General features: G+C 39.4%; 4 protein-coding genes, 1 long non-coding RNA gene and 2 pseudogenes across 70 annotated transcripts, besides 7 other annotated features; 2 read left to right on the top strand and 5 right to left on the bottom strand.

Annotated features, from left to right (window-relative positions):
- Positions 1,263 to 1,762: an enhancer, noted in NCBI's record as "H3K4me1 hESC enhancer chr19:44810593-44811092 (GRCh37/hg19 assembly coordinates)". NCBI's record gives its function as "activates a minimal SCP1, AML or CMV promoter by ChIP-STARR-seq in primed H9 embryonic stem cells {active_cell/tissue: H9 hESC(primed)}" and the evidence as "EXISTENCE:reporter gene assay evidence [ECO:0000049][PMID:30033119]".
- Positions 1,763 to 2,264: an enhancer, noted in NCBI's record as "H3K4me1 hESC enhancer chr19:44810091-44810592 (GRCh37/hg19 assembly coordinates)". NCBI's record gives its function as "activates a minimal SCP1, AML or CMV promoter by ChIP-STARR-seq in primed H9 embryonic stem cells {active_cell/tissue: H9 hESC(primed)}" and the evidence as "EXISTENCE:reporter gene assay evidence [ECO:0000049][PMID:30033119]".
- Positions 2,841 to 3,394: an enhancer, noted in NCBI's record as "NANOG-H3K27ac hESC enhancer chr19:44808961-44809514 (GRCh37/hg19 assembly coordinates)". NCBI's record gives its function as "activates a minimal SCP1, AML or CMV promoter by ChIP-STARR-seq in primed H9 embryonic stem cells {active_cell/tissue: H9 hESC(primed)}" and the evidence as "EXISTENCE:reporter gene assay evidence [ECO:0000049][PMID:30033119]".
- On the top strand, positions 3,177 to 21,854 carry ZNF235 (zinc finger protein 235). 2 transcript variants are annotated; one of them, NM_001411071.1, is made up of 5 exons: positions 3,177 to 3,231; positions 4,750 to 4,812; positions 8,470 to 8,596; positions 9,299 to 9,382; positions 19,006 to 21,854. In NM_001411071.1, exons 2-5 carry the CDS (start codon positions 4,798 to 4,800, stop codon positions 20,982 to 20,984), a joined length of 2,205 nt encoding a protein of 734 aa, NP_001398000.1. In that variant the 5' UTR covers positions 3,177 to 3,231; positions 4,750 to 4,797; the 3' UTR covers positions 20,985 to 21,854. The 2 variants fall into 2 exon arrangements, with proteins under 2 accessions (NP_001398000.1, NP_004225.3); NM_004234.4 differs by having other exon boundaries at positions 9,299 to 9,394.
- On the bottom strand, positions 10,781 to 11,106 carry NDUFA3P1 (NADH:ubiquinone oxidoreductase subunit A3 pseudogene 1; annotated as a pseudogene).
- MRPS15P2 (mitochondrial ribosomal protein S15 pseudogene 2) lies at positions 17,272 to 17,564 on the bottom strand (annotated as a pseudogene).
- Positions 21,855 to 32,884: 11,030 nt separating the features above from the next.
- Positions 32,885 to 48,316, bottom strand: ZNF233 (zinc finger protein 233). Of its 9 annotated transcripts, none has more exons than XM_017026758.3 (5): positions 47,994 to 48,316; positions 43,827 to 43,888; positions 41,878 to 42,004; positions 41,058 to 41,336; positions 32,885 to 35,303 (listed from the first exon to the last, which is right to left on the bottom strand). In XM_017026758.3, coding segments are annotated over exons 1-5 (594 nt in total). In that variant the 5' UTR covers positions 48,118 to 48,316; the 3' UTR covers positions 32,885 to 35,301. The 9 variants fall into 9 exon arrangements, with proteins under 9 accessions (XP_016882247.1, XP_024307256.1, XP_016882249.1 ...); XM_024451488.2 differs by having other exon boundaries at positions 41,241 to 41,336; XM_017026760.3 differs by having other exon boundaries at positions 48,200 to 48,316.
- A 22,617-nt stretch (positions 48,317 to 70,933) lies between these two features.
- On the bottom strand, positions 70,934 to 100,655 carry ZNF227 (zinc finger protein 227). 23 transcript variants are annotated; one of them, XM_047439377.1, is made up of 6 exons: positions 100,319 to 100,655; positions 94,958 to 95,115; positions 90,350 to 90,411; positions 79,630 to 79,756; positions 78,386 to 78,469; positions 70,934 to 73,500 (listed from the first exon to the last, which is right to left on the bottom strand). In XM_047439377.1, exons 3-6 carry the CDS (start codon positions 90,407 to 90,409, stop codon positions 71,372 to 71,374), a joined length of 2,400 nt encoding a protein of 799 aa, XP_047295333.1. In that variant the 5' UTR covers positions 90,410 to 90,411; positions 94,958 to 95,115; positions 100,319 to 100,655; the 3' UTR covers positions 70,934 to 71,371. The 23 variants fall into 23 exon arrangements, with proteins under 23 accessions (XP_047295333.1, XP_011525591.1, XP_016882755.1 ...); XM_011527289.3 differs by having other exon boundaries at positions 94,958 to 95,112; XM_017027266.2 differs by lacking the exon at positions 100,319 to 100,655 and adding an exon at positions 95,439 to 95,670.
- On the top strand, positions 73,358 to 81,070 carry LOC124904726 (uncharacterized). 2 transcript variants are annotated; one of them, XR_007067266.1, is made up of 3 exons: positions 73,358 to 73,447; positions 77,298 to 77,390; positions 79,239 to 81,070. It is a non-coding gene; the product is annotated as an uncharacterized LOC124904726 (long non-coding RNA). The 2 variants fall into 2 exon arrangements; XR_007067267.1 differs by having other exon boundaries at positions 77,298 to 78,027; positions 79,239 to 79,630.
- Positions 100,374 to 100,423: an enhancer, noted in NCBI's record as "active region_14759". NCBI's record gives its function as "activates an Ori minimal core promoter by ATAC-STARR-seq in GM12878 lymphoblastoid cells {active_cell/tissue: GM12878}" and the evidence as "EXISTENCE:reporter gene assay evidence [ECO:0000049][PMID:35858748]".
- Positions 100,434 to 100,533: an enhancer, noted in NCBI's record as "active region_14758". NCBI's record gives its function as "activates an Ori minimal core promoter by ATAC-STARR-seq in GM12878 lymphoblastoid cells {active_cell/tissue: GM12878}" and the evidence as "EXISTENCE:reporter gene assay evidence [ECO:0000049][PMID:35858748]".
- Positions 100,656 to 108,711: 8,056 nt separating the features above from the next.
- Positions 108,712 to 143,102, bottom strand: ZNF226 (zinc finger protein 226). 34 transcript variants are annotated; one of them, XM_047439374.1, is made up of 9 exons: positions 143,060 to 143,102; positions 142,395 to 142,614; positions 141,320 to 141,497; positions 140,342 to 140,383; positions 138,574 to 138,637; positions 138,107 to 138,167; positions 135,988 to 136,114; positions 135,250 to 135,342; positions 130,517 to 132,704 (listed from the first exon to the last, which is right to left on the bottom strand). In XM_047439374.1, exons 6-9 carry the CDS (start codon positions 138,119 to 138,121, stop codon positions 130,528 to 130,530), a joined length of 2,412 nt encoding a protein of 803 aa, XP_047295330.1. In that variant the 5' UTR covers positions 138,122 to 138,167; positions 138,574 to 138,637; positions 140,342 to 140,383; positions 141,320 to 141,497; positions 142,395 to 142,614; positions 143,060 to 143,102; the 3' UTR covers positions 130,517 to 130,527. The 34 variants fall into 34 exon arrangements, 26 of the variants coding, with proteins under 26 accessions (XP_047295330.1, XP_006723430.1, XP_006723431.1 ...); XR_007066996.1 differs by lacking the exons at positions 138,574 to 138,637; positions 140,342 to 140,383; positions 141,320 to 141,497 and adding exons at positions 108,712 to 112,455; positions 114,699 to 114,731 and having other exon boundaries at positions 126,261 to 132,704; positions 142,395 to 142,445; XR_007066997.1 differs by lacking the exons at positions 138,574 to 138,637; positions 140,342 to 140,383; positions 141,320 to 141,497 and adding exons at positions 108,712 to 112,148; positions 112,303 to 112,455 and having other exon boundaries at positions 126,261 to 132,704; positions 142,395 to 142,445.
- Positions 143,081 to 143,200: an enhancer, noted in NCBI's record as "active region_14757". NCBI's record gives its function as "activates an Ori minimal core promoter by ATAC-STARR-seq in GM12878 lymphoblastoid cells {active_cell/tissue: GM12878}" and the evidence as "EXISTENCE:reporter gene assay evidence [ECO:0000049][PMID:35858748]".
- Positions 143,261 to 143,410: an enhancer, noted in NCBI's record as "active region_14756". NCBI's record gives its function as "activates an Ori minimal core promoter by ATAC-STARR-seq in GM12878 lymphoblastoid cells {active_cell/tissue: GM12878}" and the evidence as "EXISTENCE:reporter gene assay evidence [ECO:0000049][PMID:35858748]".

Here is a 144,179-nt window from a genome sequence, read left to right as displayed (position 1 = left end):
ATGACTGAGACTTATGCCTGAGTCACTCATTTTGGTTGTCAAGTATTAGGAAATACTAAGAAATAACTGGTATTTTGTTCAGTGTGATAATAGTATTGTGGTTTTGAAAGAAAATATTTTTATTTTAAAATATATTTAGCAAAGCATTTTGAGGTGAAAAGACATAATTACAGGAATTTGCTTTAGAATTGTAACTAAAAAAACAGTGATAGATGAATTAAATAGGCTAAACAGTGTTAATTATTGAATTTGGGATATCAGTATATAGAGTTCATTTTACTATTCTCTCTACTTCTATATATGTTTGAAAACTTTGATAATAAAATGTAACAAACTACAGCTGACCTTTGAACAAAACAGGTTTGAACTCTGCAGTTCCACTTATACATACATTGTATTCTGCTTTTGCCATCCCTGACACAGCAAGACCAACCCCTTCTCTTCCTTGTTCTCCTCAGCCTATTCAACTCAGTGAAGATGATGAGGACGAAGATCTTTGTGATGATCTGCTTAATAAATAGCAAAAAATACTTTCTCTTCCTTATGATTTTCTTAATAACATTTTATTTTCTCTAGCTTTATTGTAAGAATACAGTCCAACCAAGGCGGGCAGATCACCTGAGGTCGGGAGTTCGAGACCAGCCTGACCAACATGGAGAAACCCCGTCTCTAAAAAAAAAAAAAAAATACAAAATTAGCTGAGCATGATAGTTTATGCCTGTAATCCCAGCTACTCGGGAGGCTGAGGCAGGAGAATTGCTTGAACCCGGGAGGTGCCATTACACTCCAGCCTGTGCAACAAGAGCAAGACTCTGTCTCAAAAAACAAAACAAAAAACATATATATATATACACATATATATGTTAATTGTTTATGTTATTGGTAAGGCTTCTGGTCAACAGGTTATTGGTAGTTAAGTAAGTTAAGTTTTGGGGGAGTCAAAACTTACAGGTAGATTTTTCAACTGCCCAGGGGTCAGCTCCCCTAACCCTTGTGTTTTTCAATGGTCACCTGTATATTTATACCTGCCTAGGAGAAAAATCACGGCTTCTTTGTTTCATCTAGTTTATTCAACCATAAGACACTTAATTTCATTTATGTCAGGATCAGGATCAAAGTATGTAATGAAATATTTGAAGCCGAACACAAATTAGAAAACAATTCAAGATTTTACACATGCCCATATTACAACGTTGTCTTAGATTCCCGGCCAATGGAGCTGCTTTTGTTTGCCATAACAGTACACATTTAAAATAAATGAAGTTCAAGATATTTCTCTGGCTTAATATTTATATTGCCTTTTTGTGGGTTCTTAGTATATTAGAACGAATAGCACATTAAACAAAACACTGTCATGAGCCCTTAGGTACCTTGAGGAATAATGGAGGGAAAAGAGTCAAACACTTTACTCCCTTCTCTCCTTGTCACCGACCCCTAAATATACACAACTTGGACACTAAGGACTAAAACTCCATCCTCTTTCCCTGCCCCTCACTGATACGGAAGAGGGGAATGGAAGTGCTGGAGGGGAGAAGGGTGTGGTCCCTGACTAGGGCTCTACCCCCAGGCCTGTGGCCACGGACCTAGGTGAGGACAGGCATTCCTGCCTTTGTGCCCAAATATTGCATTTCCCAAGACCACCCTGGCCCACCACGCCCCCATCCTGTGCCTATAAAAACCCTGATACCCTAGCAGGCAGAGACACAAGCTGCTGGACGTTGAGAGGAGAGCATTGGCGGACACACAAACAGCTGGCTGTCGAGAGGCTGTCGAGGGGAGCGGGTCGGCAAAAGAGCACACTGAAGAGACCGGCAGGCCAGCAGGCCATTAACCGGTGGAATAACGCAGTTTGGCCTGGGTAGTCGGAGGAGCGCCCAGGCCGCTGAGAGGCTGACTCCAGGCGAAAACCATCTCCCTTCTGGCTCCCCCTTCTGCTGAGAGCTACTTACAAATCGTTCTCCAAGGTTTCTCCAATCCTTGCACTCTTTCTCCAAGCCTATGTGTGATGCGATTCTTCTGGTACACCAAGGCAAGAACCTCTGGGATACAGAAAGCCCTCTCTTGCTTGCGATAAGTCAGGGGTCTAATTGAGCTAACACAAGCCTCCTACAGATGGCTGAACTAAAAAAGCACCCTATAACACACGCCCACTGGGGCTTCAGGAGCTGTAAACATTCACCCCTAGACACTGCCGTGGGGTTGGAGCCCTACAACCTGCCCGTGTGCATGCTCCCCTAGAGGTTTGAGCGGCTGGGCACGAAGAAGCGAGCCACACCCCATCACATGCCCTGGGAGAGGGAGAAGTGAACTTTTCCCGTTTCATCACAATTTACTTTCGGCACTAACATGATTGTTCAGCTGTCTTCATCAGCAGGCCTTTATTCCAGGAGATTCCTGCCCAAGCAAACTGTTTAATTGTTCATTATGGGAACTTCCACAGAGACCCATCAAATTTTCAATCTCTTCCAAAGAAAGTGTCAATAGATTGCAATTTAAGATTCTTTGCTTCAAAAATCCTTGCTATATCCACCAATCCTGGACTGTAGTATCATGATCATTATGCAATACTAATAAAATCCCTTGCATTGAAAGACCCGCCTTAAACATCCAGTTCTCAATCAGTTCCAACCTTGCCTTGACACTTTGCTCTGTGAAGGTGCCAACGCTCCGTCGAAGTGTTGTTCTCCATTACTGCAATCAACAATAAATTCTGTTTTTTGTCTTATCAACAGGTTGAGTTGATGATATTTGGGGAGCCGGCATTTGACACAAGTTTGAGATCTGGTGTTCCTTAACGTTCAGCGTCCATCGGAGCTCAGCCTAAGTCACTTTTACGCTTCCCATTTTAGCCTACCCTCTGCTTCTGCGAAAAATTTTGGTTTCTAACTTATTTTAATAATACAAGCTGCACTTTTCATTTTTATATGTCATCACTTTAAAAATTTTACAATTATTTTCTCATGAGCTTTTAAAAATGAATAAAACAAAAACGAATCTCACAGTAGTAGCACCAGAGAAGTGGCTCAAACCCAACCGGCTTGAGTCAAAACAAAGCCCAGCTGGTGGGAAGCGCTGCCCTTGGAGCATTCTGGGAACTGTAGTCCAGGAGTGAGAGAACTCTGAGACGCTTCCGCTTAGGAATTCTGGGAAGTGGAGTCCACGAACCGTGGGCACTCGGAGGCACTTCCGCTCCAGGAAGGCGAGGTCGGATCTGAGATATCTCCCAGGGAGGTGAGTCAGCTCCGGGTCTCCAAGACTTCTCCGAGCCCTCTTTGCCTAGGCGTGGGGCCAGCAATGAACCCGTCCTTGGCTTGGGGAAGAGAAGCCGCGGCCAGCGCTGGAGGGCGGGGTTGGGAGGCTGCGGGAGTTTGCGTCCCCTCGGCAGAACCTCTTGCGTGGGAGGCGGGCTCGCGTCGTCCTTCGAGGTTGAGGGTCTGCTGCCCTAGCCGTCCTCACGCACCTACCAGCCAGTCCTGCCTGCTCCTCGCAGTAAAATATTGGGCAAGTTACTTAATCTCTCCTTGTCTCAGTTTCCTCGTGCCTGTAAAGGGTTAGTGCGTTCCCAGTGATGTTCTTGTGAGAATTAAATGAGGTTTTATAGAAATAAGCTTAAAACCAGTGCATAGGAAAATGTTGGATGCCACCGTTAATTCTGTTATAATACTGAAAAAGACGCCTGTTGTTTGGAAACTCCTCTGAGTCTAGGAGATCCAGCTACGGAGCCGCTGTCCCTTCTCTAATCCTTGCCTGATGTGGGGCCGTTCCTGGATTCTTGGACTTTTCTAGCCTCTTGTTTAGGAGACAGGAATTAGTTCCAGCGGAGCCTGGGGAATGTCCTGTGTGTTTTATCTCAGATAAGCGATCGTCATTACGGATTTGCAGAGTGCCAGAGGTGTCCTGAGGCCCTAATAAATGTTCAGTATAATGTGGTTATAACCAATAATCCCGTGTGGTTAACTTAAGTGTAACACCATTTCTTAGAGAGTTTTAGGTTTTTATTAGTCATTGCTTTCATGCATGTGGAAAAAGAGACTTTCTTGAGGCTCCTCCAGCTTAGTAACATTTGCAAGTAATTACATCTGTTGGAGGAAAAAAAAACCTGTGGCAGTTTAACTATCATTACCAACGGAACTAATTATGTTAGACAACCAATCACAGTTACAGACTTTTCTGAGGGTAATGGTAACTCACAGGACAGAGCAATTATTTTTGAGTTCTGGGTTTCTTAAAAGATTCATTTTCTAGAAAGCATACTCAAAAGGGCAGTTTTATGAAGCATAATAGCACTTGCTTGTCAGAAGCTGCAGGAAATAGAGAATACAGGCATTATTATTGTCCCCATTCACAGGTAACTGAATTAAGGCACAGAGAGATTAATAATTCGCTTAAGGTTTATACTGCTGATCAGTTGAAAATAGGTAGAAATGCCAAAATTTGAAGCCAGGCATTTTGGCTCTGTTACATTCCCCTGCCTGTCTGTGTCTCATTTCCTTGGAAACTAAAGTTCAGAAGGAGTACACAGAGAGCTGTATTTGATTTAGGTCTGTTAATATGAAATGTTCATGAACAAAAGCAGCTGGTTGAGGGGGCCGAGGGGTAGCTGGGAGCTAGCTCCCGTTCTCCTCACTAAGCCGTGTGCAACTGTGTCTGCCTAGAGACAGGGGGACCTTTCTCTGAAGTGTCACATAAAAGTGCCATGGTGACTAATGCCATCCCTAACCTATCTCATGATGCCTTTCCCTCCCTCAGGTTCACTTCCCCGGAACTCTGCCTTTTCCCAGAAGGAGGAGGGGAAAAATGACCAAGTTCCAGGTAAGTTTGGTTTGCCTTTGTGTTTCTTAAAATGACATCTCATTTCACAAAGATTGGACACATTTTTCCTGTTTGGGAACAGTAAAAGGGAACGAAAGGCACTTGGAATGTTGTTATATGCCAGGTTGTTGCCTTTTATTTCAATATAATAGTATAAAAATTAACAGAGAGATATATATATATCTGTTAATTTCTAAAATATATTTCTATATAATTATATATTTATATATACGTATATATTTTATATTTATATACAAATATATATGTATATATTTATAAGAAATATACGTATATTTGTATATATGTATTATATATACAAATATATACGTATATTTTATATAAATGTATACAATATATACGTATATTTTATATAAATATATACGTATATATGTATATATTTATATATAAATATATACATATATACGTATATATTTATATATACAAATATGTATATATAAATACATACAAATATATACGTATATATTTATATACAAATATGTATATATAAACACATACAAATATATATAAGTATATATTTACTCATATATAAGTATATAGTTATATATATATAAGTATATATATACTCATATATAAGTATATAGTTTTATATATATATATATATGTAAATATAAATCTCTATATATATTTAGAGACAGAGTCTCACCCTGTTTCCCAGGCTGGAGTGCAGTGGCTCACTGCAGCCTGGGCCTGGGCTCAAGAGATCCTCCCACCTTAGCCTCTTGAGCAGGTGGGACCACGGGCACACACCAGCACAACCAGCTAATTATTTTTAGTAGAGATGGGGTGTTCCTGTGTTTCCCAGGCTGGTCTTGAACTTCTGGGCTTAAGAGATCCTCCTGCCGTGGCCTAACAGATATATTTTTTAAATGGAAAACAACTCTCACATTACAAATATGTTTACAAATCATTTCCCACATTCCTTTTCATTTGCACTCAACATATATAATCATACTTTAGGTACAATTTCGAATTTTTTAAATTTAATTTTATATCACCTGCTTTTTAAATGATCACATCATTTTCCATCATTTACTTGTTTTTATTTTTCCTCATTCTCCATGTTTATGTAATCTATGAATTTTGCCATTTTAAGGACATTGACAATAGCAGTTTTTCCCCATGTAACTTCTCTTCCCAAATAAGGATTCTGAGAATTCTACCATTTTTTTAATCTTTAAAGTTTTAGACTCATTTTCTCATACACAGCACCTCATTTTATGGAGAGAATAAAGTATAGCTTAGTGCAGTAGCATCTGACTGATGCCAAACTCAGAGAAAGTAATTTTAGTTTCAAACGAGCTAGATTTCTTTCTTTAATTCTAAGTAAAACCTTGTATTATAGTTAAGTATCTGTTTTATTCATTAACATGTTATTATATTTTAAAGATGCACATACTTAGTTTAAAAGTCTTATAGCACTAGGAGATTCACCAGGAATTTGCACCATGGAACAGCTTTGTGAGGATGTAGATGGCCTTATCTGTATTTTAAACATAAAGAGACAGGTGTGAACCTTTAGACACTTATTGAAGTCCACTCAATGCCCAGCTGACGTTAAAGCTTCCAGTGCCTAAGCCAGAAGTTTCAGGTGTTCCATTTGGGTGAAGGCCAGGCACAGTGGCTCACCTGTAATCCCAGCACTTTGGGGCTGAGGTGGATCACTTGAGGTCAGGAGTTCGAGATCAGCCTGGCCAACATGGTGAAAGCCTGTCTCTACTAAAAATACAAAAATTAGCTGGGCGTGGTGGCGCACACCTGTAAGCCCAGCTACTCATGTAGATGAGGCAGGAAAATTGCTTGAACCTGGGAGGCAGAAGTTGCAGTGAGCCAAGATCACACCACTACACTCCAGCCTGGGTGACAGAGTGAGACTGTCTCAAAAAAGAAAAAAAAAAAAGAGACTATTCAGGGACTTGAGGCTATGCTACACATGTATGTGTCCCTGGCATGTCCTGGTGGATGAAGGGCTCCAGAAATCACATTGCTCTTCACCAGATTCCCTTTCTCAGTGCATGGCTCTTTGCCACATGTGTCATCGAGTTGTTTGGTACATAGATGTTCAGAACTCCAGCCAAAACAAATGCAGGGATGTGCAGTGTCTTCAGATAAAAAATGTTAATTTCCATACAGAAAAACACCATATACAAACTTTATGAGACAAGTAGGAAACAGGTGCGGGGTAGGAATTTATATATTCTAGAAAATGACTTAATATTCTTAATAGTAATGTTACTGATACATGAAAAATCCCAGTAGGATTAAGGAAAGGCAATATGTGAAGAAAAGTAATATCAGATCATCTTTAAAAAAATTAAATAGCTGTTTATATCACTCACCAAATTACTCAAGATTTAAAAAAAAAAATGTCCAGTTTTGGCCAGAGTATGGAGAATCGGGAATACTTATAATCTCTTACGGGAAGAGTTAATTGAGAAAATTAACATTATACCAGCAAAACAAAGGTATATATATTTTTTTACAATGTAATTACCACTTCTTGGAACTTACCTTTTTTTTTTTTTTTTTTTTGAGACGGAGTCTCGCTCTGTCATTCAGGCTGGAGTGCAGTGACATGATCTTGGCTCACTGCAACCTCCGCCTGCCGGGTTCAAGTGATTCTCCTGCCTCAGCCCCCCGAGTAGCTGGGATTACAGATGTGTGCCATCATGCCCAACTAATTTTTGTATTTTTAGTAGAGACAGGGTTTCACCATGTTTGTCGGGTTGGTCTTGAACTCCTGACCTCAAGTGATCTGCCCGTCTCGACCTCTCAAAGTGCTGGGATTACAGAAGTGAGCCATTGCCCCCAGCTGGAACTTATCTTAAGGAAATAACCATACGAGCTGGCTAAGATCTATGTAAAAATATGTTTTCTTGTGGCATTGTCATTTTTAAATTTAAAATGATCAAATGTGCATTATTTAGAATGGTTAAATATATTGTAGATCATGTTTATGGACTATCATGCAGCTATGAATGGGATGAAATAGATGATGGTGATGATAATAAGAGTTAATGATCAACATTTATTGAGTACTTACTGTATGTCACACACTGTCCTAAGTTCTTATATGTATTCACTCATTTAATCCCTTCAAGGACCCTATGATATAGGTCCTCTTATACAGATGTGGAAATTGAGGTTTTGTGACCAGCGTCACAAAACTAGCAATGGATAGACCCTTGGAATGTGAACTAAGGCAGTCAAACTCCAGAGCCTGTACTCTTAACCTTGACCCTAAATGCTGCTGCAGTTGACCAAGACAGCATGTTCCTGAGAACCCAGAGAGTGAACTGCGTACTTGTGCCAGAGCTTTATGAAGGCCTGTTGGATTGACAAAATAGTGGTAGTACTATCAAACACTGTTGGGAAGAAATTAATGCAAAATTTCTTATCAAATTTGGTGCTATCAGTCAAATGGTAAAATGTGTGTATGCCATGATTTAACAATGACAGTTCTAGGAATTTAACTATATAAAGGGCACCACGTTACATGTACAAGGTGTTTTCCTTCTTCCCCCTAGCATTTTTGGTGTGATTGTGGAAGGGGAAGAATAGTAACTCTACAGAAAGAGTTGCTTAGGTGCCAGTGGCCATTGGGTGTGAGATTGAGGTTACATGTGCTTGATGTTCTAGGAGGCAGTGACATTCAAGGATGTGGCTGTGGCCTTCACTGAGGAGGAGCTGGGGCTGCTGGACTCTGCCCAGAGGAAGCTGTACCGAGATGTGATGCTGGAGAACTTTAGGAACCTGGTTTCAGTGGGTAAGGACAGGCACCCTCTGTAATTCAGCAGGGTTTCTCAACCTCCATGCCATTGATGTTTTGGGCCAGATAATTCTGTGTTGTATCAGGCTATCCTGTGTATTTTGGGATGTTTAGTGGCATCCCTGGCCTCTGTCCCCTTGTTCAAGGCTTTGGGACTGCTCAGAGACTAGAGTTTTTCTATCTCTTTAGAGCATAGAGACAAGATGTTTCTGACCTTTGTTCCAAGACAGATGATTTTCTTTTAGACATGAACTATAAAAGAACAGTTGAGCTTGGCTCCTCCTGATTCCTTATTTCGTATATCTTTTTTAAACTTGTGGGTCATGATCCATTGGTGGGTCAGTAAATTAGTAAGTTACATAAGCATTTTTGTAATAAAATAGAGTAACAATATCAGAGCCCCTTAGCCAGAATGGTGCACATTGTGGCAATAACTGCTGCTGCTTGCCGTAAGGGATGTGATGAAAACAGATATTGATTAGAAATAGGTCCTTTAACCTTTTATTTCAATAGTTTACACAGGGTAATGTATTTCCAGTGATAGTAAATGTATTTCTTATAATGTGTCATGACAAAAAAAAATGTTCCCTAAACATTGCATGCTGGGGCAGGGAGGAGACTTACATCATGTGATTGGAACCAGATTTTTTCAGTACTCTTTGCCTTTAACATTTTCACTTAAATACTATCTTTTTATAGGACATCAGTCCTTCAAACCAGATATGATATCCCAGTTGGAGAGGGAAGAAAAGCTTTGGATGAAGGAGCTTCAAACCCAAAGAGGTAAGCATTCAGGTGAGTACTGTGCAGCCGGAATCGTAGTTAACAGCTGTTATTTTTCCTTTATTCAGGATAATTTCTTCTCCACTCAGCTACCTGAGAGACTTTTTTAAAAAACATCTGTCATGGTTGGGCGCGATGGCTCAAGCCTCTAATCCCAGCACTTTGGGAGGCCTGGCAGGTGGATCACTTGAGGTCAGGAGTTCAAGACCAGCCTGGGGTCTTTAACATAGCAAAACCCTGTCTCTACAAAATGTAAAAAAATTAGCTAGATGTAGGTGTGCCTGTAGTCCCAGCTACTCAGGAGGCTGAGATGGGGGGATTGCTTGAACCTGGGAGGCGTGGGTTGCAGTGAGCTGAGATCTGCTACTGCATTGCAACCTGGGTGATAGAGCGAGACTCTGTCTCAGGAAAAAAAAAAAAAGAATGAAAACATCTGTCACATCATGTCACTCTCTGCTTCAGATCCTCCACTGGCTTCCCATTTCATGAGTAAAATCCAGTGTATTTAAGGAGCTTGTAAGGCTGTATAATGTTTGCCTATTCACCTAGCTTTACCATTCTGTTTTTCCCCCTCCCTTTGTCTCTGCCACCCTCACTTGTTCCTCAGATATGACATCTGCATCACAGCCTTTTACTTTCTATTCTCTGGCTGGAATGCTGTTTTTTCTTAAACCTTTGTCTTTCTGATTGATTGATTGATTGAGATAGGGTCTCACTCTGTTGCCCAGGCTGGAGTACAATGACACAGTCTCGGCTCACTGCAGTCTCCACCTCCTGTGCTCAAGCAATCCTCCCACCTCAGCCTTCTGAGTAGCTGGAACTACAGGTGTGCACCACCACACCCAGCTAATTTTTATATTTTTTGTACAGACGAGGTTTCCCCATGTTGCCCAGGCTGCTCTTGAACTCCTGGACTCAAGCAATCTGCCCACCTCAGCCTCCCCAAAATGCTGGGATTATAGATGTGAGCCACTGCGCCCAGCCCCTCTTCCTTATTTCATTCATGCTTCTGCTCAGAAATCATTTCATGAGAGGCTTTCTTAAAATACCATCTTCCAGCTGGGCGCGGTGGCTCATGCCTGTAATCCCAGCACTTTGGGAGGACAAGGTGGGCGGATCACCTGAGGTCGGGAGTTCGAGACCAGCCTGACCAACATGGAGAAACCCTGTCTCTACTAAAAATACAAAATTAGCTGGGCGTGGTGGCACATGCCTGTAATCCCAGCTACTCGGGAGGCTGAGGCAGGAGAATCGCTTGAACCCAGGAGGCAGAGGTTGCAGTGAGCCGAAATCGCACCATTGCACTCCAGCCTGGACAACAAAAGCGAAACTCTGTCTCAAAAAAAAAGGTTAGATTCCTTTCTTCTGTCAGTATTGGGTTTAATTTGGTTTTGTTTTTTGCTTTTCACATTTTTATTGGGAGCCACTGGGGAGGGTCCTCCTCCCTGTCAGTGGAGATGCTCACAGTTTCTTCAGCCACTCCAGGGTTGGGCCCTAGGAGTCCTGGGGGTGGCTGGACACATAAGGCATGCTCCCATCATCTCAGACAGGCATTGGGTAATTGTAGGGTGTGGCCTGGTTGATCATGATGGCATACTTGGTGTAGGGGCTGAGTGGGGGCAGAATTATAGCATGGCCTGCAATGGTGAAGGACACAGCCAGCACTGGCTGCTTGGCCCAGGCATTCCTGAAGAAGGCAGCAAGTCTTGCAGCCATCTTGGTCTTGGTAATGGCGATGGCTTGTTACTTTTTTCATTTCCTTAAGGTATAAGGTTATGATGTTGATTTGAGACCTTTTTCCTTTTCATTGTAACCATTTATAGCTATAGATTTCCCCCTTAGCACTGTTTTTGCAGTGGATTCGTTTTCATTTATCCCAAGATATTTTCTAGTTTCCCCTGTGATTTCTTCTTTGATCTATTGGTTGTATGTGTATTGTTGAATTTTCACATATTTATGGAATTTTCAGGTTTTATTCTGCTATTCATTGCTAGTTTCATTTCATTTTGATCAGCAGAGATACTTTGTGTGATTTTAATATTTTTATATTTATTAAGGCTTTTTTGTAGTTTAACATATGGTGTATCCTAGAAAATGTTCTGTATGTACTTCAGAAAAATGTGTATTCTGCTGTTATTGGGTGGAGTGTTCTGTATAATCATAGTCTACGTGTATATATTTGTTAGGTCCATATACTTCAAAAATGTATAAAACATAGAAAATTGATTAATTCTAAAATTGCTTATGTCCTTTGTTAAGATATCATCTAATCCACCAAACTGAGGGAGATATGTGACAAAAATGACTTAGTAGGATGCCATTTGTAATCCCACCATTCAGTTCAGTTTTAACATTCATTTTACATCTTTTTCTGTTAATGAAAATTGACTGATAGTTTAAATGGATAATTTCTGCTTCTCCACCCTTCCCCCAACATACACATAATTTGGATGACCTATTTGTTTTCCTATGACTTTAAACTTTTTATTTTGAAAACTTAAAAAACATAGAAAAGTAAATAATGCCATAGACTCTGTATATCCATACTGTCTTAGCAGTTATCAACTTTCTGCTGTTCCTGTTTTATCTTTCCCTTTTATTTTTTGCTGGAGAATGTCATATCACCCATAGATTTATCAGTGTCTATCTACAACAGTAACTCCTTATTGTCACTTACTATCCATTTTATAATCAGTATGGGCTCATATGTATTTATTTATACTTCGTGTTATAATCCAGTATTGCATTGTTTATTTTGTTACCAAGTTATTTCTACTTTGACCACTTGGAGCTTTTTCAGGTTGCCTCCTGTGGTTGAAATCACCAGTGATTTCTAGAAATGCAAATTAAAACAATGGTGAGATATCATCTTATACCAGCCAGAATGGCTATTATTAGAATCTGTTATGGATCTCTGGAGATCTCAGGTAATGAACTCAAGATGGATTAAATAGCACCATTTATTCAATAGGATGTCCTTTCCCCAGTGTATGTTTTTTTCGACTTTATCAAAGATCAGTTGGCTGTAGGTATGTGACTTATTTCTGGGTTCTCTTTTCTATTCCATTGATCTGTGTATCTATTTTTATATCAGTACGATGCTGTTTTGGTTACTATAGCCATGTAGTGTAATTTGAAGTCAGGTAATGTAATGCCTCCAGCTTTGTTATTTGCTTAGGATTGCTTTGTCTATTCAGGCTCTTTTTTGGTTCCATATGAATTTTAGAATTGTTTTTCCTCATTCTGCAAAAAATGACATTAGTATTTAGATAGCCATTGCATTGAATTTGTAGATTGCTTTGGGCAGTATGGTCTTTTTAACAATATTGATTCTGCCGATCCATGAACATGGGATGTTTTTCCATTTTTTTTATGTCATCTACAACTTCTTTCATTATTGTTTCATAATTTTCCTTGGTTAGATCTTTCCCTTCCTTGGTTAAATACATTCCTAGGTATTTTAATTTTTTTGTAGATACTATAAATTGGATTGTGTTCTTGATTTGGTTTTTAGCCTGATCATTATTGTCGTATAGAAATGCTACTGACTTTTGTATATTGATTTTTTTTAATCCTGAAACTTTATTGAAGTCATTTGTCAAATCTAGGATTCTTTTGGAGGAGTCTTTAGGGATTTGTAGGTATAAGATCAGATTGTCAGAAAACAGAGATATTAAATGACTTACTCTTTTCCAATTTAGATTGGTTTTCTGTCTTTCTCTTGCCTGATTACTTTGGCTAGGACTTCCAGTGGTACGTGAAATAGGAGTGGTGAAAGTGGGCAATCCTTGTTTTATTCCAGTTCTTAGGGGGAATGCTTTCAGCTTTTCCCCATTCAGTATGTTACCTATGGGTTGTCATATATGGCTTTTATTATTTTGAAATATGTTTCTTCTGTGCCTAGTTTGTCAAAGGTTTTTATCATGAGAGGATGCTGAATTTTGTCAAATGGTTTTTATATATCTGTTGAGATGATCATGTGGTTTTTGTTTTTAATTCTGTTTATAGGCTGAATCACATTTATTGGTTTGTGTATGTTGAACCATTCTCGCATCCTTGGAATAAAACCCACTCGATCATGGTGGCTTATCTTTTTGATGTGCTATTAGATTTGGTTTGGGGGGTTTTGTGGGGGGATTTGTGTTTGTTTTTGGAGGATTTTTGCATCTACATTCATCAGGGATATTGCTCTGTAGTTTTCTTTTTTTGTTGTGTCTTTATCTGACTTTGGTATCAGAGCAAGAGTGGCTTTCTAGAATGAGTTAGGGAGGATTCTCTCCTCTTAGATTTTTTGAAAGAGTTTTAGTAGAATTGGTACCAGTTCTTTGTACCTTTTGTGGAATTCCAGTGTACCTTTGTCTGGTCCTGGGCTTTTTTGTTCTTGGGAGGTTTTGCATTGCTGATTCAATCTCACTGCTCATTACTGGTCTGTTTAGGATTTCTGTTTCCTCCTGGCTCAATCTTGGGAGCCAGATGGGCTCAATCTTGGGAGGTTGTATGTTTCCAGGAATTCATTTTCTCTAGAATTTCTAGTTTTCAAGTGTATTGTTCATAAGAGTGTCTGATCATGTTTTTTATTTCTATGGTATTAGTTGTAATGTCTCATTCATTTCTGATTATGTTTATTTGGATCTTCTCTTTTCTTGGCTAGTCTTACTGGCAGTCTATCAATTTTATCTTTTCAGAGATAAAAACGAGCTTTTCGTTTCATTGATCCTTTGTATGGTTCCATGGTTCTCTATTTTATTTAGTTCTGCTGTGGTCTTTGTTATATCTTTCTTCTGCTGACTTTGGGTTTGGATTTTTCCTGTTTTTCTAGTTCCTGGAGGTGAGACACAGGTTGTTAATTTTTTATCTTTTTTTTTTTTTAGTGTAGACATTTAACACTATAAACTTCCCTCTTAGCACTGCTTTTGCTTTATCCCAGAGGTTTTGGTATATTGTATTTTCGTTTTCATTCATTTCAAGAAATTTTAAAATTTGTCTTGTCATTAACCCAAAGATTGTTTAGGATCATGTTTAATTTTCATGTATTTGTATAGTTTCTAGAGTTCTTCTTGGAATTGATTTCTAGTTTTATTCTGCTGAGGTGTGAGAAGATACTTGGTGTGATTTTGGTTTTTAAAAATGTATTGAGACTTTTTTTGTGACCTAACATATGTTCTATCTTGGAGAATGCTCCATGCACTAATCAGAAGAGTGTATATTCTGATGTTGGATAGAATGTTCTGTAAATGTCTGTTAGCTCCATTTGACCTAAAATTTAATTTAAGTCCAGTGTTTCTTTGTTGATTTTCTGTCTCAGTCTATCTAGTGGTGTCTGTGGGGTGTTGAGGTCCCCCACTGTTATTGTATTGCTGTGTATTTTTTTAGGTCTAATAATATTTGTTTTATGAATTTGGGTGCCCTGATGTTTGGTGTGTATATACTTAGGATTGTTATCTTATTTGTTTATTGATCACTTTATCATTATGTAATGACTTTGTCTTTTTTTACTGCTGTTGATTTAAAGTCTTTTTTTATCTGATATAAAAATAGCTACTCCTGCTCGTTTCTGGTTTCCATTTGCATGGAATATCTTTTTCTACCGCTTTACCTTCAGTCTGTGTCTTTATCGGTAAGATGAGTTATGTTGCCATTTGACTTATCTTCTTTCTTTGTGTAATTATTTTATAAGGCCTGCAAGTTTTATACTTTTGTGTCTTTTATCATGGCAAGTATCAACCTTTTGTTTTCATGGTTAGAACTCACTTGAGCATTCCCTGTAGACCTGGTCTAGTGGTGACAAACTCCCTAAGTATTTGTTTATTTGGGGAAGGCTTATTTTTCCTTCATTTATAGAGCTTATTCTAGTAGGATACAAATTTTTTTGTTTTTTGAAGCAACTTGAAAATAGAATCCAATCTCTTCTGGCTTGTAAGGTTTCTACAAGTTGAATTGTGTGATGGAGCTTCCTTTATAGGTGACTAAACACTTTTCTCTTGCTGATTTTAGGATTTTATCCTTCATATAAACCTTAGTCTGATGACTGTATGCTGTGGTGAGTTCCATCTTGCAATGTATTTTCGTGGAGTTCATTAGATCTCTTTTATCTGGATATCTAAAGCTCTTGCTAGATTAAGGAAGTTTTCCTCAATTATTTCCTTAACTAGGTTTCCAAACTTTTTACTTTTTCTTCTCCCTCAGGAATACCTATGATTCATAGGTTTGGTTGCTTTATGTAGTTTCATACTTCTTAGAAGCTTTGTTTTTTCTTCCTTATTCTTTTTTCTTTACTTTCGTCTGACTAGATTAATTCAAAAGACCTGTCTTGAAGTACCGAGATGCTTTCTTCTGCTTGTCTAGTCTATTGTAAAAGCTTTCAACTGTATTTTGTAATTTCTTCAATGATTTTTTCATTTCCAGAAGTTTTTATTTGTTTGGCTTTTTAAAAAAAAGATACCTATCTCTTTCTCTTTGGTAAATTTCTCATTCATATCCTGAATTGATTTTTTGTATTGCTTTTCAAATTTCTTTTGTATCTCATTGAGCTTCCTTAAAATCAGTATTTCAAATTATTTATCTGGCTCATTTTTTCCTTTATGATCTTTATTTCTTTTATGTTGTTTTTTTCCTGTCTTACTGCACTGACTAGAACTTCAGTAATGTTGAATAAAGGTTGTGAGAGTGGATATACTTGCCTTGTTCCTGATTTTCTGAGGGAAGCATTTAGGTCTAATTTTAGAATACTAAATCAGCCTTGCATTCTTGAGATAATCACTACTTTGTCTTGATTTATCCTTTTTATACATTGTTAGATTTGATTTGATCACATTTTGTTAAGAATTTTATAAATATGTTCATTAGGAATGTTAGTCTGTAGTTGCCTTTTCTTGGAATGTCATTGTCTTATTTTGGTGTTAGAATAATGCTGGCTTCCTAAAATGTGTTGAGAAGTATTTACACCTTTTCATTTTTCTGGAAGAGTTTGTCTAGCATTGGTATTGTTTCTTCCTTATATGTTTGGTAAAATTCATGGATGAAGCCCTATAAGCCTGAACTTTTGTTTGTGGAAATATTTGTAAGTATGAATTCTGTTTCTTTGGTAGATAAGGGCTATTCAGATTATCTGTATGTTCTCAAGTAAACTTATTTTGTGTCTTTCAAGAAATTTGTCCAGTTCATCTGCATTGTTGCATTTATTGCCATAAAGTTCATAAGTCCCTTATCCTTTTAATAATATATACAGGATCTATAGTGATGTCACCTCTCATCCTGATATTTGTAATTTGTATCTTCTTTCTGTTTTTATCATGAGTGCTAGAGTTTATTAATTTTATTGTTCTTTCCAAAGAACTAGCTATTTGTTTTCTTATTTTCTATTTATGCTTACTTTGTGTTTAATTTGTTCTTGTGTTTTTAGTTTCTATGACACATTTCTGCTTTATAAATTTTGCTCTAAGTAGAAATTTTGATATATTGGTTTTTTATTTTCACTCAATTTATAAAGTCTGTTTTGAATTATTTTTGATCCACAGTTTATTTAGAAGTATGTTATTTATTCTCTGAATATTTGAAGATTTTGCAGAGATGTTTCTGTTCATAATTTCTGATTTAAATCAGTTGTGGTTAGAATACCCTTTGTATGACTTGACTCCTTTTGCATCTGTTAGAACTTGTTTTATGGCCTAGAATATGGTCTGTCTTGGAGTATGTTCCATGTGCACCTGAAAATAACATTTTCTGCTCTTACTGGATAGAGTGTCCTAGAAAGACCAAGTAGTCAACTTGGTTGATAATATTGCTTCAAGCCTGTATCTTCACTTATTACCTACTTGTTTTTTGTTGTGTTTTGCTTTATTTTTTATATAATTTATTGTTTTTGTTTTGTTTTGTTTTCTGACTGCTGATGCTGCTGCAGCTAAGACCTTTTTTGTTTCTTCAGCTTTTGCACATTCTGGAAAACCTGAATTCACAGAGCCTTCTTAGTCAGAAGCGACGGTCAGTGGGCTGTTTGGTAATTCAGAGGGGAAAGGTGTCTTCAGTCCCCAGTTCCCTGCATGTCTTCCCAGAGTTGTCATAATAGGTTTTGTGGAGGTTTTTGAGCATCTTTTTCCTCTGGTTGATGCTTATCAGCAGATAGCATTTGTGGGCTTTGTCCTTTCAATATGTCAGCATGTGTTTTTCATAACTGCAGATCTTGGCCAGGTGCAGTGGCTCATGCCTGTAATCCCAGCATTTTGGGAGGCTGAGGTGGGAGGATCGCTTGAACCCAGGAGGTGGGAGAATCGCTTGAACCCAGGAGGCGGGGGTTGCAGTGAGCCGAGAACATGCCACTATACTCCAGCCTGAGTGGCAGAGCAAAACTCCATTTCAAAAAAACAAAACAAAACAAAACAAAACTGTGGGCCTTGATGTTCAAGTCGATAATTCCAGCCTCTGTGGAGCTGGTGTCCTCAGGGCTTGCCATGTCCTTTTTTATCAACTATTCTGGCTTAATTTTTGGCTTCTCCTGGTTGGCCATTTCCAAAGACAAGTGTCTTTTCCCAATGTCATCAACCCTCTCAATCCTGGGAAAGTTCTGGTAGTCTTTGAGCAGCGTATAAGGGGACAGGTCATCATCTTGGCTGGGCTGGACTGGTTTCTGGATGGCATATCCACAGGTGGCCTGGAGGAAGAAACTTGGAGGATACCAGCACCACTGGTTGGAAGGAAGCCTGGTGCTCCCTCCTTTTGGCTTCTCAAAAACTGGAGCTTGGGTCTCAGTGGAACTTAGCACCTTTCACACAGCCCTTGGCATGGTGACTTCTGACCCCCAAGGGGCCAGGGCAGCTGTCCCTTTCACAGCACGGACTCAGTTACATGAGTGCCACCACATATCTTCCTACTTGGTTTACTAGCTGTTGGAAAGGGGTATTGAAATCTCCAGCTATAAATATGGATTTGTCTATCAGTTATTTTGAGCATGTTTCTAGATGTGCAGGTTGTATAATGAGAGCCTATAATTGAGGCATATATTTTGCCTGATTTATGTAGTTGCTACTTACGATTCAGTTGCTGTAGCCAAAGAAGAGGTGACTTTTAATTTACCATTCTTATAGGCAAAGAAGTCAATTTTTCCTTTCTAAGTACTTACTGAGATATCATTTTGTTGTTCTGCAGTTGGCTGGTTTCTACCTCTTGTCCTATTCTTAGATCTGTAGTTCTGTGTTTCGAGAGGCAAATAAAATCCAGGAAAATCTGTGATGGTAAAGATAAGCTGAAAGTTTCCATCATGAACTAAAGCCTGATACCGAAGGAACTATGTGTAAAATTTGGAAACATCTGGACAAAGCATTCACTTTGGAGTTGTGTATACTGGAGAATACACACAGGCAGCAAGACTCATACTCAGAAAAGACCCAAGATACACCTTAACCATACCCTGGGCTGATCTCAAATTTTCTATCTTAAATATGGCTTTTTAAAACATTTGGTGTTCTCTTGGTTGCAGCTGCTTTTCAGAGTTCCTATAAATTTATTTCAGCCAGTCTAGTTGTTTTTTTGACGTTTCCATGGGGAAAATGAGAGCTTAGATCTTAATTCTCTACTTTGCTAATGTCAGTCTCTTGGTCCTTTATTCCTTATTCTCTCTATCCTTTCAGGAGACAGGAATCAAAATGAGATGGCAACTCTTCACAAAGCAGGATTAAGGTGCTTTTCACTGGGAGAGCTTTCATGCTGGCAAATCAAGAGACACATTGCGAGCAAATTAGCCAGAAGTCAAGACTCCATGATAAATATTGAAGGAAAGAGCTCTCAGTTCCCCAAGCACCATGATTCCCCCTGTCAAGTGGGAGCAGGAGAATCTATTCAAGCTTCTGTGGATGACAACTGTCTAGTGAATCACATAGGGGATCATTCCAGTATCATTGAAAATCAAGAATTTCCAACTGGGAAAGTTCCGAATTCTTGGAGTAAAATATATCTGAATGAGACACAGAATTATCAGAGAAGTTGTAAGCAGACTCAGATGAAAAACAAACTATGTATATTTGCTCCATATGTTGACATTTTCAGTTGTATTTCACACCACCATGATGATAATATAGTGCACAAAAGAGATAAAGTTCATAGCAATAGTGATTGTGGTAAAGATACCCTAAAGGTATCACCTCTTACCCAGCGTAGTATTCACACAGGACAGAAAACCTACCAGGGTAATGAATGTGAAGAAGCCTTCAATGATAGCTCCAGTCTTGAACTTCATAAACAGGTACACTTGGGAAAGAAGTCTCCAGCGTGTAGTACACATGAGAAGGACACCAGTTATAGCTCAGGTATTCCTGTTCAACAAAGTGTTCGTACTGGGAAAAAACGCTATTGGTGTCATGAATGTGGTAAAGGTTTCAGTCAGAGCTCAAATCTGCAAACTCATCAGAGAGTCCACACAGGGGAGAAACCCTATACATGCCACGAGTGTGGTAAGAGCTTTAATCAGAGCTCACATCTTTATGCTCATTTGCCTATTCACACAGGAGAGAAGCCCTATAGATGTGACAGTTGTGGGAAGGGCTTCAGTCGTAGCACAGATCTTAACATTCATTGCAGAGTTCACACTGGAGAGAAACCTTATAAATGTGAGGTGTGTGGGAAGGGCTTCACTCAGAGATCACATCTTCAGGCCCATGAAAGAATTCACACTGGAGAGAAACCATATAAATGTGGGGATTGTGGTAAACGCTTTAGTTGTAGCTCAAATCTTCATACCCATCAGAGAGTCCACACTGAAGAAAAACCATACAAATGTGATGAGTGTGGTAAGTGCTTTAGTTTGAGCTTTAATCTTCATAGTCATCAACGAGTCCACACAGGAGAAAAACCATATAAATGTGAAGAGTGTGGTAAGGGTTTTAGTTCAGCCTCAAGTTTCCAGAGCCATCAGAGGGTCCATACAGGAGAGAAACCATTTCGATGCAACGTGTGTGGGAAAGGCTTCAGTCAGAGTTCATACTTTCAAGCACATCAGAGAGTCCACACTGGAGAAAAACCATACAAATGTGAAGTGTGTGGGAAGCGCTTCAATTGGAGCTTGAATCTTCACAATCATCAGAGAGTCCACACCGGAGAGAAACCCTACAAATGTGAAGAGTGTGGTAAGGGTTTCAGTCAGGCTTCAAATCTTCAAGCCCATCAGAGCGTCCACACTGGGGAAAAACCATTCAAGTGTGATGCATGTCAGAAGCGATTCAGTCAGGCCTCACACCTTCAAGCCCATCAGAGAGTCCACACCGGAGAGAAACCATATAAATGTGACACTTGTGGTAAGGCCTTCAGCCAGAGGTCAAATCTTCAAGTCCATCAGATAATTCACACTGGAGAGAAACCATTTAAATGTGAGGAATGTGGGAAAGAATTCAGTTGGAGTGCTGGTCTCAGTGCCCATCAGAGGGTCCACACAGGAGAGAAACCCTATACGTGTCAGCAGTGTGGGAAGGGCTTCAGTCAGGCCTCACATTTTCACACACACCAGAGAGTCCACACTGGAGAGAGGCCTTACATATGTGATGTCTGTTGTAAGGGCTTCAGTCAGAGGTCACATCTCATCTACCATCAGAGAGTCCACACTGGAGGGAATCTGTAGAAATGAGAGGTGTGGTTCAGCCTTCAGTTAGAGCTCACATCTTTGTCTCCGTTGGGAAGTCCATGCTGATGATTGTGAAAAGTTCCTTTAAAACTAGAAGCTTCAAAGAATCTTGACAGGAAAGAAGTCTCTCAAATGCTGTGTTTTAGACTTGGTTAGGACATGAATTCTTTACAAACGTCATATTTCACAGATGCGAGAAAACTTTGTTCTGTAAATATGATCAGTGTTTATATCAGAGTACCAGGTGTCCCGGTTCTCAAGATGTAACACAGCAGAAAAGTCTTGTCGGAGTCTGCACAGGAGAGAGGCCTTCCTTTAACAAAAGTATGATTGACAGAAAAAATGGATGTCAACTAAAATGTAACCTCTATGTAAGGAGGTGTTTTTCACCACTCTATCTCTACCATGTAGAATTGTGCTTGGCTCATAATAGGGCCCAGCAATTACTGAAGAAAGTGAAGAAAATACCTATAATTAGGACAAATACTTGAAAATTCTAGTCTGTTTTCTACTCTAAATTTATATTAATTTATATTCAAAAGGAATCCTGCAAGTAGCCTTAATAACGTTAGTTTCAGTAAGTACTGAAAAGTATATAATACTGCCATCCATACTAACACAAATTTGGAAAAAAGACATGAATGGCTCCCATCCTTCAGCCTTAGTTCTTTGTACAGTGTATCATCAGTTGTGTACAGTATGATTTTTAGTGTCAGTTTATAGACTGAACAATACTGTTTTTATCTAATGTGACCCTGCAATTTACATGATTAGAATTTTTGGACACTAAGCTGTACTGTAACTCTGAAAGTGTTAAAAGTAGTTACTGATGACAAAAAGTTTCTTAGTAAACTTGAATTGTTAATACTTGGTTTCCTTTCATTATTTTCATTCAGGTTCAGGTCAAGTTGCTTTTCTATGTGTAGTCTTTCCTCCATGTAGGCCGCTTTAGAAGGAGCTTTGGCAGATTTCAGGCATGTTAATTTGTCACATTTATCCCCTTAAAAGGAAGTGGCAGGGCAAGAAACCTGTTGAGTCTTTATTGAAATTGTATCTTATTGTTTATTTATTTTGTTTAATAGAGCCTTGCAGTGTTGCCCAGGTTGGTCTCAAACTCCTGGCCTCAAGCATTCCTCCCACCTTGGCTTCCCGAAGTGTTGAGATTATGGATGTGAACCTCTGTGCCCAACCTTGAAATTGTATTCAGTGTAATGATTTAGATGGATTACCACTTACACAGCATTCTATGCTTAAGACCTCTTGGTATTAGTGGACAATAAATACTCTTTGCCCTGGCAGTCCTAGCACTAGAAATTTCACTTAGGAGATTGTGACAAAAGCGAGAAAGATTGTACACAAGGATATTTATCCTGAATTCAAAAAGGAAAAAGTAAAATATTTGAGTAAGTCTTGATATATCCTTATAATATACAGCCATTAAGATGATCAGAGGTCTGTAATGACTAGAGAAGACATTATTCATGAGAAAACTAGGTTAGACCCTTCCTGGGATTATCCAATTAATAGAAGTATGTCCACCTAATGATGTGATTATATGCATAGAAATAATAGAAGGATATTAATATGCTAACAATTGTTTACTGTGGCATGGAAGGTTGGGATGATATTTTAACTTTTCAAAAAATTACAGTGACATCAATTTTACCAAAGTAAAAGTGAAACAAAGTTATGCATAAATGAAAATCCCTTATAGCTAAATCTTGTTTGTTTTATCTCATTATATGGCATGTAATCCTGTGTTATGGATGTGTAACTGGCTTAAGTCCAGCTGCTTGCTACTCAAAGGCTGAAAACATGAAAAGCAAAATGTAGTAAAAGGAAAGCAGTTTTACTAATCAAATGTTAGTAATTGGGAAATGGCCAGGCTCATACCTTAAAAGACCATTCCAACTTTTTGGGCTGAGTGAAGGAGTTTAAGAGGGAAAACTTGGTGTGGGAAATACGTGGGAGCGGTGCAGTCGGGTGCAGGTCTTGCATGTCTTCTTCTGATGGTTTATCTTGAGCAGTCACCCATTTGGAGGTCTGGTTTGCATCTTCTTGACTTTGGCCCAGGAGTGGTGGATGAACTGTTCATAACTGCCCTTAAGTGGGAGGATTGTGCAGCTGATTTATTTAGTCTGTGTCTGTTTTGCTTTAAAATTAGTGCTTGGAATTTCTAAGCAAGCACAATTATACAAGTGAGCACTGTGCATGAAGTACCTCGTGGGAAAGGGAGAGATGAAGAGTTTTAACATATAAGGCCACATTCTGAGATTGGGGAGGAAAGGGAGAAAAGTTTTAAAATGCATTTCAAAGCTGGAGTACTCTGTAAGAATTCCCCACTGTCAAACTTCATCCTATTTTTATGGAAAGTGGGCAACGCAGTTAATCTGGCTGCTTCCTGCTGAAAGGGGGCATAGTTGGGAAGTACCAGAATGGAATCTATTCACTTGGAGTTGGAAATATATCCACATTCCCAGATCTATAGCAGGAACTTGCTGGAGCCTTACAGTGTGAGGACTGAGGACCTAGGAACTTTTGAGAAAGTCTGTCCTCAGTGTATAACAGTAGTAAAATCCATAGCAGCTGATGAGGACAATGAGAAGAATACCAACCATACTGTATATGAAAGTCTTTTATAAGGAAGTCAGCTGGACCACACTGTTAAAGGGTCCTGGGAGAGGATCCTATATCTGTATCAGAAATATGGATGTCCAGTGTATGCATAGCTTAGGTCATAGTGTGAGAATAATGTGGTATATATTCACAATACTTAGTCTTTTTTTTTTTTTTTTCCTGAGACAGCCTTGCTGTGTCACCCAGGCTGGAGTGCAGTGGCACAATCTTGGCTCACTGCAACCTCTGCCTCTCAAGTTCAATTCTCATGCCTTAGCCTCCCCAGTAGCTGGGATTACAGGTGTATACCACCATGCCCAGCTAAGTTTTGTATTTTTAGTAGAGAGGGTTTCACTATGTTGGCCAGGCCAGTTTCGAACTCCTGACCTCAAGCGATCCACCCTTTTCAGCCTCCCAAAGTGCTGGGATTACAGGCACTGTAGTCCACTGCTCCCGGACAGAACATTCAGTCTTAATCAGTGCACAAGGGCTGCCTTGTGCTGCAGTCAGGATATCTAAGGCCATGTGGTTGTGCAGGGCGACTTGTCTAATCTTGTGAGGGTTTTTCAGCGAGAAAGGGGATGACATGATGGATATTATTAAAGGTAGCAGCCGTTTGTTTAACCAGGTCTTTTATTTGTAATTTTACATCTGTGGCCACTGCCTGGGGGAAAGAAAGGACTACTGGGTACAACCACCTTGATGCCTATTTTTGATGGGATCGTCTCGCCTTTTACACTTTCCCAGTTGGCATGGAGAGAGTCTAAATGGGAAAGGATACATCCTGGTAGGGAAGGGCGCCCCTAGGTGCATCTACCATTCCAGTTGTAAGTGCTGGGAAAAGGGCTTGTGGAGTGCCTGCATAAATTGGCCATAAAAATATCGGACAATAAGTTGTGGAAAGCCACAAGAGGCCTCTGAGGAGGAAAGCCTCCTAATTGCCATCATGTTCCCATGCTCAGAGTGAGACCTGCTCTCTTATCTGTAAACGCTGTGTTCAGGAAAAAAGTCACTCCTTTAAGACATTGAAATGTAGACAGATACGCAAGCTCCTAGTTAAGCCTGCTCCCACCAGCTACTCTCCGATAAGTTAAAGATACACTGAGCACAAAGGAGATTCACTTAAACCGCCACTGCTATAGATCACGCATATAATGCACTGCCTCCCTTTCACTGTTTCGCCCTGAACATCTGCTTCTCAGATCTAAGTGATCATATTCAATAAATAGTGTAGAGACTTCAGCTCCGGGCCTTTGCAGCCTCTGATTTGCTCTGGCCCCCTGGCTCCCACCTTTATGAACACTTAACCTGTCTCTTCTCATTCCTTTGTCACCACTGGACTTCGGGTACCCTACAGGTGGTATTAAGGCTGATCCCCAACAGTAAGGCCAACCATGAGTGCCGCAGACCCATAGCAAACCCCAGGGGGAAGGATGAGGCTCTGTTATGGAGGTGGATGCTATTTTGATTGTGCCATCCTAGTCACATGTTATTAGTCAGTCCAAGGGTTTGGCCACATTGTTGAAGAGGTAGTCATCCCATATCGTGGGAGATAGTGTGGGGTGTACTGTTACTGTGTTTTTCAATGCATAGAAGTCTTGACCCATTACCTGGATTTACACTGCCATCAACCATCATATGCCATCATCTATGGCATATCCTGTAGTGGGGGTGGCATTAACCTGTTTATGAACCAGAAGGAAAATACGTTTCTGTGTTTTCTCAGAGGCAGGGAACTCATGGTAAGTGGTACTCTAATCATAGAAGGGAAACAGGTAAGTATTTTTACTCCAAGTATAAAAATACTCAAGTGCTCAGGTTAGCAGTTTGTATGCACCATGGCAAGCCTGTGATTAAAGAAAGGGGTAGCTCCCTGCAGACCCAACAGCCTTTTATTTTGGAGGAAAGTCACCATCTATGCCCATTCAGCAAAAAGGTTAGTTTTAGCAAAGATAAAGAATGTAGTTACGACTGTACAATTCATTAACAATTCATGTTAACAGAAGGGTGTTACTTATTTGTATGATTTTTCTTTAATAAATAGCTTTAGGTCCTCTCTTGATTTACATGACCAAGCAGTCTGATTGTCTGAGGTATCAGGTTGAGGAGGAGCTGCCTTCACCCGAGTGTGATGCGTCTATGGTCTGATTCCAGCCAGTCTGACAGATGAATGGATGGTTAGCAGCACGTCATGAGTTACTGTCTACTTTTTGGCTAGCTGTTGGTCTGGCCCTTGGTTTCTCTAGAATTTTAGTAGCATTTTATTTTCAATTCATAGAGGTCTTGACCTATTACGTGGATTTACACTGTCATCAACCATTCTGTGCCATAATATATGGGAAAGTAGAAAGGGTGAATGAGTATTATTTAATTTAAAGTTTTTAGGGTTTTAAATTACACAAAAAGTCTATAAGCATTTATCTCATATGTACTCGATATTTTCTCATTTTTAACAGCTTATCTAGATTAGTACTGAAAACTGAGATACTACATAAAGCTGGTGATTATTTAAAGTTATTTCCCTGTTAACCATTTTTAAAATCTGAATATCAGGTATACATCTAAGTAAGAACCTTAAACACTGGGCATTTTGCCAATAACTCAGAAGATTTAGCTGTTTTCATTAAACTAAAAATTTTAAATTAGTTTTATTTTTCAAAAAAAATACACAAAGATTACTCTGTTTTCAGTTGGGTTTATAGTCTCAGAACCTTTGTGCCAAACTGTGACACCTTAAAACATTTAGCCAAGGCAACTATAAAACTATAAAACTTATTTGCCCAGACAAAAATGTATGCTGACAATTCTGAAGACATTTTTATCTTACTAATGATTTTAAAACCAGTTTTATTTACTGAAGATCTGTGTGAACTTGAAAAGCATTTGTACCTAATTTATAATTATCTACTTACAAGGCCATTTGGTATCATGCTAGACCAACACATAACATAATACATGTTACATACATGTAACAATATAATCACATAAACATATCTAAATATGTGCACACATATACAAACAAAGATCCAATAGCTTTTACTATGGGGAAAAGAAAGATCAGACTGTTACTGTGTCTATGTAAAAAGAAGTAGACTCCATTTTGTTCTATACTAAGAAAAATTCTTTTGCCTTGAGATGCTGTTAATCTGTAACCCTAGCCCCAACCCCGTGCTCGCAGAGACATGTGCTGTGTTGACTCAATGTTTAATGGATTTAGGGCTATGCAGAATGTTCTTTGTTAAAAAAGTGCTTGAAGGCAGTATGCTTGTTAAAAGTCATCACCATTCTCTAATCTCAAGTACCCAGGGACACAATACACTGCAGAAGGCCACAGGGACCTCTGCCTAGGAAAACTAGGTATTGTCCAAGGTTTCTCCCCATGTGATAGCCTGAGATACGGCCTTGTGGGAAGGGAAAGACCTGACCGTCCCCCAGCCCAACACCCGACACCCATACAGGGTCTGTGCTGAGGAGGATTAGTAAAAGAGGAAGGCCTCTTTGCAGTTGTGATAAGAAGAAGCATCTGTCTCCTGCTCGTTCCTGGGCAATAGAATGTCTCGGTGTAAAACTCTATTGTATGTTCTATTTACTGAGATAGGAGAAAACCGCCTTAACGCTGGAGATGAGACATGCTAGCGGCAATACTGCTTTTTAATGCACCGAGATGTTTGTTTACGTGCACATCAAAGCACAGCACCTTTTCTTAACCTTGTTTATGACACAGAGACCTTTGTTTACATGTTTTCCTGCTGACCCTCTCCCCACAATTACCCTAATGTCCTGCCACATCCCCCTCTCTGAGATGGTAGAGATAATGATCAATAAATACTGAGGGAACTCAAGAGACCAGGGCTGGCGCGGGTCCTCCATATGCTGAGTGCCGGTCCCCTGGGCCCACTTTTCTTTCTCTATACTTTGTCTCTGTGTCTCTTTCTTTTCATGCTGCTGATAAAGACATACCCCAGATTGCATAATTTATACAGGAAAAAGGGTTTAATGGGCTTACAGTTTGACATGGCTGGGAGGCCTCACAATCATGGTGGAAGGCAAGGAGGAGCAAGTCACGTCTTACATGGATGACAGGCAAAGAGAGAGCTTGTGCAGGAAAAGTCCCACCCCCCCTTTTTTTTCTTTTCTTTTTTGAGACAGAGTCTCTGGATTGCAGCAGGCAAAGAGAGAGCTTGTGCAGAACAACTCCCCCCCCGCCCCACTTTTCTTTTCTTTTCTTTTCTTTTCTTTTCTTTTCTTTTCTTTTCTTTTCTTTTCTTTTTTGAGACAGAGTCTCGCTCTGTCACCCAGGCTGGAATGCAGTGGTGCGATCTCGGCTCACTGCAACCTTCCCCTCCCAAGTTCAAGCAATTCTCCTGCCTCAGCCTCCTGAATAGCCGGGATTACAGGCATGTGCCACCACTCCCGGCTAATTTTTGTATTTTTAGTAGAGACAGGGTTTCACCGTGTTAGTCAGGCTTGTCTTGAACTCCTGACCTCGTGATCCGCCCGCCACAGCCTCCCAAAGTGCTGGGATTACAGCCATGAGCCATCGCACCTGGCCAAACTCCCCTTTCTAAAACCATCAGATCTCGTGAGATGTATTCACTATCATGAGAACAGCACATAAAAGACCTGCCCCCTTGATTCAATTACCTCCCACCAGGTCCCTCCCACAACATGTGGGAATTCAAGATGACATCTGGGTGGGGACACAGCCAAACCATATCAGGAAGGAAAGGGAGAAAACTTTTAAGATGCATTTGAAGACTGAGACACGCAGTTACAGATGTGTGTAAATGGATGTTCACAGTTGCATTGTTGATAATAGCAAACTTTGCATTTATCAGTTGGATTGACAAAATATTTGATGACTTATCCATTCAGTGGAATACAGAGTGAAATGAGAGGAGGTACATTTATAATTATTGACGTTGGTAGTTACTGAGAATATGTTTAGGAAAGTGGGCAGAGACAGGATTTTGTATGAGTGTGTATATATGTGTATGTGATATGCGTATATATGTACACATATGATCTTGTTACTTTAAGGGGGCTCGTGTAGTAATTTTTAACATTTTTGTAATGTTTTTTAAAGTTCTAAAACTTTTATTTTGAATTAATTCTAAACATTAAGAAAAGATGCAAGAATAATACAAAAGAATCCCACATATTCTTGGGGTCTCTAATGTGATTGCAGTTAGACCTGTTCATTTCCACATCTACTGCCTGAACTGAGAGAATGACACAGCTTTGGTTTCTCAGACATGTCTTTCTATCTCTCTGTGACCTCTTCAGCATGGTGACTTCACAGAAACTGGACATTACATGGTGGCTCAAAGCTAGTATCCAGATAAAAGCCAGCACAAATACTATGACCCTTTTTAATCTCGCCTCGGAAGTTCCAACATCACTTCTGCCTCGGTTTGTTGAGACAGTCAAAAGCCTATCTACAATCAAGGGGGTAGTAAAATAATCTGTAAACATATTTTAAGACCATTGTAGGTTGAAACAGTAATGTTGGCTGGGCGTTGTGGCTCACGCCTGTAATCCCAGCACTTTGGGAGGCCAAGGCGGGTGGATCACAAGGTCAGGAGATCGAGACCACAGTGAAACCCCATCTCTACTAAAAATACAAAAAATTAGCCAGGCACTGTGGTGGTACCTGTAGTCCCAGCTACTTGGGAGGCTGAGGCAGGAGAGTGGCGTGAAATCAGGAGGCGGAGCTTGCAGTGAGCCAAGATCATGCCACTGCACTCCAGCCTGGGCGACAGAGCAAGACTCCATCTCAAAAAAAAAAAGAAAAAGAAACAGTAATGTTTCCTAATCTGCAGAGTTTATTTAAATTCCACAGTTGTCCTATAATGTTTATAGCATTTTCTAGTTCAGGGTCCAATCTAAAATGTATCATGCCTGCATTTCATTGTCATGTTTCTTTAGTCTTCAACCTGGATCAGTTCCATAGCCATTTTTTGTCTTTCATGAAATGAGCATTTTGAAGACAACAAGCTATTTTGTAGAACAACCCTAAATTTGAGTTTGACTCCTCATGATTAGATTCAAGTTAAATGTTTGTAGATTGAGTATTGCATGACTAATGCATACTTGTCAGTGCATCACAATAGGAAACACATGATGTGTTTTGTTGGCGTTAGCGTTGATAACTTGTGTGAACTGGTGTCTCCTAGGTTTTTCCACTAAAAAATTGCTATTTTGGCTTTGAAATTAATAAGCAATTTGTGGGAAGATCTTTGAGACTATGTTATCATCTCGTCTTTCACCCACTAGTTTTAGTGTTCATTGATGATTCTTGTCTGAATCAGTTATTACTGTGATGACTGCAAAATATGACTTTCTGACTCCGTCATTCCTTTTATTTTTAGTAATTGGCATCCTACTGTTTGTTAGAAGAGCTTTTCCTTCCCCTACCCCCATGTCTCTCTACCTGTCTGTCATCCATATGAACCTTTGTTTTCTGGTACAGTAAGATATTAGGTTTATCTTGTATATTCCCTGCCTCAGCCACAGATTCTGTAGAGCTCTGATTGCTTTTAGTGGGGAATGATACTTAGAAACCAAGATCTGGGTGCTGTGCATACTAATCATTATTGGGATAATAGTCGTGTGTGTGTGTGTGTGTGTGTGTGTGTGTCTGTGTCTGTGTAAAATACTGACCCCTCTCATTTTAAATAAGTATTGCAGGATTCTTCCTAAGGGATTTTCCCATTCCATATTTACTTCTTTCTCCAAGAGTCAGAAATTGGCCCCCAGCATCATCAGTATGTTTATGCATCTGTTCAGTCCTCCAATACCTGGCAAGTAGTTTTGGAGTTGCCAACTAACATGAATGCACATAACAAACTTTGTTAGTGTTCATGATTTCTTTGCAGGTCTTTTTCTGTTTAGACCAAGTATATATAGATAAAATTCTTTATTCAGGCCAGGTGCAGTGGCTCATGCCTGTAATCCCAGCACTTTGGGATGTCGAGGCAGGAAAATAGCTTGAGCTCAGGAGTTTGAGACTAATCTGGGCAACATGGTGAGACCATCTTTACAAAAAATTGGCTGGGCATGTTGGTGCATGCCTGTAGTCCCTAGTACTCAGGAAGCTGAGGTGGGAAGATTGCTTGAGTCTGGCAGGTTGGGACTACAGTGAACTAGGATTGTGCCACTGCACTCCAGCCTGGTCAACTGAGACCTGTCTCAAAAAAATAAATAAATAAATAAAAAACAAACAAAAATCAGACAATCTCTTGCTGCAAATGACAGGATTTTATTATTTTAATGGCTGGATAATATTCCATTGTGTGTATATACCACATTTTCTTTCTCCTGTCATTTGCAGCAACATGGATGGAACCAGAGGATATTGTGTTAAGTGGAATCATCCAGGCATAGAAAGACACATTTTGCATATTCTCATTCCTATATAGGAACTAAAAATATTGATCTCAAGGAGGAAGTGATTTAGAATGGTGGTTATCAGAGGTTGGGATGGATAGGGGTGAGGGAAGGATGAAGAGAGGTTGGTTAATGGGTACAAAAATATGATCAGATAGAACAGTGTCAGTAACACTAGAACTTATTTATTATAGCTAATCAATAACACAGTAGGGCAACTACAGTTAACAAGAATTTGTTGTATATTTCAAAATAACTAGAAGATTTAGAATGTTCCCAACACAAAGAAATGATAAATGTTTGAGGTGATGCATATCCCAATTACCATGATTTGATCATTACACATTGTATGTGCACAAATCAAAATATCACGTGCATCCCATAAATATATACAACTATTAATATATTAATAAAAACTACTTCACGTGTTTTAGAAAAAAATTAATTTTACTCTGGAAAAATGTATATACTTTAAAAGATTCTCCAGAAGGTTGATGCATGGTTCAAATGGCAAACCATAACCCACAGTACCTCTATGAGTTATTTGTTTAGGTATGATATATTTAGGAAAATGAAAAGTCTCTACATGATTAAGAGCAAAAAGAGGTTCCGAAAATAACTGCTTTAGAAGTGCACAGAAAAGGGAGTGTGTGATATGAGAATGTTAACTGAGCATCTATTCTTTAAGTAAATTTCCTCAGTAGGTTGGAATGAACAAATGTGGGAATCAACTCAACCAGAAGGGCAGAGGTGAGGGAATCACAGAAGAATTGACCCAGAGCCCTGTTTCAACGAGACCTGGTCCTGTCCTACCTGTATTCTTTTTGTTTTTTGTTTTGTCTTGTTTGAGATGGAGTCTCATACCGGCCCCCTGGGCTGGAGGGCAATGGCGCCATCTTGGCTCATGGCAACCTCCGCCTCCCGGGTTCAAGCGATTCTCCTGCTTCAGACTCTTGAGTAGCTGGGATTACAGGCACCACTACCACACCCGACTAATTTTTGTATTTTTAGTAGAGGCTGGGTTTCACCACATTGGCCAGGCTGGTCTCAAACTCCTGACCTGTGATCTGCCCGCCTCGGCCTCCCAAAGTGCTGGGATTACAGGCATAAGCTACCATGCCCAGCCTCTTCTTTTTAAATATGCATACCAATAAATTTTGTTCCAGCTAGTTGGAGTGTGATTTTCCATTTCTCACAATTGAAAACATCTTGATTTAAACAACCATGTGCTCCAGCAGCCCACCCTAGTAATCTGGTGGTGATGAAGCAAAGCATTATTGGCCCTGTATTTCTTTTTTTGTTTTTATCTTTTTTATTTATTTTTTCTTTTTCATTTATTGGCCCTGTATTTCTGATGGTAGCATGAAATGAGGTATCATGGAACTTAAGTATTCATTGTCCTGGAAGGTAAGGTCCAGGACAAAAAAAAAAAAACAACAGTGGGAAACTTTCTCCCACCTCCACTAAATATACACCTGAGTAAACCCTTCATCCAATTACTATGATTTGATCATTACACACTGCATAACGTGTAATGATGTCTGAGAAGTATGGGGTGTTGTCCAAAATGCTGTGTCCTTAACAGCTTAGTTTAACATCTAAAATGCATGCCATATGATATTCCCCTTTTTTGCAAAACCTTTCTCATGAAGCTTTATGGAACTAAAAACCAGTTGGGATTTTTTTCTTCATTCAGTCTGTTTCTATCACACTAGCTCCCAAAAAGAAAGATAGCAAAAGCCCCCGCCAAAGAAACATAGCACAGCTGTACACTGTATGGAAAAAGTCTTAAATAATCAGATAGAAACTTTGGCCTATTATACTGCTTGGAAAATGAAGCTGAACTGAGGACAGAAGCCAATTGCAAAAACATTACTCAGATTGTAGACTGCTTGGTTTTATGTGTTTTAATTAAATGTCATTTCCTTGAATTCATTTTAAGGCTTCTTGCAAGAATCCTTTTCCCAGTACAATTATAATGACGAATTGGGGCTGAGCTCACTAAAATATTCAAATATATGTCCTATATATGATAGATTTTTCCTATCAAGTTAAACAATTCCAGGGAAGCCACTATTTCTTAGGTACTTGTTCAAGGTCACGATCATGCAGCAGTAAACAATGTTCCTGCATGGAGCTTAGATTCTAGTGGACACAGATTTTGTCATGTCCCTCATTATACTTTTGCTAAATTCTGACCTTACTTATCATTTTGAAGGCTTCACTCCTGCATATTGCTTATTGGATGTGAAGGTTCTGATTGAAACATATTGTATCATTCTTTATAGGGTTTCTCTGTTGTGTGTTCTCTTGACAACTGTGACATTTTGGGCTCTGCTTGAAACTGGTCATATTCATACAAAAATAGGTTTTCTTCAATGGAATTCAGATAACTATAAAAACTCAGCTCATGAATTCTTAAAACATGACATTTTATAAATATTCTGTGCTGTGTGGATTTTCTGAGGAAAATGGGAAGTCTAAGTCTTGAAGAGCACCCCTATCACACTCATCATGATTAATAGATTCATCACCATCATGGACTCTCTGATGAATCTGAAGACAACGAACTCTTACTAAAGCCCTTACCACACACAAAACATTTGTATGGTTTCTCTCCAGTATGGACTCTCTGATGGGCTTGAAGATGTGAAGTCTGACTGAAGCTCTTACCACACATGCCACATTTATAGGGTTTCTCTCCCGTGTGGATCCTCTGATGAACATGAAGATATGAGTTCCAGATGAAGCCTTTCCTACATTCTTCACATTTGTATGGTTTCTCTCCTGTGTGGACTCTCTGATGGGCTTGAAGATGTGAACTCCAACTGAAGCCTTTCCCACACACATCACATTTGTAGGGATTCTCTCCAGTATGGACTTGCTGATGGTCTTGGAGATGCGAACTCTGACTAAAGCCCTTCCCACATGTCTCACATTTGTATGGCTTCTCTCCTTTGTGAACTCTCTGATGGGCCTGAAGATGAGAGATCTGACTGAAGTCCTTCCCACATGTGTCACATTTGTAGGGTTTCTCTCCTGTATGGACTCTCTGATGGGCCTGAAGGTGGGAATTACGGCTGAAGTTCTTATCACACACATCACATTTGTAGGGTTTCTCTCCAGTGTGGATTCTCTGATGGGCTTGAAGATTTGAGGCCTTACTGAAGCCCTTATCACATACCTCACATTTATATGGTTTCTCTCCAGTGTGAACTCTCTGGTGAAGACCAGAATTCCTATTAAATATCCTGTCACTTACTTCCCATTTGTATGTCTTGTCTCTAGAGTGACCTCTCTGATGGGCTTGAAGTTGTGATGTCTGACTGAAGCCTTTATCATATACATCACATTTACAGGCTCTCTCTCCAGCACTGTCTACACAGTGAATGTCAAAATCTAAGCTATGATGGAAGCCCTTCCCACACCTGCCACATGTACACAACTTCTCTCCTGGGTGAGTAAGCTCATGAGAGGGAAGACAGGAGTTCTGGTTGGAGCTCCGGGCATATACCTGACATCTGTAGAGGTTCTCTCCTGTGCTGACTCTCTGATGAGGTTGCAGATGTGAGCCCTGACTGAAGCCCTCACCACTGTCACCATTCCTATAGCATTTCTCTCCTATGTGGAAACACTGATGCCTGGGAAGCCCTGAGCTGTAACCTATGCCCTTCCCGTACTCAACATTTACATGAGGCTTGTCTCTTAAGTGTAGTTGCTGGTGAAGTTCAAGATTAGAGCCAACACTTAAGCCTTTTCCATTTTCATCAGAGGTTTGCTCTCCTGATTGGATTATGCTATGCTGGGATGATTCCTTCACACAGTCTTTTCCACAATTATTGTGGCTAAAAGCTTTCTCTCTTTTGTGTACTCCATGATCATCATGTTGATGAGCAATTCTTTGCCTAACACAATGATCACATTTACAGAGCTTATTTTTTACATCAATTTGCTGACACCTACTCTGATAATTCTGTGGTTCTCTCAGATACATTTTCCTCCAGAAATCCCAGGTGGTCCTCAATGGAAGCTCTTGATTTTTTATGCTATTTGAACTCTCCCCTTGTAGCTTTATTACATAGTTCTCATCTTCAGAGACCTGACTAGATTCTCCTGTCCACACCTGACAGGGGGAATCACCTTGTTTTAGCAACTTGGACCTCTTGCCTTGAAGATTTATTATTAGGTCTTGATTACTGGTTAATTTACTTGTAAATTGTTCCCATATTTGCCAGCATATAAGGTCTTCATATGAAAGGAATCTTAATCTTACTTCTTGAAGGGTATCTATCTCATTTTGATTCTTGTGTCCTAGAATGATAAAGAGAACTCAGAAATGAAAATGAAGACAACTGAACATTTGTTCAGAAATAAAAAAACATTTCACAGGTTGACCACATTGGGAAACCTTAATAAACCAGTGGAGAGTTCAGCTTGACTTTATCATTGTTTTTTTTTCTCTTTTTTTGTTTTTTGAGACGGAGTCTCGCTCTGTCACCCAGGCTGGAGTGCAGTGGTGTGCTCTTGGCTCACTGCAAGCTCCACCTCCCGGGTTCATTCCATTCTCCTGCCTCGGCCTCCCGAGTAGCTGGGACTACAGGCGCCTGCCACCATGCCCAGCTCATTTTTTTGTATTTTTAGTACAGACGGGGTTTCACCATGTTAGCCAGGATGGTCTCGATCTCCTGACCTCGTGAACCGCCCGCCTCGGCCTCCCAAAGTGCTGGGATTACAGGTGTGAGCCACCGCACCCAGACTATCATTGGTTTTTTTCATGCCTATGGCAACAAAAAAGGCTGGCTTCTATATACAAAATGTTAATGAGACTCATTTAGAGCTATACCAAGACTTTTTTTTTTTTTTTTTTTTGAGACTGCAGGTTGTACAATGTAACCATGATTCTGAGGCTCACATATAGCCAGGATTTTGTAGATTTTATACATCTGCCATGGAAAAGAGGAGAGGATTTTTTTTTTTTTTTTGAGATGGAGTCTCACTCTCTTGCCCAGGCTGGAGTGTGGTGGCACGATCTTGGCTTACTGAAACCTCCACCTCTGGGGTTCAAGTGATTCTCCTGCCTCAGCCTCTGGAGGAGCTGGGACTACAAGTGCATGCCACCACACCTCATTAATTTTTTTTGTATTTTTAGTAGAGACAGGGTTTCACCATGTTGGCCAGGCTGGTCTTGAACTCCTGACCTCAAGTCATCTGCCTGCCTTGGCCTCCCAAAGTGCTGGGATTACAGGTGTGAGCCACCATGCCTGGCCAATACCAAGACTTATGTATGTGGTCAAATACACAGGCTACAGAGCAACAAAAAGATGCCCTAGAAAGACGTTGTAGAGGAGAAACTTTACCTCCTTGTCCATAAGAATAATCACTTAAAAATCCCTCCTCTTTGGCTGGGTGCGGTGGCTCTCACCTGTAATCCTAGCACTTTGGAAGGCCGAGGCAGGTGGATCACGAGGTCAGGAGATCGAGACCATCCTGGCTAACATGGTGAAACCCCGTCTCTACTAAAAATACAGAAAAATTAGCCAGGCATGGGGGCAGGCGCCTGTAGTCCCGGCTACTCGGGAGGCCAAGGCAGGAGAATGGTGTGAACCCAGGAGGCAGAGCTTGCAGTGAGCGGAGATCGTGCCACTGCACTCAAGCCTGGGCTACAGAGTGAGACTCCGTCTCAAAAAAAAAAAAAAATCCTCTCCTCTTTTCCGTGGCAGATGTATAAAATCTACAAAATCCTGGCTATATGTGAGCCTCAGAATCATGGTTACATTGTACAACCTGCATCTGTATATGATAAAGCCCAAAAATGGTTACAAAAGCCTGAATCTCTCCTTCAGCATTCACAAGTGGATTATTTAGTGATGCCAAGAATTCTCAAAGAAAGAAAGAGGGGACATCCTTGGCAAAAGTGAAGAGAATATAGAAAAATATCTTCTCTGTCTTGAGAATGAACCCATAAGATAGTACCATTATTTCCTTAATTTAGTCCTTAAACATACATTTGATGAGCTAGATTTGAGAGAATTCTCCTTCTTTTCAATGAGGTTCTAAGTATATAATATTCAATTAGTGAACATGATAAATGAAAAAGAATTAGAAAACTTATTCCCATAGCTGACACACCCTATAGGAGTAAAGGCATTGATAATTGTTGCCACTTGGTTTGACTGAATTTTCTGATAAACCTAAATGGCTAATACAAGATGGTCCCCAGTGATCACTCCCCATTGGAATCCATTCCCTTTTGAAGCCCCCTCCCACACTGTATCAAGTTTGGTCTGTGAAACCAATAGAATATGGCAGAAGTGATGATCTGTCACTTCTGATGCTAGGTCATAAAAACACTGTGGCTTCTATCTTCCACTCTCCTGAATCACTGGGTCTGGGAGAAACTAGCTGCCATGTTTTGAGGACACTTCAGCAGCCGTAGGGAATGGTTCACTTAGCAAGGAAGCGAGGCCTCCTGCCACAGCCATGTGAACGAGCCCACCTTGGAAGCAGGTCCTTCAGTCCCAGTCCAGCCTTCCGGGGACGGCAGCTCCGTCACTCTTTAACAGCTTTTTGAGATCCGGAGTGAGAACCCTCACTTAGGGTTAAGCTAAGCTGCTCCCATATACCTAACCCATAGAAACTATAAACCAATGTTCATTGTTTTAAGGTGCTAAGGTTTTTGTTTTGTTTTGAGACGAAGTTCCGCTCTTGTTCCCCAGGCTGGAGTGCAATGGTATGATATCAGCTCATTGCAACCTCTGCCTCCGGGGTTCAAGTGATTCTCCTGCCTCAGCCTCCCCAGTAGTTGGGATTACAGTTGCCTGCCACCACACCTGGCTAATTTTTTTTTTTTTTTTTTTTTTTTTAGTATAGATGGGGTTTCACCATGTTGGCCAGGCTGGTCTCAAACTCCTGACCTCAGGTGATCTGCCTGCCTCAGCCTCCCAAAGTGCTGGGATTACAGGCGTGAGCCACCACAACTGGCCAAGGTGCTAAGTTTCACAGTAATTTGTTATAAAATAATTGATAACTAACACAGGTGTCATAAAAATTATAAGTAGGCTGAACATAACATCAGAAGAGTAACTATGTTCTGAAATAGTCCTTTAGTGACACCTCTTTATTCTCTGCCTGTGAACTCTCTCAATGAGAAGTGAAGACAGTGAGATCCACTTAGCACCATACTCTGTGAGATTTTGTTTCATTGATCCTTGAGGGAGAAGATGCCCTTTAATTTGTACTTCTGTCCAGTGAAAATAGACCTCAGGAATATTTTGTATAGGTGGAGCTGGGTACGTAGGTGGATAAGCAGAATGTGAAACCCTAAAAAATTCTGATGTTTGCCAAAAAATAAAGAGAGGTGAGGGTAGAATACGCTGTCAGATTTGTTCAGTTTTCCAAGGGCTGTGAGTTACATAGTTATATCCTTTTGTCAAAACTCATCAAATTGCACACTTAAGGTGTGCACATGTAAATTTTACCTCAATAAAAAAGAGCTGTAAAACAAGCCATTTTACTTCCTGAAAATTTAGGGAGCTATACATTTACAATTTGTACAGTTTTCTGTATATATTTCAATAAAAAATTGGCCAAAAATTAAAAAAAAAGTAAAGATTTGTGGCCGGGAGCAGTGGCTCATGCCTGTAATCCCAGCACTTTGGGAGGCCAACGTGGGCAGATCACAAGGTCAAGAGATAGAGACCATCCTGGCCAACATGGTGAAACCCCATCTCTACTAAAAATACAAAAATTAGCTGGGTGTGGTGGCATGCGCCTATAGTCCCTGCTACTCGGGAGGCTGAGGCAGGAGAATCGCTTGAACCTGAGAGGCAGAGGTTGCAGCCAGCCAAGATTGCGCCACTGCACTCTAGCCTGGCAACAGAGCGAGACTCCATCTCAAAAAAAGAAAAAAAAAACAAAAACAGTCAAGATTTGCTAAGGAGGCAAAGAAGAAGTTGGGAAGAAGCTACCTGTTAAGAAAAAAAAAAAGGACAATGGCAATAACTGGGATCATAATTCCCAAGTTTTAGGTTTATACACAAAAATGAGGCAGTCAAAAACAAAAAAAGAAAATTTTTAAAAATGAGGCAGTCAGTCAAAGAAGTCAGCATCCAACATTCCTGATTGCAATGCAGTCAACGTTCATGGAGCATGGAGATACAAGAAAATAAAAGATAAGAAGATTGGAAAGATTTTACTACTCCAGCTACTTACAAAATCCAGGGCCTGTCTCTCTCAGATAAGCAGAGAGATTCTCCTGGGCTTTTGGTTTGCTTTTTTTGTTTGTTTAATTTAGTTTTTGCGTTTTGGTGCTTCTATCAAGTAGGAATGACTTTAATTAGTGTATTTTAGGTATTTATGATGTATATTCAAATTAAAGATAAATGAAGGAAGAAGTGAAGAAAAGGGGGAATGAAATAAGGAAGAGAAAGAATAGAAGGAGAGGGGTGAAAGCAGAACAGGGAGGTTGTCACTGGGTGTATGGATGAGGCAACTCTCACCAAAAGTCTCGCAGATACCACAGGTTGGGAGATCTGTGAGGGAGCCATTACAGTACTATTCAAATGAAAACACCTATCCATTAGTCCATTAACTGACGTTACTGACATCGGTCCATTAACCCATTCATTCACTCATTCAGTCACTCATTCGACAAATATTAAATGAACAGGTATTACGTGCCAAGCCTATTAAAGGCAATAAGGATCAGCAATTTTAAAACAGGTAATATTAGTGTTGGGCACAGTAGTGCACTCCTGTAGTCCCAGCCCAGGAGTTTGAGCTGCAGCAAGCTATGATTGTATCACTGCACTCCAGCCTAGGTGAAAAAGCCAGACCCCCATCTCTAAGAAAAGAAAAAGAAAAATGAAAAGAAAACAGGTAAAATTCTTACGTTCATGAAGTTGTACTCTAATGGGGAAAGAGACCATAGAAAAGTAAACAAAATGTAATACATGAATATGTCAGCTGATGATTGATGATTAATCACAAAGGCAGAATAAAGAGATGGGTATTTAATTTAATTAAATGTATGTATGTATGTATGTATGTATGTATGTATGTATTTTTGAGACAGGGTCTTGCTCTGTCGCCCAGGCTACAGTGCAGTGGCACAGTTATAGCTGTGAGCTAATTTTTTAAATTTTTTTATAGAGGTGCGGTCTCACTGTGTTGTCCAGGCTGGTCTTAAACTCCTGGCCTCGAGTGATCCTGCCACCTTGGCCTCTCAAAGTGCTGAGATTACAGGGATGAGCCATCACGCCCAGCCAAGGATAGGTATTTTAAACAGGGTAGTCAAAGCAGTTTTCCAGGGAGTCAGAGGTTGCAGTGAGCCAAGATCGCGCCATAGCACTCCAGCCTGGCGACAGAGCAAGACTCCGTCTAAAAGAAAAAAAAAAGCAGGTTTCTGTGATGAGATGACATCTGACCAGACATAAAGGAAGTAGGCTGGGAGCCAAGAGGATGTATGAGGTAAGAACATCCCAGGCAGACAGAAGAGCAAAAGGCTTCAGGTAGAAAGAAATACATGTATGCCGGGCACAGTGGCTCATGCCTGTAATCCTAACACTTTGGGAGGCTGAAGTGGGAGGATTGCTTGAGCTCAGGAGTTTGAGACCAACCTGGGTAATATGGTGAGACCTCATCTCTACCAAAAAAAAAAAAACATGTATATATACATAGTTTTAAAATTAGTCCAGCATAGTGGCAAGTGCCTGTAGTCCCATCCCAGCTACTCAGGAGGCTGAGGTGAGAAGATCGATTGAGCCTGGGAGGTCGAGGCTGCAGTGTACCATGATTGCACCACCACTTCAGCCTAGGTCACAGAGTGAGACCTGTCTTAAAGAAAAAAAAAAAAAAAAAGCACCCTTGGCATGTATAAGAAACACACAGCAGTCTTGTGTGGCTGGAAAGAACTGAGTGAAAAGCAAAGGATAGGAAATCAATTCACAGGGAGTGGGTGACCAGGTCACATAGGACCCTGAAGGCTCGTAGAGATTTTGGAATTAATGAGTGAGATGGGAAGTCACAGAAGGCTTTTGAGCCAAGGAGCGACATGATCTGACTTACATGATCTGGCTATGTGGAGAATGGACTGGAGGGAGGTAGAAGGAGGAAGGTCATGTGCAAGCTGCTGCAGTAAACCAGGGCGATGAATTCTGGGGTCTTGGGCCAGGCTGGTGGCTGAGGAGGTGGTGAGGAGGAGAGGACTAGGCTGTACCCCGCAAAGACTCAGAGCTCCATGGTTCTCACCTGAACACCCATCTCCTTGGATTTCTGTCTCCATCATCCGAAGCTTGTCTTCTTTTCCCAACTGTAATATCACATCTAGTTTGAAGGGTTGATAGCCTGTGAAAAAGAAATGGCATATATATAAAGTGAATGCATTATAGTCAAAAATTTTAATTCCAACACCACCATTTTCATGCGCTCTAAGTAGTATTTTTCAAAATTGTGATCATGAGCTATTGTCTGAATACCTTTTAATTTGTGATCCGGTACACAAATACATAAATGTAAATCACTGAAATCAAGTGATCAGATAATTTGATCCTAACCATTATCTACTTTTATCACATCTTCTTTCCTGTTTTTACTTACAATTTTCGTTGCACTGAATGCAGTTCCTGACAAGGAGCTATAATATTTCTACTTCATTTCATTAAACACAATAATAATGTAACTCACCAACTGATTTCAAAACCCACCAAGATTTCACAACTGCAATTTGAGAAAAATAGACAAGGTATAGACAAGATGTCCCTGAGGAATTAGAAAATTCACATCCCCAAGTTCAGGGAAGCATTTTAAGCGTCCCAAAGTCTTAAATAATTGAAAGCAGGACAGTCCAGAGGGCTGATATTCAGTTACAGAAGGTGCCTGTGCTCACCCACTGACAGCAGGTTCCTGAAGTTCTCCAGCATCACATCTTGGTACAGCTTTCTCTGGGCAAGGTCCAGCAACCCCAGCTCCTCCCTGGTGAAGACCACAGCCACATCCTTGAATGTCACCATCTCCTACAACATCAAGCAGATGTAATCTCAATCTTATGGCCAATAACTGCTGGGAGAGAGGCAGCACTGAGCAGGTAGAAAGAACAGGCAGGAAGACGTTCTGGATTGTGAGGGCCTCGAATGAACTTTAAGTAGCTTCCTCGTTTTCTCCATCCCACATGCCAATCTCATAGACTACTTTTCCACAGTCACATCAAAAGTGTGTGCTACTAAAAAATAACCCCTGTGTATTTAATTTGGTGACATTTGTAAGTATTCCAACAGTAAATGCCCCAGCACTGTAAATCTTGAATCACACGGAATACGTATTTTATAACTTGACTGATACTACCAAATTGTCCTAGAAATGTTGGGTCAATTTAGTCCCAACGCTGAAAAAGGTGTTTGTACATGCACGTTTATAGTAGCACAATTTGCAATTGCAAAAATGTGGAACCAACCCAAATGCCCATCAATCAATGAGTACATAAAGAAACTGTGTGGCCGGCCGCAGTGGCTCACGCCTGTAATCCCAGCACTTTGGGAGGCCGAGGTGGGTGAACCACGAGGTCAGGAGTTCAAGACCAGCCTGACCAACATGGTGAAACACCGTCTCTACTAAAAACACAAAAAATTAGCTGGGTATGTTGGCAGGTGCCTATAATCCCAGCTACTCGGGAGGCTGAGGCAGGAGAATTGCTTGAACCTGGGAGGCGGAGGTTGCAGTGAGCCAGGATCGCGCCATTGCACTCCAGCCTGGGCAACAGTGCAAGACTCCGTCTCAAAAAAAAACAAAAGAAAAGAAACCGTGGTGTGTGTGTGTGTGTGTGTGTGTGTGTGTGTGTGTGTGTGTGTATATATATATGATGGAATACTACTCAGCCATAAAAAGGAACGAATTAATGGCATTTGCAGCAAGCTGGATGATATTGGAGACTATTATTCTCTGTGAAGTAACTCAGGAATGGAAAACCAAACATCGTATGTTCTCTCTCATAAGTAGGAGCTAAGCTATGAGGATCCAAAGGTCTAAGAATGACACAATGGACTTTAGGGCCTCAGGGGGAAAGGGTGAGAAGGGGGTAAGGGATAACAGAGGATGCCTCTGGGGAGTAAGGAACTGACTTGAAAGAGACAGGAGGGACCTTTTTGGGGTAATATAAATGTTCTATATCTTGTTCTGAATGGTGGGCTAATGCAATTATACAACTGTCGAAGTGGGATATAAAACTGTTATTGACCTGACCACTTAAGATATATATAATTTTTGTAAGTAAATATTGCATTTTTAAAGCCCCATGAAAAAGTCTTGCAAATTGAAATACTATTTAGAGACAGCATTGTGTGTTTGTTTTGTAGCCTCTGAAAAATTAGACAAAAAATGAAAACCCTTCTGAGACAAATACATAAAGGAACACTAAATCATATAAAACTCTAGTAACAACATTAACTGAAAAAAGAAAATTGTATATAGAATGTGATTGTAGTTCTTTAAAATACACTGACAAGTATAGATATAAGACATACAATATGTAAATACATATAAAATAGTATGGGGGAAATAGATTATTTGTATGCAATGTAGTAATGTGGAGGTTTTCTCCCATTTTTTGATATCTACGAATTTTTGCACTACTACTTGTGAAATAAAGATGATAAAATAAAACTACCAAAACAAAAGCTAAAGACATAAACAAAAAATTGAACCAATCGAAAATCAAGTAACTAGCAGATTCCAAATACCTGTTTTCCTCCTTTATCTTTCCCAAGGAAGAGAAAAAAAAGTGTCTAATCTTTGAGGAAAAGAGATGTCATTTTAAGAGATAAAAATCAAAACTCAACTCACCTGAAACTTGGTCATTTTCTCCTGCTCCTTCTGGGGAAGGGCAGGGTCCTGGGAAGGCAGAACTGGGAAAAGAGAAAGAAGCCATGAGAAACAGGCCCTAGCCCACATGGCTGTGCTGGCTGAATTTTTAAAAGGTGGCCGGGCATGGTGGCTCATGCCTGTAATCCCAGCACTTTGGGAGGCCGAGGCAGGCAGATTGCTTGAGCTCAGGAGTTCGAGACTAGCCCGCAACATGACGAAACCCCATCTCTACAAAAAAATACAATAATTAGCTGGGTGTGGTGGCACACACCTGTAATCCCAGCTACTTGCAGCAGAATGTACTGGCTACAAAAGTGGATTCTGGGGTCACAAGGTCTGGGGTCAAATCCTGGCATGGCTACTAACTCTGTTTAAGCTAATTAACCTCCCCATTCCTCAAATTTGTCACCTGCAAATGAGAAAAATAGTGCTTTCTTGCAAGATTATTGTAAGGGTTAAATGTGTGAACAGATGGAAACTCGTATAACTGATTTCCCTGCAAGCTGCAGAAAAGCAGATGATATTATGCATCATAAAATTGTTGTTGCAAATGTCTTTTGCCATCATTTCCAATAAGAGAGTCTTTTATAACATCCAGATTTCAAAGACTGTACAATGCTTTATCTTATGAAATTCACCTTTACCTCTGAAAAGTCTATAATTCTGATTGGCTATATTACTTACTACTTTGTTGTCCTATAATATTTAATTGATATCAGCATTCAGTTTTGTAAAAGGTATAAATACTTATGAATTTTCTTCATGTAGCCAGGAGAGTCTCAATGGTGTATCTCCCTTTCCCGTGCTCACTGTCGTAAGGAAATACTAATTTAAAATGTGTCTCTGCTAGCTTTTTTTTAAACAAAAGTTTGACAGTATCTGTCTCACTTAAATGAAAAATACTGTAGTACTAATAACAGATTCTAATTTACAGTTGCTTTGGGGATTAATGAGCAAATCGAATAGTCTTGGCTAGGCTAAACCATAGAGACAAAAAGTAATAGTTGCCAGGGGCTGAGAGAAGAGATAGTAAAGAGTGATGGCTAGGGCATATGAGGTTTCTTTTGGGGGTGATACAAATGTTCTTCAATTAGAAAATAGTGATGGTTGTACAACCTAACATTGTGGATACACTAAATACCACCGAATTGCACACTTTAAAAGGGTGAATTATATGGTATATGAATTATGACTCAATTTTTTAAATGGGGTAAAAGCCTTGGTTCTGTCTGTGGCACATTATATAAGCTCTCAATAAGTGATGATATGATGACTGTCGTTCCCATTTAATGGATGAGGAAGCTGAGGATTACTGAGATTAAGTTGCCCAAGGTCACAGAGCTGGTGAGGTGAGACTGCATCTGAATCCAGCTGAGTCCAGAGCCTGTCTCTTAATCGTGTCTCCTTCTCTAATCAGAAATATGAAGACATGGAAGGAATCATGTCTTAGAGATCAGAGAAGGGGAAGTTGGAGGGTATGAACTGCTGAAAATGATCTGCTGAGGGATACTGGAGCCAGATGATGAGGAACCTAATATCCTAATTGACTCTTCTGACTTACTAGCTCTTTGTGCCTATTTCCTCACCCATAAAGTGAGGACAATAACAGTATCTACCTCGTAGGGTTATTAAGAGGTTTCAGTGAGTATATACAAGATAGCATTCAATACAGATAGCTACTCCTGTTCGTGGGTCCTCCTACTTCAGGCAGAAACACTCTAGTAGGGACGAGAGCAATGTATTCTCTTCTGAAAGCTAGGGAGAGAGATCAATTTTTAATATCCAATTCCCTTTGTTCTGGTCCTATATTTACCTGCACCCTCCTGCTCTGCTCAGTAACAGGATTTTGCAAGACTTGACATTTCACGACATTTAGTAGAAAAAAACAAATGGGGTTTGGGGTGCCTGGCTCAGCTCTGCTCACTACATGTACCAGGGCCACTTTTCGAGGCCTGAATTTCCAGACTTTGTTCATTCCTAGGTTGTCAAGTCCTCTCGTGCCTTTGCTCCTGCCACTCTGCCTCCAGAGAGGACCAGCTTCCCTGTCCTTCTCTTGTAATCCCTCCTCTTGGAAGCCTTCAGCGTAGCTGGGGCATTTGGGGTATAATTAGTAAATCAAGCATCTGTTTTGCCTGTGAGATAATGAACATTACTCATCTTTTTACCCCAAGCACCTAGAATATAGTGAGTATTTGATGCACACAGAATCAAAGAATGACACACAGTCAGACAAGGATTGTACTAATTGATCTCCAAGATTCCTTTAAGCTACAAAATTCTCAGGCTATTAAATTAATTGGGAGGAGGAGAGGATGAACTTTATATGTCAATTTCTTCTGCGTTTTTAATTTCATTTGCTTTGCTCAAGCAACATCAAGGTCATCCTTAAAAGTGAAATCATTAGGCCAGGCGCAGTGGCTCACGCCTGTAATCCCAGCACTTTAGGAGGTCAAGGCAGGCAGATCACTTGAGGTCACGAGTTCGAGACCAGCCTGGCCAACATGATGAAACCTCATCTCTCCTAAAAATACAAAAATTAGCCAGGCATGGTGGCGGGCATCTGTAATCCCAGCTACTCGGGAGGCTGAGGCACGAGAATCACTTGAACCTGGGAGTGGGAGGTTGCAGTGAGCTGAGATCGTGCCACTGCACTCCAGCCTGGGAGACAGAGGGAGACTCAGTCTCAAAAAAAAAAAAAAAAAAAAAGTGAAATCATTCATAAAAGGGTCAATCCATAGACTGTGGATAATGTAAACCCTATCTATTTATTTATTTTAATAGCAGTGTCAGGTATTTACTCAAATGTCATCTCCTCAGAGTTCTTCCCTGCAAATCCTTAAAAAAATTTTTTTTATTATGACTCTTGAGCATCCCCCAGTCATTGCCTAAACTGTGAAACCATTTCTTTTCCTCTTTTTAATTTTTTTGAGACAGACTCTCACTCTCTTGCCCAGGCTGGAGTGCAGTGGGATGATCTCAGCTCACTGCAACCTCTGCCTCCTGGGCTCAAGCGATCCTCCTGCCTCAGCCTCCCAAGTAGCTGGGACCACAGGTGTGTGGCTAATTTTTAATTTTTTTGTAGAGATGGAGTCTCACTATGTTGCCCAGGCTGCTGTTGAACTCCTGGGCTCAAGCCATCCTCCCGCCTCAGCCTTCCAAAGTGTGGGATTACAGGCGTGAGTCACTGCACCCCCATGGGACTGACATTTCTCAGGGCTGAAGGAGAGTGGCACAAAGGTCAAGAACCCACTCTGCCTGAGCTCAGCCTGAGCTCAAACTCCCAGTTCAGGCTCTTTCCTGTTGTTTTACTTTGGGAAGATAAATGTTTTACCCATCAGTGTTGTCATCTGTAAAACAGGAATTACAATATTATCTTTGTTCTGAAGATTAAGCTAATTAATGCATATAAAGCCTATAGAAGAGACCCTGGCACTCAACGTATTAACAAATTTTATTATTACTCATTCACGAACACATGCCTAATCCAACCTCTCATTTATTCCATAAATATTTGAGCATTTGCCCAGCAGGAAAAATAATATTGCTAATGAGTGTGGGAAATCTGTTCTCCAACTAAGCAGAAATAGCAATAGCATATATTAAGTCCTCTCACGTTGGGACAATGTTACCAAGAGCCAGGGGGTCAACACCCTCCTCTCTGCAGCCCTCCGGTTAGTCAAGGCTGAGGAAGGAAAGGAGGTTGGAAGATATCTAAACTCTGTTTCTGGTCCAGGATGAATGACAGTGGACATCCCCAGGCACCACATGGAGGTGAGACACACTCATGCCTTAAAAGGGAAGGAAAAATAAAAAAGATGGAGAGAAAATTGACACCCCCGTCCCCCCACGTTAGGAATCCAGGAACAGCCTCGCGAGGTGCAGAGATCAGAGAAGGGCGAGTAGCGCTGCACCTGGAGCTCAGAACCCACTGCGGGCTCACAGAAGCTTTCAGAGACTGAATGCCTCTCCTCTCCAGGAAGAAATAACAGATTGGCAACAACCAGCCACCTTTTCAGTGTGTGTCAGGATCGGTCCTACGCATTTTTACATCTATTTATCTTAAGTAAATCTCACGAAACCCCTACCAGTTAGGTACTACTATGAAACTCACTTTACAGAGGAGAAACGGAGAAATTAAGAAACTACCAAGATTATATTGCCAGAAGACAGCAGAGCGTGTGGAAGGTGGGGAAGGCGAGGGAACTTGAGCGCCCGGGAGACCTTCAAACCAAACGTGCGACCAGGAGCCATTCCCAACTTGGAGACCCATGCACCGCCCTAAAAACAAAGGGCAAGCAAACCGTCGTCCCCGCCCTCTGCGACTTCCCTTCACTGAGAGCGAGGGCAGGCACCTGCGAGTCCAACGCCCAGGCCAGGAAAGCTCGCCGTAGATGCAGAGGTTCCGCGCTGACTCACCTCCCAGAGGGGATAGATGACGGCTGCTTCGCCCTCCTGCAGCGGAAGTACACAAGGTTGCAACGGCTTCTGCACTACACTTCCCAGAATGCCCGAGCGGAAACAGGCTACCGCCCTGCCCAGCCAAGAGGGACCAAGAGGGGCCAGGTGCAGTGGCTCACGCCTGTAATCCCAGCACTTTGGGAGGCCAAGGGGGGGTGGATCACTAGGTCAGCAGTTTGAGACCAGCCTGGCCAACATGGTGAAACCCCGTCTCTACTAAAAATACAAAAATTAGCTGGGCGTGGTGGCACATGCCTGTAATCCCAGCTACTCCAGAGGCTGAGGCAGGAGAATTGCTTGAACCCAGGAGGCAGAGGTTGCAGTGAGCCAATATCGTGCCACTGCACTCCAGCCTAGGCGACAGTGAGACTCCAGCTCCAAAAAAAAAAGAAAAAAGAAAAAAAGAAAATCAAGAAGAAGAGAAATATTTACAGTTCTGTACGGTATTGATACTGTAAGTTTACACCATCTGTTTACAAAATAAACCATCTTTCTGAAATGGCAGGCAGCTGCAGCTTCAGACCTCATTCTACAGTACATATCAAGCAATTCAACTTTTTCTTATAATGTCATGACTTTTCTATGCATCTTGGGAGCACTTGCAACATCACTAGTGGCAGTTCACATAGGTCCCATGGTAGTATTCAAGTTTTATAGTATTGCACTAAACACAATAAAAAATAAGAAACCTTTAGATCACTTTTTACTGTAATACGCAATTTACTAGAGAGATGAACTGCTCACTTTGAGATGATTAGCATTACTTGGAATTTTAAGCAGATATTTACACACATGAGCTCACCACAACAGTGACAGGAGATAGCTATTAAATTATTACAGTAGCACAGCATGTACTACAGTTAACTTTATGCAGGCTTGATTTAATATTGCATCTTTGTTTTACATTTCTCTTGACTGTGAACGTACAGTCTGTGTTTGTGTGTGTAAGTTTTTATAAGTTTTACCTTTTTTTAATAGATTCATGTATATTTTATGGTAGTAAATGATAAAATAGACTAATATCTACATATATTTTATGCATTCATGATATACCTAAATTTTTCTTAATTGTTTGATATTTCTAGACTACACGGCTTATCTGTGAGCTTTTTCAAATTGTTGCAAATTTCCAAAAAAAATTGCAATATATTTGTTGAAAAAAAATTCACATATAAGTGGACCCATGCAGTTTAAACCTGTGTTGTTCAAGAGCCAACTGTATTGTAATTTGGAAAAAAACAACATCTAAATTATATCTTGAAAATGCTTCTTCCCTTATTTCAATTTAAATTTTTTTTTGTATCCACTCAGCTTGCTCTTGAGATGATAAATGCAATAGAATGATCATCAATAGATCAAGTCAATGTGGTATCAAAAATGAAGTAATATTTAGCAGCCTTGTAAAAGCACATATATCAGGACTTCTTGCAGAGGCTTTGTTTCCAATGTGATTTTCTCTAGAAAGGAGAAAGTTGTTTTATTTAAGTTATGGGGGTGGGTATTGTGTATAGAGTGGGGAACTGCCTTTGATATTTTCTATCACAAATTTTTTTAGCTCAGTCAGCAGAATTTTATTATTTTAGCACCAAAGGAATCCTGAATCATGTTTTGTTTTCATCTCAAAGTATTTTCTAATTTCCCTGTAACTTCTATCCCCATCGGTTTTTATGAGTGTGCTGTTTAATTTCCACACATTTGTGAATTTTCCAGTTTTCCTCATTACTGATTTGAGTTTCATTTTTTTGTGGCCTGAGAATACATTTCATGTGACTTTATCTTTCTGTTGATACGTGAGATTTTTTATTTTTATTGAGACCTGTTTTGTGGCCTAATGTATGATCTATCCCAGAAAATGTTTCATGACCACTTAAGAAAAATATGTATTCTGCTGGTTTTAGGTGGGGTGCTTTGTATATATCTGCTAGGAGTTTGGTTTATGTTTCCAAATCCTCTAATTCTTTATTGATCTTTTGTCTGGTTGTTGTATCCATTATTGAAAGTGAGATACTGAAGTCTGAAAACATTGTAGAAATATTTATGTCTCCCTTCAGTTCCATCAATTTTCACACCATATATTTGGGGACTAGCTGTGTAATGTCTGTATTGTTATATCTTCTTGATGGATTGACTCTTTTGTCAATATATAATGTCATTGTTTGTCTCTTGTCAAGTTTTTTACCTAAGTCGATTTTGTCTAATATTAATACAATTACTTCAGTTCTCTTTTTTTACATCCTGCATGGAATAATTTTCTTCCATTTTTTCACTCAACATTTTTTGTCTTTGGATTGCAAATAAGTCTCTTATAGACAGCATATAGTTGGATCATGCTGTTTTATCCATTCTGTCCATTTTTGCCTTTTAACTGGAGAGCTTAATCTATTTGCATTTAAATTAATTCCTGATTTTAAAACGGCCTTGCTTCTTTCACTTTGTGATCTGTTTTCTACATGGCTTATCTTTTTTGTTCCTAGGTCTCTTGATTAATGCCTTCTTTCCTAGGTCTCTTGATTAATGCCTTCTTTTCTGTTTGATGTTTTTGCAGCGTACCTTTTTCTTTTTTTTTCCATTTTGAGACAGGGTCTCACTCTGTCACCCAGGCTGGAGTGCAGTGGTGTGATCTCAGCTCACTGCAACCTCTGCCTCCTGGGTTCAAGTGATTCTCATGCCTCAGCCTCCCAAGTAGCTGGGACTACAGGCATGCACCACAATGCCCAGCGAATTTTTGTATTTTTAGTAAAGACAGAGTTTCACCATGTTGGGCAGCCTGGTCTTGAACTCCTGACCTAAAGTGATCCACCCACCTTGGCCTCCCAAAATGCTGGGATTACAAGCGTGAGTCACCATGCCCGACCTGTAGTGTACCATTTAATTTTTCTTCTTATTCCCTTTTCTGTATATTTTCTTAGTGATTACCCTGTGGTATACAGTTAACGTCTTTTTTTCTTTTTTGAAACAAGGTCTTACTCTGTCACCCCGGCTGGAGTGCAATGGGTGTGATCTTGGCTCACTGCAGCCTCAAATTCCTGGGCTCAAGTGGTCCTCCAGCCTCAGACTCCTGCATAGTTAGGACTACAAAAATGTGCCATCACACCCAGCTAATTAAAAAAAAAATTGTAGAGACAGGGTCTCACTATGTTGCCCAGGCTGTTCTCAAACTCCTGGCCTCAAGCAATCCTCCTGCCTCACCCTCCCAAAGTGCTGGGATAACAGATGTGAGCTACCACAGCTGGCCTATTTTTCCAAATTTTATTATGAAAAAATTTAAAGATGCAAAAGTGTTGAATAGTATTAATTCAAACTATATTGTAATACATTAAAGAAGTTAATATAGCTTGAATTAATACTAACCTAGCTTCCAAAATATAAAAAATCCTGCTCCCGTATCTCTGTCCTCCTCCCTTTAGGATTTGAAAAATTACATCTTTATACATTGTGTGCCCCATTAACATAGATTTGTAACTATTTTACTCATTTTTCTTTAAATCATATAGGAGTTATGAGCCAATAATACAATAATATTGGCTTTTGTGTTTACCTATGTAATTACTTTACCAGTGTTCTTTATTAATTTATATGGCTTCAAGATTTAGTGTTTTTTCACTTCTGCCTGAAGTATTTTGTATTTCTTGTAGGGCAGGCCAACTAGCAATGAACTCCCTCAGTGTTTGTTTATCTAGGAATGTCTTAATTTCTCCTTCATTTTTGAAGGATGGTTTTGCCAGATATAGGATTCTTGGCTAACAGGTTTTTTTTATTTCATTACTTTAAATATGTCATCATACTGGCTTCTGGAGATCATGGTTTCTGATGAGAAATGGGTTATTAATCTTATTATAGAGGCTTTGAACATGAGGTGTCACTTTCTCTTGTTGATTTTGAGTCTCTGTCTTTTTATGGTTTGATTATAATGTGTCTTGGTGTGGATCTCTATGCATTTATTCTTCTTGGAGTTAGTTCCTTGAGCTTCTTCTATGTGTAGATTCATGTCTTATAAGTTTGAGAAGTTTTTGAACATTATTTCTTCAAATATTCCTTATACTCCTTTCTCTCTCCTCTTATTGTGACTCCCATTGTGCATATGCTGATATGCTTGATGGCATCCCACAGGTATCTGAGTTCTACTTACTTTTTCTTCTGCTCCTCAGATGGAATAACTTCAATTTACTTATCCTTTAGTTCACTGATTTTTCTGCTTGCTTAAATATACTGTTGAAATCCTCTAGTGAATTTTCATTTCAGTTATTATACTCTTCAGGTCCAAAATTCATGGTTTTTAAATAATTTCTACCTATTTGATATCTTTTTTTCAGACATGATTCTCCTGGTTTATTATTTTTGTTCATGGTTTCCTCTAGTTCTTTGAGAATATTTAAGACAGTTTATTTAAAGTCTTTGTCTGGTAAGTCCAGTGTCTGTGTTTCCTTGGGGACAGTTTCTGTTCATTTATTCTGGGAATGGACCATAATTTTTTATTTGCATGCTGTGTACTTTTTTTTTGTTTGTTTTATAATGTGGTATCTCTTAAAGTCAGATTCTTCCTCCTGCTCAGTTTGTTCTTATCTTATTGTGGATCGTAATGGTTTGTTTAGTGACTGTTACAGGTTTAATTTTGTCTCCCAAAAAGATATGTTGAAGTCCTAACCTGTGAACATGACCTTACTTTGAAATAGGGTTTTTGAAGATGCAATCAAGATGAGGGCATTAGGGTGTACCCTCATTCGATACGACAGTGTCCTTATTAGAAGAGTAACATACCATATTAAGACTGAAACACATGGGGAGAATGCCATGTGACCACAGAGACAGAGCTTGAAGTGATACAGCTAAAAGCCAAGGAATATCAAAGATCAATGGATACCAGCAGAAGCTACTAAGTGGTAATGAAAGAGAGCATGGCCCTTCTGACACTTTGATTTTGGAGGTCTAACCTGGAGAAAACTGGGAGAGAATGAATTTTTGTTGTTCAAGCCACCCAATTTTGTGCCATGTGGTAAGAGCAGCTCTGGGAAATGAATAGTGAGTTTTCTAAACTACTTTTTTTGTAAAACTGGTATTCCCTGTATTGTGTGGTATCTAAGGCCTCTATTCTTTTCATTTATTTTTACCCAGTGTGTTAACAGGGATTTCCTTGAATGTCTGGATGAAAAACAAACAAAAAAGGAAAAATATTTGCCCACTCTTTGCGCAATGACTCTTTGTTGGAGCCCTCTTTCGGTGCTTAGCCAGGTCATTTACAACTCTGCCAAAGCCTTCCCTTACTGCTTGCACTAAGTCAAAGATCAGTCAGAGGTGAAAGCTTGCAGTTTTTTCAGGTCATTTCTGAACATATGTTCTCCTCTGAGTATGTGCATGCCTTTCTAAATTTCCTGGTGTATGTGGGGAGCTTTTCAATACCCTACTTCCTCACAGAATCTCTCTCCCCAGATTTTCCTCCCAAGTTGTCATTCTGTATATTGTTTGCTTCAACAGTAATCTCTTACCTCAAGTGACAGTGGGTTGTTCATTTGCCTTTCAATGATTTAGAGGAATGTACTCTTCAATTAGCCACTTTTCCACCATGATAGAATTCCAAGTTAGATAAGATAAAACCAAGTAACTTGCAACAGTCTTTCAGGTAGCCCTCAGACAGTTCAAAACAGACAAACACAATTGAGAACAAGTTCTGCTCCACTGCCTCTGGAGCAAGAGATCAGTGTCCTACACTGGTAATATAGGCTGTCACCTTCAAGACCATCACCCAGCTGCAGAGAAAAGTAAATCAAGGGCAAGTGAAAGCACCACAAAGCTCCCCTACTATTTTTAAGTTGCTGTTTTCTCTATTCTACATTCCCTGGGTTGCTGTAAACCTTGGACTACTTTTCAGAGTTCTGATGACATTGATTCTGACAGTTTTTTAAAAATCATTTTTGTTGTTTTGTTTCTGTGGAAGGATGGGCCGTTGAAGCTACCTACTCCATCATTTCTCTGACATTACTTTGCCACTCTTTTTTTTTTTTTTTAATACTGTAAGTTCTGGGATACATGTGCAGAATGTGCAGGTTACGTAGGTATACACATGCCATGGTGGTGTGCTGCACCCATCAACCCGTCATCTACATTAGGTATTTCTTCTAATGCTATCCCTCCCCTAGCACCTCAACCCTCAAAAGGCCCCAGTGTGTGATGTTCCCCTCCCCGTGTCCATGTGTTCTCATTCTTCAACTCCCACTTATGAGTGTGAACATGTGGTGTTTGGTTTTCTGTTCCAGAGTTAGTTTGCTAAGAATGATGGTTTCCAGCTTCATCCATGTCCCTGCAAAGGACATGAATTAATCCTTTTTATGGCTGCATAGTATTCCATGGTGTATATGTGCCATATGTTCTTTATTCAGTCTATCATTGATGGGCATTTGGGTTGCTTCCAAGTCTTCTCTATTGTGAATAGTGCTGCAATAAACATACGTATGCATGTCTCTTTACAGTAGGATGATTTATAATCCTTTGGGTATATACCCAGTAATGGGATTGCTGGGTCAAATGGTATTTCTGGTTCTAGATCCTTGAGGAATTGCCACACGGTCTTCCACAATGGTGGAACTAATTTACACTCCCACCAACAGTGTAAAAGCATTCCTATTTCTCCACATTCTCTCCAGTATCTGTTGTTTCCTGACTTTTTAATGATCACCATTCTAACTGGCATGAGATGGTATCTTATTGTGGTTTTGATTTGCATTTCTCTAATGACCAGTGACGATGAGCTTTTTCTCATATGTTTGTTGGCTGCATAAATGTCTTCCTTTGAGAAGTGTCTGCTCATATCCTTTGCCCACTTTTTGATGGGGTTAGTTTTTTTTTTTTTCCTAGTAAATTTGTTTAAGTTCCTTGTAGAATCTGGATATTAGCCCTTTGTCAGATGGATAGATTCCAAAATTTTTCTCCCATTCTGTAGGTTGCCTGTTGACTCTGATGATAGTTTCTTTTGCTGTGCAGAAGCACTTTAATTAGATCCCATTCATCAGTTTTTGCTTTTGTTGTCATTGCTTTTCGTGTTTTAGTCATGAAGTCTTTGCCCATGCCTATGTCCTGAATGGTATTGCCTAGGTTTTCTTCTAAGGTTTGTATGGTTTTAGGTCTTATGTTTAAGTCTTTAATCCATCTTGAGTTAATTTTTGTATAAGGTATAAGGAAGAGGTCCAGTTTCAGTTTTCTGCATATGGCTAGCCAGTTTTCCCAACACCATTTATTAAATAGGGAATCCCTTCCCTATTGCTTGTTTTTGTCAGGTTTGTCAAAGATCAGATGGTTTTAGATGTGTGGTGTTATTTCTGAAGCTTCTCTTCTGTTCAATTTGTCTGTATATCTGTTTTGGTATGAGTACCATGCTGTTTTGGCTACTGTAGCCTTGTAGTATAGTTTGAAGTCGGGTAGCGTGATGCCTCCAGCTTTGTTCTTTTTGCTTAGGATTGTCTTGACTATAGGGCTCTTTTTTGGTTCCATATGAAATTTAAAGTAGTTTTTTCTAATTCTGTGAAGAAAGTCAATGGCAGTTTGATGGGAATAGCCTTGAATCTATACATTACTTTGGGAGGTATGGTGGCCATTTTCACGATATCGATTCTTCCTATCCATGGGCATGGAATGTTTTTCCATTTGTTTGTGTCCTCTCTTATTTCCTTGAGCAGTGGTTTGTAGTTCTCCTTGAAGAGGTCCTTCACATCCCTTGTAAGTTTTATTCCTAGGTACTTTATTCTCTTTGTAGTAATTGTGAATGGGAGTTCACTCATGATTTGGCTGTTTGTCTATTATTGGTCTATAGGAATGCTTGTGATTTTTGCACACTGATTTTGTATCCTGAGACTTTGCTGAAGTTGCTTATCAGCTTAAGGAGATTTCAGGCTGAGATGATGGGCTTTTCTAAATACACAGTCATGTCATCTGCAAACAGAAACAATTTGACTTCCTCTCTTCCTATTTGAATACACTTTATTTCTTTCTCTTGCCTGATTGCCCTGGCTAGAACTTCTAATACTATGTTGAATAGGAGTGGTAAGAGAGGTCTTCCTTGTCTTATGCCAGTGTTCAAAGGGAATGCTTCCAGCTTTTGCCCATTCAGTATGATATTGGCTATGGGTTGGTCATAAATAGCTCTTATTATTTTGAGATACATTCCATCAGTACCTAGCTTATTGAGAGTTTTTAGCAAGAAGGGGTATTGAATTTTATTGAAGGCCTTTTTCTGCATTTATTGAGGTAATCATGTGGTTTTTGTCATCGGTTCTGTTTATGTAATGGATTATGTTTATTGATTTGCATATGTTGAACCAGCCTTACATCCCAGGGATGAAGCCAACTTGATCATGGTGGTTAAGTTTTTTGATGTGCTGCTGGATTCGGTTTGCCAGTATTTTATTGAGGATTTTTCACATTGATGTTCATCAAAGATATTGGCCTGAAATTTTCTTTTTTTGTTTTGTCTCTGCCAGGTTTTCTTATCAGGATGATGCTAGCATCATGAAATGAGTTATGGAGGAGTCCCTCTTTTTCTATTGTTTGGAATAGTTTCAGAAGGAATGGTACCAGCTCCTCTTTGTACCTTTGGTAGAATTTGGCTGTGAATCCATCTGGTCCTGGGCTTTTTTTTTGGTTGGTAGGCTATTAATTACTGCCTCAATTTCAGAATTTCTTATTGGTCTATTCAGGGATACAACTTATTCCTGGTTTAGTCTTGGGATGGTGTATGTGTCCAGGAATGTATCCATTTCTTCTAAATTTTCTAGTTTATTTGCATAGAGGTGTTTATAGTACTCTCTGATGGTAGTCTGTATTTCTGTGGGATCAGTGGTGATATCCCCTTTATCATTTTTTATTGTGTCTATTTGATTCTTCTCTTTTCTCTTCTTTATTAGTCTGACTAGTGGTCTCTCTGTTTTGTTAGTCTTTCCAAAAAGCCAGCTCCTGCATTCACTGATTTTTTTGAAGGGTTTTTTGTGTCTCTATCTCCTTCAGGTGTGCTCTGATGTTAGTTATTTCTTGTCTTCTGCTAGCTTTTGAATTTGTTTGCTCTTGCTTCTCTACTTCTTTTAATTGTGATGTTAGAGTGTCGATTTTAGATCTTTCCTGCTATCTCCTGTTGGCATTTAGTGCTATAAATTTCCCTCTAAACACTGCTTTCGCTGTGACCCACAGATTCTGGTACGTTGTGTCTTTGTTCTCAATGATTTAAAATAACTTATTTATTTCTGCCCAAATTTCATTATTTACCCAGTAGTCATTCAGGAGCAGGTTGTTCGGTTTCCATGTAGTTGTGCAGTTTTCAGTGAGTTTCTTAATCCTGAGTTCTAATTTGATTGCACTGTGGCCTGAGAGACTGTTATGATTTCTGTTCTTTTGCATTTGCTGAGGAGTGTTTTACTTCCAATTATGTGGTCAATTCTAGAATACATGCTATGTGTCACTGAGAAGAATGTATATTCTGTTGATTTGGGATGGAGAGTTCTGTAGATGTCTATTAGGTCCACTTGGTCCAGAGCTGAGTTTAAGTCCTGAATATCCTTGTTAATTTTCTGTCTTGTTGATCTGTCTAATATTGGCAGTTGGGTGATAAAGTATCCCACTGTTATTGTGTGGGAGTCTTAAGTCTCCTTGTAGGTCTCTAAGAACTTACCTTATGAATCTAGGTGCTCCTGTATTGGGTGCATATATATTTAGGATAGTTAGCTCTTCTTGTTGCATTGATCTCTTTACCATTATGTAATGCCCTTCTTTGTATTTTTTTTATCATTGTTAAAGTCTGTTTTATCAGAGACTAGGATTGAAACCCCTGCTTTATTTTTCTTTCCATTTGCTTGGTAAATATTTCTCCATCTCTTTATTTTGAGCCTATACTTTGCCATTCTTAAAACAGTTTATACTTAATGGATTTGAAATTGGAATATTGTCAGGTACAATTGGACTGGAATGGGGAGCAAAATGTAGCAATAACTCCTGTAGTTCAAACACCTGGTAATATGAGGTCTCTGTAACTCTAGGGGGTGGAGGGGAGGTGGAGACAACTGGGGATAACATAGGATTGGATAAATGAGCTAATGCTGGAGCTGGAGAGAAGAAAATGAACAGAAGTCCACAATATGAACTGCAAGGTAGTTCTAATTATGGGATTCAGGAAAAAGAAACTATATTTTCACTGTTCTCATTGTGAAGCCTGGAGTTAGTTAATGATAGAAATAGGCTTTTAAGAACTTTTATTCTGGATGAAAGCAGGACTAGGGAAACAAGCTTTGCAGAAAAATAGTAAGATTGGAATGAGGCAAGAGAAAACCCATTGACAACAAAAAATAAAAAAGCATTCCAATCTCTCAGGGATGAAAATACCATCCTGAGCAGCAGCCAGTAACATATATGGGGTCTGTGGACTGGGTCTTTGTTAGGTTTTAAAACTGCGTTGTTAAACGTGTGTTTAATTTTTCTTTTCCAGTGGTGAGTTAAAACACAATGGCCAGTTAACAATACTCTTCCCATGGAGTGAGGCTGTAGGGAAATGTAATACTTTCTAAAATTGTGTAAATATGAAGATATGGATGTGTAACTGTCTATATGTATTATAAATGAGAGAATACTGAGACTCTAATCAAATAATTAAACTAGGCAAAGGAAAAAATAAGGCCCATTAATGCATTTGGGGAAATTTGCTTTAAATTTTTTTCTATACTAGGTAATATATTTACATGGTACAAAATTAAAATAATATAAACAATATACCTTGAAAACTCATCCCATTCTGACCCAAGGTTGTTTGCCTATACCAAAAGCCCATGTACCACATGTAATCTTTGTGTTTTTTTTTTGTTGGTTTGTTTTTTTTTGAGATGGAGTCTTGCTCTGTCACCCACGCTGGAGTGCAATGGCACAATCCTGGCTCATTGCAACCTCTGCCTCTTGGGTTCAAGCGATTCTCCTGCCTCAGCCTCCCAAGTAGCTGGGATTACATATGTGTACCGCCACGCCTGGCTGATTTTTGTATTTTTAGTAGAGATGGAGTTTCACCATGTTGCCCAGGCTGGTCTCGAACTCCTGACCTCAAGTGATCTGTCTGCCTCGTCCTCTCAAAGTGTTGGGATTACAAGCATAAGTCATCACGCCCGACCAGTGTTAGTTTTTCGTGTATACTTTCAGTGGGTCTTTGTGCACATGAAAAATTCAAGAAGTATATGCAAATGAGCTTTTTCTAATGTACTAAAATATACACCCTTCCATCCTTTGGTTTATTACATGAAGAATGTAGTAAGAAACAAGAGTTTCTAGGTGAATGAATATATTTCTGTGGATTTTCAATGGTAGTATCTGTATTTTTAAAATAAAAATAAAAACAATCACACCTAGACACATCATATTGAAACTGCAGTAAATTCAAAATAAAGAGAAAATTTTGAAGGCGGCCAAAGGCAGGGGATGGGTGAGGAGACACAATACATACAAAGAATCAAAGATGAGAATTACAGGACATGTCTCATTAGAAACTATGCAAACCAGAATACAAAGAGTATAGAAAGAAAAAAACAACAACACATAATTCCATACCCAGCAAATACATCCCTCGAAAATGAAGATATAATGAAAACTTTTTAAGACAAAAACTGAAAAAATTCAGTAGCAGCCAACCAGCAGTACAAGAAACATTAAAGAAAGTTCTTCAAACAGAAAGGATGCTATATAAAATTTGGTAAACTTGCAAAGTAATGACGATTTCCAGAAGCAGTTAAGAATTTAACTTTTAATTGCTCTGAAAGACACTTGACTCCTAAAGCAAAAATAATAGCAATGTACTGTGGCTTTATAGCATATGCCAACGACAAATGCTTGACAATTGGACAAAAGTTTGAAGGAAGGAATTGGGAGTGTACAGTTGTATAAGTAAAGAGTATATATTCAAAATCTCATTAACCAAACACCACCTGTTTCCCAAAAACCTAGTGAAATAAAATAAATAAAATAGTATATATTATTTAAAGAGAGGCTGTCATTAACTATAGATGAATATTGTAAATTCTACAGTAAACGCTAAAACAATAATGAAAAGAGGTACAGGTTGAGTACCCCAACCTGAACATCCAAATGCTGTAAAATCTGAATTTTTTTGAGTGCTTACATGACAACTCAAAGGAAATGCTGATGGGAGTGTTTTGGATTTCAGATGTTCAGACTGCAAATACTCAACTGATAACTACAATACAAATATTCCACAATCTGAAAAAATCCGAAATCTGAACACTCCTAATCCCAAACATTTTGGGTAAGGGATATTCAGCCTGTAAAAATAAGCTAATTGTGGATACGATATGAAATCATATTTAAAAATTAGCAAAAAATGTGTAACAAAAGGAAAAGAAACAAAGAAGGTAACCAAAAATAGATTTATATCTGACCATATCAATTACTAAATGATATATAAATGACATAAACATACCAATTATAACAAATCATCAGATTGGAGAATAAAGCAACAATAATCAAATTAAAGCTGGAGTGGCTATACTACTATTAGGCAAACACTAATAAAAGGCTACAGTGGGCCGGGCGCGGTGGCTCAAGCCTGTAATCCCAGCACTTTGGGAGGCCAAGGCAGGCGGATCACGAGGTTAAGAGATTGAGACCATCCTAGCTAACATGGTGAAACCCCATCTCTACTAAAAATAGAAAAAAATTAGCTGGGCATGGTGGCGGGCGCCTGTAGTCCCAGCTACTTGGGAGGCTGAGGCAGGAGAATGGCATGAACCTGGGAGGCAGAGCTTGCAGTGAACCGAGATCGTGCCATTGCACTCCAGCCTGGGCGACAGAGCAAGACTCCCTCTCAAAAAAAAAAAAAAAAAAAAAAAAAAAAAAAAAAAAAAAGGCTATAGTGGTGATATTAAAAGCAAACAAAGTAGGCATCAAAACAAGGATTATTACCAGAAATAAGAGGGACATTAAATAATAATAAAGAGGTAATTTCACCAAAAAGACATAAAATTAAATGTGTATGCACAAAACAACAGAGCTTCAAAATATACAAAGCCAAAACTGATAAAGACAAAGACTAAACAACCCACAATTAACAGCTGGAGACTTCATTCTCATTAATCAATAAAACAAATAGAAAACCAGTAAGTCATGATGAACTCTTGCCGTGATGGAAAAAAGAAAAGAAAACCAGTAAGGATATAGAAGACCTCAACAACATTATTAATCAACATCATTAAAACATACACCAAGATGGATCATACTCTGGGCCATGTAATTCACTGCACCAATTTAAAAGAATTGAAACCACACAAAGTATATTCTCATATCACAACAAAATTAAATGAGAATCAATAACAAAACAATCTCAGGAAAATCCCCCACTACCCTTAGAAATTAAATAACCCATGGGTCAAAAAAAACCCCATGAGTTAGAAGAGAAAAGGGAAAATAAGAAATAAAAATAAAAAGATAACATATCAGAACTTGTAGAATGCCACTAAGGCAGCATTTAGAGAAAAATTTAGAGCATGAAATGCTTATATTGGAAGAAAAGGAACTTACATCAATTATCTAAGCTTTTTTAAGCTTAATAAACTTTAAAAAAAAAAGCTGGGTGCAATGGTTCACACCTGTAATCCCAGGATTTGGGGGAGGCCAAGGCAGGAGAACTGCTTGAGCCCAGGAGTTTGAGACTAGCCTGGGTAACAGAGTGAGACCCTGTCTATGAAAAAAGAAAAACCCCTAAGCAAGAAAGAAGAAAACAACAAAAATGAAAGCAGAAATCAACCAAACGAAAAGGATAACAATAGTGAAGAAAAAGCAATAAACTTTGAAAAGAACAAGAAAACAAAACAGAAATTACCAATTGTAGGACTGAAAGAAGGATATGATTACAGATCCTAATGACAGGCCAGGTGCAGTGGCTCACGCCTGTAATCCCTGCACTTTGGGAGGCTGAGGCAGGTGGATCACTTCAGGGGTCAGGAGTTTGAGACCAGCCTGGCCAACATGGCAAAACCCCCTCTCTACTAAAAATACCAGCTACCCAGGAGGCTGAGGCAGGAGAATCACTTAAACCTGCCCCGGAGGCAAAGGGTGCTGTGAATGCAAGATTGTGCCACTGCACTCCAGCCTGGGAGACACACACACACACACACACACACACACACACACACACGCCAGATCCTAATGACATTAAAATGATAATAAGGAAATATTATGAACAACTTTATGCCATATGTGACAACCTAGATGAAATAGACAATGTATTTAAAAAAGAAAAACTACCAAAATTTATTCAAGAATAAACAGACATCCTGAATATTCCTATACCTATTAATGAGATTGAATTCAAGTTAAAACACCTCCAGAAACACCACCACCAGGCCTAAGCCTCTTATATGTACCAAACATTTAAGGGAAAAGAAACTACCAATTCTACACAAACATTTTGAGGAAAAAGAAGAAAATAAAGAGGAGAAAAACACTTCCCAACTCATTTTATAAGGCTAGCATTATCTTGTTACCAAAATTAGAAAAATGCATGAAGACAACAGATCAATATTCCTCATAAACATAGACACAAAATTCTTCAACAAATACCAGCAAGTCGAATATATGAAAATAATACTACATCATGATTAAGTAGGTTTATCTCAGGAATGCAATGTTGTTCGAACATTTTAAAATGAATGTTAAGTCACTATATTAATAGACTAAAGAACAAAAACTCTTCAATCATCTTAGTAGATGCAGAAAAAGCTCTTAGGGAAACAAGCAAAGAAACAGAAAACATATTGGAAAACAAGAAATAACTGTCTCCATTTGCATACAACATGATTATGTATAAAGAATGAAAAAGTTACCAGAACTAATAAATCAGTTTCAAAAGGTCCTGGGATGCAATGTTAATATACAATGTTAATATAAATAAGTTGCATTTCTATATACTATTATGAACAAATAGAAACTTACAACAGAACAAAATTTTCAGGAATTTTTTAAGTACAAGTCTAAGAAAACAGGCAATATCTGTGTACTGAAAAATACAAATCACTGATGAAATAAAAGACCTAAATAAGTGAAGAGACATGCCATTTTCACTGATTGGAAGACTAAAGAAGTCAAATCTTCCAACACACTTCCCATTAAAAGCCCTGCAAATATTCTTTAAAAGAATCAACAAGATGATTCTACAACTTACATGAAAAAGCAAAAGAACTAGAATAGCTAAAACAATTTTGAAAAAGCAAAGTTGGAAGACTCGTGCTACCTGATTTAGAGAGAATTACTATAAAGCTATGTTAGTAATCAAGAACAACTGGCTGTGTATGGTGAAGAGACAAAAAGATCAACGAGCTAGAATGGAGAGTTCAGAAATAGGCCCACTCATATACGGTCAATTGATTTTTGACAAAGACACAAAGTCAATTCAATGGAGAAAAGATCATTTTTTCAACAAATGGTGTTGGCATAACTGGACATCCATAGTTTTAAGATGAATAAACGTGTTTTGTATTATATATAAGTATTATCTAAAAATGGATCATACATCTGTATGTAAAACCTAAACTTGGCCAGGCATGGTGGCTCACGCCTGTAATCCCAGCACTTTGGGAGGCCGAGGTGGGTGGATCACGAGGTCAGGAGATCCAGACCATCCTGGCTAAAATGGTGAAACCCCGTCTCTACTAAAAATACAAAAAATTAGGTGGGCGTGGTGGTGGGCACCTGTAGTCCCAGCTACTCGGGAGGCTGAGGCAGGAGAATGGCGTGAACGCGGGAGGCGGAGCTTGCCGTGAGCCGAGATCGTGCCACTGCACTACAGCCTGGGCGACAGAGCGAGACTCCGTCTCAAAAAAAAAAAAAAAAAAAAACACCTAAACTTATAAAGTTAGCAGAAAACATAGGAGAAAGTCTTTGAGACCTTGGATTAGGCAAAGGTTTCTTAGATATGACACCAAAAGCATGATACATCAAAGAAAATTATGATAAACTAGACTTCATAAAAATTTTAAACTTCTGCTTAACCACAGACTGAGTGAAAAAATTTTGGAAATCACATGCCTGATAAAGCACTTGTATCAATAATATACAAAGAACCCACAAAACTCAATAAGAAAACAAGTAACCCAATAAAAAAATGGGCAAAGTATTTAAGTAGACTTTACCAAAGATATGATAATGGAAAACAGCACATGAAAAACATGTTTAGAAAAATGCAAATTAAAAACACAGTGAGATACTACTAGGGTAGAATGGCTAAAATTAAAAGAGACCGACCGTTACATATTTTGATGAAAATGTGAAGAAAAGATGCACACTGCTGGTGAAAACGTAAAACAGCACACCCACTTTGGAAAAGAGTGGAAATTCCTTAAAAAGTTAAACACGGGCAGGCACAGTGGCTCACGCCTGTAATCCCAGCACTTTGGGAGGCTGAGGCAGGTGGATCACAAGATCTGGAGTTCGTGACCAACCTGGCCAGCACGGTGAAACCCCATCTCTACTAAAAATATAAAAAATTAGCAAGGCATGGTGCCACATGCCTGTAGTCCCAGCTACTCAGGAGGCTGAGGCAGGAGAATTGCTTGAACCCCGCAGGCCGATGTTGCAGTGAGCCAAGATCATGCCACTGCACTCCAGCCTGGGCAACAGAGCAAGACTCCGTCTCAAAACACACAAAAAAAAGTTAAACACAATGTTTGGGGTGATGGGCATCCCAACTACACCGATTTGATCATTACACATTGTACACATGTATTGAAATACCACATGTACTCCTCCAAATTTCTATAACTCTGATAAATAAAAATACCAAATTAAAAATACAATAAAAGTTATACATATATTTACCATATGATCCAGTTATTCAATTCCTAGCTATTTATCCAAGATAAAATATATAGTCGAGTTATATATGGTATATATATATATATTTCTAGACTATACATATCTCCATGCAAACACTTGTACACAAACAAGTGTTCATAGCATGTCATAGCATTTATAATAGCCAAAAGTTTGAGAACTCAAATCCCCATCAACAGATGGATTTTTTTTAAAAAATTATGGTATATCTACACACTTACAGTAATGCTCAGTAATAAAGAATTAATTCTATACAAACAACAAGGATGAATCTCTTTCTGCAAGAAGTTAGGAAAAAAAGTATATACTGTACAGTTTCCATTTGTTAGAATTGTAGAAAATGCAAACTATACAGTGTCAGAAAGCAGATCAGTGGTTGCTTGGGGATTGGGGAGGAGCAGAATGGAGATTAAAAGGGAGATATGAGGTGACTTTGAAGAATGATGGATATTTTTGCTATCTTGATTGTGGTGATGGTTTCAAAGATACACATATTAAAACTTTAAAAATCGAACACTTTAAATATGTACAGCTTATTGTATGTTAATTATACCTCACAACTTAAAAGGGGGAGGGAAAAAGAGAAGAGAAATATGGGTATACATTGTCAAAAGGCTCTCCAACTTAGAATTTTCAAGTGAATGGCTATCCTAAAACCTGCATTTTTAAGATTATTATTTCTGAGTCAGGGCCCCAGGCTGGAGAGCAGTGCAACATCACAACTGCAGCCTCAACCTCCTGGGCTCTAGCAATCCTCCCACTTCAGCCACTGAGCCTGTAGCTGGGACTATAGGCACGTGACACAATGCCCGGCTAATTTTTTGATTTTTTTGTAGAGATGGGGTCTCACTATGTTGCCCATGCTGGTCTTGAACTCCGGGGTTCAAGCCATTCTCCTGCCTCAGCCTCTGAAAGTGCTGAGATTACAGGCATGAGCCACCATGCCTGGAAAAAGCTGCATATTTTTAAATAAACCTGATTTTGTGGAGGAACTGCCAAGTAAATAGTTTCAGGTAAGTCCTAAAAAGGATTCCTTCCTCAAGTGGACTGCAAAATTACAGTTGGAAGAGGTACATTCAGTTAGGTTACAACTGCTAGGTTAAAGCTTCAAACATGGCTGTTCTTTTTCAACATTTGAGTTAATTTTTCAGTATTGGATTTTTAATCATCAAACAAGAAGAAATATTTAAAAATTAATGGCATCAACGAGGTCAGAAATGTAATCAAGGACATAGGAAATACAAAACATATCTCCTAGATCGAGGTGTCCAATCTTTTAGCTTCCCTGGGCCACACTAGAAGAATAATTGTCTTGGGTCACCCATAAAATAGCTGATGAGCTTTAAAAATTTGCAAAAACAATCTCATGTTTTAGAAAGTTTATGAATTTGTGTTGGGCCACTTTCAAAGCTGTCCTGGGCTGCAAGTTGGACAAGCTTGCCTAGATTATTGACTTAGTATAGGAAAAGCCTGAGTCGAAATGGAGCAAAAGACTTCCTAGGCAAATTTCGTTCTTTTTGAAGGATATTCCATTCTTATATTTGCACTTTACTTGTGTGAAATGGGATGCATGCTCTACAGAATGTAAACTTAGGAGTTCTGGCCTTGCAATGTAATTTATGCACATAGCATTTAAGAGTAGTTTTGAAGTCAGCAAGATAGACCTGAGTTCAAACTGTGGTTGTGACATTCACTACTGACTGACTTAGGGAAGGTACTTAAACCTGTAAAACCTAAGTTTACTTACCAAAAAAAAAAAAAAAAACCAATAACATTTATTCATAGAATTGCAGATTAACTACACATTGGACACACAGCACATTGCTTCATATATGGTCCCAATTTTCTGTAAAAAATATGCTTGTGTTTTCTTATGTCAATTCGAGCATTTTTTTTAAACCTAAAAGATTTGAGAAGTACTGAATTGAGATAATACATATCTGTAGTATGTATGTATCTCAGAAGCAAGGCTTCTGAGAAACTAAAATTTGCTTAGATCAGAGAACGGCAAACTTCCTAAAAAGGGCCAGACAGTAATGTTTTAAGTCTTGCGGGCCACAGATGGTCTCTGTAGCATTTTTTTTTTCTTACAACTCTTTAAACATTTAAAATCTCAGCTCTCGTGTTGTACAAAGAGAGGACACAGGCTAGATTTGGCCAGCAGGCTATAGTTTACTGATCCCTTCCTTAGAAATTTCAAATATAAATTAGCAGAAATCTAGTAATAGTGACATCTATGTTGAAAATAATAGTTAACACTATACAGGTCTTACTATATGCCAGGCATATAGTTTTAACCCTTACCACAGAACTAAAAGATATTATCCTCAAACATTGAAGACACAAGCAAATTGAGGAATAGAGAGGTTAAGCATTTTGCCTGCAGTTACGCAACTAGCAAATGGTTACACTGAGCAAGAAAGTCTAATTCCAGGGTTCCAGGGTTGGCTTTTTCTTTTCTTCTTTTCTTTTTTTTTTTTTTTTTTTGAGATGGAGTTTCACTCGTTGCCCAGGCTGGAGTGCAATGGCACGATCTGAGCTCACTACAACATCCACCTGCTGGGTTCAATTGATTCTCCTGCCTCAGCCGAATAGCTAGGATTACAGGGGCTAACCACCACGCCTGGCTAACTTTTTGTATTTTTAGTAGAGACAGGGCTTCACCATGTTGACTAGACTGGTCTGGAACTCCTAACCTCAGGTGATCCACCCACTTCGGCCAGCCAAAGTGCTGGGATTAAAGGCGGGAGCCACTGCACCCAGTTGGCTTTTTCAAGATGGGGTCTCACTGTCACCCAGGCTGGAATGCAGTGGTCCAATCACAGCTCACTGCAGCTTCAAACTCCTGGGCTCAAGTGATCCTCCCACCTCAGCCTCCTGAGTAGTTGAGACTATAGGTGTGAGCCACTGTGCCTGGCTGACAGTCTGCTTTCTATTATACTCTACTACTTTATTACCAATATTCTGACTTGGTCTCGTTAACACTAGTTTCTCCTAAAATGCCTTGGTCCTCTCAAGAAGCAGTAGAGGGATGTGCTTTGAGAACTTTGTCAAACTACCTCTGAGAAGGTTCAGAGAATGAGAGGTAAATAAAGTAAAGCAATGCTAATCAATGGCATCCGTGACACTCACAGGCTAGGAGAGCTCCGCAACACTTCACCAGAAACCATTCCTTAACACTATCTGCAAGGAAACATTGACTGGAAGGCTCTCATCTGAATATATCTATCTTTGGATATTTCTATCAGATACTTTTCTTCATGGCCCTACGGGAACATTTTATTTGGTTTAAAGGGTCAATACCCTGAGAATAGGAAAAATTATAATGTTTGGGAGACTATGCCATTCAAAAATCATCTCTGGCATCAGTCATCCAATACTCCCGTTCTCTCTGAAAGACAGAACCCCCAAGTTCTAGTTGGATGCATGTCCACATTCCCCAGTAAATATATGAATGATACTGGGAGACAAATTTCTGATTCTTGAAGAATGAAGATGCAACATAGAATGGGGGTAAGGCTAGAAAAAAAACACTATGATATTAATTTAAGAACTAGAGATAAAAGCAGGAACTCATCATTAATTCTTTCTACCTTTCTACTTCTCTTCCTATCTGTATAACTCTTTCCCCTCCTTCCTAGAGGGAAAAAAAAAAAGGCACAGCTATTACCCAGATCTTGATGTTTAACTACCATCCCCCAATCAGAAGAATCTGAGTTCTCAAAGAAACAGCAAATTCCATGGATGGTGCAGGAAGGGTACAAGATGAGCTTGGAACACTGTATTGTGTCAGAGTAAAGATGTGCTCCAATTTATTTAAAAATACATGATGGGCAAACAGGACAGAAGGGAAACTTCCTTAGAGTAGAACAACAATCTAACAAGTGTTGGAGGAATGATGAAAGTTGAATATATCACACTTTCGCACCATCAGAGCAATTACTGATTTAGACCAGACTTACAGAATGCTTAAACTAGTGGAGGAAAATTTACTGAAAAACAAGCTATTTAGAGTCAGAAAGTGTCTCCCCAGGAGTTGCCTTTGTAATTATTAATTACAAAGAAAAAAATAGTAATTTCGCAGTGGAAAAACCCAGCACCGCCCTCCCCAATCAAGTGTTCCAAGTTAACATCACCTATAAAGGTACAAACATACCTCGTTTCCTCACGTGCTGCACACCACTTACAGAGTCCTCATGGGAAAAAAATGTGTAATTTAAATCCAATTGTAAGGAAACCTCAGGCAAATCCAAATTAAGAGACATTCTACAAAATAATCTCAAAAATATCAAGGTCATTAAAAACAGAGGTAGCAACTCAGATTAAAGGAGTCTAAATGCAATGTGTAATCTTTGGACTCTAGAGCAGAAAAACAATAAATATATTATTGGGATAATTTTAAGATTTAAATAAGGTCTGTAGGTTACATAGTGTTATGTATCAATAATAAATTTTCTTTCTGGGTGCAGTGGCTCATGCCTGTAAACCTTGCATTTTGGAAGGCTGAGGTGGAACGATCACTTAAGCCCAAGAGTTCGATACCAGCTTAGACAACATAGCGAGAGCCCATCTCTACAAAAATCTTAAAAATTAGGTGGGCATGGTGGTCCACGCCTGCAGTCCCAGCTACTTGAAAGGCTGAGTGGGGAGGATTGCTTGAGCCCAGGAGTTCAAGGCTGCGGTGAGCTATAATCACCACCCTGCACTCAGCCTGGGCAACAGAATGAGACCCTGTCTCTAAATAAATAAATCACTGGAATGTTGTACTGTAACTAAGTAGATATCCTTGTTCTTAGGAAAGCACACTTAAGTATTTAGTGTAGGGAGAAGGATGTCTGTAACATATTCATATGGCAAAACTTTATATATAAATGCGTTTAGTATGTATAAGTATCAGTATATACACGCTCATACTTATTGAGAGAATAATTCAAACATCTTAACAACTGGTGAATCTGGGTAAAGAGTATATGGGAGCTTTTATATAATTTCTGTAATTTTTCTGAAAGTTTCAAATTATTTCAAAATAAGTTTAAAGAAATATAAAAATATACATAAAGTAAAATCCCATTATTTAGAGAGAACTATAATACCCATTCATCTATGCGTTTTTACAAAATAGGATCACATAAAAATCTCACATTTTGTTTTTCAAGTTAATATATTCTGAACATCTTCCAATATCCACAGCTAAAAATTTACCTTTTCCCATTTGATGTCTGCATAGTGTGCCACTGGATTGGTAAAGCACAAAATACTTTGGCAATCCAAGTATTTCTATGTTTGCTACTAAAACAATGATGCACCGACTATCCTCTTTTCTCTTTCTCTTGCTCTCTCTCTCTCTTTCTTCTTTATTTATTTGAGATGGAGTCTCGCTCTGTCACCAGGCTGGAGTGCAGTGGCGCAATCTTGGCTCACTGCGAACTCCACCTCCTGGGTTCAAGCGATTCTCCTGCCTCCGCCTCCCGAGTAGCTAGGACTACAGGCACGTGCCACCATGCCTGGCCAATTTTTTGTATTTTTAGTAGAGATGGGGTTTCACCATATTAGCCAGGATGTTCTCAATCTTCTGACCTTGTGATCCGCCCACCTTGGCCTCCCAAAGTGCTGGGATTACAGGCGTGAGCCACCGTGCCCGGCCATACTACTATCCTTTAATACACCTCTACAGCAGATATAAATTTACTTCTGAAGATCAAAGATTCATCTCTGGGGATATATTCCTTAATTTTACACCTATATACCATATAAAAGAATCATGAGTCCTTAGCTACAGAAAATTTTTAGTAATTTTATTCATTTTTCATAGCTTTACAGCTTTTATGAAAATAATGATCACTGTAAGTATAAAATGAAAATTAAAGAAAAGGGATAATAACCCAAAACTCTCCCTGGCCAAAAAACCAGTTAGCATATGGCAAATATCCTTCCACACATTATCTTCAGGCATATATTCACAATGAAAGGTGATCATTTATATTAACTAGATCTTACCAAGAGAGCCACCAGCCCTATTTCTCCCCTAAATACGAGTTCTATTCCTGTTCATGGTTCTGTGTTATCATCTTGATGGATTTGTTAGAAAGATTCCAAGTGTGAACAAACCCCCTTCCACTCTCAGTAGTTTTACAGGGTTTACCACCAGCATGGACTAGCCAAAAACTTGAAGATGTGCATTCAGACAAAAGTTGGTAACACATTTCTCATTTCTAAAGCTTTTTACCAGTATGGACTTTCTGATGATATGTAAGACGTGAACGGTGACGGAAGTCCTTATCACATATGTCACATTTGTATGGTTTTTCTCCAGTGTGGACTCTCTGATGGGCTTCAAGACGTGCACTCTGACTGAAGCCTTTACCACACTCTTCACATTTAAAGAGTTTTTCCCTGGTGTGAACACCCAGGTGGACTCGAAGATTTGAGGGGAGACTGAAGGCCTTACCACACTCCTCACATATATGGGGTTTCTCTCCCGTGTGGACCCTCTGATGATGGCGAAGATTCAAGCTCCTACCAAAGCCTTTCCCACACTCTTCACATTTGTAAGGTTTTTCTCCAGTGTGGCCTCTCTGATGGTATATAAACTGCGAACTGTATCTAAAGCCCTTTCCACACACATCACATTTGTATGGCTTTTCCCCCGTGTGGACTCTCTGATGGGATTGAAGACCAGAGGACTGACTGAAGCCCTTACCACAGACACCACATTTGTATGGCTTCTCTCCAGTATGGACTCTCTGATGTACCCGAAAATCTATGGCCTGACTGAAGCTCTTATCACACTGCTCACATTTATAGGGTTTTTCTCCTGAGTGAACTCTTTGATGTGCATGAAGATTTGATCTCCAACTGAAGCCCTTCCCACATTCCTCACATTTATATGGTTTTTCTCCAGTGTGAATTACTTGGTGTAGTTTAAGATTTGAACTATAACTGAAGTCCTTACCACACACATCACATCTATATGGTTTCTCTCCAGTGTGGACTCGCTGATGGGTTTGAAGCTTTGAGGACTGACTGAAGCCCTTCCCACACGTTTCACACTTGAATCGTTTCTCCCCAGTGTGGACATTCTGATGGACTTGAAGATTTGAAGCCTGACTGAAGCCCTTACCACACTCCTTACATTTATAGGGTTTCTCTCCCGTGTGAACTCTGAAATGAATATGCAGATCTGTATTACGGGTAAAGCCTTTCCCACACGCCTCACACTTGTATGGCTTCTCTCCTGTGTGGACTCTCCGATGGCATATTAATGGTGAATTGTGGCTGAAGCCCTTACCACACACATCACACTTGTAGGGTTTCTCTCCAGTGTGGACTCTCTGATGGATGTGAAAATGTGCAGCCTGAGTGAAGCCCTTACCACATTCCTCACATTTATAGGGCTTCTCACCCCTGTGGACCCTCTGGTGAACACGGAGATTAACACTCCAACCGAAGCCCTTACCACACTCTTCGCATTTGTATGGTTTTTCTTCAGTGTGGACTCTCTGATGGCACTGAAAATTTGAACTTTGACTAAAGCATTTACCACATTCCTCGCATTTATAGGGTTTCTCTCCAGTATGAGTTCTGTAATGAATGATAAGACCCGTGCTGCTACTGAATCCCTTGCCGCAACTGTCGCATCTATAAGACTTCTCTCCTGTATGATTAGATTGATAAGAATGAAAAGAGCTCTTATTGAAGCAATCACCAGATTCATGACATCTATTGAGTTTCTCTCCTGGGTGAATTCTCTGATGAGTTCGCAGATGTGAGCTTTGACTGAAGCATTTTTCTCCTGTATGAACATTCGGATGAAGGGGAAGCCTTGGGCTATAACTGAAGCCCCTTCCACACTCACCACATGGATGGGGTTTCTCTCCTAAGGGTAATTTCTGATTGGAGCCATCACTAATGATTTTGCCATATTCATTACCTTTGCAGGGTTTTGGTTCTGTGTCAGTTTTAATATGCTCATGAAATGGTGATTTCTTCATGAAGTCTTCATGTATTTGCAGGTTATTTTTCACATCAATTTGCTTACCTCTACTCTGAATCTGTGACTCACTCAGATATGTATTCCCGCAAGAATGCTGGGTTCTCCAAAATGGAAACTCTTGATTTTCAATATAAATAGAGCTATCTCCTTTAGGGTTCATTATATTGTTCTCATTTTCAGAAACCTGAATAGAGTCACCTTGTAATAACTGGGAACTCTTCCCCTGAAGACACCTGGTTAATTCACTTGCAACCTGTTTCCAGATTTGCCAGCAGGACAGCTCTTGATTTGAAAGGTATTTTAATGCAAATTTTTGGAGTGTTTCCATCTTATTTTGATGCTTGCTGCCTATTAAAAAAGAAAAAAGGCAATATTTAGAGATGAGGGCAGTAAATGCTTTCTTCAGAAATATCAGAATTTCACACTTAGGCCATGGGAGAAAGCCTTGATAAACCAGGCGAAAGGTGACCTTGTCCTTACAGCATCGTGTATTCTTTTGACATGTTTTTCATACAGGTGTAAACGAAGAGTGGGGTCAACAGGCTCCCATTCACTAAGTATAAACATGATCCATGTAGAACCGTAAGTCTAACAGTTTAATATGAGAGCTAAAAGCTAAAATCAGGTAGCTGCAGGGCAACAAAAAGAAAATCCATATTCCAACCTACAATAACATCAATGAACAGCCTACTCACCTCTTCCTCAGTAGGCTTATGACAAGCGGGATTCTAATAACTAGTTAGGTTAAGAAAAGTTCAGACTGTAGGCATGAAATACTATTTTAGATCCTGATAGAAATTATTCTCCAACAGATTTGGGAAGGCAGTTGGAATAATATGATTGTTCTAAAACCTGGTAGAAATCCAGGTCTCTGGACAAGTGGAAAAGGGAAAGCTAATCTTGTATAACTAGGAGAGAACTTCGGAGAGGAAATAGAGCATAGTGCAAACTCTCAAAGCCAACACAGAAGACGAAGAGAGGGAGAGGTATGTTCAGCTTGGAAACTTCCTCCCAGAAAGCAGGGAGCCTTGCTTGTTCTCTCGCTCCCTTCAGGTCTCTGCTCACATGTTACATGTTACTTTATCTGTGATGCCTTCCATAACACACGATGTAAAAATAAATCAACGGTACCACCATACGCCATTTTTTTTTTAAAAAACAGCGTCTCGCTCTGTCGCCCAGGCTGGAGTGCAGTGGTGTGATTTCAGCTCACTGCAACCTCCACCTCCTGGGTTCAAGAGATTCTCCTCCTCAGCCTCCCGGGTAGCGGGGATTACTGGCGCATGCCACTACACTCAGCCAATTTTTGTATTTTTAGTAGAGATGGGGTTTTGCCATGTTGGCCAGGCTGGTCTCGAACTCCCGACCTCAAGTAATCTGCCCACCTCGGCCTCCCAGAGTGCTGGGATTACAGGCTGAACCACCACGCCCGGCCTGCCATACACCTTCGACTCTTTCCAGTTCAATTACCCTGCTTGACTTTTCCCCACAGTACTTATTATTTGATTTACTATATACTTTCCTTTGTCTCTTTAGACCCAGTAGAATGTAACGGTCATGAAAAAAACACGCATTTTGTTTTCTTCATTGCTTTATCCCCACTGTTAACAAGGGTTTTCAAATTGTTGCAATGCATTAGTGCACCATGAAACCAAGTATGTAACTTGTGACTGACAAAAAAACAAAAAACAGAATAAGACATGCTTAGTGTATTAAAAGCAATAAGAGTACTACTATAGGAAATACTTGTTTTAGTTGGTAAATATACACATAAATATAAACATATTTATGCTTAGTCAAGATGTAAAATTATACTTATGTTGAGGGTCATGGTTAGAAACGTATGAAAGACCTTGGCTTAAAATGTTTAGGGGGTGGTTTACCAAGTCCTAATCAAATAATTTGCCTAAATGAAATGTTACATTCTAATAATACAAACTGAAAAAAAAATAGCAACAGGTGTCTACACATTTCTGGATATGGCAGGCTGAGTAATGACACCCCACCCCCAAGAGATGTCCACAGCCTGAACTCTCAAACCTGTGAATAGTTAATGTACATGGCAAAAAGGAATTTACAGGCCAGGCACAGTGGCTCACACCTGTAATCCCAGCACTTTGTGAGGCCGAGGCAGGTGGATCACTTGAGGTCAGGAGTTCGAGACCAGCCTGGCCCACAACATGGTGAAACCCCGTCTCCGCTAAAAAACTAAAAAAACAATTAGCCTGGCATGGTGGCAGGCACCTGTAAGCTACTAGGGAAGCTGAGATATGAGAATCGCTTGATCCCAGAAGGCAGAGGTTGCAGTGAGCCAAGATTGCACCACTGCACTTTAGCCTGGACGACGGAGCATGACTCCGTCTACAAAAAAAAAAAACAAAAAAACAAGCAATTTATAGATATGATTAAATGAAAGCTCTTAAGGAGATTATCCTAGATTATCCAATGAGCCTAAAGTAATCACAAGTCCTTACAAAAGGGAAGAAAGAGGGAAGCCACCCAGATTTCACCCTATATATCTCTCCCTTTTGCTGCTTCCAACATGTATCTTTTTTGCTATAATAAAACTGTAAGTCCAGCACCTTCCCGAGTTCTGTCAGTCATTCTAACAAATTATCACGGGAACTCCCAAATTTGTAGCTACTTGGTCAGAGGTGAGCAAAATTATCTGGGAATCCCTAAACTTAGAGCGATATATAAACTTAGAGCGATATAGAGAGCAGTCTTGTGGAAAACTATGCCCTTACTCTGAAAGTCCGGCCTAACTTCAGGTGTTTGGTGTCAGAAGTCACTGCAACATGTAAAGTGCTTCTCACATTGCTGGTGCTAGAAGCTAAGATTAATACATGTGGATGCAAATTACACTGGAAACCCAATTTAGAAATTCTGGAATTTTCTTTGCCTAATCAGGACTCACCTCAACTCCACAGGTATGTCAGTGCCTCTGGACTTCTGGAAATGTCCAATTCAAAACTGCTAAAGAACTACTGTATGTAGGTTATATAACTGTTTTGGTATTAGAGGGAAGGGGAAATGGGAAAGTGGGAAGTCAGCTGTATGGATAAGGCAGTTTTCACCAATGAGTAAAGCCAACTTGAAATTGATACAGGGAAACTGATGAACTATAATACCTGCCATATTGCCACTGATAATTTTTGATAGTGAAGTTCTACATTCCAACAACTGTGAATAGCTTTTATCTTCTAAGGTTAGTAGGTTTGAATATTTACATGTCCAAAAATGTCTTAGAAATTACTAATTATGTTAGACATTCACTAGAAGACAGTGTTCCCAAATAATTAATCACACTGGTGTGCTCTCAATCTATGAGCTAACTCTGAGTAAAAGGGATGTGATATCTACTTGTCTCCATTCTCTGTAAGTTTTTTGTTAAGAATTCTTATAAAAACAAACCCTTTGGCTGAGCATGGTGGTTCATGCCTGTAATCCCAGCATTTTGGGAGGCTGAGACAGGTGGACCACGATCTCAGGAGTTCGAGACCAGCCTGGCCAACATGGTGAAACCCCATCTCTACTAAAAATACAAAAATTAGCCGGGTGTGGTGGCAGGCGCCTGTAATCCCAGCTACTCGGGAGGCTAAAGCAGAATTGCTTGAACCCAGGAGGCGAAGGTTGCAGTGAGCCAAGATCATGCCACTGCACTCCAGCCTGGGTGACACTTTTGGGAGGCCAAAGTGGGTAAGATCAGAACTTCAATACCAGCCTGGCCAACATGGTGAAACCCCATCTCTATTAAAAATACAAAAATTAGTTGGGCATGGTGGTGGTCACCTGTAATCCCAGTAACTTCGGAGGCTGAGGCAGGACAATCACTTGAACCCGGGAGGCAGAGGTTGCAGTGAGCCAAGATGGCACCACTGCTTTCCAGCCTAGGTGACAGAGCAAGCAAGACTCGGTCTCAAAAAAAAAAAAAATTCACATCATCTAGGAATATCTAATTTTTACTTTTAATTTTGTGTGTGTGGGAGACAAGGTCTCACTATGTTGTCCAGGTTGGTCTCAAATTCCTGGGCTCACTTGATGCTCCTCCCAAGTAGCTGGGACTACAGATGTATGCTAACATGCCTGGCTAAGATATATATATATATATATATATATATATTTTTTTTTTTTTTTTTTTGTAGAGATGGAGTCTCACTATGTTGCCCAGGTTGGTCTGGAACTCTTCAGCTCAAGTGATCCTCTCACTTCAGCCTCCCATGTAGCCAGGATTACAGGTATGTACCACCATACCCAGCTTACTTTTAATTTTTAAGTCAATAGACCTGAGGAATATGCAAATTCAAGAGAAAGCAAAGAAGGAGAGAAAGGAAAGGTAAGGGGATGGAAAATGGAAGGAAGATGGTATTTTAAATTAAAATGGTAAATTTAAACATAGAAGGCCTCTCTAATGATATAACATTTGAGGAATGACCTGAGTGCAGTAAGTAAGGTGCTGGGGAGCCTCTCCACCAAGGCAATGAGGAGAGCTAATTAGAAGCCATGGAAGAGAAGGGAACTTGGTATGCTTAACAAATACTCCAACGGCGGCCAGCATGGCTGAAATGATCTAAGCAAAGGGAAAGGAATGGGAGATCAAAGAGAAACTTGGTGAGATGAGACCAGGTAGGGTCTTGCAGTTCAGTACAAGGACTTTGAGTGAAATGGGAAGGTTGTGAAGGCTTCTGAGCAGAGGAATAACATCATCTCATGTGTTCTTTAAAGAACCATTCTGGGCCGGGTGCGGCAACTCACATCTGTAATCCCAGCACTTTGGGAGGCCGAGGTGGGAAGACTGCTTGAGTCCAGGAGTTTGAGACCAGCCTGGGCAACACAGCAAGACCTCATCTCTACAAAAAATAAAAAATTAGCCAGGTATCATGATATATACCTATAGTCCTAGCTACTTAGGAGGCTGAGGTGGGAGGACCACTTGAAATCAGGAGGTTGAGGCTGCAGTGAGCTACAATCATGCTGCTGCACTCCAGCCTGGGTGACAGGGTGAGACCCTGTCTCAAAAAAATAAAGATTAAAAAAAGAACCACTCCGGCTACCATTTAGAAAGCAGATTATAGGAGCACAAGGGAGGAGGTGGGGAGACCAGCATGGAAGCTATTGTTATAATCCAGGTGAAAGATTTTAACACTCAGACCAGGGAGGTCATGGACATGGTAAGATGCAGACTAACCAGTACCTGAAAGAACAGACACAGGGTTCTCACCAGAATACCTACTTCTTTGGGTTTCTGTTTCCATCATCCAAAGCTTTTCTTCTGCTTCCAATTGGGATACCATATCTGGTTGGAAGGGAAGATGCCCTATGAAAATGTAGATTTTTATGTATTTAAGATGAACACACAACTAAAACACATTTTTGTCTGAACCCTATAAGCCTCACAACCTCTATAGTGATATTTTATTATTTTATTTATTTATTTTGAGACAGAGTCTCACTCTATCGCCCAGGCTGAAGTGCAATGGCACAATCTCGGCTCACTGCAACCTCTGCCTCCAGGGTTCAAGCAAGTCTCCTGCCTCAGCCTCCCGAGTAGTTGGGATTACAGGCACCTGCCACCACACCCGGCTAATTTTTGCATTTTTAGTAGAGATGGGGTTTCACCATGTTGGCCAGGATGGTCTTGAACTCGTGACCTCAAGTGATCCACCCACCCTGGCCTCCCGTATTGCTGCAATTAAAGGCGTAAGCCACCATGCCCGGCCTCTAGAGTGATTTATTTTAAGATGTTTTAAGATCATGAACTATAATAAGAAATTTAGGTTGTAGCCTAGTTCATATATATATAATATATCTCTCTCTCAAGTTATACTTGGCTAATGTCTGTTTTCATCACATTTGCAATGCTGTATCTCACACCATTCACTGAAAATTGTCAGTTTTTGTTGCAATGTGAGCAGTTCCTGATAAGAAGCTCTGATATTTTCTATCCTTATCTGTTTTATTTCATTGAAAAAAAAGCCAGTACAGTGCACTAAGTTAATGCATTGATGGGTTTCATTTGAAAGACAACGTATTTGAAAGATAAAGCATAGAAGCTAATGTGTCCATTTACGGTTCATTTAAAACAGGGTTTTGCAACTGCAGCACTACTATTTTGGACTGGCCAATTCTCTGTTGGGGGCACTGTCCTGTGCACTGTAGGAGATTTTGCAGAATTCCTGGATACTACCCACAAAATGCCAATAGCACCCCTCTGTCAGGTGTGACAACCATTTCCAGACATTGCCAAATATCTTCTGGGGGCGAAATCACCCATGGTTGAGAACCAGCAATTTAAAAGGACAGAATTTTGCCTGAGCAGAAAGACCAGAAAAACCTATCCTGTTTTCCCAGGGATTAGAAAACCTTTTGTCTTCAAGAGCAAAGAACCATTTTAAAAGGTCCAAACCCTTAAACACCTGAGAGCAAAGAGATTCTCAAGGGAACTGAAGTTCAGGGTCAGAGAGTGCCTGTCCTCACCCACTGCAACCAGGTTCTTGAAGTTCTCCACCATGACATCTCGGTACAGCTTCCTCTGGGTAAGATCGAGCAGTCGCAGTTCCTCCCTGGAGAAGACCACAGCCACATCCTTGAATGTCACAGCCTCCTACAATATCAAACACATGTAACCTCAATCTTACAACCAACCTTCACTAGAAGAAGGGTGGCATCAAGAAGGAAAAGAGCACCACAAAAAAGTTGTTATAGATTCCAAGAGATCTCAGTCAATTTTCAGCTGTTACAGTTTTCCCTGTCTCACTATCTCCTACGCTCATCCCCATAAAGCCTGTAGTTTATCACTGTTTTTTGTTTTTTTCTTTTTTGAGATGGAGTCTCACTCTGTCACCCGTGCTGGAGCAGTGGCGCAATCTCTGCTCACTGCAACCTCCGCCTCCCGGGTTCAAGAGATTCTCCTGCCTTAGCCTCCCAAGTAGGTGGGATTACAGGCGTCTACTACCATGCCCGGCTAATTTTTGTATTTATTTAGTAGAGACGGGGTTTCACCATGTTGGCCAGGCTGGTCTCAAACTCCTGACCTCCAATGATCTGCCCGCCTTGGCCTCCCAAAGTGCTGTGATTATAGGTGTGAGCCACTGAGCCTGGCCCTATCATTGTTTTTAACGTTTGCAAAGTTCACAGGCCTTCAGCAACCCCCTGGACAGGTATATAGCTCTTCCTGTGCTTTCAAGGCACATGTCACATCCACCTACTACAGGATGCACAGCTGCTTAATTTAAAGCACTGGCTCTGGAGTCTGGCCAGGTTCAAATTTCAAGGTTTTGCCTTTTACTAGTTATAGGACCTTGGGCAAATTCCTTAATCTCTCACTAACTGAATTTCCTCTTCTTTATCATTGTATCTAAATTATAAGGTGTATGAGCCTGACACAGAAGGATCACTTCAGCCCAGGAGTTTGACGGTGCAGTGAGCCATGATTGTGCCACTGCACTTCAGCCTGGGCAACAGAGTGAGACCCTGTCTCAATTTTTAAAAATAAATTTTCAGGCTAGGCACAGTGGCTCACACCTGTAATGCCAGCACTTTGGGAGGCCGAGGCGGGCAAATCACTTGAGGCCAGGAGTTTGAGACCAGCCTGGCTAAGATGCTGAAACCCCGTCTCTACTAAAAATACAAAAAAATTAGCCAGGCGTGGTGATGTGCGTCTGTAATCCCAGCTACTCAGGAGGCTGAGGCAGGAGAATCACTTGAACCTGGGAAGCGGAGGTTGCAGTGAGCCAAGATGGCGCCACTGCACTCCAGCCTGGGTGACAGGGGTGAGACACTGTCTTAAAATAAATAAATTTTTAGAATTAAAATAAATAGATCATAAAGTGTTTGAAAGGATCAGATGAATGAATATATGTCAAGCACTTAGAAGTGCCTAGCACACCATACATGCTCAATAAACTCGAACAACGCATATCTTTATCATCTCTTTTGTCCTATTTTGTGACTACATACAACAGGATTCCTTGGAACTGAAGATTTATCTCTAACCAATCCAAATAATGTACAATTAATTACAGATTTTTACTTATAACCAATACTACAAAGATCCTTTTACAGAGCTCATGGCCAAGAAGTAGCAACTGCAAAGTCATAGAATATTTACTTTAAAAGTTTTGAGGGGTGGAGCCAAGATGGCTGAATAGGAACAGCTCCGGTCTACAGCTCCCAGCATGAGCAATGCAGAAGACGGGTGATTTCTGCATTTCCATCTGAGGTACTGGGTTCATCTCACTAGGGAGTGCCAGACAGTGGGCGCAGGGCAGTGGGTGCAGCACACTGGGTGTGAGCCAAAGCAGGGTGAGGCATTGCCTCACTTGGGAAGCACAAGGGGTCAAGGAGTTCCCTTTCCTAGTCAAAGAAAGGGGTGACAGACGGCACCTGGAAAATCAGGTCACTCCCACCCTAATACTGCGCTTTTCCAATGGACTTAAAAAACGGCACACCAGGAGATTATATCCTGCACATGGCTCGGAGGGTCCTACGCCCACAGAGTCTCGCTGATTGCTAGCACAGCAGTCTGAGATCAAACTGCAAGGAGGCAGCGAGGCTGGGGGAGGGCGCCTGCCATTGCCCAGGCTTGATTAGGTAAACAAAGCAGCCTGGAAGCTCGAACTGGGTGGAGCCCACCACAGCTCAAGGAGGCCTGCCTGCCTCTGTAGGCTCCACCTCTAGGGGCAGGGCACAAACAAAAAGACAGCAATAACCTCTGCAGACTTAAATGTCCCTGTCTGACAGCTTTGAACAGAGTAGTGGTTCTCCCAGCATGCAGCTGGAGATCTGAGATCCGGCAGACTGCCTCCTGAAGTGGGTCCTTGACCTCCAAGCAGCCTAACTGGGAGACACCCCCCCAGTAGGGGCAGACTGACACCTCACACAGCTGAGTACTCCTCTGAGACAAAACTTCCAGAGGAACAATCAGGCAGCAGCATTTGCAGATCACCAATATCTGCTGTTCTACAGCCACCGCTGTTCTGCAGCCACCGCTGCTGATACCCAGGCAAAAAGGGTCTGGAGTGGACCTCTAGCAAACTCCAACAGACCTGCAGCTGAGGGTCCTGTCTGTTAGAAGGAACACTAACAAACAGAAAGGACATCCACACCAAAAACCCATCTGTACATCACCAGCATCAAAGACCAAAACTAGATAAAACCATAAAGATGGGGAAAAAACAGAGCAGAAAAACTGGAAACTCTAAAAAGCAGAGCGCCTCTCCTCCTCCAAAGGAATGCAGCTCCTCACCAGCAATGGAACAAAGCTGGATGGAGAATGACTTTGACGAGTTGAGAGAAGGCTTCAGACGATCAAACTACTCCGAGCTTCAGGAGGAAATTCAAACAAATGGCAAAGAAGTTAAAAACTTTGAAAAAAATTTAGACAAATGTATAACTAGAATAACCAATACAGAGAAGTGCTTAAAGGAGCTGATGGAGCTGAAAGCCAAGGCTCGAGAACTACATGAAGAATGCAGAAGCCTCAGGAGCCGATGCGATCAACTGGAAGAAAGGGTATCAGTGATGGAAGATGAAATGAATGAAATGAAGCGAGAACGGAAGTTCAGAGAAAAAAGAATAAAAAGAAACGAACAAAGCCTCCAAGAAATATGGGACTATGTGAAAAGACCAGATCTACGTCTGATTGGTGTACCTGAAAGTGACGGGGAGAATGGAACCAAGTTGGAAACACTCTGCAGGATATTATCCAAGAGAACTTCCCCAATCTAGCAAGGCAGGCCAACATTCAGATTCAGGAAATACAGAGAACGCCACAAAGATACTCCTCGAGAAGAGCAACTCCAAGACACATAATTGTCAGATTCACCAAAGTTGAAATGAAGGAAAAAATGTTAAGGGCAGCCAGAGAGAAAGGTCAGGTTACCCACAAAGGGAAGCCCATCAGACTAACAGCGGATCTCTCGGCAGAAACTCTACAAGCCAGAAGAGAGTGGGGGCCAATATTCAACATTCTTAAAGAAAAGAATTTTCAACCCAGAATTTCATATCCAGCCAAACTAAGCTTCATAAGTGAAGGAGAAATAAAATACTTTACAGACAAGCAAATGCTGAGAGATTTTGTCACCACCAGGCCTGCCCTAAAAGACCTCCTGAAGGAAGCACTAAACATGGAAAGGAACAACCAGTACCAGCCACTGCAAAATCATGCCAAAATGTAAAGACCATCAAGGCTAGGAAGAAACTGCATCAACTAACGAGCAAAATAACCAGCTAACATCAAAATGACAGGACAAAATTCACACATAACAATATTAACTTTAAATGTAAATGGGCTAAATGCACCAATTAAAAGACATAGACTGGCAAATTGGATAAAGAGTCAAGACCCATCAGTGTGCTGTATTCAGGAAACCCATCTCACGTGCAGAGACACACATAGGCTCAAAATAAAAGGATGGAGGAAGATCTACCAAGCAAATGGAAAACAAAAAAAAGGCAGGGGTTGCAATCCTTGTCTCTGATAAAACAGACTTTAAACCAACAAAGATCAAAAGAGACAAAGAAGGCCATTACATAATGGTAAAGGGATCAATTCAACAAGAGCTAACTATCCTAAATATATATGCACCTAATACAGGAGCACCCAGATTGATAAAGCAAGTCCTGAGTGACCTACAAAGAGACTTAGACACCCACACAATAATAATGGGGGACTTTAACACCCCACTGTCAGCATCAGACAGATCAACGAGACAGAAAGTTAACAAGGATACCCAGGAATTGAACTCAGCTCTGCACCAAGTGGACCTAATAGACATCTACAGAACTCTCCACCCCAAATCAACAGAATATACATTTTTTTCAGCACCACACCACAACTATTCCAAAATTGACCACATAGTTGGAAGTAAAGCTCTCCTCAGCAAATGTAAAAGAACAGAAATTATAACAAACTGTCTGTCTCTCAGACCACAGTGTAATCAAACTAGAACTCAGGATTAAGAAACTCACTCAAAACTGCTCAACTACATGGAAACTGAACAACCTGCTCCTGAATGACTACTGGGTATATAACAAAATGAAGGCAGAAATAAAGATGTGTCTTTGTTCTCATTGGTTTCAAAGAACAACATACCAGAATCTCTGGGACGCATTCAAAGCAGTGTGTAGAGGGAAATTTATAGCACTAAATGCCCACAAGAGAAAGCAGGAAAGATCCAAAACTGACACCCTAACATCACAATTAAAAGAACTAGAAAAGCAAGAGCTAACACATTCAAAAGCTAGCAGAAGGCAAGAAATAACTAAAATCAGAGCAGAACTGAAGGAAATAGAGACACAAAAAACCCTTCAAAAAATTAATGAATCCAGGAGCTGGTTTTTTGAAAAGATCAACAAAATTGATAGACCGCTAGCAAGACTAATAAAGAAAAAAAGAGAGAAGAATCAAATAGACCCAATAAAAAATGATAAATGGGATATCACCACTGATCCCACAGAAATACAAACTACCATCAGAGAATACTACAAACACCTCTACGCAAATAAATTAGAAAATCTAGAAGAAATGGATAAATTCCTCAACACATACACCCTCCCAAGACTAAACCAGGAAGAAGTTGAATCTCTGAATAGACCAATAACAGGCTCTGAAATTGTGGCAATAATCAATAGCTTACCAACCAAAAAGAGTCCAGGACCAGATGGATTCACAGCAGAATTCTACCAGAGGTACAAGGAGGAGCTGGTACCATTCCTTCTGAAACTATTCCAATCAATAGAAAAAGAGGGAATCCTCCCTAACTCATTTTATGAGGCTAGCATCATCCTGATACCAAAGCCAGGCAGAGACACAACCAAAAAAGAGAATTTTAGACCAATATCCTTGATGAACATTGATGTAAAAATCCTCAATAAAATACTGGCAAACCAAATCCAGCAGCACATCAAAAAGCTTATCCACCATGATCAAGTGGGCTTCATCCCTGGGATGCAAGGCTGGTTCAACATACGCAAATCAATAAATGTAATACAGCATATAAAGAAACCCAAAGACAAAAACCACATGATTATCTCAATAGATGCAGAAAAGGCCTTTGACAAAATTCAACAACCCTTCATGCTAAAAACTCTCAATAAATTAGGTATTGATGGGACATATCTCAAAATAATAAGAGCTATCTATGACAAACCCACAGCCAATATCATACTGAATGGGCAAAAACTGGAAGCATTCCCTTTGAAAACTGGCACAAGACAGGGGTGCCCTCTCTCACCACTCCTATTCAACATAGTGTTGGAAGTTCTGGCCAGGGCAATCAGGCAGGAGAAGGAAATAAAGGGTATTCAATTAGGAAAAGAGGAAGTCAAATTGTCCCTGTTTGCAGATGACATGATTGTATATCTAGAAAACCCCATTGTCTCAGCCCAAAATCTCCTTAAGCTGATAAGCAACTTCAGCAAAGTCTCAGGATACAAAGTCAATGTACAAAAATCACAAGCATTCTTATACACCAATAACAGACAAACAGAGAGCCAAATCATGAGTGAACTCCCATTCACAATTGCTTCAAAGAGAATAAAATACCTAGGAATCCAACTTACAAGGGATGTGAAGGACCTCTTCAAGGAGAACTACAAACCACTGCTCGATGAAATAAAAGAGGATACAAACAAATGGAAGAACATTCCATGCTCATGGGTAGGAAGAATCAATATCGTGAAAATGTCCATACTGCCCAAGGTAATTTATAGATTCAATGCCATCCCCATCAAGCTACCAATGACTTTCTTCACAGAATAGGAAAAAACTACTGTAAAGTTCATATGGAACCAAAAAAGAGCCCACATCGCCAAGTCAATCCTAGGCCAAAAGAACAAAGCTGGAGGCATCATGCTACCTGACTTCAAACTATACTACAAGGCTACAGTAACCAAAACAGCATGGTACTGGTACCAAAACAGAGATATAGATCAATGGAACAGAACAGAGCCCTCAGAAATAACGCCACAGATCTACAACTATCTGATCTTTGACAAACCTGAGAAAAACAAGCAATGGGGAAAGGATTCCCTATTTAATAAATGATGCTGGGAAAACTGGTTAGCCATATGTAGAAAGCTGAAACTGGATCCCTTCCTTACACTTTATACAAAAATTAATTCAAGATGGATTAAAGACTTAAACATTAGACCTAAAACCATAAAAACCCTAGAAGAAAACCTAGGCATTACCATTCAGGACATAGGCATGGGCAAGGACTTCATGTCTAAAACACTAAAAGCAATGGCAACAAAAGCCAAAATTGACAAATGGGATCTAATTAAACTAAAGAGCTTCTGCACAGCAAAAGAAACTACCATCAGAGTGGACAGGCAACCTACAAAATGGGAGAAAATTTTTGCAACCTACTCATCTGACAAAGGGCTAATATCCAGAATCTACAATGAACTCAAACAAATTTACAAGAAAAAAGCAAACAACCCCATCAAAAAGTGGGCGAAGGACATGAACAGACACTTCTCAAAAGAAAACATTTATGCAGCCAAAAACCACATGAAAAAATGCTCACCATCACTGGCCATCAGGGAAATGCAAATCAAAACCACAATGAGATACCATCTCACACCAGTTAGAATGGCAACCATTAAAAAGTCAGGAAACAACAGGTGCTGGAGAGGATGTGGAGAAACAGGAACACTTTTACACTGCTGGTGCGACTGTAAACTAGTTCAACCATTGTGGAAGTCAGTGTGGCGATTCCTCAGGGATCTAGAACTAGAAATACCATTTGACCCAGCCATCCCATTACTGGGTATATACCCAAAGGACTATAAATCATGCTGCTATGAAGACACATGCACATGTATGTTCATGTCCCTACAAAGGACATGAACTCATCATTTTTTATGGCTACTGGGTGTATACCCAACGGATTATAAATCATGCTGCTATAAAGACACATGCACACGTATGTTTATTGCAGCACTATTCACAATAGCAAAGACTTGGAACCAACCCAAATGTCCAACAATGATAGACTGGATTAAGAAAATGTGGCACATATACACCATGGAATACTATGCAGCCATAAAAAAGGATGAGTTCATGTCCTTTGTAGGGACATGGATGAAATTGGAAATCATCATTCTCAGTACTATCGCAAGGACGAAAAACCAAACACCACATGTTCTCACTCATAGGTGGGAACTGAACAATGAGAACACATGGACACAGGAAGGGGAACATCACACTCTGGGGACTGTTGTGGGGTTGGGGGAGGCGGGAGGGATAGCATTAGCAGATATACCTAATGCTAAATGACGAGTTAATGGGTGCAGCACACCAGCATGGCACATGTATACATATGTAACTAACCTGCACATTGTGCACATGTACCCTAAAACTTAGTTTAATAATAATAAAATTTTAAAAAAAAGAAATGCTGATATCCAGTGAGTAGGACTAGAATTCACCACTGTCATCTCCAGTCTGCAGTTTCAAAGGAAGCCACATGGGGCTGGGTGAGAGGGGAGGGCCACAGCTGGATCAATCATTGTATAGATGTGGATACTGTGATCGGTATCTTTATCTGGGCATTTTTTTTCTATTAACATTTTTTTAAAGTTAAAAAAAAAAAGGAAACAACAGGTGCTGGAGAGGATGTGGAGAAATAGCAACACTTTTACACTGTTGGTGGGACTGTAAACTAGTTCAACCATTGTGGAAGTCAGTGTGGCAATTCCTCAGGGATCTAGAACTAGAAATACCATTTGACCCAGCCATCCCATTACTGGGTATATACCCAAAGGATTATAAATCATGCTGCTATAAAGACACATGCACACATATGTTAATTCTGGCACTATTCACAATAGCAAAGACTTGGAACCAACCCAAATGTCCAACAACGATAGATGGATTAAGAAAATGTGGCACATATACACCATGGAATACTATGCAGCCATAAAAAAGGATGAGTTCATGTCCTTTGTAGGGACATGGATGAAACTGGAAACCATCATTCTCAGCAAACTATCGCAAGGACAAAAAACCAAACGCTGCATGTTCTCACTCATAGGTGGGAATTGAACAATGAGAACACATGGACACAGGAAGGGGAACATCACACTCCAGGGACTGTTGTGGGGTGGGGGGAGTGGGGAGGGATAGCATTAGGAGATATACCTAATGCTAAATGACGAGTTAATGGGTGCAGCACACCAACATGGCACATGTATACATATGTAACAAACCTGCACATTGTGCACATGTACCCTAAAACTTAAAGTATAATAATAATAAATAAATAAATAAATAAATAAATAAAAGAAAATCAACATCCAAAAAAAAAAGTTTTGAAAGCGTAATGGCAGATTTTCCTCTCCAAAGATTTTCCCAGTTCACTCTTCATGCAACAGTACAAGCATTCCTGAATCTCTAGACCCCGGCTAAATAGGACTCAGTTCCTTTTTCTAAAAAAGTCATTGACAATATAAGTAAAACCAATATATAAATAGAAAGCTATTTTATTAACATTTTCACACATTTAAATTATTAGTGAAGTTTTTTTCATAAATTTCTTTTCTTTATGACACTCCTATTCATTTCTTTTGCTCATATTCCAGTTGGAATTTTCTCTATATTACTAATCTTAACAGGAATTTAAGCTATTAGACCTTTACCTAATGTTTAAGTATATGCCACCGGTTTGCTGCTGTCTCTTACCATCATACCTGATAGCTTTTGCTGTAGGGAAATTTAAAACACTTACATAAAAACTGTGCTTGAGCATCTACGTTCATGGAATGACTAAGAGACAAAACTAGAGAAGAGACAGTAATTGAGATGGAAACTGGATGAGGGGCATTGTTGGGGTCTATCCTCCAAAAGGTAATATCAGGGCCAGGTGCACTGGTTCACGCCTATAATCCCAGCACTTTGGGAGGCCGAAGTGGGTGGATCATCTGAGGTCAGGAGTTGAAGACCAGCCTGGCCAACGTGGTGAAACCCCGTCTCTAATAAAAATACAAAATTAGCCAGGCGTGCTGGTACATGCCTGTAATCCCAGCTACTTGGGAGGCTGAGGCAGGAGAATCGCTTGAACCTGGGAGGCAGAGGTTGCAGTGAGCTAAGAACATGCCATTGCACTCCGGCCTGGGTGACAAGAATTAAACTCTGTCTCAAAAGAATAAAAAGGTAACATCAGGTACTTCTATCATATGTGCTCATCTCTGTGAATGGAAAACTCTTTTGTTCTGTCTGCCTTTACATGAAAATAGAATGCCAGATATTCCTAATAGTTGGAAGCTTCAGTGTCCAATGAGTCAGCTACCTGGGAAATTTGGGGCAGTTATAAAATGTTCCCATAACCTGTTTCTTCATATTTAAAATGCAAATAAATCATCTCCATCCTCACATCTGAAAAATGCAATGACAGATGGAAAGGGCTAGCAAGACATCTAAGTACTACTAGACCTTACGTACATGTAGTTACTTTGATGAAATAAATTCATACAAGAAATAAATGAGTGATAAAAACATAAACGGGAAAAATATATAGCTCTTCTTCTCTGAAAGCATCTAATAAAATTACACCATGTCATTCTTTAGATGTTCTGTTTACAAAACACCTGAGGGAACTGACATGAAACTGAGACATAAACCTCTTCAATGCAGAGTTCCTAAAACTTTAAGGACAAATAATATTGAATTCCACCAGAATTTCTTTTGAAGGAATTGTTTTTATATGTAGGGAAAAAAGTCACTGGATTTACTTTAAAGTAGTAAAATTCTTAAAATTTCTGAATTTCTGAAAGGCTAAATAAGAAATAGTTTTTGTTGTCTTTTAAGGGCACTGCAATTCAATGGCATATGATGTACTCACTTACAATGCAGGTGATGCAATTAAGTGGAGAATGCACAATTGAAAATTTCATCTACTCAAGTATTGCAAAATGTGTATGAAAAAGGAACATGGGAAAATGAAAAAAGCTAGTTCATAAGCAGGGTAGTAGCATAGATTATTTCTGATTAAAGCTTCTATTATTTTTTCAAACACTGTTTTGTAAAATAGTAAAGGTGATAAACTAAAACAAAAAAACACATACATGTCAGCATACCACATGTCCTGAATATCTGTTTCCCACTAACCTTTCCAAGAAAGAGAAAAAATAAATCTGTTATCTTTGAGAAATAAATCACATTTTAAAAGACAGCAAGGAATCCTTTACGTACCTGAAACTTGGTCATTTTCTCCTGCTTCTTCTGGGGAAGGTCATAGTTCTGAGATGGCATAACTGGGGGAGACCAAAGACGCCATGAGACACAAGCCTGCTGTTAGCCCATGTGTACATATGAGGAAATTAGAGAAATAGCCCTACATTCAGACAGGTATAGCCACATACAGCTTGGTAAGCAGAACATGGACTGTATTCCAGCTACTAAATGGCATGATAGTTCAGTGCCATTGGGCAGTGAACAGTCTGCACAAGTGCAGCATCCTTGCTACAAGGATTTCTGATGGCAGAGACAGCAGGAAACGAGAGGCAATGTAACAACATATGAGGGCTCTCAAGTCAAGTATCTGGGTTTAATTCCTAGAAATGATACTTACCAGCTGTGTAACCTTGGGGATATTAAAAACCCTCTCTGTGCCTCACTTCTGTTATGTGTACAATGAGGATATGGTAAGAATCATAAATCGTACCTCCCTCATAGGGTTTTTCCAAGGATTAAATAAGTAGATGGAGAGTTCTAAGAACCAGGAGTCCCTTTCTCTTATAGTTACAAAAAAGCTTCTTCATGGCTTCTTGCTGTTTAGCCAGGCCTGGCACAGTGGCTCATGCTTGTAATCCCAGCACTTTAGGAGGCCAAGGAGGGAGGATCACATAAGGTCAGAAGTTTGAGACCAGCCTGGCCAACACGGCAAAACCTCATCTCTACCAAAAATAAAAAAAATCAGCCAGGCGTGGTGGTGCGGGTCTGTAATCCCAGCTACTTGGGAGGCTGAGGCATGAGAATTGCTAGAACCTGGAAGGTGGAGGTTATAGTGAGCCAAGATCACGCCAATGAACTCCAACCTGGATGACACAGTGAGACTCTGTCTCAAAAAAAAAAAAAAAAAAAAAACAAGCAGATGATACTTTGCATCACACACTTGCCTTGCAAATATTGCTCTCCTATGAAAGTCACCTTTAATTTCTGAAAAGCCGAAATCTGACTTAAGGTTTCTTTTTAGTAATTTGTTGCCCAGCTAGTAATATTTTACTGACACTGTTATCAGTTTTCTAAAACGTATCATTCTGGGTCAATTTACTTCATGAAGCCTGGAAACGATCATTGGTACATCTCTTTTATTTTATGTGCACAGAGAAAAACACACAGCAAAGAGAAAGATAAAGCACAAACGAAAAATCAAGAAACATGAAAGATAAATTGAGAGGCTTCCGTATTTGTCTAACAGGAATGGGAGAAGAGAAGGCAGGATGGAGGGAATGACTGAGAGGTTTTAATTTCAAGATGCAATTGCTGAGAATTTCACACAATTGGTAAAAGATACAAGTTCGCATATAGAAATTCTAAACAGTATAAATAAAAATAAACATACCCTAAACAAATCACAATAAAACTCAGAAATGCAAAAGACTAAACGAACATAAAGAACTGGAAACAACAACCTTAAAGCTCCTAGAAAGAAAATATAGTTGACCTAAAAGAAATAACAATTAGATTGACAGAAATAGGGTAACAGAATGGAGATTTAAAACAAATGAATATTACCTCCAAAATAAAGAAACTGTCAACCTGAATTCTATGTTCAACTAGATGATTATTTACATGAGAAAGAAACAATATTTTAGCTGAAAAAAAAAATGAAGAGAATTTATAACCATGTGAACCCTAAAAGATGGACTGCAAAAAGCAATGGTAAGAAAACATTTGTGACTATATTGGTAATATAATAATCTTTGTTTAAAAAAAGCCAAAGAACTATAATGACAAATTTTGAGGGTGGTTATAATAAAAAGTAGACCTATAAAAACATAGCTTTTTTTTTTTTTTTTTTAAAGGTACATCTTTTTTTTTTTTTTTTTTTTTAGAGAGAGAGTTTCGCTCTTGTCACCCAGGCTGGAGTGCAATGGCACAATCTCAGCTCACTGCAACCTCTGCCTCCCAGGTTCAAGCGATTCTCCCACCTCAGCCTCCTGAGTAGCTGGGATTACAGGTACGCACCACCACGTCTGGCTAATTTTTGTGTTTTTAGTACAGACGGGGTTTCATCATGCTGGCCAGGCTGGTCTCAAACTCCTGACTTCAGGTGATCCACCCGCCTAGGCCTCCCCAAGTGCTGGGATTACAGGCATGAGCCACCGCACCTGGCCCCATCTTCTTTCAGATTTTTTTTAGTCTCAATATTCTTCAGAATAAGAACACATGCTGATTAAGTTTAGTATTTGCTAAGAAAGAGAATATTTTTAAAGTTAGAAGAATGACACAAAACCATATAAACTCCAGACCAGTTGAGCACAAATAAAAGGGAATAAACTGAACAAAAAAAGACAAGAAAGGAGAACAAAATATACACACAGATAGTAAAAGCAAATTATCCCAGACTGCACTAAAAAAAAAAAAATTATACATATATATTCTAAAAGACACTACGAAAACATAATGACAAAAAAGTTTGAAAGAAAAAGAACAAAAAAAAGATATACTGTACTGAGCAAATGGCAAATTACAGCTTCAGTTTCAGAGGTCATGGTAGAAAATAAAAAAAAAACTGACCTCAGCTACTCGGGAGGCTGAGGCAGGAGAATCGCTTGAACCCGGGAGGCAGAGGCTGCAGTGAACCGAGATGGCGCCACTGCACTCCGGTCTGGGCGACAGGCGAGACTCCGTTTCAAAAAAAAAAAAAAAACTGACCTGATGTCTGGCGTATGCTTTAAGACAACCATCTGCAGCCTTTTTGGCACCAGGGACCAGTTTCACGGAAGATAATTTTTCCACGGATGGGGGCGGGGGAGATGGTTTGGGGATGATAGGTTCCACCTCAAATCATGAGGCATTAGTTACATTCTCATAAGGAGCGCACAACCTAGATCCTTCACATGTGCAGTCCCTCCTATGAGAATCTAATGCCCCTGCTGATCTGGCAGGAGGCAGAGCTCAGGCGGTACCCCTCCAATCACCTCCTTCTGTGCTGTCAGGTTCCTAACAGGCCACAGACTAGTACCAGGTCCGCTGCCCAGAAGTTGGGACTCCTGCTTTAAGACACTCTAATTTAAAAAAAAAAAAAAAAGTGGGGTGGAAGGAGGAGGAGATGGTCTGCAGCAAATGTTGAACCTGAGTGTTGGTTACGTGGAATTCACTGCACCACTCTTTTGACAGTTGAATATGCTTGAAATTTTTCGGCTGGGCGCAGTGGCTCACGCCGGTAATCCCAGCACTTTGGGAGGCCGAGGTGGGCGGATTACCTGAGGTCAAGAGTTCAAGATTAGCCTGGGTAACACGGTGAAACCCCGTCTCTACTAAAAATACAAAAATTAGCTGGGAGTGATGGCGCACACCTGTAACCCAGTTACTCGGGAGCTTGATGCAGGAGAATCACTTGAACCTGGGAGGTGGAGGTTGCAGTGAGCTGAGATCACGCCACTGCACTCCAGCCTGGGCAACAAGAGTGAATCTCCATCTCACAAAAAAAAAGAAAAAAAAAGAAAAAAGAAAATTTTCATAATAAGAAAAAAACTACTACACAGAATACCAAACCTATTTTGAGAAACATCCATAGCATATACTAAAGGGAAACACATTAAAGTGTTAGCAGTTTTATTATAAGTAATTTAAGTTTTCTGAATATAACATCACTGTCCAATAGAAATATACTGAGACACATAAATAATTTTAAATTTTCTAGCAGTAACATATAAAAAAGGCAAAAAAACAAAAACAAAAATAGGTGAAGTTAATTTCAACAACATAATTTAAGCCAATGTATCCAAAATATTACCATTTTGACATATAATACAAAAAATTATCAATGAGCCATCTTACATTTTTTGTACAAAGTTTTTGAAATCCAGTGTGTATTTAACACTTACAGCACATCTCAATTTGGACTAGACACATTTCAAGTGCTCCTAGGGCACACATGGCTTATAGCTACTGGATTGGATAGTGCATCTCTATAATGAGCATTCATTACTTCTATAACTAGAATATGACATATTTTGACATGGAATGAAATTAAGTAAGTGAGATGTTGCAGGATTTTTCTAAAAAATTCAAAATTCATCAGTGCAGTTTTTGAGGTCTTCCACAGTAAAATCCATACCTACATTCCCAAGGCTGATTTCCAACGACTCACCGGTAGCCATATGGATTACTATTTAAGATAACTGAAGACGACTGTATCATTGAGATTAAGACCACAGACTCAGAAAAAGGAATAGAAAATAAACAACAACAAAAACCAAAGAAACAAAAACAAACAAAAAAGATCACACAGTCTGAAAAGGAATGCTTGGGTTCAATCCCAAATCCACCTCTTACTATCAGTTGAATAACTTCGGGAAAGTATTTAATAACATAAACTCTGCCTAATTTCCTCATAACAAAATAACAAGACCTACTTCATCAATAGCTATGGTCCACAGACGAATGCCTTAAAATCAAAGTGGTAAGATGTTATTGGTAATACTCATTTCCAAGTAGTTTTCCTACCCACTCTCACATTTATTCAACAAATATTTCATCATTTTTCAGTAGTAACTTACTGAGTGACGGAAACTTGATTAACTGAAAGGACAGAAAATGGAACAACAAAGTGCGTTCAAGAGCAGGTACCTGGGGCTATGCTGGGAGAAGCCAAGAAGTCCCTCCTTCCTCCTCTTTGCAAATTCGGAGGCGGTGAATAAAAGGATGCTGTCAGCACGATGGAGTCTCTATCCCGGATAAACGGCGGTAAACATCCCCACGCATTGGAGCCCGATGACTCAATCCTTCTTAAAAAAAAAAAAGATCTGTAAAAGTTCGGGAAGAGCTCGGTCTCCTGAAGGATACGACAGAAAGGCCATGGCATAAAGCCCTGACTTTTCTTCTCTCTTCACTGGAGCTTCCAGTAAAAAGGGCGCTTGTGAGGGAATCACTGTATCAATAGCAGGAGCCAACCCAGTATCAGGTGCCACCACTGTTCTAAGGTTTGACCCGTATTATCTTGTTTAATTCTAATTACAACCCTACACAGTAACGACTATCTTTATTGCTATTTTAAAGATGAGGAAACAGGAGCGCGGATCATAGGTAACTCGCTGTTTATTATACCCACAGAACTAGCGGCGCTGCTTGCCAAGTGCGGGAGGAGAGCAAACTTCCCGCCCTCGGCCTCTCGGCCTCCGCCGCGGCCGCGACCTCTCCATCCCAAGACTGATGGCTGGGGAGCGCCTATTCCCAAGCACAGGCTGAAAAGGTTCAAGAGGGGTCGTGGGGGTGCAGGGCTGACTCACCTCCCGGACCCAAAAGATGGTGGCGGCCTCGCTTTCCGGGGCGGAAGTGGCTCTGCCTGCCCAGAGCTCCTGAACTACCCTTCCCAGAAGGCCCGCGCTCCTGCGGCCCAATTGTTTCCGGACAGAGTTCTGGAATACGTTTCCCAGAACTTCCAGAAGGAAAAACCATCCAGGTGCCGCCCTCTTCGCGCTTGAAAAAAAAAAAAACAAAAAAAAAAACGGAGCGAGCGAGTGAGAGAGGGTTACGGAGAGTGTGACAAAATTCTCGGAGCTCCCGGACTACAACATCCAGAATCCTCTTCACGGCTTATTGCTGTTTAGCCAGGCTGAAGCAGTTCTCTGATGTCAGTGGAATTTAGGTTTTTCTTATTAACAAAAAGTAACAGCAAATATGTGAAGAATTGGAGCCCTAAAATAAAAAAAGACTCCCAGCACTTTGGGAGGCCGAGGCGGGCGGATCACGAGGTCAGGAGTTCCAGACCAGCTTGGCCAATATGATGAAGCCCCGTCTCTACTAAAAATATAAAAATTAGCCGGGCGTGGTGGCGCGCGCCTGTAGTCCCAGCTACTTGGGAGGCTGAGGCATAAGAATCGCTTGAACCCTGGAGGGTGCAGTGAGCCAAGATCGTGCCACTGCACTCCAGCCTGGGCGACAGAGTGAGACTCTGTCTCAAAAAAAAAAAAAAGAAAAAAAAAACTATTATAAGAAACAGATCACGTGATCCTGTACTAATAGAATTATACCCACCACTTCCAAAAAAAAAAAAAAAAAGGGCAGAGGAAACCCTTTAAGTTTTTACATTTAACAGGATCGACTAATAGAAAAACTACTCTTTAGATACTAAAAGAATGAAAGAGCAATCAAAAAATGCAACGAAGGCAGAATATATTATGGATTTCCACTTTTCTTAATAGCACAGTCATATAATTCAGAACAACTTGCTTACTGAGGATAGCTAGACATAGAAAACACAAGCTTTGGCATATGGTAGATCAACTCCACAAAGCAACTAGGGCCTCTGTAATCATTCCTCAAGGAGTTTCTGAATTTGAAAGATGAACAAATTTATTACTTCAGTGTTTAAACCTTGATCTTTATTTGCTTAAATGTATAATGGAATTGATGTTTCCAAGAATTGAGGGTTGAAAGAAGAGAGCAATACCTAAAAATATCCACATATCTACTACAGTACATGTTTGCAGTTCTCATTTACTAAATATATATTCTTTATTCTGTTATATACAACTATCTCTTATAAAGAACCAAGTATGTGCCAGGAACTAGTTCAAACTATTCAGACTATGGGACCCTCACTACATTTTCACAACTTTTTTCTTTTTTTTTTTGTTCTGTTTTGTTGTTGTTGTTGTTGTTGTTGTTGTTAGACAGAGTTTGGCTCTTTTGCCCAGGCTGGAGTGAAGTGGCATGACCTCGGCTCATTGCAACCTCCGCCCTCACACAAGGTTCAAGCAAGTCTCCTGCCTCAGCCTCCCAAGTCGCTGGGGTTATAGGCACCCCCCTCCCCACCACGCCCAGCTAATTTTTGTATTTTTAGTAGAGACGGGGTTTTGCCATCTTGGCCAGGCTAGTCTTGAATTCCTGACCTCAGGTGATCCACCCGCCCCGGCCTCCCAAAGTGCTAGGATTACAGGCATGAGCCACCACACTTAGCCCATTTTCACAACTTTTTTAAAACAAATAATGTCCTCTAGTTTACTCTTTGGGATCCAGAGGCAGAGAGAGGTTAAGTATATCTCCTAAGATGGAAATTTGATTATTTTCACCTGCATGTCTATCCAGTGCCCTTAAGAGAAGGTTCAAATGCTTTAACAAGTCGCACAAACAGGAATTTTCCAGATGCTGTTTCTCTCTTGGAATCCACTTTCCACTCTACATGTCCAGCCATAGTGGATTACTTGTACTCCTACAAAAAGCCTCTAATTCTTTGTATTTGGTGTTCCTTCTGTCATAACCTGCTACTCTTTTCCCTCCTGGGTGACGGTCTTCATCCATAGCTTAAATATTCCCTGCTCTAATAAGACTTACTGTGGGTTCTTGCCTTGTAGACTAATAAAAGTAGTGTGTAGTAGCTAATATTACAGCCTTAGTATAAAGCTATCTAGATTAAAATACTAGTGCTTCCATTTCTTCTGTCCCCTTTTTCTTCATTTGTAAAATGGAGACTATAATAGGGTTGATATCAAGTACAAATGAATAAATACATGTAAAACACTGGAAATTCTGCCTGATTCATGACTACCCTATAAAAAGTTAGCAAATGTTAACCTCAGGGGATAAACACAGGACACATAAATTATGGATGGAAGGTTTCTACAAAAATTTGCTTTGATCACTAAAATATTATCAATAACCATGCATCAACTTTTGATTACTGGGAAAAAAACTAGAAGACTATGCAAATGCATCCCACCAAAAGTGAGATAAAGAGTCACTAATATTGACATTATTTCCTTTTATTTTTTCCTAAATCCATTTTGGGAATTCTGAATACAATCTAAATGATCTGCAGGTTTCCATTTCAAGATACTGGGCAGCTCCACAAACCACAAACACTAAACCCCTCCTTACCAGTCTTGTGCTGGGTGCTAAGCACATGGTAAAGAATGGGACATAGTTCCTGCAACAAAGTAACATGCAGCCTAAGGGAGAAACAGATCAGATCTAAAAGACCCTGAGTAGGCCGGACTCTGTGGCTCACGCCTGTAATCCCAGCACTTTGGGAGGCCGAGGTGGGCAGATCACGAGGTCAGGAAATCGAAACCATCCTGGCTAACACGGTGAAACCCCGTCTCTACTAAAAATACAAAAAATTAGCCGGGTGTGGTGATGGGCGCCTGTAGTCCCAGCTACTCAGGAGGCTGAGGCAGGAGAATGGCGTGAACCCGGGAGGTGGAGCTTGCAGTGAGCCGAGATCGCGCCACTGCACTCCAGCCTGGGCGACAGAGCGAGACTCCGTCTCAAAAATAAATAAATAAAAATGAATAAATAAATAAATAAATAAAAGACCCTGAGTAAAACATTCCAAATAAAGAAGCCAAATTCATAACTATTCCTTTCCAAATCTCAATGATTCCCTCTCCTTTAGGTTTTTCACATAACTACCTTCCTCCTAGTTGCCAGGAAAGAAAACCCTGAAGTTATTTGCTTTCCTTTGCTCTTCATTCATAATTACTTTATGTTAATTACTTTTAATTTCTACCGACTGACTAGGATTTGGTTTTGATTTTAAATAGTCAAATTCCTCCTCTTCCCACCAAAAACATATGTGGGAGAAGAGTAATAGATGCAATAAGATAGACAAAATGTTTACAAGAGTTAAAGACAAATGATGGCGGGGTGGGGGTCATTAACACTATTTTCTGTATGTGCATGTTTGGGAATTTCTACAAGAAAAATTAGAGAAATACCATGTGGGTGGTATGGCACCAATGCATAAATGCATTTAAAATGTTAGCAGTGGTTATCTCTAAATCCTGAGATTATGGGTTAAAGGAACGGGGTCTCGCTGTCATCCAAGCTGGAGTGCAGTGCCGTGGTCATAGCTCACTGCAGCTTCAAACTCCTGAGCTCAAGCGATCCTCCCACCTCAGCCTCCCAAGTAGCTGGGACTATCGGTATGTGCCACCACACCCAGCTAATTGTTTAAATATACAGCAGTGAATATGGGTAACTTTCATTTCCTTTTATACATTTCTGTATTTTCTAATCTCTCTATAATGGTCATGCATTATTTCTATAAGGAGAATATAGACTCTAAAGCCCCAGATCACCTTCCAAACCTGATAGAAAAAGACTTCCACAAACCATATACACGATTATTTCATATGGTTCTAAGAAAAATGTACAGCGTGGAGAATATGAACACAGACTTGAGGCTCCAACTTCTTGGGTTCATATGGACGTTCTGCCTCTTACTAACTGTACGTTTTAGGGTTCGTCTTCCCTCTTCTTTTTCTTAGAGCATTTCCATAAGAAACCTAGTGCTTCTGAATCCTTTCTCTAACCTTTTGATACGCATGTAAATTTCATTAGCGGCTATGTAAGCCTCTAGCCAGGTTTACAACCTAGAAGTATTTGTGAAAGTTCTGAGATTTGTCCCTTTTGAATATAAACATCTGAGAAAATAACAACCCACTGTCCCTATCACTGCAAGAGTTTAACCAAGGTGCCTCTCTTTAAACTGTAAATCGGCTAGCAGATGAGGTAAGAGAAGTTTTATTACTTTCGATAAAGTTAGTTAACTAACACTGGATTCTCAAGTAAATTTAGAATAAATTTATAAAAGAATTTGCAGTAAATGATGAGACCAAGTCCTCTTATTGAAAAATCATTAATCTTGAGAACTGATGTACATAGTGGTCAAAAGTAGAATTGTATAAAAAGTTTAAAACTGCTTGACTGTACACATAGGGCGGAATTTTTTAATAATATTTTTCTTTAGATTGCCTACAATACTATACAGTGGTTGTCCTTATTCAGTAATAAGACAGCTTTCTTTTCTACATTGTGTGGAGAGGTCTATTATCTTCGTCTCTCTGTTAGAACATAAGTGGTACCTACCACATAACGGTATTTTGGACATTTAATGAATAATTCGTATAAAAGTACAAGGACCTCCTACTAATGACTCTACTTCAGGAATGAGGAGAATGGGATAGAGAAAGATTAAGATTAACTCACAAAACGTTATAACACTAGTAAGTGGCAGAGCTGGCAAGTAGGTGGGAGAGGCTGGCTGCGGAACGCCAGGAGACCCTCTAACCAAGCGACAACCGATCCAGGACGCTCCCAACCCGGGGACGCAAGAACTGCTCCAAACGTGAGGCTCAGCCGAGAGGAAAGAACACAAACTGCTCCCAACTCCAGCCTCCCAGCTGGCCACAGCTTCTCTAGCCTTCCTCCAGACGAGGGCCAGGGCCCCGCTTGCTCCCTGACGAGGCTGAGAAAACTTGGAGGGTCCCAGCGGATCCAAACACTTGTTTTCGCCCTCCTAGAGCGAAAAAACTTCCCAGCAACTAAAGAGAAACCCCGGATCACTTCCCACAATTCCCTAGCTCCGCCATCCAAAAGCGGAAGTGCCCCAGGCTACGCGGGCCCCTGACTACACTTCCCAGAATGCCCCAGGGGAAACCGGCCATAGTTCCGCTCCTTGGAGCGGAAATACTTCCGAGTAACCTGAGCTTCCGGGTATCCTAGAAAGCCAGAGCAAATCTTAGCCAAGATTTGCAATTTTAGAGTGGAAGTGTCTGTCTTGGTGGTACCTACCGATTCTGTTGTTCAAGGGCCTTGGGGAAGAAGTTGGGGATCGGGAGAAGGGTACCTAGTAAAACCCAAAGAGCTGCACTACAGGAGTAAAGATAAAGGGCAAATAGATCATCTTCACTAGGGGACTGAAGCAAAACTTGAAATCACATTCGTACCTGAAAATAGATTAAAGTAAACCTTTTCTGTTAGTGTTTGCAGGTACCTGACATAAACAAAAATATTCTAATGGAGAAAGAGACTATCGTCCTAGGCCTCATATTCTTTCTCTAATTTTAAAATATATTAATATTGGACAAAGTACAATAGTCCTTGAAGAAAAGAACATTTTAAGATATACAAAGAAACACTTCATAGTAATGAAAATTTTCTATCAACTATAACAGCCTTACATAATGTAAAGCAAACTTTATAAAGAAAAATTGATTGACAGACTCATAAGGAGAAAAACACTGATAAACAGGAGAGCTTTTAATACATGATTAGAAGGAAACATAGAAAGCCTTGAAATCATATACAGGTCCTGGAGTTAACAATGGTTCACTTAAGATTTTTCGACTTCATGATGGTGTGAAAGCAACACACATTCAGTACAGTACCTATACAACCCTTCTGTTTTTCCCTTTCAATACCTATTCAATAAATTATATGATATTCAACACTTTATTATGAAATAAGCTTCTTTTTGCTAGATAACGTTGCCCTTGGATCACCTGAGGTCAGGAGTTTGAGACCACCCTGGAGAATATGGCAAAACCCTGTCTCTACTAAAACTATGAAAATTAGTCGGGCGTGGTGGTGCGCACCTGTAGTCCCAGCTACTCTGGAGGCTGAGGCAAGAGAATCACCTGAACCTGCGAGGCGGCGGTTGCAGTGAGCCAAGATCGAGCCATTGCACTCCAGCCTGGGCGAGAGAGCGAGACTCCCTCTCAAAACAAAACAAAACAAAAAACCTTGCCCAACTGGGGGCTAATATAAACGTCATGAGCACCTTTAAGGCAGGCTAGCCTAAGCTATGATGTTTGGTAGATTGGGTGTATTAAATGCATTTTCGACTTAGGATACTTTCAACTTACGGTAGGTAAGTTCATCAGAATGTGAGCCCACTGTAAGTTGAGGAGCATCTGTCCTAAAACAGGAGAAAAGCTGAACAAAAAAATAAAAACATTTATCTCAGGAATTCAATAAACAAATACCAAAACCACAGTGGGTAGATGGAAAGAAATGATCAAGATAATAGGAAATACATGAAATAGAAAACGAAATGGAGTGGATCTTAAAAAGTAAAATGATCATTCTATAAATAGAACAATAAAACTGACAAAGTCCAGTGACAGTAAACAAAAAAGACAGAAATGACATATTACCAGTTTCAGAAGTAAAAGGGAACATCACTAAATATATTGAGAATATTATGAGGAACATTATGATGATACATTTAAGAAATATAAATTCCCACTTAAAACTAAAATGAACATACACAACAATTAACAAAATGTTGAAAATTTATCTCTGAGAATGAGAATGGGAAGAAAATGCTGAATATCACCACTTCTAATCAAATTGTACTGAAGCTTATATCTAGCAACTTGGTCAAAATAATTTTATTATTTATTTATTCCTTTCTTTTCCCTATGGAACACTTTCATTTCCTCCCCCAGCCCCATATTTTGTTTGTTGTGTTTCTCTTTGTGTGTGTTTTGTGCAAAGTGCATGTGATGTGGTTGTGTGTGCACACTTTTAGTTTATATAAGTGGTATTATGTCATAAAAATAAATGTTAAGACTTTCAAAACTCAGCAGTATGTTTTAAAGATTCATCCATGTTTCTAGCATACATTAACCTATTTTATAGAACTAATTGTTTACACCCAAAATATTTTACTATTCCATGACAGAAACCTGGATTGCCATTGGCAATAACAATGCTAGGAACATCACTATACATCTTCATAGAAATGTGTGACAATTTATTTAGGACACATATCCATAAGTGTAGTTGTTGGTTCATAGCAGAGTCATATACTTACACATTTACAAATAATATTAATAGCTATATTGCTCTCCTGAATGGTTAAACCATTCCACATTCTCATGAGCACTGAATACAGTTTGTTGTATAACCACCCATTTCCATACCATCATTTGCCATGAACCATCATCCTATGTCTTGCCACTCCATTAAACACATACTGGTATTTCACTGTTTTAATCAAATTTCTCTGATTTTTAATAAGTTTGAGCATTTCTTCAAAATACTTTACAGCCTATTCTGTAAACTGTATATTTATGCCCTTTTCTTCTGTTATGGGTGCTATATTTTCCTTGTTCACTTGGATTATATACCACGAATATTAATACCTTATGCATTTGAGACACAGCAATACCTACTATTTGGTATTTTTTGATATTTCTTTTTTTGATGTATTGATTGTTTTTTATTAAATTTTTTTAATTTATTTATTTTTATTTTTATTTTTTTTTAGTATTTATTGATCATTCTTGGGTGTTTCTCCGAGAGGGGGATTTGGCAGGGTCATAGGACAATAGTGGAGGGAAGGTCAGCAGATAAACATGTGAACAAAGGTCTCTGGTTTTCCTAGGCAGAGGGCCCTGCCGCCTTCCGCAGTGTTTGTGTCCCTGGGTACTTGAGATTAGGGAGTGGTGATGACTCTTAACGAGCATGCTGCCTTCAAGCATCTGTTTCACAAAGCACATCTTGCACTGCCCTTAATCCATTTAACCCTTAGTGGACACAGCACATGTTTCAGAGAGCAGGGGGTTGGGGGCAAGGTTATAGATTAACAGCATCCCAAGGCAGAAGAATTTTTCTTAGTACAGAACAAAATGGAGTCTCCTATGTCTACTTCTTTCCACACAGACACAGTAACAACCCGATCTCTCTTTCTTTTCCCCACACTTCCCCCCTTTCTATTCAACAAAACCGCCATCGTCATCATGGCCCGTTCTCAATGAGCTGTTGGGTACACCTCCCAGACGGGGTGGCGGCCGGGCAGAGGGGCTCCTCACTTCCCAGACGGGGCGGCGGGGCAGAGGCGCCCCCCCCACCTCCCGGACAGGGTGGCTGGCCGGGCGGGGGCTGCCCCCCACCTCCCGGACGGGGTGGCTGCCGGGCGGAGATGCTCCTCACTTCCCAGACAGGGCGGCTGCCGGGCGGAGAGGCTCCTCACTTCCCAGATGGGGCGGCTGCCGGGCGGAGGGGCTCCTCACTTCTCAGACGGGATGGCGGGTCAGAGACGCTCCTCACCTCCCAGACAGGGTGGCAGCGGGGCAGAGACACTCCTCAGTTCCCAGACGGGGTCGCAGCCGGGCAGAGGCGCTCCTCACATCCCAGACGGGGCGGCGGGGCAGAGGCGCTCCCCACACCCCAGATGATGGGCGGCCCGGCAGAGACACTCCTCACTTCCTAGACGGGATGACGGCAGGGAAGAGGCGCTCCTCACTTCCTAGACTGGGCAGCCGGGCAGAGAGGCTCCTCACATCCCAGACAATGGGCGGCCAGGCAGAGACGCTCCTCACTTCCTAGATGGGGTGGCGGCCAGGCAGAGGCTGCAATCTCGGCACTTTGGGAGGCCAAGGCAGGTGGCTGGGAGGTGGAGGTTGTAGCGAGCCAAGATCACGCCACTGCACTCCAGCCTGGGCAACATTGAGCACTGAGTGAGCGAGACTCCGTCTGCAATCCCAGCACCTCGGGAGGCCGAGGCTGGCAGATCACTCGTGGTCAGGAGCTGGAGACCAGGGGGGCCAACAGGGGGAAACCCCGTCTCCACCAAAAAATACAAAAACCAGTCAGGCGTGGCGGCGCACGCCTGCAATCCCAGGCACTCGGCAGGCTGAGGCAGGAGAATCAGGCAGGGAAGTTGCAGTGAGCAGAGATGGCGGCAGTACAGTCCAGCCTCGTATCAGCTCGGCATGGGAGGGAGACCGTGCAAAGGGGAGAGGGAGAGGGGGAGAGGGGGAGGGGAGAGGGAGGGGGGAGAGGGGGAGGGAAGAGAGGGAGAGAGGGAGAGGGAGAGGGAGAGGGAGAGCTATTTTTTGATATTTCTTATAGAAACTTTATTGAGATATAATGGATACAGTTTACCCATTTAAAGAGCACAGTTAAATGAATTTTATTATATCCAGAGAGTTGTGCAACTATCACTGCAATCAATTTTTAGGACATTTACATAATCTCAAAAAGATACCTGATACCCATTAACAGTCACTTCCAATTTTTCCCAAACTCCTCAGCCCTAGGCAATCACTAATCTACTTTCTGTAGATGTACATATTTTGAACATTTTCTGTCAGTGTACTCACACAATACGTGGTCTTTTGAAACGAACTTTACTTAGCATAACATGTTGAAGGGTCATCCATGTTGGTGCATGAACCAGTTATTCATTTCTTTTCATGGCTACATAATGTGCCATTGGATGAATACATCACATCTTATTTATTCATTAATGGCTATTTTGGATTGTTTCTACTTTTGGCTATTATTAATAATGTTGTTTTGAACATTTATGTACAAGCTTATGTGTAGGCATAAGTTTTAATTTCTCTTGGTTGTATATCTAGGAGTGGAATGCTGAGTCATATAATAACTCTATGTTTAAACCCTTGGGAAACTGCCAGACTGTTTGCCAAATAAATTGCACCATTTTACATTCCCACCAACAATGTATGAGGGTTCCAATTTCTCCACTCCCTTGGCAACCCTTTTATTATCTGTCTTTTTTACTGTAGCCAATCTGGTGGCTAAGCAATATCTCATTGTTGTTTTGATTTCCGTTTCCCTAATGACTTATGACATTGACCATCTTTTCATGTGCCTATTGGGCATTTATATGTCTTCTTTTGAAAAATGTCTATTCAGATACTTTGGCCCATTGTTTAATTGGGTTATTTGTCTTTCTAAAGTGTTGAATTGTAAGAGTTATTTATGTATTCTAGCTACAAGTCTCATCAGATATATGATTTACAAATACGTTCACCCATGTTGGTGTCTTCACTTTCTCGATGGTATCCACTGATACACAAAAGTTTTTCATTTTGATGAGTTCCAATTCATTCATTTATTTTTTGTTGTTCCTTGTGCTTTTGATGTCATATCTAAGAAACCATTGCCTATTTCAAGGTCATGAAGATTTATATCTATGATTTCATCTAGTTGTTTATAGTTTTAGCTGTTACATTTAGGCCTTTTACCCACTATAAGTTAATTTTTGTATATGATGTAAAGTAGGGGGTCCAACTTCATTCTTTTTCATGTGCACATCCAGTTTTCTTAGCACTATTTGCTATTTGTTGAACAGACTGTTCTTTTTTCATTGAATTGTCTTGGCACCTGTACTTGATTTTAATATTCATATACTGTGTCTCACATTGAATAAGCATCCTTAATTTTGAGGAGAGAAATTTAATAAGCATTTTCCTTAATTTCTGTGCTTTTGAAAGTCCTAGGTTTCAAGAATATTCTCCTACATTAAAAAAATTAACTTTCTACATTTACCTTTCCCATTTAGGCCCTTTAATCCTTTTGAAATCTATGTAAATATTATTAGGTAAAGATCTGCTTTTATTTTCCTGCATATACAAAAAACCTTTAAAATAATTATAATAAATAATATTTATGGATAGACAATTTAATATTTTAAACATCTCAATATTCTTCACCAAAGTAATCCATCATATCAATGCAAACCCAATAAAAATACTAGAATTTTTTCTGGAAATTGATACAAATATTATAAAAATTTGGAGTAAAATCTGAGAGCTAAGAATAGTCAAGATAATGTGAAAGAATAACAAAATGGAAGACTTACTTTATGAGATATCTAATCATATTATAAAGCTACAATATCAGTGTGGCATTTGCTTAAAGATATATAGATAAAGGAAGAGAATAGAGTGTAGATCAAAGTAAATACTGTCATTTCATTTGTGAAAAGAATATGCTACTGTACAGATTATAAAAATTCTTTTTAATATGTGCTTCTTCATCAATTAGATATCCACATGGGAAAATATATATTCGTCTGTACTTCACAGAATTCACAAATATAACTTTCAGAAAAAATGCAGATCTAATTTTGGAAAGTAAAGCAATGACACTTAGGGAAACAAAAGAACCTGTTTGTTGCCCTGAAGTGGAAAAAAATATTATATGAGACCAAAATAATCCACAATTTTTAAAAAATTAGGTGACTTAGATTATTTTAAAAATGAAGAACTTCTCTTAATTAAGGCACCAATGAGAAAATGAAAAGGTAATTCTCAAATTGAGAAAATTTGTAAACCATATATGTGACAAAAGATTCATATCCTGAGCATATAAGAATACGTAAATCCTAAAATCTGTAAGAAAAGTCAGGCAAACAAATCAGAAAAATGTAAAAATAACTGAACAGATAGTTCAGAAAAGATGACATAAATACTCAATAATCAAATAAAAAGATACTCAAGTTCTTGAGTCATCAAAGAAACTCAAAATATTATGAGAACTCCACTACATTCCAACCATAAAGGTTAAAATTAAGAATTAGTCAAAGAAAGGTTGACAAAAATGCAAATACTTGCATCGTGTAGGAATGTAGTTTTATACAACCACTTTGCAATAAAGTTTTGCAGTAATTACTGAAGCTGAGTAGTTTTAGTGCTACCACTAAAACTTTCAGTGCTATTACTAAAACTGTCGTATAACCCTTAGATCCATGCTTATATATATATTATCAATAGAAGGAGATTCATATGTTCAGCAAAAGACATGTCTTTTTATGTTTATACAAACACTAATTTTATTTTATTCATTTTTTATTTATGTTTTTTTTTTGAGATGAAACCTTGCCCTGTCACCCAGGCTAGAGTGCAGTGCTGCAATCTCAGCTCCCTGCAACTTCTGTCTCCCGGGTTCAAGCAATTCTCCTGCCTCAGCCTCCTGAGTAGCTGGGATTATAGGCACATGCCACCAAGTCAAGCTAATTTTTGTATTTTTAGTAGAGACAGGGTTTCACCATGTTGGCCAGGATGATCCAGAACTCCTGAACTTGTGATCCGCCCATCTCAGCCTCCCAAAGCTCTGGAATTACAGGTGTGAGCCACCACACCCAGCCTACAAGCACTGATTTTAATAACCAAGGACAAGAAACTACACAAAATCAACGATTAAATGAATTAATAAGTTATGTGATATTTATACATTAAAATAATACATATTAATGAGAGTAAACCAGTTATATTCACTTCCAACAGCATGGATAAATGTCACGGACATAATGTGGACAAATAAAACACAAAATTGTACATATTTTTTCTATTTATATGAAGTATAAAAAATAGCAAAGCAAATCTATGCTATTATAAATCAGAACAGTGCCTACCTTGAGAGAAAAGTAGGAATTTGAATTGGGCACGAACGTTTTTAGGGTGATGTGCTAATGCAGGTCCTCTTAGAAATAAAAATGCAGCCAGGCGAAGTGGCTCATGCCTGTAATCCGAGCACTTTGGGAGGCCAAGGTGGGCAGGATCACCTGAGTTCGGGGTTCGAAACCAGCCTGACCAACATGGAGAAACCCATCTCTACAAAAAATACAAAATTAGCCGGGCATGGTGGCCCATGCCTGTAATCCCAGATACTCAGGAGGCAGAGGCAGGAGAATCACTTGAACACAGGAGACGGAGTTTGCAGTGAGCCAAGATCTCGCCAGTGCACTCCAGCCTGGGCAACAAGAGTGAGACTCTGTCTCAAAAAAATAAATAAATAAGAAAAATAAAAAGGAAAGAAAGAAAAAAAATGCAAAGGCAGAATTAGTTGTGTAAGAATTTTATTAGGGGAAATGATTGTGAGAGAAAACAGGAGAGAAGCTGCACCATGATGTAAATCTAACACTGAGTAAAGAACAAAAGGCAGCCCAGGGAACAAAGTGAGACTCTGTCTCTACAAAAAAATACAAAAACTAACTGGGTGTGGTGGCACGTGCCTGTAGTCCCTGCTACTTGGGAGGCAGAGGCTGGAGGATCACTTGAGCCGGGGAGGCAGAGGTTGCAGTGAGCCAAGATTGTGCCACTGCACTTCAGCCTGGGTGACAGAGTGAGACCCTGTCTCAACAACAACAACAGCAACAACAACACAACAACAAAGGAAGATTTGATAAAATCATTCTAGACTTCCATACAGCTTAAGAAAAGTTACATTAGGCCAGGTGCAGTGGCTTACACCTGTAACCCAGCACTTTGGGAAGCCAAGGCGGGCGGATCACCTGAGGTCAGGAGTTCAAGACCCACCTGGCCAACATGGTGAAACACCGTCTCTACTAAAAATACAAAGATTAGCTGGGTGTGGTGGCATGTCTGTAATCCCAGCTATTTGGGAGACTGAGGCAGGAGAATCCTTTGAACCCTGGAGGTGGAGGTTGCAGTGAGCCGAGATCGCACCACTGCACTCCAGCCTGTATAACAGAGCGAGACTAAATTTCAAAAAAAAGAAAGAAAAGTTATATTAAAGAAAAAGCCATTAAAGTCAGGTATTCACAATCTTATCTATCCAACAGAGAAGATCCATGTCTCCCTGAACAGGTCTACCTTAGAATCCTTACTGCTCTCAGATATTGACTGGGAGCAGCAGCCTTCAGAAAATCTGGCCTTGATGCAAACACAGGATTGACCTTAAAACACAACAATAGGGGTCTTTGGTTACTTGCATTAAAATATTTGTGAAATACATTTTCATGGCTACCACATGCTGGTTATGTGCAGTTTCTTGATACAGATGCTGGTATTTTGAGTGTGTTGAAAATTAAACAATCATGACACATATGACATATACATTTTTCTACATATATTTATACTTCAATGAAAATTTAAAATATGTGGTGCTATTCAGATACTGGACAATTCAATGTTGTAAAGCTATCAGTGCTCCTTTGAATAATCTATATATTTAATAAAATTCTCAGCAGTTTTTTGGTGAAAACTGGCAAGCTGAGTCTAAAATCTGTAAACAAAAGCAACAGTCAAGAATAACCAAAACATCAAAAGAAAATAGAAAGAGGTGGGTTTATGCGATAAGACATCAAGACATTTTATGTATTTGCAGTAATTAAAAGTGTGCTATATATGCAAATATGAATAGACTAATGGAAGATAATAGAAAGTTCAGAAACAGATTTACATATATCTAGTCATTTGATATTTGACAAAGATAATAAAATGGAGAAATCTCTTAAGAAGTGAGGATATTGTATATTCTTCACATAGAAAAATAATTAATCTTGACCTTTAGCACATCCCATATGTAAATATCAATATGATATGGAATATAGATCTTAAAATTAAAAGATTTTTTTAAATAGCTACTAAAATATCTTTGTGACCTTCTCTAATGTTGGCAACGATTTTTTAAAGTACCAACTGAAAAGTAAAATTAAAAAACTTAAAATGAGAATGGTTGTTTATCAAATGTACCATAAGGAAAGTGAAAATGCTGGCCACAGTTGAAAAGATAATCACAATACACACATATGTCAAAAGGCTTGTAAGCAGAATATAAAGAAATCCTATAAATACAAGAATAAGACTGACAACCAAATAGACAAATCAACAAATCACTTGAGTAAGCACTATATGAAGAATATACAAATGTACAAGGCTTCAGATACATGCTCTGTTTGCTCAACTTCATTAGTCATTACAGCAGTATAAATTAAACCCTCAATGAGACAACTCTATTGCCATACCAGAATCACTGATTTTTTAAAAATTACTCGTGTATAACTGACATGTTATATCTTTTGACCAATATGTCCCAACCCCTCCACTCCAGCCCCTGGTAACCAGCATTATACTCTACTTCTTTTAAAAAATTAGAATGGTGAATTTAAAAAATAATTTAAAAATAATTTAAGTCTGACAACACCAAACATTGGCAAGCACGTGGAGCAGATGGAACTCTACCACGGTCCTTGTAAGAGTGTAAATTGGTACAATCACTTTGGAAAATGTTTCACAGTATCTGCTAGAGTTAAATTTATGTATTCTCCATGACACAGAAATTCCACTTCTAGCAAGCAGAAACACACACACATGTGCACCCCGAAATATATACAAGATTTCACCCATGGGATGTAGTGTGCCTACACTTGCTCTACAGTAACAAAATAAGTAAACAATTGCTATAAAACAGCAGCATAGTTCAATCTCACAAACATAATGTTGGGCAAAACAGAGACACAAAAGGATATATACAATATGGTTTCATATATATAAAGATAAAAGGAAAAGTAGTCAATGGTGATAGAAGTTAGGAAAGTGATTATAGTTGAGAGAGAGGGGTAGTGTCTGAAAAGGAGCAGAAATGGTTCAATATCAGTCAGGGTTCAATCAGAGAAGCAGAATCACTAGGATTTTAGGGACAAGGACATTTTAAAGTAGGAATTAGGTAAACAAACATGGGAAGACAAATCAGAGATGGTAGGACTTCTGAGAATTGAGGCATGTCCCACTACTGAAATGGAACTGTTAACAGGAATCATGGTAAGTTTAGTGAATTCTATCAACATGAGCCCAATGGATACAATTCATTTTTTGAAAAATGACTGCCCTGGTCACAAGAAATGCTGGGTGGAATTCCATGGCAGAAAATAAAACATTTTGTAAAGTCCACATGTGATGCTTTTATCAGAAACATTGGAATAGGAAAGGCAAATTCATATCTAGAGTAATTGTCTTTTCCACTGAAAACAAAGTGCTGTCTCCTCCATGATCAAAGTGGTCCGGTGTAATCAAATTCCAGCAGGAGGTTGGTAGTCCCCTTTGAAGAACAGTGCCTATCTGAGGTCCAGTGTTAGTCCATACTTTTGATAGCTTGGCCATATAAATGTGGTTGTAGCCAGATTGGATTTAGTAAATGGAATTTCATAGTACTGAACTAATAAGCTCCATTTCTTCCACCATGACTACACTGTTCATGCACCCACTGGGAATGGACATGGTTGACTAGAGAAAAATCTTGAAGAATATTCACAGAATGTACCATCTTGATCACCTGATTATTAAGCTCATCTTCTGGTGAGGTTGCTGATTATTGACAATTAAATAGGCCGCAAGTAATTTTATATTCTGCTCATTAAAAGTAGTCCACTCACATACCTCATTGTCAATTTGCCTTGTCAACCAATTATCAATCATGCTTCTTTGAAGTCCATGACCATCCAGCAAAACTATTCATCCCCCTGGCATCATTCCTTCTGGGAAAAAAAAAAACTATGAAGTACACTACTCAAAATTCTAACAAATGGGAATATTTTCTTTTACCACTCTCCTTTGGGGCCACCACAGCCTGAGGCTGTAGTGTGCCAGCTGTCCGGTTTTAGGTGATGCTAGAACATTATGCAGAATTACCTATAAAGCAGGTCCACATGTTTCTTCTTCATTCAATTGATTATAGCAAACTCCTCATGAAGTCAAATGTATGGACTAAAAGACTGGTGTCACCGTAGCAGGACAAATGGAGCCAGGGAAGGTGATGAAAAGAAGGTTCTCATGCACATATACCTGATAAGAGGAACGATCACAAAGACTGCAAAAATCACAACAACCTTGCACAAAGGCCACCACAACCTTACACATACAAAAATACTTTGGTTAAGACAGCTGCCCAGCAACTGGCTGTCCAACCTTGAACTACTACCACCTTTGTTAGTGATCCTTGTAGCCAAAGATAATTGTTTCAAAAAACTCATGTAACCCTCCTCACTTCTTTAAAAGCCCTTGTCTTTCTTTACCTCCCTGAATACACCCACTATATTCCCATTGCAATACTCATTCCTGAATAAATACAATTTTCTTTTAGACATCTTCTCTCTGTGTCTGCTATTTAGGTTGACATAAAGTTTGTGTCAAGAAGTCAGCTGACCTCAAACAGGCCAGCATCCCCTGGAATCTAGTGAGGTACCAACATTGACCCCTTTTGTGGCCTCTGCTTCTATGGCCTTCCTTCTCTGCTCTGGTGAATCTCTGCTTAGATTCTCAGACGTCCTTCGTTTGGTAAGTTCTTTTGACTTTATTCAGGATCTGGATTTGGCTATAAGGCCACCTTAAATTAAGGACCTTGCAACCCTTGTGGGACTACAAAAGACTTTTTGTCTTTTCTGGAAAGCCTCTTCTGGTATAAGGCCAAGTGTTCTTTTGGAGAGTACTCTGGTTCCCACAGAACTTACGTTCTGTGAGGCATGTATTTTCTACTGAATTTGCTTTGGTTTTTCTGCAAACACGGTTTTATATTTTGTTTGCTCTGCAAGCCTGGCTTAAAATTTTTGTGAGCACGCTTCATTTGGTTTCATGTCAATTTGGTTACATGCAACTGTAAATAATTTGGCTCTTTTGTTTTCCCTGCTTGTTTCTGAACACTTTCAAAGAGCAAAAATAAACATTCTAAATGGCACAGTATATTACTGTTTTAATGTATCATGACTAAAATTTTAAAGGGAAAAGGGAAAATATCTTTTTGTGTTGTCTGTATGTTCTTGTGTCTATATATGTATGTAATATTTTCTACCAAAATGTATGAAAGAGCTCTATTTAACTGACTTAAAGAAAAAAATTAAGCACTTAAGTAATTTATCAGAAAAATAGTAGTTAACTCACATTTTTTTAAAGTTCACATGACTTAGGTAAATCTTTGGTAAATAAACTGATTTTAGTGGACAATTAAAGCCACTAGGACCAGGCATGGTGGCTTGTGCCTGTAATCCCAGCCAGCTGGGAGGCTGAGATGAGAGAAATACATGAAACCAGGACTTCCAAACCAGCCTGGGCAACATAACAAGACCCTGTCTCTAAAAATATTTCTTTAGAAATTAGCCAGATGTGGTGATGCACGCGTGTCTCCCCAGCTACTCAGGAGGCTGCGATAACAGGATCACTTTGCCCAGGAGTTCAACGCTGTAGTGAGCTGTGATTGTACCACTGCACTCCAGCCTGGGCAACAGAGTGAGACCTTGTATCTAAACAACAACAGTAACAACAAAATAAGAATAATAATAAATGCCACTAGGAACGTCACTGCCATCTATGACGGACTCCAGTCTCCAAAGAAAACGTCTCCCATGTAAGGATAAAATAGTCACAGACAAGGAAGATTACCACTGAGGCACCTGCCAGTCTCAAGAAAATTTCTACACAACCAGGGAAAACTTGGTCATAGGTTAGACAACTAGGACAAAGGCCATCTGCCAAGTATAAAAAGATGAATTCTGTGTCAGGTACACTAGTTAAAACAAAACAGCTTGGTCAATGCTTTTGACAAAATTTTTGGGCTTTTCTTTGCTCTTGAGAGATTGATAAGAAATGCAATGGGATCTTCAACTTCTAAAGAATGCCAAGCCCTCTGGCACTTGAGGCAGCTATACATTTGAAATTTATGGTCCTTTCTCATGCACATTTAAAAAATAATTGGCAAATTACACTAAGGATAATGTACGGCCATTATGGGAATTATTTAAACTCTCTAAGCTTGTTTCCTTAGAGCTGAATTAAGAGACTGGAACTGTAGGATTAACATGTACGGGCTTCTAAGCTAGCTCTCTTTTTTTCTCTGCTCGCTCTGAATCTGCTAACTTGTTTGCTTGTATTAAATTTGTTAATAAGTTCAAGGATTCTTGGAAGTTTATTTTTCTAGCCAATCCTAACTGAAATGTAAATATCCAGAAGTTAATTAAAACAACTCATTTAAAATTGAAGAGGAAAAAAGGGTAAAAGATTTTTCAAAAACTAAAATGCTATAAAAACAGCTTTACCCAAAATTTGGTCCACTTCCCTCATAAGATTACCTATCAAAGGCAAAAGAAAAAAAAAAGATTAGCAATATGAAAAACTGATCTTAACTTGTCCCATTTTTTCAGAAATATAATTTGGATCCAACTGTCTTTTTTTATACACTTGTGATTTTATATTAGTATATTTTACAGTTTCTTGACTACAATTTTACAGTGATAAGCTATAAGATCTTTTTGTGTTTCTGTATGTTTCTTGGTCTGTGTTATACATACATAATATTCTTCTACAGAAATATATAAAAGAACTTTATGAAACTGATGTAAAGAAAAAAAATTAAGCAATTTATCAGAAAAAATAGTAAATAACTATTTACTAAAAATAGTAATAAACCCAACTTTTAAAAATTTGTGTGACTTAGGTAAATCTTTGGTAAATAAACTGATTTTAAAATTGTTGTTAAAATAGTGAGGTCTTCAGAATTGCAAGCATACATTTTGCCTGGATATATTTGTCAGACAATTTTCTTTTTATATAAGATGAATCTTATGGAAAAAATTTGTGTTTAATCAAGTTGCCTATAGTTAAAAGGGAATTATTCACAGGTTTTATCAAAAATTGAGTATTAATACAGTGATACAAAACCAGAATCCATTCACCTATGTTTAAAGCAACAAGGTTTTCTTGATGTATTTATGTGATTTTAGTTAAAAAAAATCTGCAAGAGGTTTTGATATTCTGAAATCCGTTTAAATTTTCAGCCGTCTTCTGAACTGCAGCTTTTTCCTGTTTTACACTTTCCACTTAATTTCCCTTATTCCAGCTTTAAAATACTATCTCCCTCATTTAAAAATAGTAATTTAGTTTCTCAAAAGAACTTTCCTTTTGAAGCTTTTCAAATTCATATCTCAGTTCCACTTTGCTGTATCTCATTGCACATGATTTGATGAGAAACATGCTTCATGTTGTCTTTAATTAGGTTTTTGATTACTTAGGTGCTTTGAAAGAATTAAGGTTTGTTTTTTTTACATCTACGTAAAGTTCTGCATTTGTTTTTGGAAGCTTTTTTCACTCTGATTAAGTGAACGACTAAAATCATGCATCATTGCCTTCAGCTCTTCCTTGTCTCCTTAGGGATGATAACCCTCTCCCTCAACTTTGGAGTCAGCTCCTGTAACTCTCTCCCTCTCTCACCTCTCACTCCTCTTGCTTCTCTCGCTCTCTCGCTCGCTCTCTCTCTGGCTCTCTCTCCAGTTCTGACTCTGCTATTGTGGCCTAACACTAAAAATGTTTGTCTTTAAGGCCTAGGAGAATCTAGGGGAATAATATTTTCTTCCAGTATAATTTGATTCTGTAATTTTGTCTTTTCTTGATGTGTCTGAATTGCTGTTTAACCAATAAATTCCACATTCTTTTACTTTTTCTAAGAGCCACATATCCGCCTGCTCAAGGTACTTGTTTTCTTGTTTATCTTTTCTATAATATGGTACACTCATAACCTTGGATACACACTCTTCCAGTGTTTAGTTGAATTCAAGTACCTTTTCATCAGGCTCAACTTCCAGGTTATTGAAATGGGTTTCCCATAGGGAGAAGCAATCACAAGGGGTTTTTAAATATGTAGAAGGTTTTTATCTTTTGATAGCTGGCCTAGGAAACAAAGATTTTTTGTTTTATCAAAATAATTTCTCATGCTTCATGTTGTCTTTATTAGGTTTTTCATTACTTAGGAGCTTTGAAAGAATTAAGGTTTTTTTTTTTAATCCATGTAATGTTCTGTATTTGCTTTTGGAATCTCTTTTCACTCTGATTAAGTGAATGACTATTATTCCACAATAATCTGTGATTCTGTTTTAATTAAATGTTTTAACCATTTTGACATTTTTGGCAGGTCTCTCCAGGATCAAAGTTCTAAATTAAGTCTTTTTGACCTATAATTAACTGAGAGATTTTCCAGTTGGGCCCCTGGAGAACCTTAAAGGAGGTATCATCTTGTAGAGATGTTAAACTAATTTGGCTTATTTGATTAATTGTATGGGAATCAATGTCAAATAATAAAGTGATGCTATATTTTCTTTAAGTTACATGGATATGTTATTGATGTATATTAAATATTATGTGAAATTTAAAAAGGTCTGATGGTCCTGATGTAATGCTATCAACCACGATTCTGGTTGTTACCTTAAAATGCTAAATACAATAGAAATAATTGAATTTCCTTCTCAACTGCTGAACTCCCATCAGATTTTTAATGATGGTTATTCTAAGTCTTTGACATCCATAGTTTTGATTTTTCTCTAAAGGTATCTGCAATCAGATTCATGGAAAAGACTCTAATAAGTACTCTTAAATACAAGTTTCTAATAACTTCAAGATTAATGAACTAAATAAAACTTTTCACAACTGCAGTGAAGAAACTGATGAATTTGTGAAACTGCTAATCAAGATCAAGCATAACAAAAACTAATTACATGAAATTGAATAACTGATAATGTTTTTATAACTTTTAATTTAAACATTGTTGGTTTTTTACTGAAATGTTTTGTCTTCCAAGTTTAAGGAAACATTTTCTCTTAAGCTATCTATAGTTTACAACAATTTGGTAAAATATACTTCTGTGAACAAAGGTGGAAATATTTATTTTTTTCTATTTGATCCCTTCAAAATTTGGAAGTGATTTGCTAGTGTTTCTTAAATGACAATATAATTATTTGCATACATTCAGTATGAATCTGTACCTCCTTGTAACATGATACAGTTAAAAACATTGGTTGTATTACCAATTAAAACTGGAATGCCATATTTAAATTTTTATTGGTACTGCAAACAAAGTCTGAAGTCTGCCTTTGTTTGGCTTTCTAGACTCAAGGAGGTTTAAAATCTGAGATTCTTGGCCAGGCACGGTGGCTCACACCTGTAATCCCAGCACTTTGGGAGGCCGAGGCGGGCGGATCAAGAGGTCAGGAGATCAAGACCATCCTGGCCAACATGGTGAAACCCCATCTCTACTAAAAATACAAAGAAAATTAGCCAGGCGTGGTGGCGGGCGCCTGTAGTCCCAGCTACTCGGGAGGCTGAGGTAGGAGAATGGCAGGAACCCGGGAGGCGGAGCTTGCAGTGAGCCGAGATCGCGCCACTGTACTCCAGCCTGGGCGACACAGCGAGACTCCGCCTCAAAAAAATAAAATAAAATAAAATCTGAGATTCTTTTGTGCTCAATTTACTACTCTTGCTGCTCTTATGTAAATTATTAAGTAATAAATAAACTTTAAAAAACTAAAATAATAAAACTAATAAAATAATACAAGAACCTAAAATAATAATAAAACTAAACTTATTTACAAACAAATCAGTCTTACTGTAATTATCTTTGGTAGAAATTAGGATAACTATATAGAGACAAAATTATGTTTCTAGAAAAGGACTATAATACATCTGTTATTAGATTGTAGTTCTGTGCATTGTCTTTGAGTTTTTATTATCTACTGTAGACCAGACTGGATCCTAAGTTATTCTAGGTTCCCTAATCTAATTTTCTCCCATGTTATTACTAAGAATGGGAACTACTCTTTCCTAAAGCCCTGTAAGCTGAAGCTAGAAAACTTGATGTAAATTTTAAGAGACAAGCCTCATGCCTGATTTGTGGGTCATGCAGAAAGTTCACCAAACCACCCGATGCTATAACGAGAGACATTCAAACTACAAACCAGGATGAGAAGTTGATGTCTTTATGCTGTGGACAGCTTTCTCAAGATGCCAGAACAATCTTTATCATAATGAGACTGTTGCCCCTCTTAGTTTGTCCTTGCCTATGCTTAACTTTTTCACTGGGCAGGATAATGGTGTAGTTAAAATTTTACAATTAGTAGCTTATGTGGACAACTTGACAAAATGTTAGATCTGTTATGCCAACTGTAGATCTTTACATGACCAAAGAATCCTTTAGTCCAACTTTAAAAATATTCCTAATACAACTGTCACTCACTCTATGCTTTTAATTCAACCCAGTCATGAGATATCAGATGACAAAATTTTTCTATATTATCTACTGGTTAAATAAGGTAGTGTCTATGCTATTGCTAGGACTACATGCATACCTGGATAAATTCCTCTGGGGAAGTTGAGACCCAAATACACAAAATAAGAAAACACGCACATAGTTACATTAGGTCTCACCTAATTCCCAATGATCATTTGATTGATTCAGTTGCTTGCCTTTAAGCCCAGGTTCATGGCTCGAAACCATTATGCAAACTGGGATGATCATATTAGTATAAATTTTACTTCGTATCTTTCTTTTTAAACTTTGTACCTGTTGCCTGTCAAATTTCTGTGGAAGTACAACTCCTAACACAATAATGCTGGCCTACAGCTTTGAAATAATAGCCCACACCTACAGAACAAACAAAATTGAACTTAACAACGGACTCCAGGTAGACCTAGCCTAAGAGCCACTCCCTCCAAACCTCCATTGTTGCTCAAATGTCATGACCTTACACAAACAAAACTACTTCCATGAAGACATCTACCCAGCAACTGGCTGTCCAACCTTGGACTGATACCACCGTTGTTACTGAACCCTGTGGTCAAGAAAAATTGTTTCAAAACAACTTATGTGGCCCTTTTCATTTTTCCTTATAAAACTCTTGTCTTCATTTACCTCCCTGAATATACCCACTGTATTCCCATTGAAATGCTCATTCCTGAATAAATGTAATTTTATTTTAGAGAGACTCTGTCTCTTCTATTTAGATTGACATTTATATCAGACAAAATAGACTTAAGACAAAAACTGTCACAAGAGACAAAGAAGGATATCATATAATGATTAAAAGTTCAACTCACTAGGAAGATACAACAATGACAGTTGTTCCTCAGTATTCACAGGGGATTAGTTCCAGGACACTCTGTGGATACCAAAATCCATGGATACTCAAGTCCCTTACATAAAATGGCACAATATTTGCATATAACCTATGCACATCCTCTCATATACTTTAAATCATCTCTGGGCTATTTATAATTCCTAATATTATGTCAATACCATGCAAATAGTCATTATATTGTATTGTTTAGGGAATAATCACCCAAAAAAGTTGGTACATATTCAGTACAAATGCAACGGTTCATTCTTTTCAAATATTTTTGATCCAAGATTAGTTGAATCTGTGGATGCAGAACCTGCAGATACAGAGGGCTACGTAAATATATATGCACCTAACATTAGAGTGCCCAAATATATAAAACAAACATTGACAGAACTGAATGGGGAATAAACAGCAACACAATAATAGTAGGATACTTTAATATCCCACTTTCAATTATGGATAGAACTAGACAGAAGATCAATGAGGAAACGGAGGACTTGAACAACACTAAAGACCAACTGGATCTAACAGATACATACAGAACACTTCACCTAACGACAGTAAAATGCACATTCTTCTCAAGTGTGCATGAAACATTCTCCAAGATAGACCATGTTAGGCTATATTACAAGTCTTAATAAATTTAGGAAGACTGAAATTATACAAAGTATCTTCTCTAACTATACTGGAATAAAACTACAAATTAATAGTAGAAGGAAAACAAGAAATTCCACAAATATGTGGAAATTAAACAATGCATGCTTAAACAACCAATGGGCCAAAAAATAAATCATAAAGGAATTTAGAAAACATCAGGAGACAAATAAAAACAGAGATACAACATTTCAAAACTTATGAGATGCAGTGAAAGCAATCCAAATAGGGACATTTATATTGGTAAACACTTACCTTTAAAAACAAGAAATATCTCAAATCAACAACCTAAGCTTATACTTTAAGGAAATAGGAAAAGAAGAACAAGCAAACCAAAAGTCAGCGGAAGGAATAAAATAGTAAAGATTAGAGTAGAAAATAGAGAGAAGAAAATAACTTTTAAAAAGAAAATTAAGAGTCTGTTTTGAAAAGATTAACACAATTGACAAATTAATTAGTAAAAATAATTAAAATTAATTTCTTAGCTAGATTAAGAAAAAGAGAAGACTCAAATATTTAAAATTAGAAATGAAAGAGGAGACATTATGACTGATGTCACAGAAATAAAAAAAGTATAAGAGATTACTATGAAGAAGAATACACCAACAGATTGGATAACCTAGAAGAAATGGATAAACTAGGAATATGCAACCTATCAAGACTTAATCATGAAGAAATTTTAAGAAAACAACTGAACAGGTGTATAACTAGTGAGGCATTGGACGTAGTCATCAAAAGCCTCCTAAGAAAGAAAACTCTAGGACCTGATGGATTCACTGCAGAATTCTACCAAATATTTAAAGAAGAATTAACATACAAATTCTTCTTAAATTCTTCCAAAGAAGTGAAGAGGAAGGAACACTCTCAAACTCATTCTATAAGTCATCATTAACCTGATACCAAAAGCAAAGACACACAAGAAAATAAACTGTAGACCAATATCTCTGATAAATATTGATGCAAAAATCCTAAACAAAACACTAGCAAACTAAATTTAACAGCACACTAAAAGAATCACAGGTCATGATCAGGCAAGATTTATACCTGGTATAATTCAACATATAAAAATCAATCAATGTAATACACCACATAACAAAATAAAGGGCCTTTCATGATTAAAAAAAAAAAACCACTTAACTAGAAATGAAAGGAAAGTACCTAAATATAATGACAGCCATATATGAAAAGCCCACAGTTAATATCATATTCAATGGAGAAATACTGAAAGCTTTTACTCTAAGATCAGGAACAAGGCAAGGATGCCCAACTTACCACTACTATTTGACATAGTACTGGATATTCTAGCCAGGTCAATCAGAAAGTTTTTAAAAAGACATCCAAATTGGAAAGAAGAATTAAAATTTTCTCCATTTGCAGATGACTTGGTCTTATATGTAGAAAGATCCCACGTACACAAAAAAGCTACAACTAATAACTCAGCAAAGTTGCAAGATACAAAGTTAGCACTAAAAAATCAGTTGCATCTCTATATACTAGCAATCACCAACGTGAAAAGAAAATTTCATTTACTATAGCATCAAAAAGGGTAAAATACTGAGGAAAGAACTTAATCAAATAACTGAAATATTTTTACATTGAAAACTACAAAACATTGTTATTAATAAAAGAAGAAATCTAAGAAGATACAAATAAATGGGAACTCATCCTGTACTCAGGGGTTTGAAGACTTAATAATGTTAAAATTTCCATGCTACACAAAGTGATTTACAGATTCAATGCAATCACTATCAAAATCCCAATGACTTTTTTTCAGAAATAGGAAAAAAAAATTCTAAAATTTGTATGCAATCTCAGATGCCTCACACTCCCTAATTTCAAAACATACTTCAAAAGCAGCAGTAATTAACATGACGTGGTACTGGCATATAGACATATAACCAATATAACACAGAACCCAGAAATAAACCCCTGCATATATAACCAAATGATTTTGACAAGAGTGCCAAGATTACACAATGAGGAAAGGACAGTCTCTTCAAAAAATGGTAATGGGAAAACTGGATATCCATATGCAAAAGAATAAAGTTAGACCCTTACCTTACATTGTATACAAAAATTAAATAAAAATGGATTAAAGGCCTAAATGTAAGACCTAAAACTGTTAAAATCCTAGAAGAAAATATAAAGGAAAACCTTCAGAACATTAGATTTGGCAATTATTTCTTGGCTATCACAACAAAAGCACAGATAATGGAAAGAAAAATAGACAAATGGGATTATATCAAACTCAAAAACTTCTGTGCATCAAAAGAAACAATCAACAGAGTGAAAAGGTAGCCTGCAGAATGGAGGAAAATTGCAAGTTATATATCTGATAAAGGGTTAATATCCAGATTATATAAGAAACTTCTACAACTCTATAACAACAACAACAAAAAAACCCCAAATAATCCAATGAAAGAAATGGGCAAAGTTCTTAAACACACATGTCCAGAGAAGATACATAAATTGTCAATAAGTACATGAAAAGATGTTCAATATCATGAATCTTTTAGAAAATGCAAATCAAAACTGTAATGAGATATCACCTCACACCCACTATTGTGGTCACTGGTAAAGGAAGAGAAAAATAACAAGTGTTGTCAAGGATGTAACGTTGGAAGACCTGTGCACTGTTGGTGGAAATGTAAAATGGTATAGCCATTATGGAAAATAATATGGAGGCTCCTCAAAAAATTAAAAATAGAATTACTGGATAATCCAGCAATCCCACTTCCGGGTATATATCCAAAAGAACTCAAAGCAGGATCTCAAAGGAATAGATATTCATCACAGCATTATAGCCAAGATGTAGAAGCAATCCAACTGTCCATTGACAGAAGAATGGATAAAGAAAATGTGCTGTACACAGACAATGCAATATTATGCAGCCTTTAAAAAGAAGAAAATCCTGCCACATGGCACGACATTAATCAACCTCGAGAACATTATGCTAAGTGAAATAAGCAAATCACAAAAGGGCAAATACTGTAAGAGTCTACTCATGAAGTATCTAAAGTAGTCAAAATTATAGGAACAAAATTTAGAAAGGTAGTTACCAGGGGCTGGGAGGAGGGGGGAGGAAATAGTATCTAACTGGTATAGATTTTCAGTGCTGTGAGATGAAAAGTTCTATAGATCTGTTGCATAATATGAATACAATTTACACTAATGAATTGTACACTTAAAAATGTTAAGATAAAATATGGTTAAGATGGTAAATTTAGTGTTATGTGTTTTTGTACCATAATAAATGTTTAAAGTGAAGCACACACATACAAAACTCACTAAGAATCCTAGTAGTCATTGTGTCTCTTCCCTGGTGGTTTTAGAAGGGTCATATGCAGCTATTTGCTCTTCACTTTGGAACAGGTATCTTGGAATATCCGATACCACTGGTCCTTTAGAAATCTTTTTTTTTTTTTAATGGAGTCTCGCTCTGTCACCCAAGCTGGAGTGCAGTGGCGCAATCTCGGCTCACTGCAACCTCCACCGCCTCCCGGATTCAAGCAGTTCTCTGCCTCAGCCTCCTGAACAGCTGGGATTATAGGCGCCCGCCACCACACCCGGCTAATTTTTGTATTTTTAGTAGAGACAGGGTTTCACCATCCTGGCCAGGCTGGTCTTGAACCCCTGACCTCGTGATCCACCTGCCTCGGCCTCCCAAAGTGCTGGGATTACAGGCATGAGCAACCGCACCCGGCCAGTCCTCTAGGAATCTAATGAACATGGCCAGCTCCTGAATTTTTGTATTATCCATCTTCTAACCAAAATGTCTATTGTAATTGCTTCTTTCTGCTTAGAAAGTACAATCAGCATTGTATCTACAGAGTAGAGCAGGGGTCAGAAAGTTATTTCTGTAAAGAGCCGGGCAGTAAATATTTTAGGCATTGCAGATCACATGATCTCTGTGGCCTAACTACTCAACACTGTCATTTTAGCATAAAAGCACTCCTGGGTAATATGTAAAAACTGGTTATGGTTATGCTTCAATGAGACAATTTATAAAAACAAGTTGCAGGAGATTTAGTCCATGAAACATAGTTTACCAATCCCTGGGTAAATTGTGAAAAATACTGGAAAGTAGATACAGAACTGAGCTGGGACCTTAAAAGTGTATTGATGGCCCTACCAAACTAAACTTCTGTGGATGACATTTACAGGCAGGTATAGAGAAAAAGGCACATATTGGCTTGGTGGCTCTCTATATCAGGTGCCAGCAGACATGTTGATTTGCTGTAGAAATAAAACCACATCTGGAACTGCAAATGAAGTCAATTTCTAATTAAATTTCAAATAATTTCATGTAATTCTCTAGGATATAAGTATCTCTGCACACGTCAATTGAGTGAATCAATCAGCATATGAACATGAAGGTGATCTGGCTGCAACATCTGTCACCCTATTGATCACCAGGGTTGAATCAGGATGTGATAGAACCATAACCCTTGCAACTTTCAAGATACTGCTAGTGGCACTAACCTCTGCAATTCCTCCATGAATGTGGTTTTGCTTTCAGGTTATCATTTTTTTTGGCACATACAAAGCATTTATAGTGTTTGTCCTTGGCAAAATAGCCCTCTTTCCATGGATCAGGGAACATTCAGTATGAGGATTCTGTCAGCTATTGAATGCAGCTGGTGCAATTCTGCATTCTGAAACTTGGGAAATAATCAGAGGATGAGTTCAGGGCTCCATTCAGACCACCACAAACGGGCCTAAGCAAAAACATTCATTAATTATTCATCCTCTATAAGCCCTTCTGCTACCTGGTGGGCTACAGTGACATTTTAGGGTTCTCAGAGTTAATGTCAATTCAGCTCTAGTGACCAGTAATCAATCCCTCCATATTCAGGCTGTTTCCAATTACCTAATCACAGCTCCATTAAATATGGTTGCCAAGTCACTTTGCAGAAGTGCAGGATGATTTATGGTAGTATAAGTCAGTTTCGGCAGCGTATCAGTGTACTTTCTCAAGAAGACTTGACCTACACTTCATTCAAGGTGTTCTGGGAATGAGAACTCATTCACATTATGTAATTGCCTTAGAGGCCACAATTCTCTCTCATGTTGATTTACCAGACCCAGAGTCTTTCCACTTATTCAAATCAAGCAGGGATTCAGTAGGCTTCTGGTCTATTTCAGCCAGAGGGACACCACAATCTATGAACAAATGCAAAGATCTCTGATAATCCCTTTGACTTTGCTGATCATTGTGATAAACGCACTCATTTTGTCTCTACCAGTAAAGTGCCTCCACTTGACCCCTAATGCTCCAGGATCCCATCATCCTCATTGAATTTTTTTTTAAAGCCCATTTCAATGTCACAATTTTCCTCTCCCATTCCTGGTCTGCCGAGAAGAGTTACTACAGAGCTCTCCCAAACTGCCAATGCTCCTCTCGCCAATGAACTTCTCAAGTCCTTGGCAAAGAGTGTCTTCCGAATCTTCCCAGAGTACAAGGGTTGAGTAAGGCTTTACATACATCCACTCCAGCATTCTGGCATTCCTATGTCTCTGTATATGTTCTATAACACTGGTTCTCAGTTGGGGACAATTTCCAAACCCCCGCACTGCTGTCTGGCAGTGTCTGGAGACATTTTTGCTTGTTATAACTGAGGTGTGTGTGTTTGTGTGTGTGTGTGTGTATGCACGCGCGCGCGCGCATCACGTGTGCTACTGGCATCTAGTGGCTAGAGGCCAAGGATGCTGCTAAACATCCTACAATGCATAGAGCATCCCCTAACAGAGCTATCCAGTCCAAAATGTCAGTTGTGCCAAGGTCGAGAAATTCTATAACATACTTACAAAGTTCTGGCTTTTTTTTACTTTAGGGTAGGCTAACGTTTTTGCATCCAAGTTTCATACAACTGAGAAAACTGTTGAAACTATTCCCAGGTGCTCAAGCTAACAGTGGGTCTGGAATCACTGTTCACTACACCCATATCAGCAAATCCAGCCTAATCCATCATTGTATTATTTCCACCTGATTCAACACTGGTAAGATCTACAACCATATCTATTTCTCAGGTTTCTATTGATATAAATTACAAAAATCCTTACTTTGGCGATGTATCTCCTCATGGTCGTATTTTCTACTTGGTGACTCCTCCCATTGTCTGTGAAGACCCGAGTTTCATTATTGGTCTAGAAAAATGAGAGGTAGTGGAAGCAAGTCTTGAGGATCTAAAGCCTTTTGCAAGGAAACCATCTCAGGGAAGGTCATCACAGGCTTTTCAGGCAAGGGAGACTGACTTCAAATAGAGGAAGAAGGGCTCCTTCTAACGGCAAGAGATGCTCAGCTAGATTGAGCAAAACCCTCAGCTTTGTTGGAATCTGCTCATCTGTTCCCAAATTTTTCAGGATTCCATTCCTTCTCATTGATGCCTTGTGACATAAGACACCCTAAAAGTTCTGAATTAAATGTGTTGTCATTCAGCCGCTGATTTTGGCTTTGCATCCCTCTTTCTCAAAAACAAAGGAATCCTGATAATATATAACAAATTCTCCCAAATGTTAATATGCAGCCAAGCTAAAAGCTAAGATAGAAAAATCTCCTGGAGGCTCAAAATAGGGAAGTTGAGTCCATGGTGCAAGGGAGAGATGAAACTTATTTTTTTCTTGAGACAGTGTCTCAACTCTGTCACCAGGCTGCAGTTCAGTGTTGGGACCACAGCTCACTGCAGCCTTAACCTCCTGGGCTCAAGTGATCCCTCCATCTCAGCTTCCTGAGTACCTGGAACCACACATGTGTGCCTCCATGGCTAGCTAACTTTTAAAACTTTTTTTGGAGAGACAGGGTCTCACTATATTGCCCAGGCTAATCTTGAACCCCTGAGCTCAAGAGATCCTCCCACCTCAGCCTCCCAAAGGGCTGGGATTACAGGTGTGAGCCACTGCACCTGGCTGAGTTGAAACTTGATAGTTCACAAAGGCCAAAAGAACTGGACACACAACTAGCTGTCTAATCTTGAGTGTAGATGAGAATCAAGGCCAGAGGAGCCACAAACACTGTGAGTAGTAAACTACCTAACACTACAAATGAAAGAGCACCTCCCTTCCACTGACTGAAAAGAAAAGATAGGTGCTCCCTGGTTGCTAGCCCCATCTTGAACCTAAAGACCAGGGTTAACCAGAAGGGCAGATATGAGAATCAAAAAAAATCATTTTGGAATCCTGACAGAAGCAGGTCTAAGTCCTGCTCTACCTGGGGTCTTTTTTAAGTTATGGGAGACAAATCATTTGGTTTAACATAAGGCTTAGTACACGTTTTTCTGTAAAGGGCCAGAAAGCACATATTTTAGATTTTGTGGTCCATAGTTTTTGTCACAACTACTAAATTTTGACACTGCAGCAAGAAAGCATAGATAATACACTAAAACACAGGCATTGCTATATTCTAATAAACCTTTAAGGAAGTGGGCTGGATTGGGCCCACAGGGGGTAGTTTTTTGACCCCTGACTTAACTCACTAAGCTACTGAGAGTTGGTGGGCTATCCTGATATCTAAGAGCAAACTAAACATCGAAGACTCAGGATTTCTGATATCTAACACAACTTGAGGTATCATGGACTTTACATACTTAGCATGTGAAGATGCAGTCCAGGAACAACAGGAATTGTAATCCAAATAGAGAAAATTGTGGAAACCTCACAGATATATCCTTTGCTGAGTAAAGCCTTTAACCAAATAAGCTTTAAATGTCACAGAAACGCCTAAGAAAGAAATGGTATTCGATCCTGCTTAACTGCCTGTTCCCAGTTTGTTTTCACTGGCATCATGCTGTTCTCTCCCTACGCACATCTTTTCCTCAGGGAATCTTTGTTAAATTTTACCTCAAAAATTACATATTTCCACTCTATAGCTTCTGAATTTGCCCTCACCTTCTTGGGTTTTTTTTTTTTTTTTTTTTTTTTTGAGACAGAGTCTTGCTCTGTCACCCAGGCTAGAGTGCAGTGGCACGATCGCAGCTCACTGCAACCTCCACCTCCTGGGTTCAAATGATTCTTCTGCCTCAGACTCCTGAGTAGCTGGAATTACAGGCGCCCATCACCTCACCCGACTAGTTTTTGTATTTTTTTTTAATAGTGATGGAGTTTCACCATGTTGGCCAGGTTGGGCTCAAACTCCTGACCTCAGGTGATCCACCTGCCTCAGCCATCCAAAGTGCTGGGATTAGAGGCACGAGCAACCGCACCTGGCCTCTGTAAATTTTATTATTCCTTTTTTCCACAGCTCGATTTTCCTTGCCATACAGTACCTAGAAAGGCCCAGCCATTTCCCCCAATCAGACCAAGCACTTGAAAAGACAAGCCAGTGCCCTGGGTTATCTATCCATTCAGCCAGTGAGTAAGTCTGTCAAGAATTAAGAAGCATTCCTACTACTGGAATTACATTAAAACTGTATTGATTGCATAGATTTGTACCTAAGAAGCAGCTTCAAATGCATTCACTGCAAATATATATTCACTCTTACCAATGCATCTGTATCTTTGAACCACCATACAAGTTTTTATAATTGATTTCCAGAGTTCCATTCTTTAATTTTGGCCTTATATGCTATATGATGACACAAGATTTCTTAACTGTAAGGGATTAATATATTCTAGTAATTTTTTAAATTATATTTTTACTATGTTACTGTAAAATAACAGTATTTTACTATAAAACCGATGCTCAGTTAAAAAATTAAAATATAGAAGTTAAATGTGAAAAAAATTCCTGCATTCTCTTCGATGCTGTGGTGGCATAGGACAGACTCACGATTAGATGCACTATTCACTCACATGGACACACACGAATTTAAGGTATGTGATTTTTTTTTAAGACTGAGTCTCACTCTATCGCCCAGGCTAGAGTGCAGTGGCAACATCTTGACTCACTGCAACTTCCGCCTCCCAGGTTCAAGCGATTCTCCTGCCTCAACACCCCAAGTAACTGGGATTACAGGCACGCACCACCACGCCCAGCTACCTTTTGTATTTTTAGTAGAGACAGGGTTTCACCATGTTGGCCAGGTTGGTCTCGAACTCCTGACCTTAGGTGATCCACCCACCTCGGCCTCCCAAAGTACGGGGATTATGGACGTGGGCCATCACACCCAGCCTGTGATGTTCTTAAACTAAACTGTTACACTCTTCTGTCATAAAATTTGGTCATCATTTTCAAGGATCCTTTTTACTGTAGTATATAAAAAATTATTTCTATTTTTACAAAATTCATTAACACTGATGTGCTACTTACATTTTCTACTTGAATCTCCTAATCAAAAATTCCTATTCTATGAATTCCAGAAAAAAGAGATGCACATTCTATATTCTGATACATACTAACTTCTCTTCCAAAAGCATTTTTTTCACTGCCACCACTAGGAAAAAGGGTGAAAGTCATGCTCCAAAAATCGATTTTTGATGAAATTTATCAAATTTTAACTAATATTTTGTCCTTTTTCTCAGAATATGGGGGAGAGAAGTTCACAAAAGAAATCTGCAATAGCCGCAACCTAAACTCTGATTAAAGTAATGCTAAAGCCCTTAGAAGGCAATCATGTCAAAGCCTGAATGAAAATGTGAAAAAACCAATGATCAACATCTACTAAAAAATGTGTCATTAGCAACTCTGACACTTAAACCCCTGCCTTAACAGTGTTGAAAAAATAAGTGTAGTATGTAGTGTCCAGTTATTACAAGATGAACACAATTATCTGTTACAAAAGATAATTGAATCTATATGGTATAAAACCAGTAGAAAACTAGACATCTGGGAAGATAGGACCCAACTTGATTAGTGAGGCTAAAGGAGGACAGGATCTAATCACAAGACAATGCCAAATTAACATTGGGGAGTTCAGTATTGAGTGGTTTTCTACATTTCAATGGTCTCCCGACTTAATCTTATTAAGGCTACTTTCAGGTTTCCTGTTTACAAATTCATGATATTCTGCAGGTGATCTCAACATAATTTTCAAAAAGGACCTATTAACAAATATTGAGCACCTGTGAAGTATATGGCAATGGTAAGATTATGTAGATTCAGTAGTGAACAAAGTTTCTGTCTTTATGGAGTTAACATTCTAGTGGACACTTAATTTTGGCATGTCCACCATGATACTTTTATAAAAGGCCTGAGAAAAATTTCACTCTTAACACCCCTCTTCTAAGTAACATTTTATAAAGGTCAAGGTTCTGACTAAAGAAGCCCTTGCTATGCTAATCATAAAGATTGTTTTGTTGTCTTTGGACCACTGGGACATGAGGAGCTACGGCTGAAACACTGACTTTGAGACTTGATAACTGGAAGAATTCAAATGACACGAGTCTTCACAAAGAATCATTTTATAGATTTTTTTTCCTGTGTGGATTCTCTGATGTTCTTACCACCCCTATTACTTTTATAGGATTTATCACCAACATGGATTCTGTGATGAACTGTAAGATTTGATCGCCAACTGAAGCTCTTACCACATATCTCACATTTATAAGGTTTCTCCCCAGTGTGAACTCGCTGATGAGACTGTAGTTGTGAAGACCGACTGAAGACTTTACCACACACATCACATTTGTATGGTTTCTCTCCTGTGTGGACACTCTGATGAAGTTGAAGACTTGAGGCCTGACTGAAGTACTTACCACACTCCCCACATTTATATGGTTTTTCTCCTGTGTGCACCCTCTGATGCATGTCAAGGTTCAAGCTCCACTTGAAGCCCTTCCCACACTCATCACATTTGTATGGCTTATCTCCAGTGTGGACTTTTTGATGGGCTTGAAGATGTGCACTCCGACCGAAACTCTTCCCACATTCTTCACATTTGAATGGTTTTTCTCCACTGTGGACTCTCTGATGGGCCAAAAGATTTGAGGCCTGCCTGAAGACCTTCCCACACTCCTCACAATTATATGGTTTCTCTCCTGTGTGGATCCTACAGTGAATTTTAAGATCTGCTCTACGACTAAATCCCTTGCCACACTCTTCACATTTGTATGGTTTCTCACCCGTATGGATCAGCTGGTGAATCTGAAGTCGTGAGCTCTGATTGAAACCCTGCCCACACTCCTCACACTTAAAAGGTTTCTCTATACTGTGGGCCTTCTGATGGATTTGAAGATACGAACTTTGACTGAAGCCCTTCCCACATATCTCACATTTATAGGGTTTCTCTCCTGTGTGGACCACTAGATGAACTTGATAATGGGAATTCCTCCTGAAGCTCTTCCCACACTCATTGCATTTGTATGGCTTCTCTCCAGTGTGGACTCTCTGATGGGCTTGAAGATTTGAACTCAGAGTAAAGCCTTTCCCACATACAGTACATATGTATGACTTCTCTCCAGTGTGAACTCCCTGATGGGCCTGAAGACTTGAAGGCCGACTAAAGCCTTTACCACATTCCTCACATTTATAGGGTTTTTCTCCTGTGTGGACTCTCTGATGAATGTAAAGATTTGAGCTACAAATGAAGCCCTTACCACACTCCTCACATTTGTATGGTTTCTCTCCTGTATGAACTCTTTGATGGGATTGAAGATGTGAATTCCGACTGAAGCTCTTACCACATGCATCACATTTGAATGGCTTCTCCCCAGTGTGGAGTCTCTGATGGTCCTGAAGATGAGAGGCCTGACTGAAGGCCCTCCCACACTCCTCACAATTATAAGGTTTCTCTGCCGTGTGGACCTTGCAATGAACATTAAGTGCTGATCTACGACTGAAACCTTTCCCACATTGCTTACATTTGTATGGTTTCTCTATCACGTGGACTTTCTGATGGGTCTGTAGATGAGCGCCCTGACTGAATTCCTTACCACACTCATCACACTTAAGTTTTTCTCCCACATGTACTTTCTGATGAACAGGAAGAACTGGGCTGTAACAGAAGCCTTTTCCACGCTCAACACATGTAAGAGACTTCTCTCCTGATTGTAACTGCTGATGAAGATCAAAGCTGGAGAGATCACTGAAGGGTTTTTTACACTCATTACACTGGTACGATTTCTGTCCTGTGTGAATCATGCTATTGTGATCAAATGTCAAAATCTTCATGTTGTCTTTTTCATAATCATTGGGTCTATAAGATTTTTCACTTTTGTGTACTCTATGACCATCATGATGTGAAATCCAACCGATGGGATCAACACCCTTCTTACATTGACATAATTTATTTTTTATGGAAATTTGCTGATCTCTGTTCAATCTCTGTGACTCAGTCAGGAATGTTTTCCTCCAAGAATCCTGGGTTCTCAAGATAGGAAACTCTGGATTCCCAGTATTATTGGGACCATCTGCTTTATTTACTATATAGTTCTCATCTTCAGAAATTTGAATAGACAGTTCTGTCCCTACCTGGTAAGGGAAATCACCTTGTTTGTGACACTGAGAATTATTGATCATGGAGTCTTGACACCTGGTTAAGTCATTTGCAATTTGTTGCCAGATTTGCCAACAAGAAAGCTCTTCTTCTGATTCTCTGTCTTGAACAGTAATTAACTTACTTTGATTTTTCTCTCCTGTAAGGACAAAGGATTCAGAGAGATAGTGAATTTTTTTGTTCAAAGATTTAAGATTTCACACTGAGGACAGAGTAAAAGACTTTAATGAACCTCGGGATAGTTCTGCTCATCTTTTGTGACACATTTGAAGTTTCTGGTTTACATACTGACAGAAACCAAGAGATGGTCCAAAACCAAGAGATGGTCCACCAAGCTCCCAATTGCTAAGCACTAATGAAACCCATTTAAAAACACAACTACTGACATACTATCTAAATTTTTTATTCCATGTCTTTCCTACCATAATATGGTATCAATAAGGAAAAACATTTTGTAGTGCTCACAGTTTACAACCACAGCCCAGAAGTTACTGCCCGGCAGTCATTCATAGTCACTCAAGGAATGTATGCATATATGAGTCCTTCCAACATTTCTTCATATATAAATGACTTCCAACATTTCTTCTAACTTCAAATCCAAGTTTAAGTTTGAGCCAGGTCATAGAGCAAAAGAGCTTTTACAAGTAAGGTATCTGAAATACAAAAAGAACTAGAAAGTACAGTTTTGCTGCAAAGTTGAAAAGCTGTACCTGAGGTAGGGGTACACCAAGTGAGTTATTGCTGAAGAGAAAAATCAAAGTTGATAATCACTTGGGGTGAAAGGAAAGCATGAAGACCTATGCACTGGATCCTTCTAAGGCTTTTGCACTGAGTCAAAATTGGAAGGCTAGCAAAGAATGCTGTCTCTTTGAAAGCAAGGTATAGAAAGTTTCTGGATGTAGATATGTTTGTCTTTAACAAGAATGTTTTCCAAATTGACAAAGTGGTCTACTAGTCAATTGTGAAATAAATTTAATAGCTTGTGATATTTAGGAAAAAAAAACAGATAAAGTATCATATCAGAATAATCACAAGCAGTAATGGTGTCATTACATAAAAGGCCTTCTAAAGACATACATATAAGCCTACACGATATAAATGTTTGAGAGGCAACAATGTAAGATCCATTTCTTTTTATGAATGTGGACTTTGGAAGAAGCAAATGGGATGCAACTGTGCAAACATTTTGAGGGAAAGGCTAATGCTCATGTCCTGGTTTTTAGTTTTACTTTTTCTTTCCTGATATAATGGATAAGGAAATCGAATTTTATTCCCTTCTATGGGGGAATACCTAAGAAATAGAAATAAAAGTCCTTATTGTAAAATATTCCCTCCCCGAATGAATATGCTCTGCTACAAATGCTCAAAGAAAGTCATAAACAAAGCATGTTATTCAGTTTGGTTACAACTATGACACTATAGGTTCCCCAAGATATGGGTCAACTTGTACAGACAGGCAAACACATGCAAACACACACACACACACACACACACACAAAGAGAAATTAGAATTAGGTTAGGAATTCATTAGAAGACAAAAAATATTTTGCAATATCCCTTATTTATGCTGATTTGTTCACCACCTATTAGTTACCTCCATGGAAGACAGATTTCCATTAACTCATTTATTCAACTAATATTTATAGTGTCTCTGCCATATACTAGGACTATTCTAAGCACTGAGGAGACAGAAGCAAATAGATAACATTCCTCCACTCCTGGAGATTACACTCCAGTGAGGAGACAAACGTCACTAAACAAAAACATATATGAGGTGATAATCAGTGCTTACACACAATATAAGGCAGTGCACAGAGAGTAAATGGAGAGAATGTATTTTTAATAGGGTGGTCAGAGGAGGCCTTTCTTTTTTTTTTTCTTGAGACAGTCTCGCTCTATCGCCCAGGCTGGAGTGCAGTGGCACGATCTCAGCTCACTGCAACCTCTGCCTCCTGGGTTCACACCATTCTGCCTCAGCCTGCCGAGTAGCTGGGACTACAGGCACCCACCACCACGCCCAGCTGATTTTTTGTATTTTTAGTAGAGACAGGGTTTCACCGTGTTAGCCAGGTTGGTCTCGATCTCCTGACCTCATGATTGATCTGCCCACCTCAGCCTCGCGAAGTGCTGGGATTACAGGCGCAAGCCACCGTGCCCGGCCGAGGCCTTTCTTATAATACTAAAACTGAGCAAAGAAATGAATGAAGAAGGGACCAGAAGGATTATAGGTAAAAGATTATTTCAGGCAGAGGGAAGAACACACAGGGTTGTGAGGCAGAAGCATCCTTGATAGGTCTGAAAAGCAAGAGGGAGGACAATGTGGCTGGAATTCACAGAAAGAGAGTATAGAAGATATATTTAGAGAGGTAGTGGGGGATGAAAAGCACACCGTGTAAGACTCTGTCAGCCACATTAAGTGGATTTTACTCTATGTAAAATAAGTCACAGAGAATTTTGAGCAGAAGAACAACATAGTCTGACACAAGGTAACAAAAACTCACTTTGCCACTTAAAGAACAGAATGTAAGAGGAGAGGGGTGGGAGCAGGGCAAGCAGTACAAAGGGTGTTGCAATAATCCAGGAAAGACAGTTGGCAATTTGGACCAGGTGATGGCAACAAGGCTAAGAAGAAGCAAAGCAGATGGACAGTTAACTATAAGAACTCATAACTGTTTGGTTTTTACCTAAATTTCCCTGTCTTCGGGTTGCTGTCGTCATTATCCAAAGCTGCTCATTTCTTTCTATAGGTGATACATCTTGTTTGAAGGGTGGATGCCCTGTGAAAATGCCAAATCACAAGTTGAAAATGAACATATTAGAGTTAAAATACACTGGAAATCTGAGTTGCAACTGCACATTCAAGACACTGAAAGCAGTGTTTTTCAAACTTTTATTTAAATTGTGACTTCAGTAAAGAAACACCATTTATTTCATGACCCAGACACACATGCGTAAATACATATTATGAAAACCAAGTTTGAATAACCTATTTTTAACTAATGTCTGTTTTCCTTAAATCTCCCATTGGTTCTCACATCACTCAAGCAATTGGCCAGAGTTTTTGCTGCAGTGTGTGCCATTCTTCCTAAGGAGTTCTAGTATTTTCTACCCTATTTTATTTCATTAAAATCTGCTGATGACATTCAATAAGTTGGTTTTATAATTCAATACTGGGACAGGTGTAAAACATGAAAAAGAATAGACAAGGCATAGCAGTATTCTGTTCATTTACAGTTCTTCTATAAAACACAAATGAAAAAGACCTAAAATATTCTGTTCAGAAAGACCAGAAACATCCAGTGTCTCTGCATCCCACAAAAATTAGGAAAGTCAGATTCCCACACTCAGGGAACAATTTCAAGGGCCACAAAGCCTTAAAACTCCAAGGGCACAAAGATATTCCAGAGGGAGGCTGTCCTCACCCACTGACAGCAGGTTCCTAAAGTTCTCCACCATCACATCTCGGTACAGCTTCCTCTGGGCAGGGCCCAGCAGCCCCAATTCCTCCTCCGTGAAGGCCACAGCCACGTCCTTGAAGGTCACTGCTTCCTACGACAAAAACAAATGACCTCAATCTTACAACCAATGTCCACTAGAAGATGGGTAACACTGAGAACAGGTGGAAAGTTGTTCTGGATGCCCAGCCGTTTGTAGATTTCCCAGCCCTTCTCCTGTCTTGCCAATGCCATACACTGACTTACCAAAAGTGCTGCTGTGAAAAAGAAAGCTTTGTATATTTACTGGATGCTCTCAGTGAGTACTCTTATAAGGGAATTTCCTGGAACTGTTACCTGCTGAACCTAAAACATTGCCAATTTCCCCAGAAAGGTTTACCAATTGAGTCCCAATAGTGTTTGATAGCACCTGCCTTCCTACTGAGGTGGGAGCCAAGTGAGCAGCGTTATATGTGGAAACAAACCTAAAGGGCATGTCAGGTTTCTGAATGAAGGACTCTCTCTGTCCTCCTGTCTTGGTCTTTCACTTGAATATAATACACTGATCCCGGATCTTTAGTTTTCCATGTGAACTTGAGCACGTTCCTCATTTTTCACAAGCCCTTTTCTATTTATGTTTAAAATGGAGACAAAACAAAGAACCTCTTCATAGTTGCTGTGAGGTCTCAATACAGGGGCAGAGTGTAAGTGCTTGGCAAATCCTTTCCTACCACTAGGCATTTTAAATTAAGGTCACATACTACTTTAACTAAAAAAAATATTAAAAGGGAAAAAGACCAGTAAACACACAGGGTATGACTGAGGCATGGGGAAGACAGAATCTAGCTCTTGTAGTAAAAAAAAGTCTAATATTTTTTCTGGGTGAAGCAGCTGTTAAATCTTGACACACTGTGCCATATTTGAATATTCTATCAAAAAAAATCTGAAGTACCACACACAAAACATACCTTTTCAATTCTGAATACCTAATGTTACGGATTTTAAAAGGCAGTATTTTTCAAAATTGATTTTTTCAGAAAAAGTTAAATGCAAGAAAACTAACACTGTAGTTCCTAAAACAGTAAAAATCCTACACTAACTGTATATAGAGAATAGTTTAAAAACTGGATACATAAATTTGATAGAAATACAACAAAAATAAATGTTATAAATGTAAGAAATGTAAAATTATATCTATGTTATGAATGCCAATATATAATTACAAGTACATACAATGAAGAGATTATGGAAATAAGATTTTTTCATTTCTATTAATTTTTTTTTTTTTTTTTGAGACAGAGTCTTGCTCTATTGCCCAGGCTGGAGTAGTGGCACGATCTTGGCTCACTGCAACCTCTGCCTTCCAAATTTAAGTGATTCTCTTGCCTCAGCCAACTGAGTAGCTGGGATTACAAGTGTGCACCGCCATACCTGGCTAATTTTTTTATTTTTTATTTATTTATTTTTTTGAGACGGAGTCTCGCTCTGTCACCCTGGCTGGAGTGCAGTGGTACGATCTCTGCTCACTGCAAGCTCCGCCTCCCAGGTTCAGGCCATTCTCCTGCCTCAGCCTCCCGAATAGCTGGGACTACAGGTGCCTGCAACCACGCCTGGCTCATTTTTTGTATTTTTAGTAGAGATGGGGTTTCCATGTTAGCCAGGATGGTCTCGATCTCCTGACCTTGTGATCCACCCGCCTCAGCCTCCCAAAGTGCTGGGATTACAGGCGTGAGCCACCATGCCCGGCCTAATTTTTGTATTTTTAGTAAAGATGGGGTTTCACCATGTTGGCCAGGCTGGTCTCAAACTCCTGACCTCAAGTGATCCCACCCCCTGCCTCGGCCTCCCAAAGTGCTGGGATTACAGGTGTGAGCCACTGTGCCCACCCATCATTTCTATTAATTTTTCTACCTTTATTTGTAAAATAAAAATGACGAAATAAAACTAAAACCAAAACCAGCTAAACTCAAACGGAACAAAATAAGCACCTAGCACACTCAACAGGTCATCAGATGCCTTGACTCTTACTTGAAAAAGAAAAACCTGGTTCCATCTCTGAGTACTAAAATGGTATTTTTAACAGCTGGGAAAGGCAAGCTCTACTCACCTTGAACATATTCATTTTTAATTCTTCCTTCTGGGGAAGTGCAGAGTCCTAAGAAGCTGAACTAGGAAAGAAGAGAGAAATAAATCAAAACTGGGTAAGTATGTTGCTAATGCACGTGGCTGCTCTTTAGGAATTAGCAAAGGTGTGTGCTTCTTGGGGTGGCTGCAGCTTTATGTGGCTTTTAAGCAGATTATGACATGGATCCCAGATATCCAACTACCCCTTTCAGCAGTAGTTCAGAACCAGGCTAACCACACAGTGGCCTCACTGCCCATGTGCCTGTAATTGCACGCCAGTAATTCTTATTTTGAGTACAGCGTAAATTGAGACAATATAAGTACAGTAGGCCTGGAATTGATATGCATGGGTTAAAATCCTGACACTAAAAGCGTCACCTTGGGGAAACTATTAACATCTCTTTGCCTTACTTCTGTCATCTGCAAGTGGTAAAGAATAACAGTACCAACCTCATCGGATTGCTGGAAGGTAGAAAGCTCTTACAACACAGTCAGGTATCTTATTTATTTGCAACTGCAATAAGTAGAAGATGGTCTATGGTTTGAAATTATCCTTAAAAATATAATTTCCACCAACAGAATATTATAAGATAGTTGGAGTTCACAGGTTGTTGCTATGTCACGTGAAAGTGTCTTATAACTTCTGAAAAACATCTTGTCGTCTTTCCAATAATTTGCCAACACTGAACTAATAAAACCGAAGATACCGCAATTAAAAAACACCGTTTGACAATCCATACCTAACTTAAATTAAAAATGCAGGAACCTGGCCAGGCACAGTGGCTCATGCCTGTAATCCTACTAGCACTTTGGGAAACCAAGACAAGCAGATCACTTACAGTCAGGAGTTGAAGACAAGCCTGGCCAACAAGATGAAACCCTGTCTTTACTAAAAGACAAAAATTAGCTGGACATGGTGGCAGGCACCTGTAATCCCAGCTACTTGGGAAGCTGAGGCACAAGAATTGTTTGAACCCAGGAGGCGGAGGTTGCAGTCAGCTGAGATTGCCCCACTGCACTCCAGCCTCGGCGACTGAGTGAGACTCTGTCTCAAAAAAAAAAAAAAAAAAAAAAAAAAAAGGAAAAGGGAGGAACCTGAGTCTATATTGTTATAAACAAAAGAATGTGTAATAAATAAATGGGTGACAAAAGAAAGCTCCTATAGTAGAACACATAAACTAATAAAGGTAGAATGAAAGATAACTAGAACATCATCAATAGCTGCTAAAAACTGGTGAGTTTGGTGAGGAATAAGATGGCTACATAGTCTCAAAGTATTAAGTGCAAAAGGAAAAAGGTAACCTGGCAGACATTTTATCCAAAAAAACAAAGTTGAGACCACTAGTGGGACAAACCCACAAACCAACATTTGACTCCTATGATGCACTGAGAAGGATGCCTCCCTACTTTTATGGCATCTCTGCTGACAATGCATAGCTTGAATTTAATCATGAATAAATATTAAGGAAACAAAAAAATAAGAACATTTTACAAATAATTTCTCAATACTCTAGAAAGATATCGAGAGCAAAAAAGAAATAAAGTCTGAGGAATCATTCTAGACTAAAGGTGACTAATGAAACCAAAACTAAGTGCAATGCATACAATTAGACTGGAAACTCATCTGGGGGAAGAAATTACTTTCAAAGTCTTTAATGGGAAAATGGAGTAAGTTTAAATACAAACTGTGGGTTAGATAACAGTAAGTTATCAATGTAACTAATTTCATTTTCATCACTATCTCTAGCTTGCTCTCAAATACTTCAGCAAAAAGACAAAAACAAAATATAAGTATGACAAAGTTGTGAAAGCAAAAAGACAAAAAAAAAAACAAAACAAAAAACTACTTTGACAACAGCAGCAACAACCAGAACCTGGTGTTTCCAATTTATCAACAAGAATGAGACAGGTCTACTCAGTGATCATGGTGAAAAAGAAAAAAACAAAACAGCTTGTAACACAGAGAGAAATACATCCTACATTGATAAAAATAGCCAAATAATTGCCTCTTCCATCTAACATGACCACTTTGTTATCAGTGACAACTCCAGTCTTGTTATTTCCCCACCTCCAACATAAAAATTACAATAGTCTGATCAAATTACTACTGCTTCTTCACAGCATCCAATCCAGAACAAACCCATTGCCTAAAACTCTCCCCAACTCATCTAACATAAACCAAAACCCTATAACCAGGGTCCTCCTAATTGCCTCTTACCAAGACACCCCATGCATGTGTGGGCTCCTTGGATGCAGCAAGCTAAAACAAACAATTGTTGTTGGTTACAGGTATGTTCCTGGTGATGGCTGATGGTCATCAACAGAGCACACAGGGAAAACATAACATAACAAACAAACGTAACAACTGGTGAATCTGGGTGTAGAGTATATGAGATTTCCTTACGTTATCATTTTTGCAGCTTTTCTACAAGTTTGAAATTATATTTTTAAAAAAAGTTGGCTGGGCACGGTGGCTCATGCCCATAATCCCAACACTTTGGGAGGCCGAGGTGGGTGGATCACCTGAGGTCAGGAGTTCGAGACCAGCCTGGCAAACATGGTGGAACCCCATCGCTACTAAAAATACAAAAAAATTAGCCGGTGTGGTGGCGGGTGCCTGTAATCTCAGATGTTTGGGAGGTTGAGGCAGGAGAATCTTTTGAACCTGGGAGGCGGAGGTTGCAGTGAGCCGAGATCACGCCATTGCACTCCAGCCTGGGCAACAAAAGTGAAACTCTGCCTCAAAAAAAAAAAAAAAAAAAAAGTTAAAGAAATTAGGAAAGTCATTAATCAGAATAATAACGATGACGAGATGATGACAACTATGGCAATAATATCTAACGTTAATTAACAATAAATAGGTAGCTGATCTTCCCACTTCAGGCAGAAGGCCTCCAGTACAAAAGATGGGAAGGAATCTACTCCCCAAAGCCTGGGAGAAATAGATCTTCAGGACTCTGAGTTTCTCCATTTTGACTCTAGACTTGACAGCTGCCTTCTACTCATGTCATGGTTTTTGCAAAGAAACTTGACAGTTAATATTTAGTGGGAAAGAAAAATCACTGGACTGAGTAGGGTTCTAGTATGGCCAGCTCAGTTTTATCTGTGACATCTGGCAGGGTCAGTTTTCTAGTCCTGAGTTTCCAGATAAGACCTTTTCCTGAGCTTCTCAAACTTTAACATGCATCTCGCTCACCTTGGGATCTTGTTGAAATGCAGATTTCTGGGTCCTATCTGCAAAAATGCTAAATCAGAAGGCCTTCGGTAGGGCTCAAGAATGAGCCTTTCTACCTGGGTGATGCCAATGTTGCTGCTTTGTGAACCACAGTTTGAGTAGTGTTGCACTGTACTCAGTCCCTCTCCCAAAACAGCCCCTAATAAACAGAAATATATACAAGAAAAACTTGACAGAAAGGCACTAAACTATAGTTGTTATCTTTATACCCTAAGGTCATGGGGAATTTACATTTTTTAAATGTATTTCTGTGTTTTCCATGATTATGTGTTACCTCTATATTATTTGAAACAAATAAAACTAATAATTGAGAAAACTATTTTTAAAAACTCTTTTCTTTTTTTGAGACAGAGTCTTGCTCAGTTGCCGAGGCTGGAGTGCACCGGTGTGATCTCAGCTTACTGCAGCCTCGCCTCCTGGGTTCAAGCGATTCTCCTGCCCCAGCTTCCCAAACTCCTGGGATTACAGGTGTTGGCCACCACGCCTGGCTAATTTTTGTATTTTTAGTAGAGATGGGGTTTCGCCATGTTGGCCAGACTGGTCTCAAACTCCTGGCCTCAAGTGATCTGCCCGCCTCAGACTCCCAAAGTGCTGGGATTACAGGCGTCAGCCACTGTGCCCAGCCACTATTTTTTAAAAGTCATAGAATAGCCCAGACCTTGAGCAAAGTCCCCACAGTGAAGTCCCAACCTATTTTCACATGATACTAGCCAGCTGCCTATGGCTCATGCAGAACATACCAAAGAAGACTCAGGTCTAGACTCAGACTGCCTCGGTTTCAATGCTAGCTCTGCCTCCTACTAGCTAGGTGGCTATGAGCAAACAAGTTATGTTCTTATGTCTCAGTCTCCTCGGAAAAAGAGTATCACTTCACAGAGCCACTGTATAGTGGAAAGGTGTTCATTTGTATAAACCCCTTAGAATGGAACTTAGCAACTAACGCTAAATTATAATCACTTCTCATGCCCAAATACATGACCCCACACATTCTCTGATTTATGTGAATAAAACAAGAATAACAACAAGTCTTACTCACATGGGGTTCTGCTGCCTCCTCCTCTGTGCAGTGCTTTTTGAGAAGTCAGGGCTGGGGAAGAAAAACAGGCTATGAAGTAACCAGGATTGTGTCTTCATCCCGGATACATCACAGTGGCATCTCCCAGGACCAGTTAGAAGCAACCCTCTCCTTCCTCAAAAGAGGTCAGGGACAATCCAGCTTCATGGACTCACAGAATTTCGCCACAGAACGGGAGTTTCTAGGAAAATTACAGTAGTATTGGTAATTCACGTGCCAGGCAGTTTTACACTTTTTGTATTACCTCGTTTTCTCTCAAAACATTCTATTAGGAAGTTTTTGCTTTTATTTTCCTTCAGAACAGCAAACGAAGGCACGGGGATTAACTAACTCGCTCAATGTGATACTGTATGAAGTGGTAGGGCTGGCTCATTAGGTGGGGGAGTCACAATGAGGGAGCGAACAGCCCGAGAGACCTTCAAACCCGACGAAGCATCACCCCAGCCGCCCGAAGCCAGTACGCCCCCAATTCTAACAAGCTCCGCCCAGGGAAACGCAAAACAGCATCCTGGCCCCTCAAACCTCCGCTCTTAGCCGCTACTCCTTTTTTTCCCCAAACAAAAGACCGCTAGCTGCTGACCACAAGTGCATTTCGGGGAAGTTTGAAAGGTTCCTGAGAAGCTGACCTGAATCACCAAAGCCAGGGAAAAGATGGCTGCTACGTCGTCTTCCTGGGCGGAAGTGCCTGCGAGTATCAGGAGGACCTGGACTACGCTTCCCAGAATTCCACAGCACTGCCTTCCTCGAGCCGGAAGTGCCTACAACTACCTAGAACGATTGGACCTACAGTTCCCAGGATTCCGCAGGGGAAACATTTACAGCCTTACTGCAGCTGAGCTATGCGCGACTACACGGAACTCCGGACTACATATCACAGAATGCTGGAGTTGGGGGAAAAACAGAACAGTACCGCCCTCCTGGACTACACTTCCGGAATGTCCAAGCCTTCTGATGTGGAAGTGTCCAACTACCTTGAGCTCCTGGTTTTCATTTCCCAGAATCCCTCACTTCTCTTTAGGTATTATTATGGTCTGAGTGTTTATGGCCCCCACCAAATTCGTATGTTTAAATCCTAACTCCCAAGAAGATATTAGGAGGTGGAACCTATGGGACGTGATCAGATCAAGAGGGCAATGCCCTCATGAATAGGATTAATGCTCTCTTATAAGTGGCCTGAGGGAGCTCCTTTGCCTCTTTAGTTATGTGAGGACACAGCCAGAAGGACCATGTATGACTTAGAAAGCGGGACCTCACCAGACACTGAATCTGCTGGCACCCGATCTGGGGCTTATGTGCCAGCAATTTCACTCCTAAGTAAATACCCAGGAGAACTGAAAGATATCCACACAAAAACTTGTTCTAAAAAAGTTCATAGCAGCATTAGTCATAATAGTCAAAAAGTGGAGAAGACCCAATGTCCATCAGCTGATGAGTGGATAAACAAAATGTGGTCTAGCCATATAATGCAATATTATTTAGTAATGTGAATGAACAAAATATTGATTCATGTTATAACATAGATGAACTCTGAAGACATTATGTCCAATGAAAGAAGCCAGACACAAGATACCATATATGGTATGATTCCATTTATATCAAATGTGCAGAATAGGCAAGTCCATAGAGACAGAAAGTAAATTAGTTGTCTCCAAGGCTGGGGAGATGTAGTTGGGAATGGGGAGTGACTGTCAATATGTAGGGTTTTTTTTTTCTTACTTTTTTAGAGACAGCGTCTTGTTATGTTTC

This window comes from Homo sapiens, chromosome 19 (assembly GCF_000001405.40).
Source record: "Homo sapiens chromosome 19, GRCh38.p14 Primary Assembly".
In the NCBI taxonomy this organism is placed as follows: domain Eukaryota; kingdom Metazoa; phylum Chordata; class Mammalia; order Primates; family Hominidae; genus Homo; species Homo sapiens.
Note: the sequence above shows the minus strand (reverse complement) of the source record. Positions and strands in the feature narration are given on the sequence as shown.

Coding starts and splice junctions, on each gene's coding strand:
- ZNF235 (NM_004234.4), top strand. Junction 8,597..9,298: donor TAGGAACCTGGTTTCAGTGG/GTAAGGACAGGC, acceptor ATCTTTTTATAG/GACATCAGTCCTTCAAACCA. Junction 9,395..19,005: donor CCAAAGAGGTAAGCATTCAG/GTGAGTACTGTG, acceptor CTATCCTTTCAG/GAGACAGGAATCAAAATGAG.
- ZNF233 (XM_024451488.2), bottom strand. CDS start 48,117: ATGGGTCTCCAAGTTGGGAATGGCTCCTGGTCGCACGTTTGGTTTGAA. Junction 42,005..43,826: donor AGAAAATGACCAAGTTTCAG/GTGAGTTGAGTT, acceptor TTGATGTTGTAG/GAGATGGTGACATTCAAGGA. Junction 41,337..41,877: donor CAGGAACCTGCTGTCAGTGG/GTGAGCACAGGC, acceptor TCTTTTTCACAG/GCTATCAACCCTTCAAACTA.
- ZNF227 (XM_047439377.1), bottom strand. CDS start 90,409: ATGCCATCTCAGAACTATGACCTTCCCCAGAAGAAGCAGGAGAAAATG. Junction 78,470..79,629: donor CAAGAACCTGGTTGCAGTGG/GTGAGGACAGGC, acceptor ACATTTTCATAG/GGCATCTTCCCTTCCAACCA. Junction 73,501..78,385: donor GGAAACAGAAACCCAAAGAA/GTAGGTATTCTG, acceptor CTTTTTTAATAG/GCAGCAAGCATCAAAATAAG.
- ZNF226 (NM_016444.3), bottom strand. Junction 135,343..135,987: donor TAGGAACCTGCTGTCAGTGG/GTGAGGACAGCC, acceptor GCATTTTCACAG/GGCATCCACCCTTCAAACAA. Junction 132,705..135,249: donor CCGAAGACAGGGAAATTTAG/GTAAAAACCAAA, acceptor TTGTCCTTACAG/GAGAGAAAAATCAAAGTAAG.